Source organism: Daucus carota, chromosome 3 (assembly GCF_001625215.2).
Source record: "Daucus carota subsp. sativus chromosome 3, DH1 v3.0, whole genome shotgun sequence".
In the NCBI taxonomy this organism is placed as follows: domain Eukaryota; kingdom Viridiplantae; phylum Streptophyta; class Magnoliopsida; order Apiales; family Apiaceae; genus Daucus; species Daucus carota.
The window spans coordinates 57,606,918-57,716,333 of record NC_030383.2 but is presented as its reverse complement, the minus strand read 5'-3'; the positions used below and the strand labels follow the sequence as shown (position 1 = coordinate 57,716,333).

The 109,416-nt window shown below is 34.2% G+C and overlaps 16 protein-coding genes across 20 annotated transcripts; 6 read left to right on the top strand and 10 right to left on the bottom strand.

Annotated features, from left to right (window-relative positions):
• Nucleotides 1-5,182: 5,182 nt before the first annotated feature.
• On the bottom strand, nt 5,183-7,948 carry LOC108211876 (protein CUP-SHAPED COTYLEDON 3). The gene is made up of 3 exons (XM_017383585.2): nt 7,679-7,948; nt 6,368-6,633; nt 5,183-5,828 (listed from the first exon to the last, which is right to left on the bottom strand). Exons 1-3 carry the CDS (start codon nt 7,845-7,847, stop codon nt 5,391-5,393), a joined length of 873 nt encoding a protein of 290 aa, XP_017239074.1. The 5' UTR covers nt 7,848-7,948; the 3' UTR covers nt 5,183-5,390.
• A 6,642-nt stretch (nt 7,949-14,590) lies between these two features.
• Nucleotides 14,591-21,253, bottom strand: LOC108212906 (uncharacterized). Its single transcript, XM_064090139.1, has 2 exons — nt 21,132-21,253; nt 14,591-14,921 (listed from the first exon to the last, which is right to left on the bottom strand). Exons 1-2 carry the CDS (start codon nt 21,251-21,253, stop codon nt 14,591-14,593), a joined length of 453 nt encoding a protein of 150 aa, XP_063946209.1.
• Nucleotides 21,254-24,490: 3,237 nt separating this feature from the next.
• On the bottom strand, nt 24,491-30,617 carry LOC108211520 (uncharacterized). 2 transcript variants are annotated; one of them, XM_017383144.2, is made up of 9 exons: nt 30,442-30,615; nt 30,252-30,325; nt 28,460-28,540; nt 27,350-27,442; nt 27,000-27,119; nt 26,702-26,773; nt 26,514-26,591; nt 25,191-25,389; nt 24,491-24,934 (listed from the first exon to the last, which is right to left on the bottom strand). In XM_017383144.2, the coding sequence occupies exons 1-8, from the start codon at nt 30,533-30,535 to the stop codon at nt 25,198-25,200; spliced, it is 804 nt and encodes a 267-aa protein (XP_017238633.1). In that variant the 5' UTR covers nt 30,536-30,615; the 3' UTR covers nt 24,491-24,934; nt 25,191-25,197. The 2 variants fall into 2 exon arrangements, with proteins under 2 accessions (XP_017238633.1, XP_017238634.1); XM_017383145.2 differs by lacking the exon at nt 27,350-27,442 and having other exon boundaries at nt 24,796-24,934; nt 30,442-30,617.
• A 902-nt stretch (nt 30,618-31,519) lies between these two features.
• Nucleotides 31,520-34,382, bottom strand: LOC108212907 (uncharacterized). 3 transcript variants are annotated; one of them, XM_064089651.1, is made up of 4 exons: nt 33,709-33,726; nt 33,525-33,631; nt 33,269-33,429; nt 31,520-33,158 (listed from the first exon to the last, which is right to left on the bottom strand). In XM_064089651.1, exons 3-4 carry the CDS (start codon nt 33,391-33,393, stop codon nt 31,763-31,765), a joined length of 1,521 nt encoding a protein of 506 aa, XP_063945721.1. In that variant the 5' UTR covers nt 33,394-33,429; nt 33,525-33,631; nt 33,709-33,726; the 3' UTR covers nt 31,520-31,762. The 3 variants fall into 3 exon arrangements, with proteins under 3 accessions (XP_063945721.1, XP_063945720.1, XP_063945719.1); XM_064089650.1 differs by having other exon boundaries at nt 33,269-33,631; nt 33,709-33,871; XM_064089649.1 differs by having other exon boundaries at nt 31,521-33,158; nt 33,269-34,382.
• Nucleotides 34,383-36,966: 2,584 nt separating this feature from the next.
• LOC108212908 (uncharacterized) lies at nt 36,967-43,690 on the bottom strand. Its single transcript, XM_064090138.1, has 4 exons — nt 42,805-43,690; nt 41,907-42,390; nt 38,711-39,642; nt 36,967-38,220 (listed from the first exon to the last, which is right to left on the bottom strand). Exons 1-4 carry the CDS (start codon nt 43,590-43,592, stop codon nt 37,062-37,064), a joined length of 3,363 nt encoding a protein of 1,120 aa, XP_063946208.1. The 5' UTR covers nt 43,593-43,690; the 3' UTR covers nt 36,967-37,061.
• A 2,144-nt stretch (nt 43,691-45,834) lies between these two features.
• On the bottom strand, nt 45,835-48,207 carry LOC108212910 (uncharacterized). Its single transcript, XM_017384622.2, has 2 exons — nt 47,228-48,207; nt 45,835-47,141 (listed from the first exon to the last, which is right to left on the bottom strand). Exons 1-2 carry the CDS (start codon nt 48,028-48,030, stop codon nt 46,025-46,027), a joined length of 1,920 nt encoding a protein of 639 aa, XP_017240111.1. The 5' UTR covers nt 48,031-48,207; the 3' UTR covers nt 45,835-46,024.
• Nucleotides 48,208-49,756: 1,549 nt separating this feature from the next.
• LOC135151342 (uncharacterized) lies at nt 49,757-52,543 on the top strand. Its single transcript, XM_064089648.1, has 2 exons — nt 49,757-50,582; nt 51,115-52,543. Exons 1-2 carry the CDS (start codon nt 49,795-49,797, stop codon nt 52,325-52,327), a joined length of 2,001 nt encoding a protein of 666 aa, XP_063945718.1. The 5' UTR covers nt 49,757-49,794; the 3' UTR covers nt 52,328-52,543.
• Nucleotides 52,544-53,759: 1,216 nt separating this feature from the next.
• On the bottom strand, nt 53,760-56,543 carry LOC108212911 (uncharacterized). Its single transcript, XM_064089646.1, has 2 exons — nt 55,596-56,543; nt 53,760-55,272 (listed from the first exon to the last, which is right to left on the bottom strand). Exons 1-2 carry the CDS (start codon nt 56,402-56,404, stop codon nt 54,117-54,119), a joined length of 1,965 nt encoding a protein of 654 aa, XP_063945716.1. The 5' UTR covers nt 56,405-56,543; the 3' UTR covers nt 53,760-54,116.
• Nucleotides 56,544-59,075: 2,532 nt separating this feature from the next.
• Nucleotides 59,076-63,616, top strand: LOC108213448 (uncharacterized). The gene is made up of 13 exons (XM_017385241.2): nt 59,076-59,408; nt 59,840-60,014; nt 60,109-60,192; nt 60,279-60,520; nt 60,613-60,829; nt 61,118-61,197; nt 61,397-61,481; nt 61,920-62,051; nt 62,143-62,256; nt 62,353-62,400; nt 62,558-62,642; nt 62,739-62,795; nt 63,115-63,616. Exons 1-13 carry the CDS (start codon nt 59,179-59,181, stop codon nt 63,234-63,236), a joined length of 1,671 nt encoding a protein of 556 aa, XP_017240730.2. The 5' UTR covers nt 59,076-59,178; the 3' UTR covers nt 63,237-63,616.
• An 845-nt stretch (nt 63,617-64,461) lies between these two features.
• Nucleotides 64,462-65,580, bottom strand: LOC108212912 (F-box/kelch-repeat protein At3g23880). The gene has a single exon (XM_017384624.1). The coding sequence runs from the start codon at nt 65,578-65,580 to the stop codon at nt 64,462-64,464; it is 1,119 nt and encodes a 372-aa protein (XP_017240113.1).
• Nucleotides 65,581-71,785: 6,205 nt separating this feature from the next.
• Nucleotides 71,786-75,525, top strand: LOC108210605 (glycolipid transfer protein 1). 2 transcript variants are annotated; one of them, XM_017381963.2, is made up of 7 exons: nt 71,786-71,924; nt 72,770-72,904; nt 73,294-73,349; nt 73,919-74,049; nt 74,164-74,299; nt 74,966-75,097; nt 75,298-75,525. In XM_017381963.2, the coding sequence occupies exons 2-7, from the start codon at nt 72,787-72,789 to the stop codon at nt 75,331-75,333; spliced, it is 609 nt and encodes a 202-aa protein (XP_017237452.1). In that variant the 5' UTR covers nt 71,786-71,924; nt 72,770-72,786; the 3' UTR covers nt 75,334-75,525. The 2 variants fall into 2 exon arrangements, with proteins under 2 accessions (XP_017237452.1, XP_017237453.1); XM_017381964.2 differs by having other exon boundaries at nt 71,789-71,924; nt 72,775-72,904.
• A 312-nt stretch (nt 75,526-75,837) lies between these two features.
• LOC108210604 (CRIB domain-containing protein RIC6) lies at nt 75,838-77,419 on the top strand. The gene is made up of 4 exons (XM_017381962.2): nt 75,838-76,152; nt 76,316-76,416; nt 76,528-76,621; nt 76,715-77,419. Exons 1-4 carry the CDS (start codon nt 76,095-76,097, stop codon nt 77,197-77,199), a joined length of 738 nt encoding a protein of 245 aa, XP_017237451.1. The 5' UTR covers nt 75,838-76,094; the 3' UTR covers nt 77,200-77,419.
• A 143-nt stretch (nt 77,420-77,562) lies between these two features.
• LOC108212914 (piriformospora indica-insensitive protein 2) lies at nt 77,563-79,140 on the bottom strand. The gene has a single exon (XM_017384625.2). The coding sequence runs from the start codon at nt 79,063-79,065 to the stop codon at nt 77,704-77,706; it is 1,362 nt and encodes a 453-aa protein (XP_017240114.1). The 5' UTR covers nt 79,066-79,140; the 3' UTR covers nt 77,563-77,703.
• Nucleotides 79,141-88,628: 9,488 nt separating this feature from the next.
• Nucleotides 88,629-94,921, top strand: LOC108210641 (glutathione gamma-glutamylcysteinyltransferase 1). Its single transcript, XM_017382015.2, has 9 exons — nt 88,629-88,925; nt 90,905-91,061; nt 91,174-91,412; nt 91,972-92,135; nt 92,441-92,492; nt 92,887-93,114; nt 93,247-93,756; nt 94,275-94,328; nt 94,497-94,921. Exons 1-9 carry the CDS (start codon nt 88,851-88,853, stop codon nt 94,779-94,781), a joined length of 1,764 nt encoding a protein of 587 aa, XP_017237504.1. The 5' UTR covers nt 88,629-88,850; the 3' UTR covers nt 94,782-94,921.
• A 2,715-nt stretch (nt 94,922-97,636) lies between these two features.
• On the top strand, nt 97,637-101,804 carry LOC108214991 (long-chain-alcohol oxidase FAO2). The gene is made up of 3 exons (XM_017387282.2): nt 97,637-98,084; nt 98,637-98,912; nt 99,973-101,804. The coding sequence occupies exons 1-3, from the start codon at nt 97,881-97,883 to the stop codon at nt 101,692-101,694; spliced, it is 2,202 nt and encodes a 733-aa protein (XP_017242771.1). The 5' UTR covers nt 97,637-97,880; the 3' UTR covers nt 101,695-101,804.
• A 745-nt stretch (nt 101,805-102,549) lies between these two features.
• LOC108214661 (probable leucine-rich repeat receptor-like protein kinase At1g35710) lies at nt 102,550-106,941 on the bottom strand. The gene is made up of 3 exons (XM_017386788.2): nt 106,542-106,941; nt 105,501-106,361; nt 102,550-103,929 (listed from the first exon to the last, which is right to left on the bottom strand). The coding sequence occupies exons 1-3, from the start codon at nt 106,939-106,941 to the stop codon at nt 102,635-102,637; spliced, it is 2,556 nt and encodes an 851-aa protein (XP_017242277.1). The 3' UTR covers nt 102,550-102,634.
• Between the last annotated feature and the right edge of the window lie 2,475 nt (nt 106,942-109,416).

Genomic DNA, 109,416 nt, shown 5'->3' with positions numbered 1-109,416 from the left:
AACTTGATTTTACTCGAAAACACATGTTTTAGACGCTTGTATTTGTCAATACTATCAGTTCGTTATGCTGATCATAAGTACTTACAAAAACCATATGGTTTTAATAATTTAGTAAAGCAATTTCTTGTATATTTTTCCCATGTTATTTACAGGGTGTTCTTTATCTTTGGCTTTCGGAAATTAATACTTAGTACCTGTCTTTTTATATTAGAGTATCTTGAATCATGTAGAATCTTATTTAAAAATCATTAATATATATTATGATATAATTCCATTTATAACAATCTAAAATATTAGTAACTTACTATTTTTAAAATATAGTAAACACTAGCACGATATCTTATAGCTTCAGAAAATCTATATAATTTTCTATAAGTACAATTTAGCCAACTAATTTTAGTCAAGGAGATGCTTTTATATGGAACATTTTCAATGAAGCTGACTATAATGATTGACTAAATCGGACATGTAAGACCTTATATAAAATTTGCTATAGTTGTAAGACATTTTGCTTTGATGGTATTGAATATATTTTTAAAAATAGTATATTATTATTATTTCAAGTTGTTATAAATATAATGTATTATTTTAATATAGTCATCCAAAAGAGCTTGGCTATAATTATAGATAAGAGGACAGTATTGTTGGAGGGTAGTATTTTCAATAAATTATTTATATTTTTTATTTTTGGTATGAAAACTCATTTTTTAGATAAGAATTTTTTATGGTTGGAGTTGCTCTTATATTTTTAGTTGTAGATATTAATTAACATTTATGATATTGGAAGGAGATTGATTTGTATTATTTTAGCTCGAACCACTCATAGATTTGTAGATATTTTTAAGCTTAAAATAATTATAAATCTATTGTAAATCTGTGTTAAAACCAAACAACAAAACTATCATATTTGTTTGTGCAATGCAAAACAGTGAGCAAGACAAATCAAAAGACGAGTATACAAAGGACAAATATAACAAAACCCGATTCTCGTGCGTGACTGTATTCTTAAGGCGTATTCGCCCCTCATCGTATGTGTAGAACGATCGTTTCACAGGATAAAATGAATTACGATATCATTGCAGAAGAACAGCAACACCAGCAAGCTAGATTTCGTGCAAGAGACTTATCAACAAAAGATAGAAGATAGAGAAAAGGAATGATGGCTATGTATTTTTGAGATGATTAACCCTAACAACTTATAGGAGTATATAGATGCGAGATGATTAACCCTAACAATTTATAGGAGTATATAGGTGCGAAAGACTAGTGCGCTACTCTTTTTCATAATTAGTTATGGAATCTATTTAAAACTTGCAATTAAGCTACTCTATTTTATATATAATCTGATGAAACAGAATCAGATTAAAATTTGCAAACTATTATATTTCATAAATAATATGAAACAGAATATAGATTAACGTAAGTCATAATTTTTTAGTCCAATTCCGGTGAAAATATATTAACGGAGTTCTTTGAATCATCATCTCTTACCCATCCCTTAATCATAAATGTTCAAAATATGAGTTGTCAATATGGTACTAAGAATCATATTTTCCAACAAATCTATATATATGTCAATCATAAACGTGTAAAGCGGGTTTTAAGCTTTAATTAAGATCCTCTAGTTGATCCATTTTTGAAAATGTTGCACTTAGATTAAGCTAGACAAATGCAAGTGCCTGTCAAACTAGCTCGCCTGATTAAACTTTTACTCGACATTAATCCAGTTACATGTCGACAGACAATATTTTCTACTTTGACCAAGAGATTTGAGCTGTTACTTTTTGCTTCTTTTTTTCCAGGTAAACAGAGGAATATACAGAGGTAAGGACGTAAGGTAGTGTAACCATGGAAGACAACAGACATTGCAGCATTTAGTATTATTAGGACAGAGGAAGAAGAAGCCAAACAAGTATAGGACTCATGCAGGGGGTCAATTCAAGCGTGAGATTCTCCACTGCTCAGAATATGCATACACTGACTAACCCTTTACCGAGACTGAATTTACGAAGGATGATCGGGCTGTTTAGGTGAGTTTAAAAGAATGGACTTCTTGGTTAAAATAAAGAAATAGAAGTTAGAATTAAATTAAGACTTATAAGTTATTAAGTTGTTTGGAAAATAAGTAAAAGCCGTGAAACAAAAGCTAGCATTCTCAACTTCTTATAATTACTTCTAGGTTTTTTACCCAAAAAATAAGTTGTTCCTTACTTATAGTGGATAAGCCGGCTTTTAAACCCAGCCAAACGCCCAATATCTACGCTATATATACACTCTTTCAAGTTGAAACATTAAAAATTTGATAACCCTGTCGACTTAAACTCATGTCTTTTTATTTCAAGATTTTATATTAATGGACTTGGTTAATAATGTTTCGCAAGCGAATCAGTTTGGTTAGGTAAACGAGGCTAAGAGTTATGATATGTACCTAGCTATGAACTAGAAATTCACTAGGATTTGGTTCCGTACAATAAAACAAATATGTATGTGGTCCTTACAAGAGAAATACAAGGGTAGTCGCAATTAAGAACAACACTTGACGATAACACAAGGTGAGTGAAAATACAACTCAAGCTTACGTGTATGTGTTAGGTTTCACCATTCATTCATTATTGATGAGTAACAAGGACACTAAGGATCGATCTCCAGAAACCCAACCATTTGTGAGTCTTTGCACCCAGAAAGCTATGGCTAACCTAACCTATGTTCATAGAATCATAGCCCCCTCAATCTCTCTATTTCTTCGTGTGGCATATGTGATATGTCTACAAATAATTATGTACAGTATATACAGATTACAACATTTTTGCATGCCAAGACAAAAAATACAAATGATTTCGTAAACGTGTTCTCATACTAAAACTGTTTTTCAGTTCGATCATTGAACCTAGATAGCTAGATATATAGCACGCTAAAAACACATGCGCAAATTTGATTGTTTCATACATATATGTACGTGTTCTTACACTAAAACTGTCTCTCAATTCACAGAACCTGGTTATATCATGCCTAATAGACGACACACGATATAGACCGGGTCTGTGAATTAGAGGAATAACTAATGTGATACTGTAGAATACAAAAAAATTAAACACAGTCCGTGACATGACAGTCTAGCTCGAATGCAGCCGTAATTTGTGATCCAAAAGAAACGCAATTATTGCAGAAACAATCAGATAGCCATGATTAATTATATTTAGTGAACACAAATGCGGCCACGCATCTCATATAAACAGGTATGTATATAGCGTGTATATGGAAGCTGAATTGCCCTTATCAGCTTCTTTCGTCAACTAATATATGTGTCTCTGTATCAGTAGTACTAATGTATAGTATATGAGAAGACAATAATGCGAAAGGGTCATGGTGCCCAATATATTCCTTCGGCTTGTCGCTTTTCTAACTATATATTCTCTCAATATACTAATGTAGAATACGACCCTAGCACTGTTGGTCCCGAGATCACTCCAACCATAACCAACCGTTCAAAATATAGAGGTGTAATGCGTAAGAAATATTGTTTGAAACTAAATCGAAAATGCAGGCAAAATTAAGATATGAACAGTGCTAATTACTCCTAAAATATTCATCCAGTGAGCACATGAATATAATAATAATGAAATTTCTGTATGCACATAAGTCACTCAATTAAAATCAGTCATGCGATTGGGAGTACGTAGCATTACTCTGTCAACATATCCCTCGCTTCGGTTGAAGTTAATTAACTAATAATTTAGTTAAGTAACATATATAAGCCCCCACAGACGCACACTTTGTATATGTATATATATCATCTGTGCCAAATTGTTGTCAGGAGGCTAGCTAGTCAGTGGAATAATAACTAGTCTGCATCAAATCTAATTAGCATATCAAACTACTTTACATTTTATAATTAAAGTGCCAATTTTGGTTTCTTGTAAGACAACATGATCTACTAAACAAAGCATTTAGAGATTTAGAGATCTTTATCGCATAAACACGTAAGCGAGGCCGGACAGAAAAATCCTCTTTCGACGTGAATGGAACTCACAGTTGCATATTTCTTTCTTTCGAATCAACTGCATGCAGATTAGTTATAATTGATGATTTAATTAAACAAAAAGTTGCTTATAAACTGTGCAAGACGCTTCGATTCAAGTTCAGCTTCTCAAGTTATTCTTAATTAAGATCAAAAAAGAAAGGCCAGGAAATTAAGAGTGATGCATAATTTTCAGGGCCTTCGCAGCTTTGAATATTAGAACGTCACTACAAGAAAAACGCAATCAGACAACGGTACTTTTTAGACAACAGTTTGGTGAGTGATGGAAAATTAATATAGTACTACTCATTTAGCTGTACAACAGAGGCCGCGACATTCACCCCCTAATCAGGCAATATTAAATCAAAAAGGAGCAAAGGTATACAGTCTCACAAGCTCCCATGGAGGCTGCTATAGATGGGTTATGGGTATACGTATACACTTAGACTCCAAGAAGAAAAGGGAAACTAATCAGTGGCCGACATCAAGGATATCAAGTTTCACTGATACGAGATGAGAAGACTATATATGGGGATGTTTGGGTGGGATTCTTAGTTCAGCTTCTAGAGTTATAAGTCAGAAACAGTTTATTGGTACTGTTAGTGTAACTAATTTATAAGTCAATTTCTGATTAATAAGTCAGAATCAAAAAGTTGAAAACTCTTTTTAATGACTTATTTTAATTTTAAATTTTGATTTTACAAATATGTAAAAGACCACTTTAAAAGTTAATCTATAATAATTTATTATTATATATCAAAAAAATTATCCAAACACTCACTTATAATTAACTACTCATTTATAAAGAATAAGCATTTCTTTTAAGTTACGCCAAATGGCGCTATATAATTTTAATACTAGTGCTATATACGTCTCTGATCCGTAGTAAGAGAAAGACTTGTTTTTGATTCTAATCAGCTGCTAGCAGAGCAGATCACATGATCAGGGTGTACGTTTGGCTCCAAATGAGCTGCTAGCAGAAATTTTAATTGAATTTCAATTAGTAATATTTCTTGTCGAGATGGTTCTTAAGAAAAAACCACACAATTCTTCATATCTGCGCATCATTAGATAATTATCAAAAACATTCCAGGGATAACAAAAACAAAAGGTTCTTACATTTACTGTTTGTAATTGCTGATTAACTGGAATAGAAGATGGAAGTATTGAAATGTAAATTATCCAAATAATTATATATACAATCTTACAAGCCTTTAAGATATCTCTAGTACCAGCTATGGTGAACTATATAGCTATAGATATACAATTAATTTGAATAGTACTACTACATATATATTTGTATATGGTGTGTGTACATCTTCTGCTTATTAAACATCTCGGCCTTGTCTCGCGATAACATAACCAGAATGTTTTATTGGAGGAAAATGCTGCTGTGATTATCTTCAAATTTCATCTCCATATTTGAAGTTCCATCTCCCGGATGCATATCTTCAAAGCTTGTATCCATTAAAAATCCGTAATTATCTATAATTTCACACTTGGAGTTGATCATGATCATTTCATTAAGATGATCAGTGTGAAATTGATGATGAGATAGAAGAAGGAGATTAGGGTTTAATGGTGAAATGGTGTGGTGATTGCTAGGGTTTTGGTGATCATGAGGTGCAGGGCTTTCGGAACTGAAAGTTTGGTTATGATAAATATTACAAGATGGAAGCATAATTTGTGCAGCATTAGGAGATGTGTCACCACCAGCTCTTGCCTCAGCATCATATACATTTTGTTGGCTGAGTTCAATGTTGCTTTCTGTCTTTGATTTGTAAAAAACTCTACATAACACCCAGTCCTCCTGCAAAAATACACATCGAAATCATCAGTATTTTATTCAAAACTAGTTACTCCCTCTGTTTTGAAACACAAATAGTTTGACTTTTTGGCACACACTTCTAAGTCTTCTAACGCATGGTTAAAATTATTAATTTTAGAATTTTCTTTTTTTTGAATAAAAATATATGCTTAATATTGTAGTTCAAAAAAAGAAAATTTTAAAAATAATGATTTTAGCTATGCGGTCAAAAAACTTACAAGTGTGTGCCAAAAATCAAACGACCTATATTTCAAAACGGAGGGAGTAGTATTTATCTTATGCATGAGCTAGCTGTGTCGGTGGGGATGCAGTTGGGCTTCTATGATCTGTTATCAGAAGCATTTAGGAAAAAACATGCATGTCGAAAAAGGATATCTGATGTGAGCTCTACTATACAACAGGAATTAAAGAAAGAGAAGAACTGGATTTTGTGTTTTTTTGAGGGTTTTACAGAAATTTTCGGATATATGTTGGCAGAAGGGGCTTTTGTCAGTGCCTAATAGAAGGCAGATGAGGTTTACCTTAGGAGGGATGAGCGGATTTTCAAGGCGGAATTCATGCATGATCCAGCCGGTTTTAATCCCATTAGGAGCTCTATTTTTGTAGAACACCAGAGTCTTTCTCATTCCAACAACACAATTAGTCCCTGGATCCACCACTGCACGATCTTTTCCGGTGGCCTTCCAGTATCCTGATGTGGTGGCTCTATTTGTTCGATATCCGGTAGCATACTTCCGATCCCTGAAGCTGAAGAAGTACCACTCTGTTGAATTCAGCTTCGCCACCTCTTCAAAATCATCACAAAAAATTACATGTTAGAAGAGGAATGCTGTTTAGGATGTTTGGCGAGACGACGAACTGTAAAAATCTGAGTTTAGTAAACTCTAGAAATATGTATAGTGATAATGAAACAGCAAACATGTGTACACTTGTGGGGGTATATATATTAGACTGATAGCGATTCTAATTACTCGTTATGTTACTTTTTTTTTCTTGCTAGAGGTCAGGTTTGATTTGAGAGAAAGCTCAGATGGAAGATTTGATTGATGAAATCTACTTTTTAATGTACTGGAATAATTGTTATGTATAGTTAAGTCGATGGATCATATCATCTTTTTTTACATAAAAGAATTGTGGACCATATATATAACTGCAACAGTTTCAAATTATTGTTTCACGATGGAACACTCTCTCTCTCTCTCCCTCCCTCCCTCTCTCTCTCCCCCTCCCTCCCTCTCTCTCTCTCTCCCCCTCTTTCCCTCCCTCTCCCCCTCTCTCTCTCTCCCCCTCCCCTCTCTCTCACTCTCTCCCTCTCTCTCCCTCTCTCGCTCCCTCACACAATTATAGATCGTATGTATACATGTTCAAGAACACTAATCAGATAATTAATACAGACATTAGAACCAGTATAAAACTACATATCAAAAAAACAGTAAACAATTTTATTTGTACTCGCTCAAATCAAATTAATCTACTCTTAATCACATATAGACAATAGATCACCAACAAATAACCAGTACCAACACAACAACATGGCCTTATCAGATAGAGGACCATGTTACCCTGATTCCGATTCGAAACGACAAGAAATGACACATAAATTCAAAGACTAGCTAGCTACCTAGCTACTTATCTTCTGATCAAATTTCTGTTTACAAGTACTACACAAGCATATGCAAAATGATCCCCACACCTCTCAAACCAAACGTACACACAATAATATGAGAGAGAATTCCACTCAACATACACCAACAAGGAAAAAAATCACAAAGGAATTAAAATTAAAAATGCTATGGAACTGAAAAGAAAGCTAAACCAAAAGTAGAGCTTACCAGGAAGCTGCCATGGCTCACATGTGTGAAGGTCAATATCCACTAGAGTACCTTTGGAAACATCCTCATGTGCAATCTTTTTGTGAAGATAATGGCACACTAATTCTTCATCACTCGGATAAAACCTAAATCCCGGAGGAAGTGCAGCTCCAATGTCCCTTAAACCCATGTTATTATAACATGTACATGTGTGTGTATATATGTATAGGAAGACAAAGAATGGGTGAGGGTATATATACACAGGAGAGAGCCAGCTAGGAATGGGAGAAAATGAGGTTGATGAATAATTTTTAGAGTTAATTACAGTTTGTAACCCCTAGGATTGCTCCAAACGCACTTAAGATCCTGAACTATCAAACGTTACATAATGCACCCTGAACTTTACATTCTTGTGCAAGTTGTAACCCATAGTCACTATTCCGTCCAAATATGCCGTTAATTTTAACTGTTTGAGAGGTAACAGTGTGTATATTAGTTTCTAACAGCTACTTTACCTCTTGTGACCCCTCAAAAATTATGTATTATATTTTGAAATTATTTCTGAACACACACAACGATGTAAAAAAATTTAAAATAAGTTTAAAATATGTATCTAGATTTAGAATCTGAAAATTTATTATTATTTTTACATAAACGATGTAACTTATTTTAAAATTTTAAAATAAATACATATTTAAAAATTATTTTAATAGTTTTTACATCGTTGTGTGTGTTTAGAAATAATTTTAAAATATAATACATAAACTTTGAGGAGTCACAGGGGGTAAAGTAGCTGTTAGAAACTAATATACACACTGTTACCTCTCAAACAGTTAAAGTTAACGGCATATTTGGACGGAATAGTGACTATGGGTTACAACTTGCATGGGAATGTAAAGTTCAGGGTGCATTATGTCACGTTTGATAGTTCAGGATCTTAAGTGCGTTTGGAGCAATCCTAGAGGTTACAAACTGTAATTAACTCAAATTTTTAACAATTACTTCTTCTGTACGTAGATTATGCATATTTTGGGGGGTTCTAGTAAAATTGAACCGACAAAATTTATATAGGCTAATTGAGGAAAAAGGGTTGATCAATATATCTTTCTGCTTTTTAAATAATCCACCATTTATTTTTATACTAGACTAATATATTGTATAATGTCAGAATGTTCAATTTTGGAAAATAATAAAAGTAATTTTGTACAGAAAGAATCAGTAGAAGGAAGTGTAAAATTATTATTTTACCCCTGCATTCGTTAACTTTAACAATGAACTTGATGAAATATGGTCAATGGCGTACATATTGAAACGTTTTTTAAACATTAGAGTGCATATTGACAAGAAATTTTGTTTGAGACCAAATTAGAAAAAACGCTTAAACTTATAGGGTGCAAAGTGTAAATTACTCTATATAATAAATTTTGATTCCGCTTATTATTTGACTAATCGCTTCCGAGCTTAGTGCGTGAAGCAGGGATGAATCCAAAAGCCGTAAAGTCAAAAGTATGATAAGAAAATAAAATTAAATTTGATTTAACACATTAATTCTTGAGTAATACAATAAAGTCTAAGCGAATTTTTGTTTAATTATCTGAATTTTTAACTATTTGAGATTGTTATTCCATCACTCGCTAGCTATATGATTATTATTACATACAATATTTAGATGTTTATGTCATTGCACAATCAAATAAACCACTTAATATATATGCATGAACAATTTAATTAGTGAGATTTATGTTAATTATAATTCACTTAATCTCATTAGCGTCTCGATCTTAACTGAATTGTCAAAGTCTTATGTTATTTGTAACTCAATTTTCGAGAAGTGTCTAGATCCTAAACTGAACATTTAAGAAATATATATAGAGAAAGAGTATTGTAATAAAAAAAAATTGAACTAAATTTCTTATTTAACTAGAATGATGCTTAGGGTTAAGTAACAACAGTTTATGATCTATTTTAATACTAAATTTGAGAGCTATTAACTCACATGACTAGTTATGATGAAGTTTATGTTTCTCGGTTATTAGTTAACTGGCAAGCTTAGTGGTCAGTTGAGCATATATGTACCGTTGGTATATGTATTCACTATGTGATAATATGGTGTTGTGAGACTAATACGTCTAAACTTCTTGTATATTCTGAAAGCTATTGTTGACTTAATTTGTAATAAAATATTATGATTAAATCTTTACATTTTCATTTATTTACTTGATTGTGTGATACTTGATAGTTAGATATATTTATTTGTCTATAATCTATATTATAATTACATGTATGGGTACATTCTTATAATCGTCTATTAGGACTATCCAAAACTTAATGATCATGTTACGTACATATGTCAAATGCAACTGTAGTTATCTACGAAAACGGTATATATATATATATATATATATATATATATATATATATATATATGTGTGTGTGTGTGTGTGTGTGCGCGCGCGCGCGTGCGCGCGCGCCCGCGCGTGGGTGGGTGTCTATATATATAGATAGTTGAATTCTTTGAAGACCACTTTTTAACGGTAGATCACATATATCTAGGTACAAACAGAATATTATAAAATATATTAGTATACAAAACATATCTGCTTGGGATACATATATGGTCTTCGAGGTCACAATAAAATAGTGGTCTCCATATATTTTTTTCCTATAGATATTAAGTGTTAGATTATTTATTTTATTTGTAAATTAGGATTACTTTTAATTTCTGTAATTAACTTGATATTTTAATTAGAGTATAATGTTTTATTGTAAATAGCATAAAAATGTTAGATTCGGAAGAAATTGAGCATTAATTTGGGACGTAATTTGGACTTAACTTATGAGAAAATTCAAATTTATTATGTAACTTATATATACATAAATGATTGGATCATAACTTGAGTTCGGGATATCAAATTTAGATTATTTAAGATTTCACGATAAGACGAAGAAATCATCCACAATTCAGAAATGGTCCAAGAATATAATTTTTGAATGGAGAACCCCATACATAGAACTAAGAGTAAACCGAAGATTTTAACAATTTGAACTCCAACTTATTTTTGGAATAATTTTTATTTTCCTATAAAACAATAAAATTCTTATATATTAGGATTATGATCAAAAGTAATTAAACCCAATATTATTTTGTCGGTGATAATATATGAATAGTCGTATTTGAGAGAATTAGAAAGATGGGAAAAGGAAATCTTTGATATAAGTGTTATACTTTTTTTTGACAAAATATTAGTGATATACTTCGCAAAATACAGCACGGTATAGATTGAAATAATTAATCATACAGGTCCCATCTATTCAATCTTCATCACATATATAAGAATAATTCGGTATTCGAATTTTCAACTGTAGGGTCGAAATTGAACACTATTATGCCCTACCAATGCTTGTAAACTTCGTATATGTAAATATAAATATTGTATTCTAACATAGAGTCCTTATAAATATTAATTAAACAGTAATAATATAAAACAGTGCAAATTTTATCTAATTAGGATAAAAGCGAGCGTGTGTAATCTACACAGGTCGATTAAGGTCTCAACGAATCATGCAATAATTATGATTCTTGAGTTTTAGTAATTTATAAGTTAAACCATTATTATTATTTGTTGGCTGCAAGACAACAATAATTAAAATAAGACAAATCCATGTCTGTCACAACGTGCAATCATCTAAAAAAATAATTAGAATTGTGTGTAGTAGATTTTGACGTAGTGGGGCCCACTTATACATACTTAGCAAGAAAGATTGTTGAAATGGGACCTCAATTGTTCACAGCTTGTTGGTGTAAATCAGAGATTAGTGAGGTAATTAGCTTAAGATCTCGGGCCACGTGTAGGGTTACGTGCTGATTTGGCAATTTGTTGAAGAAATGGTCTGCCTTATCCTAGCTAATGAAGAGCATTAATCATGTATTACATTAATTATTTTCATGAAATTCTCTCATGTGACTCTATGAATGGCCAATGAAAAGTATGGTGAAGTGTTTGGAATCTGTAAGATTAAGCCAAATGGGGAACTCGTGATAGTGATTTCGATCGGCAATATTAATATTGTTTTGTATACATGACATTTATAAATATTGATAGGTATTTGAGAGGATGATTAATTGGGTAATGCTGATTGAAAGATGTACAACGTTGTGGATAAACTAGGGAGGGGGCTACACGTAGATTGTGCTAATTGCTATCGGTGGTTTGCCAATGAATTTGTTTCTAGAGTAATAATTTCATATTTACATTAATTGTTTAGAATTTCTGTTATTTCTGTAGTAAATTATATATTTTGTGCACTTTATTATATATCGTGTTTTTACCTCCATGACCAACATAAGTAGTCATAATATTTCGGGTTGGTTTGTGTACTTTTATCTTCAGAAAAATAATATTTTTCATATCATATATCAAATATAAATACATGAATTAGCGATTCAAAATTTTTTGAATTCTTGCTATAGAAGTATTTGAATTATTCGACACATTGAAGTCTAGAAACTAATTTTGACTAAAATTCCGTAAATATGGTGACCGGCTCAAATACACTAATTTCTAATAAAATCCTGATTAAATTAAAGAAAAGGTGAAAGTTTCATTTTCGGTCATAATTATATCTTAGCCAGTATTCTGTTTTCTTTCCATTAAAAAAAATGTTATTTTCCACTGTCAAAAACCGGTTGAAAAAGTCCTTTTTCGATCATATTTTCTACCATTCCACGACTGTCGAAATCAAGCAAGTCGAAAATAAATAAATGGTCGAACCTTAATTAATTTCGCTGATATTGGACGAGGCAATTTGAGCTGGGAATTAACTTTGACCGGCTATATAAATTTTTGACGATCAATGTAATGGGCAGAAAAATCTTTTTCATTGTATATTTATGACTGTATTTAATATTTGAAGTCCGGAATGAAAGAGGAATAAAATATAAAATCTTGCATAATAAGAGTACACTCATATAATATTATATAATAATCATAATATATAGGAGTATATATATAATTATAATAATCATAATAAATTATAATGTAGCTGTATATTATACACTGATGGAGCGGCCTGTCAGGGGAGTGTCAACAACACTGAATCAAGGAAGCAAAACAGCGGCATGTATAAACCAATTAAGAATAATCACGTTTTGTTAATCACGAGAAATCCTAATTAATTATAAAACTATAACTACTTATAATATTTTTAGCTAGACAACAATTAACAAAGAATTAAGGGAATGGTGCATGAACACAACATTGTCACTTCTAATATTCTATCTATAAATATTTAAACATCCTAACAATTTAATGATCATCAATGCATTAATTAGGTAATTACTCAGTGATAGTGCTTCCATTTAATACCAATGAATCTCAACGACAATCATAAACTATACATTTCATGAATAATTACTATTTTTATGTAAACCTACTGTACGTGTATGCGCGCAACTGTTTAAGTATCTTAATTATAATATAATCTTAAAAGATTCTGATTTTTATTTTCCCCAATTTTTTATATTTATTTAATATATATCTATATTAATTTATTTAATAATAAGTATAATATTTTAATAACTACTGATTTGTTCTAGCAAAGGACACTACATGGTCAAAACCGACCACCTAAAACCGACCGTCATGGATAAAACCGACCGTCTCCGGAGAAGAATCTGTGAAAATAAAATAAGTTACACACAAAAGTAAGTGCCATGGCAGTGAATTCGCAGGAGATGTGTCGATAACAATTATTCTTTTTTGAAAAAGATTGATACTATCTTCCCTAAATTCCTAGACACGAAAGGTAGATTCAATGATTGTTGTAATTATAGGGTTAGGGTTTACTTCTAGCCAGGGAAATGTAGAATTGCCTAGGTGCGTTTAATTATATCTATCATGTTAAGTATGGTTTGAAGTTGGAGATGGAGTGACGGCTTGGTGCTAATTATATTTGTAGGCTTGTAGCTGGTAATTTTAAAAGCAAAGAAAATGAATAGAAGTAGTCTTTGCTATGTCTTCTTATTAATCGCAATTCCTGATGTAATTTTATTAATTTTTGACGTGTATTTTTTTTGTTGGTTAATTTAATCTAGAATTATATATATAATAATTATTGGTTTCAAAAAAAAAATAATTATTATAAATAGCATCAAATATAATATTAACTTAATATTAATATTTTAATTGTTAAAATCGGGCGCCTATCCAGAAGGAGTGAATTTGATTATATATTTTAACATCTTAGCAGTTATTAAAATAGTCTGTGTCAGATACTGTGTGTTCATGTGAGATCCCTATTTTTGAAATCTATTTTGTCTAGTACTCTCTCTGTCTCATTTTAACTGCTTTTTTAGAGAGATGCACACAAACCAATTTTTACATTTATTGTGATGTTTATTTGAATACTTTTACCTAGCTACCCCTAATAAAAGTCAAACTAAAATACCATTTGTATTGCATTGAAAATATAAGCTCCATTTAATGAGGGGCAAAATTGAAATTCACCTACCAAATAGTGTATGAAAACAAGAGAAAGTCACATATTTTGGGACAACAATCAAATTCTAAAAAAGCAGTTAAAATGGGACGGAGGGAGTACAATTTTTTCTTTTAAACTAGTAGATCCTAGAAATTTTATTTTCTTATTTCTTAGCCGAATATCTAACAAGTCAACAGTTAATTAATTCTTGCATTGTGAATAACACAAACGCATGAAAAGATTTAAAACTAAAAATTTATAAATATGTGTATAATAATATCAAATGAGCTTCAAAAGAATAAAAAAATTGATAAAAATCTGAGTTGTACGTGTGTGTTGTGTTTTCTTTTATTGACACTGCACAAAACACACACACACACATATATATATATAGAGTCATACTCCACTAGAAACCTCCTTATCCTAAAAACTAAAAACCCAACTGGATTATCACTAAACTCTATGGAGAATATCACTAAATTCTCCTGCAACCCCACTTTCTCCTCCAACCCAACCTGCCTCCACCTTCACTTCCTGTAACTTCATGCCGCCACCCCATCCATGTCCACTGCCCCTCCATGTCCGCCGCCTCTCCATGTCCGCCTCCACCGTATCTATAACCAACAAATTCAACCCACCTCCACCTTCTCCTTCTTCATCTTCTCTTCCTCCACCACCTCCAGTTCCGTCACCTCCACCTCCGTCGTCCTCACCTTCATATCCACCGCCACCTCCACCATCTCCACCACTGCCACCACCACCAGAATCAAATACAAAAACATATCTGCAGATTTCCCCAATTTTTGGGAGTTTTCACTAAGTTTTACAACACACATCACTAAATTCTAAAGAGAATATCACTAATTTCTGAAGCGTATATCACTAAATTGTACGCATAAATCATCAGTTTTTGTAAATATATCAACGAGTATATCAACACTTTAACACTAAAATATATGATAGAATCTAGTCGTTCACGAGATTAAGGGAGAGAGATCATCGAAAAAATGATCAGGGAGAGAGAAGGGGAAGGACGAAGGTGGTGATGGCGGAGAGAAGACAGAGTTGGTGATGGTGGAGAGAGAGAGAGAGAGAGAGGGGGGATAGTGATGACGGGGAGAGGGAGAGACAAAGCTGGTACTGCAGATGATGGCGGTGAGGTGAGTCAATGTTTTTTGCGTGGATAAGATTTGATCGGGGCAGATTTGGGTGGCCTGGGAGGGGTGTGTTTTATTGGTTTTAGATTTGTTTTGGTTGAGTGTATTTAGTAATTACAAGAGTGTAAATAGTGGTTTTTAGTTTTTATTTTAAGAGTGGTTTCTATTTGATCATGAGCCTATATATATATATATATATATATATATATATATATATATATATATATATATATATATATGCAAACATTCAAGAGAGGGACTCCTTATATGGAGTTACATAGCGCGCCACTATAAATCATCAATTTTATTATAAATTCTGTTATAGAATACATATAAAACGTGATTCTAATATAAAATACTATAAAATAAATCTATTTTAAATAATTTAACACTTGAAATTTGATTAAAAAAAGTATATTTTCGAAACTGATTCTACAACAGAATAATTCTGGATGATTATTATTCTGTTATAGAACCATGTTGAGATATTGCATAATTTTAGATGATCTTTGGAATAAAAAAATTGTATAACTTCATTTTCGGTTTAATAATCAAAATTTGCAATTATATTTCATAAAAAATATAATAAAATATATATTATGTATATATTTATAATGGTGTGCTACGTAACTCCATATAAGAGGGTATGCTATGGAGTGTTACCCTATATATATATATATATATATATATATATATATATATATATATATATATATATATATATATCAATTTTGAATTCAAATGATCTTGATATTATTATACAAACTAACAAAATATATTTAATTTAAATCAACTACTAAAATCAAGGAAGAAAGATTTGAATATACTTGTAATACTCGGAGTTAAATTAAATCTTTTATGCATGGATCATATCCTTAAGGATCTTACCCTAACTAATAAAAGAAAAATCGCACTTTTTAGAAGTTACAAATGCTTCTCTGTCAAAGCTTTTCTTTTGCAAACACTTTAATCACTTATAAGTCTTAACTCACTTCTGACTTCTATTTTATTTTTTTACTTTAATCAAGAAAAACTTATTTTAAACTCACCCAAACGGCCCCTAAGAACATCTCCAATGATCTTTAATGAAATTGGTTATAATGATCGACTATGCAAGACGTTACATAAAGTTTTCTCAACTTCTGACACATATTACTTCAATGGTATTGATTATATTGATTACATATATACTTTAAATATAACATGTTATTATCATTTGAAATTATTATAATAAAATATATTTTTAATATGATAATTGATGATGTGATAATTATTATAGATATGTAATTGATGAAATGTTTCAATTATCTAATATAAATATTCTTTCAAATATATCATGTACTGCAAAAGTTTAAATGTCAAATAGTATACTAATCCCTCCGTCCCAACCATTTCTTTACACTTTCCTTTTTGGGATGTCACATCCAATTCTTTACATTTAAAAACTTACCAAAAATAGTCAATGAGTCCCACCACTTCCTCACTTTTTCTTCCTTTTCACACTACTTTTTACTCTACTATCTTCTTTTTATACATTAAAAATCAATAGGTCCCGCCACTTCACCCACTTTTCTTTCTATTTTTCACTACTTTATATATATTTCTTAACCTCCGTGCCCAACCCATTTGATAAGAAATGGGAGGGACGGAGGGAGTATATAATAAAGCATCCCATAAGGAGATGTGTCCGACTCGGTGAGGCCTATTGTTGTAAAGTATGGAGTACTACTCCCTCCGTCCCTCCCATTTCTTTACACTTTCCTTTTCTGGATGTCCCATCCATTTCTTTACATTTCAAAACTTACCCAAAATAGTCAATGGGTCCCACCACTTATTCACTTTTCTTTCCTGTTCACACTACTTTTACTCCACTATCTCCTTTTTATACATTAAAAATCAATGGGTTATTACTTTGTGCTTCAATAATTGTGACGTGACATTTTATATTTACAAAAGTGTATAGCAGTTAGTTCTGTTAAAGGACCAAGTTTGAACTTAAAGCTAAAATATTTTCATATTAAATCTCTTTTAACTAATTCAAAACGAAACTTTAATAATAACATAAATTTCAACCTTTTGAAAATTATTACTCCTAGTAATGATTACAGCATTTTACTAAATTATAAACATAAGAATCCCAATTTATAAATTAACGTGTGTGTATATGCAATAGTTAAACCCCAAATATTATCGAACATAGTATACTTTTTAATATATTTTGTTGCAATATTTAATTAACAGGATATATCATGAGATATATAATTAAATTAATTTTATGGCTAGGATATCCTATTGATCAATTCAACTTATATAAAATATTATTCCCTCCGTATAACATCTAATCAAATATTTATATTTGAGTTGGGTACAGAATTTTTAAAAATGTATAAATTGTGTAAAAGCAAGAGAAATGTGGATAGTGATATCAGATTGATATTTATTGTATTAAAATCGGAGAAAAATAGTGTGACAATTAATTTTTATATTATAAAATTTCACTATATTTAGTAACTTTTGAAAAACAAAAAATTGGATGAAAGATCTAAAAAAATTAAATATAAACAAATGATTGTAACATCAGTTAACAATAAAAGTAATTATGCAACACCTTCAATATTTACAGGGACTATACCCTTATAGTTTGGCTAAAACCATTTTTACCAATATATAAGAAAAAGCCCAAACCGTGTAAGGAAGCTTTTATAAAATTGTATATGTATATTAATAGATAGATTGACAGATAAATACATAAAGAGCAGGTGAGCAAGACCAGTACCAAAAGCTGCCCACAGAAATGATTATTTATTTATAGCAAAACTACAAAAATGAGAAATAGAAAGTTGAAATTTTGCATGTAATTTGGTAGGCATAGTTAAATACGTATATATTCCACACTCATTTAAAATATAATTTTATAATATATTTTTTTAATTTTTTTCTCTGAATAAAAGTTTGATATTTAAATTTTTATTTAAAAAAAATAAAAAACAAATTATATAACTAAACTTTATAATAATCTCAAAATGCGTGTTGAACGTAAAGAATCACTAGGACGGAGAGAGTAATTAATTTAGCCAATATATGTATACACATTTTCGTGAGTTATCAACTATGCAAGTTCTCTCTCTCAAAACCCTAACCTCCCTAGCCTCCGTCAAAGATTTTTGAAGGGGCTTCCATCAGTTTTCACTGGTGGAAAGCCCCGATTCCCTTTTTTTTCCTGTTTTCTTGTTTTGAAATCTTATTTCTCATTCAATAAGTTCCCAATTTATTTGGGTTTTGTTAGTCTCTCCTTCTTGTGAGAGTTGGTTTGTTTTGTGTTTGGTGTGTTTTGATGTTTTTCATGACCGAGGTTATAGATCGGCATGATTTTCATGGGTTTGATTCAGATTTGAAGGTTATCATGGGATCACATCTATGGTCGATTGTTCAGAACACTCAGGTGAAAACCAATCAGATGGAAACAAATGTGTATATTCAAATCATCTTCAAATCGCTCAGTTGCCTCTCCAAGAAGGAAGGATTCAACAGCGATATTTTTCAGCGTCTGTCCAATTTCGATTGTGTTTGTAGATGCCGTATGGCTTTTAATTAATGAATTGATTCCTTTTTATCAAAAAAAAAAAAAACTATGCAAGTTAGAAACAAAGAAAAAAAGTTGTCAAGTATGCTTAATTTGATACGGAGATAACCATCTGCGTCAGAAAAGGGCTATAGCTTTATATTGATCTATATATAGTTAATAATTTAACTTTTTGGAAGAGTTTGAATATGATATTACTAATATTCATTTACGTAGAAATTTTGTCAGCTTAACCGTTTCTCTCCTTAAAGCTAAAAAGATAATACGATAAATTAAAAGGAAAGAGTGACTGATCCGGAAAAATTGCAGCACATTAGACTAAAAATCTTATTGGTAGCGTATCCCAAATTATGTTTCAATATATATTTTTCCAAATGACGACGTAATAGAAATATGTCTGATTTTAATTGAATATTTAATGTGCATACAAAATTTTCATTATTATTAAAGTGAGTAGAATTAATTATAAATTACTAACTAAGAATTTGAAAAAAAAAATAGAATAATATTTTGGATACTTAACATTTTACTTGTATTAAGCTTGACGTCAAAAATATAGATATTCAATCTTCCGAGATTATTTGCGTTGCTCCCAAATTTTTGTAGAAAAGATCGGATTGAATCCAACAAAATAATTAGGAAAATACATTTTTTTAGGAGAGATGAGAATATAATAAAACAAAAAATGTTTGAAGGGAGCGGAAACAGAATTTCATCATTTGGAGAGAAGGGAATAATAGAGCAAAGTTGAAATATCTAATATTTCTCACCGTATATTTAGGAGAAAAGAGAAAAGTTCCGGACACAAAATTTAGGAACTGTTATCTTAAGTATTTATTATTTTGTAAGTCATAATTAATTTATAATTGAAATATAAATTTTAACTTATGCTTTTGTAAATATTTTTTATGCTTGCAACTTATCGGGTATGAATTATTAATATAATGAATTATTAATATAATAATAAATTATTATAAAAAAATTTCAAAGTGATCATTTAAACTTCTATAAAATCAAATTTAAAAAAATAATTAACTAAAAAATTTATGATTTCGACTTTTCATTCCGAATCGGACTTATATAAACCCAAAAACTGGATTTTCAAGCTCACACCAAAAACCCCCTTACGAAGTCCCCTTCCGCTTCTACCAAAAGAATATCATGATTAAAAAAAACCACGACATTATTTAAAAAAAAAAAAAAAACCACGACAAATAATACATACATTTTGTAAGACAGCCTTTATACTAATCATCTTACCGATATTTTTCTTGATCTATTTATACAGCAAAGCCATATTGACATAGAATCCAATGAGCAATGCAATGCACTAGAACAAAAGTTCATAATTATGATAGGGAGAGTACGAGGGAGCTAGTGGGTAGGATGCATGCATGGGGTCAATTTATAATACCCGGAGCTGAGATTCCATACTCGATTCAAGCATATACTCAAGACCTCTTTTGTTTTCCTTGACCAAGGCCAAGGATACAAGAAAACAAACGCAGATTTAACCTCGACTCTAAAGAGGAGGGGCGGATTCATTGAAGATTGTGGCCGATGAGATGGTTGGAATTGTAACTCTAGGTGGCCACTTAATGGCCAATGAGAGCAGGTTCAACGGGAAGGACACTTTGAAAATATATGGAATTTGAACCCGTGAGGTGAAAAAATTAATGTTTCGTGATCAATTTCGTTTCGTTTGAATCAAAAGAGCCCAACAGAGAACATCCATGAAGTAGAAATTCTTCGGGTGTTAGAGCTCAAATGTCATTATTTAGCAGCAAAAGATCTTTATTGTCATTTTCTAGAAAATAAAAATGACCCCAACTGTCACTTTAAAATACAATTTTGTGTTGTGTTAACAAAAACGCAACTTTAAGTCGTGTTTTTAGCCGAAAACGCAAATTCAAGTCGATTTTTCTTTTGAAGTGATACTTGATAACATTTTTATAAAAAATGACATTGAGGCCCATTTGACTTAAAATAGTGACTTTTTAGACCTTTTTTCAGATTCTTAAGGTTGGCAAGGACAAAACAAAACGAATATGGTCCCTTGCAAGGAAAACGATCGAGCAAGTCACCAGAAGACAATCTGCAATGACACTATTACGGTGAAAATACAGCTCGAAACCTTACGTGTGTTAGATTTCACCCTTAATCATTCGACGCAAAAGTTTTAACAAAACCCAACTACATGTAATGCTGATAACTAACTAGGCCATGTACTTGCACCCAGAAAGCAATGGTTAACCTAACCTCTATACATTGCCCCTCAATCATAAGCTCTTCATTGCCGCGGAAGTTCTTGATGAGTGATGACTCGAGTCCATCACATTCCAGAGCTTTGTCTCTCTTATCTTCTTTTACATGCATGACTAACACAAACTTTTCTACGCGTTAAACATCACAAATAGAAGCTCATTTATAAGTAAGCACAGTTTCACAAGATTACAGTACTATGTTAACAGGTTCTTAATCACAGTATACAACAGACAGAATATGTGATTCTTGTGTGTATTAGAGAAGCACTAAATAATGTGATAAAAAAACAAATTAAACAAACCCCGTGACACAATCTTGAAAGCAGCCCTGGCTAATTTGTGACCTGAAAGTATTAAGATCAATTATTGCAGAAAGTATACAGAAACACGGACGCAACATTCACAAACAGAACAGTAAGAGGAACATGATTAGTATATAATTAGTGAACATAGATGTGGCCACGCATAACAGCTTGCGTGTAAATTGAACTACATTGCCCCCAATCATATTCTTTGCGAGACTCTTCAAGTGTATATCGTCAATTAATCTATAAACGAGCAATTGAAGTGGGAGGGGGCCTTGCTTCGATTTGTCCCTTTCCTGGTAATTCTCTTGATGTGTCTATATCGATGTATATGTGTGTCTTACATTATGGTATCAATCTGTACTCTTTAACTGTAATATGTCCTAAGGGCGGGCTATCCAGACCAACCATCCCCCCCAGACACACACACATTTTACCAATACCCTCTATGTCCATCTGTCTATATAGATAAAAATTTACGTCTGCAACAATAATACAGCATATGGCCCTTAAGTCATCGTACAATTCTCAAGTTTATAGCAGAAGGACCACAATGACGAGGCAGATGGACCACTAGGAAAACTGACGATAATATTACTTTGCAAATTTGCATATGCTACTCTTTCATCTTTCAAATTTCACTAGATTCATAAGAATTTCCTAAAGCTTAAAGCAGAAAGTGGTACAAAAGCAGTACTGTAGAACTGTTTTGGTGAAGGTGGGGACTGGCCCATAAACTTCCAACAGTATATATATTAATTGAAGTTAATAATATCAGTGTAGCGACTAGCAAGCATGCTTAAAACTGAACTGAACTGAGCTGGACACTTGAATATTAACATTGCTTCAGCATTTAAGAGGACCGATTAACTAGGTAATTGGTAGAGAAGGGGAATGGCAACCACAGCGAAATCAGAAGCAAGCAACGTGAAAATTCCATTTAAAACACTATATTATACTACCCGTTGATCTGTGATCCCCTGCTATCTTGATTTTGAATTTGAATTAGGTTAAGATATGAAAACTCTTTGTTAAATTCTAGACCACTAAACCAGAAATGATAGAAGCGATGCTCAATAAATCAATATAAATCTCTGAACTATTGATTAATATATATCCACAAAGTTAACGTATATCAATCTTTTCCATGACAAGTTGACAACACTGAAGCGAGGGATATCATTTGTACACAATCATTGTCATGAAGCTAATCATAATAGTAAAAATAATATCAGGACATGTCAACCATAGAATGTCGATTACAATAAGCATATAAAAGTACCATAAAACTAATTGATTAAAGTAACATTATTACCTTCCTTGTACGAGGGCATCAGCTACAAACTACTCATTCTTAGATTTGAAGATTTAATAAAGACATGTTAGCAAGGACACGGTTTCCTCTGTGAACGAATTAACATAAACAATTAATTATTAATATAGCTAGAGGAAAATGAATAGACTCAACGGTTGCGAATTTCTACTGCAGATGATTCTATACAATCAACTGCAGCATATCGTGTAGTTGAGCTGTAGAGACTCATCTGCTACAAATTAATGATTCACATAAAATTTATAGCTTAGATCTAAGTAGTACAAGTGTGTGAGCTGGTGATTTTATGAATGAACTAATTTGTTCATAAATGAACAAACCAGACATAATTAACCAATAAATCCCACTAAATAAGGTAATTCATACATATTATGCAAATCATTTTTCAAATTTGCTTTACCCTCGTACAACTTGCATTTTGTACAGTAAAATATATACTTGTTTAACGATCCTTTATCTGCTCTTCTAAATGAATCTAAGAGTTGCCAGAAATATGTCTGCAACTCCTATACATATAAATATAGATCTCCTCTATCTATAATCCACTGAACTATTATTAGCTGTCAATGACATGTTCAGCTGAAAACCCCAACCACAAATTCAAATCCAAAACATACACCCCAGGACAGTAGTTCTTTTTCTTTCTCATTTAATCATTCCCTTAAAAATTCTTATTCGATTAACTCTGCCTCCCATGTAGACCATACAAAGCATACATGAGCAATAACAGACGCACAGTTGCACACAATATCAGACAGGCTGCAACTAGGCATATGTTGTCCTTACAGTCTGTTCTCTAAAAATCATTCATATGGACAGAATGTATTTAAACTTTGGTTCCCAATATTTTCATGTTAGAATTGAACTCCAAGAATACAGGTGGATACCAGATTGTCCCAAAAAAAAAAAAATAGAACACATTTTGAATAAGAAATGTCCTTAAATAGTGCAGGTCAGGCACATTAGGCCCACTGCGTCAAAGGGGCCTAAACAATTCTTTCGTCTCCATACATGCAAATATAAATTTGTATGCAGGATTAAAAAACAATTGTATTACTTCATAAGATTTGTATATCCCTAGGAGCCACGGGCTGATTAACTGGGCATTAATGAAGTTGGGAAGACTTATCTGAACAATAAAAATGAGTACCTCATATATACATTGACCTATTATCTGATTTTTATTTTGAAAATTTGTTCTTTTACCCGTTCTATAAATACTTAAGTATCTTATGTTCATACTATCTCACAACACCAGAACATCACTGTGACAGAAACACAAGACATTGAATGGAAATTATATTTGTTTTAGCATTTTACTAATATTTTGGCTCTTATGTTCCAGATTGTGTTACTTGATAAGAGTATAAAAATTCAACTGCTCTCAAGTCTCGACTACATAACTAGTCTCTTTGGACTTCACGATATCAAATATATAGCAATACATAAAACCAAACAAACAGAAATTTTTATCCTCAGTGCTTTTGAAACATTCATCTGTAGGTATTCTTGATATCAAAACATCAAATCAAAATTAAGAAATCTATCCTCTTTAATTTGCACCTCCTACTTCGAAATACACATGAAAACTGACTGATATAAAACACTTAATACTAATGATATAAGCTATATCCCAACAAATGTATAGTAAAAAGTTGCAGAAAATCTATTCAGGAAGCCAACTGCTTAGGTGAACATAAAATCTGTAATATGATTAAAAGAATTAAACTCCGTTAAGTGAAAAAGCATTTCCATCAAAGAGATTACAGGAGATATTAAAAAATTGTTAAATACCTTATTCTGACAGGTTTATGGAGAAAACATTATAAAAAGAATGTGAAAAAATGCTGCACCTGTAGAAAGAATAGTCTAAATAGGGAGTCTTGTGTCACACTCAGAACTTCTATATCCTCCTATAGATATTAGGAGTGCCACATATCAATTGGGAGTACCTGCTTATTCGTCTAAATGCAACTGATTCGATGAAAGTACAATCATCATAGCTTGGGAATTTTGATTTTCCGCCAACTCTATAGGGCCCAAGACTATGTGAAAGATTCAAAGCACACATCCCCGCCTCTCTCTTCCGAAAAGAGTTTAGTGATCATATATTAAGGCTGTTCCCACTGGTGGCTCAAGGTGCCTTGGTGAAGACCTGGAAAGTGTAATAACTCGTGAAATGCAAGAAAATTCGAGAGATTTCTTTTTTAATTTGTAAGTGTAAAGATGCTTGTTCCGCCTTTCAGCTTAGTGTACCCAAAATCAAGATAAAAAAAATTCAGAGCTTCATCCGTGTTAACAAAATTTTCTAACAGTTATATATATTCCAGCAATGAAATTTTATACTAAAAATAATATTCACTTGAACAACCATAAGGCATCATAAACATAAACCAGATCCTGTATGCTACCTCAGTTTCAATCCTTTGCTATCTGAACAACTAAACCACTGGGTGTCTGAGAAGTTTTGAGGGAGCCAGAACCAATAAGATCACGAAGATGAAACCTTATATCCAACGGAGAAAATCGTAGGCTCTTTTTCTCTAAAGTAGCCATCATCATCTCCTTGTATCTCCTACGCTTAAGGAAGGACAGAAGCTCTTGTCTTCCCTGTATAATGATATATATTAACTACTAATACAAAAAAGACTCGAGGATATATAAAGCATATACACAACCAATATCTTTCTACAAAAAAGTAGTACTGGACATGTTCCAATTAGCGGAGTAAAGAAAAGTCTTCAGCAGAGTTGGCTGTGCGGTTGCTAGCCAGAGTAGCAAAGTCTGAAAAAATTACCGACTAAGGGTTTAATTCCCTCACAACTTATCACTAGGTAAATAGTTTTCACATGTTTTGCCTAGAGAGAACAATAAGAAAAAAGTAACAGTAAAATCATCACTTCATTTGTTTAACTAATACTTCTGCAGCATCAATACAACCGTAAAATCATTCATATATGCATCCAATTGTGTTCTATGCAAATTATGCCTTGTGTTCTCTTACTCAGCCTAAGCGAAGAAGAAACAGTGGAGTGTACAGTGGCTTGTGGTCTCAGTGGCCCACAGTCCTCCATTTTTTTTGTGGCTTCTGCAACCTCGTTTAGGTCTACAGCATAAAACCGTCCAAAAGGGTTTTAAGAGAAGAAATATCTCTTCTTTGGAGAAGAGAATTAGCAACGAAAAACAGAGTTGCATAAGATAACATTTCAGGATATCTATCGACTAATTTCATTATGCGATCGATTACAATATCATTTATTTCAGTTAAGGTCTGTGATAAAGAAAGAGAAGAAGAAGATCCGGACATTTTGTGGGAGGAAGAAGAAAAAGAAGAAGAAGTGCTTTGGTGAAAGTGAGTAATGAATTTGTGGTTTGAATAAGAATATCCCCCAACATCATCAACATTAATAAACCCACAAATAGAGAGACGGACAGAGAGAGAGGAGGGGAGAGAGAGAGACCCAGCAACGTCGCTGAAGAGAGAGTACCGAGATTGTGATTTGCAAAATCTTTAGCAGTGCTTTCAAAGAATATATATTATCCGTACTGATCACACAATGCTATGGTCCCAGGTCATGTCAATGCTAAACAAGACTTATAATCTCCATTATGATATATAATTTAGTATGACACATCAACTTTACTTCTATGACATAAAAGTAGATATATAAAGCAAAATGTTACAAGAATGCTCAAGTAATGTAGGTTTAGAGCTGGTTTAAAATTATCAATACCTGAGAGAGACTCTTGAGTAGTGAACCAATATTTGGTATGGTAAACCAGTACATGTTTGGATCGACAAGTTGGCGAGCCTAAAAGAAAAAACACCATTACTAGAATGAGACAAAAGAAATTGAGTTGAACTGCAATCTATGTGTCCTGGAATTAGCAAGTATACTAACAAGATTTCGAGTGCACTTACAAGAAGACCAGCATTAATTAAAACGGTCAGATGTTCATCTTTCACCTTTCCCCCTAGGGATAGTAATGAACACTACAAAGCAGCCATAAGTAGCACAAAATGAGGATACATTCAACATATTAAAAAAAAGGAAGGAATTGCATAGAAATAAGATGAGGATGCCATCCAGAATGAGTTGAGACAAAATGTCAAAGACTATTTTTAAAACGGTTCCCTGCTCTGTGTTGATTCTTAATATGATATTAGTTTATTTCTAATATTTATAAAATAAAAAACTTAAATAATTCTAATTACTTACGAGCTCTTCATGTTCAATACTAGGATCCAGCTTGGAATGGACAACATGCAACTTAAACCACTCAAAAATTGCCAGGTCATCTTGCTTCTTTGCTTTCATCCTTTCCGCGACACACTTGATCTATGATCACGTATTGGACACGAGAAACTAGGTTAGTATTTCCAGATAACCAAGAGGCAATATGTCAATCCTGACTAAAGCATTATCATAACATGGTAAATTCTACAAAAATCATAAAGGAGAACAATATATATATAAACTATAGTGGTATGAGGTTAGTGAGTTTTAACTCTAAGTCTCTAAACAATACTTAAAAGTAAAGAATCTTTAAGAAAACAGGAGAAACTAACCTCATCCAAATAGTCATCCAGAAACATTATGGCATGATCATCTTGTCCAGTATTTAGTTTAAAAATTCGTATAACTTTTTCCCTCCTCAATGACTACAAAAAAAATCAGGGGTTGCTCCTATGAATCAAGACATGATAGAAGAAAGGTTCATATAAAGTTGCTTGGATTTTTGTTATTTATTTATTTTTTTTTTTTTATTTTTTTTTTGGGGGGGGGGGGATCCAGTATCTAAGCACGTATTTTAAGTTAAAATTTTCATTCCAGTAAGAGCGCATGTAAACATCAATACCTTCCTTGTTGCCAACTGAAATTGATACTTCTCTTTTGTAAAATAGTTACTTGCCACCAATTGCAAGTACGACTTTTTAAAAGAAAAGTGTGTGAATATCCTATACAAGGATATGTTGGGTACCCCAAGTACTCAGCTTCTTAGGGTATGGCTAATGGAATTCACTCTTAATAGACTCAAAAGTGAACTAAAACACAGATAAATTTGTGTTTATGGGGTAAGATTATTCTTCAAACAGAGAACAATTTAAACTGCATATGTTTGGCATACCAGTAATTTGCTTTTGTAGGGTCATAATTACCTTATAGTCATGAAAAATTACAGATATTTCCTTGGTGCGTGAATAATAGATGAATCATATATGTGCCAAACCACAAAAGAGGCACTGCTGAAAGAATTATATATCAAACAAAGTACAATTTGTTTTATATTCCATTAAGAAAGACACACGCGCGACCGAAGACAGGGATGACACCAGACAAACACAAATAATAAATGGGATTAATATTAATGTCATCACTCGTTTGGTTCAAATATATCAAATTAGTCACTCATTCCAAAATTGACTCAATTTAAGAGTCAATTTTAAAATGAGTGACTAATTTGATATATTTGAGCCAAATGAGTGATGACTTTGATATTTATCCCTATATTAAATTTCAAACAGAGTATATTATACTATACTGATGGCTCAATAGTAAGATAATGATTCAAATTTCAAAGTATTGTTGGCATAACACAGCTTCAAAGTTAGCAGTTCACTTAAATAATAAAACATAAAATCAAAATAAAGAGAGAGAAGTCAAAAGTCAAAACAAACCTCTAATTCCCTATCTACTTGAGTCCTATCCTTTACACTGCTGTATAACTGTGATTGCAACACAAAAGGCTTCACCAAAATCTACATAAAAAAACCAACAGAATATTCATCACACCGATCTCAACATAAAACCTACGTAACAGCTAATGACTAATAATCAGAATCTTTAGCATCCAGAAAAAATGTCTTATCTTTCAGAAACAGTATCATGATTAATAAATCATTTACAATATAATAAAACCTAATAGGCCGAAATCGACATCGAAAACTAAATCCCTGATCTTTCAGAAACAGTAACCCCAGTAACTAAAACATAAAAAGACCACCGAAACAGAACAGAGCCAATCTTTCGAAAAATTAAGTCCATGTAACAACAATGGAGTTAAATTCGACAACTTTAGCATTTTACAAGTAAAGAACTTATCTTTGGAAAACAGTAACACAAAAACAATTGAGCTAATTCATATACACTACACATATATTTTTGTAATTTTACTCCAAAATATCGAAACTTTAGCATTGTACAACTTAAGGACCAATATTTCAAAAACAGTAACACAAACAATTAAGCTAATTTTTCTACACTACACATATTTTCCATTATTCCTGTCAAAAAATAAAAAAAAAATTGCAAGTTACAACTAAAGGACCAATCTTTCCAAACACAACACTAACAATTGAGCTAGTCCCTATACACTATGTTACTCCGACTCTTCTATTTAGGCTGCCGTACCCGTGTCGGACACTTGGACACACGGACACGACACTTATTTCGGGTCGGATCCTTTAGCTAAAATGTGGACACTTTGACCAATTTAAAAATCAAATATGAGTAGAACTTACAATTCAAAAGAAATATGTGAGAACAAAGAAAGAAGCAAGAACAAGATTTAAGTACAAAAGACGCCTAATTTGCAAAATCCCTTACAAAATCATGTCTAATATGAGTTTTATTGTTACTTTTTGTTAAGATGTCTAGCTTACCATACTTGTTTATTAGTATACTACGATGTGTCCCCGTACCGTGTCCAAAAATAGGACAGTGTCCCCGTGTCCCCAATTTTCATAGTTCCCAAATCCGACACTCGGATATGTGTCGTGTGACTCGTGTCCGACACTCCGTACCCGAGTCCGAGTAACATAGCCTATACACTCCACATATTTTCCATTATTCATGTACAGAAAATAAAAACTTTAGCAAATTACAACTAAAACACCCATCTTGCAAAAACAGTAACATAAATAATTGAGCTAATCCCAATACACTACACATATCTTTTCCTAATTTCTGCACTACAAATCAAAACTTAAGCAAATTACAACGGAAGGACCTATCTTTCGAAACATAACACAAACAATCAAAGCTAATTCCTACACACTACACATATCTTCCGTAATTCCTCTACGAAAAATTGAAACTTTAGCAAAAGGACCAATCTTTCGGAAACGGCAACACGAACAAGTAAGCTAATTCCCATACACGACTACACAAATATTTTCCTAATTTCTGCACTAAAAATCGAAACTTCGGCAAACTACAAGTATAAAACACATCTTTCTCTTAGCACAAAAAAAAAAACATATTTCAAAAACAGTAACACATATCTTCTCGTAATTTCTGTACTAAAAATCGAAACTTTAGCAAATTACAAGTAAAAAACCCATATTTCATTTAGTAAAAAAAACCATCTTTTGGAAACAGTAACACAAACAATTGAGCTAATTCCAACACACTAAACACATCTTTCTCTAATCTTTACCCTTAAAATCGAAACTTTTCGAGAAAAACAACCTTGGGATTGCTGGGAAACTGAGAGCGCATCATCTGCAGAGCAACCAATGTATCACTGAAGCTAAAATTGAGCTCTGAAGCAACACAAATTAAACAATTTCATCACTTTCCAAATTAAAAGAATAAAAAAATTGATAATAATAATTAAAATGAGATAAATGTGTGATTTTTTACATGTGTGATTTGTTACCTAGTGAATCTGATTGAGCTGAGGGGTCGCTTTGTTCACCGATGCGACGTCGTTTTCGTGGTGAAGAAGGGGAGGTGGAGGAGGGTTTCTCCATTTTCGGATGTGAATTTGAATTGGATTTTGTGAATCATTTTATACCCACGTCGATGGGGACTCGTTTGGTTCGAGGGTACGGGATTGGGACAAGAAATCGGTTTCGTTGGTATGAGTTCGAGACATATATCATATTTTTGGTTGAGTATCGAAATTAACTTATAAAATTTTTATAAAAAAAGTAAGTAATTAATTTATATTAATTAAAAATATTAATAAAATTATTATTATATAATTTTGTATTAAACATTAATATTTTATTACTTAAATACGAATAAAAATATAAAAAAAGTGAACCAAACAATTGGTATTGTTTTAGAAATCGGTAATGATTTCTTTTGTAAATTACAAAAATAAACTCTTGCTTTTATTTTTTTTAATAATTTTATTATTTAAACATGTATTTTAAATATTTTATAAAATATAATTTTATAATTCATTTATAGAACTTTTTATTATAATTTTAATTCTAATTTTATAATTTATTTATAGATTTTTTTAAATTTCCAAAGCGATCACTCACAAATGGGATTCTCATTCCATTTCCTTGACATATCCTCCTATCTACTACAAGGGCTTGAAATACTGTGAGAAATGTGAGCTGGAAGTCAATCAAGAAGCTTGGTTGTATCATTGCCGCAAATGTGATAAATGTTTTCACCCCTTGTGCATCCGGCCTCATAACGTGAAGCTTGGTACGAGGACAGATCCATCAACCTATAATCTACACCGGCACAAATTAACCTTAAATGTGATAGACTACATATGGGGACTGTTGATGGTAGTTCTGGCATCAAAGTATTGTATTTAGAATGTGCAGGTTGTAATTATCAACTATGTGAAAGTTGTGCACATAGGCTTCTCCCTAGTGTTGTCCCAGAAAGGCTGTATATGAACTAATAATCAATAAAGAATTTCTTTCTTTATTTTTGTTGAACTAATCAAATACTAGCAAATCACCGGCCTGGAAAAGGGATTGATGCTAACACAACAAATGACGAGGCTGAGTTAACGATGGTACAAAAGGACTCAACTTGATAATGATGTTTAATTGATCACTTCACCCTAATGCATATTACAAGGCATAAGCATAAACACATGTTAAAATCCTTGTCATGAGACCTTAACTTAAAAAAATTGATACATCTAAACAAGCTTATATTTTGCAAGCATATGGAAATTTACCTTGCAAATGCTAGATATACCAAGGTCTCCGCTGAACCCTGGTTTAAGATCCCGAACTTGATCCAGTGATGAAGTCTGACAATTCTTCGAGCATGCTTGTTGAAGCCCTTGGAGGAGAAGAGTCTCTCTGTTTTGGGTGTGGGAGTGTAAAATAAGATTCTAGATAGCATATGTAAGGCATGAAAGTTTCAACCTTAATATGTTCATAGGCACAATTTATACATATATAATAATTACAGAGTGCACAATGAAGATGTAACTTCATGTTTAAGTCTGAATGTCCTTGGCTGCAGGAGAATGATTTATGAATCCTCTGAGGGTATCTGATTTTGTCTATCATTACTAATGTTAACTTGTGGTGGTGCAGATTTGGAAGAGCTATAATTCTGCCGAGCTTCATGTTATAAAGTGGTAGGATGCATGTAGGATGAAAAGATTGATCACATTCACCACAGCGGTACATCCAGGCTTCTTGGTTTACCTCCAGCTCACATGTCTCGCAATATCTCAGACCCTTGTAATAAATTGGAGGATATATCAAGGAGATTTTGTGAGAGTCCCATCTGTGACATATGGTTTTTGGGGTGGAGAGAGCACACCTTTGGCAGATCTGGATTTCGCTGCAAGTCTGACATCTGTATACGAAGCCAAAAAGTACATTTTTTAAGCACGCGTTGCAGGTATCTCCTGTGCTGTGTGAGAAGTCTTTCCTTGAAATGAAATTCTGGACCAGGGGGTGATTGTGGTAACTATGTTTGATCTTCTCGGGTGCCAAACAGCAAAACAGATCAAAAAATTCAAGACAGATGGAGCACCAATATACGAATCCATTGCTTACTAGTTGGCATTTCATGCATCTGCTTGTTCCTGTAAGATATAAGATTCGAAGGTAGTGTTGTGGGTGTCTTGCACATTTTCCTGGTGCCAATTTCAGTGGTAAGTGATTGGCACAAAACGGATGGAGGAAAAAGTTGCAACCGATGCAGCCATAGTACTTATTCTGATTTGAGATCGGCATAGTGCATCCATTACATACTAACATGTCATGGATTCGATCACTCTCATCATTATGAATATCCTTCAACTCTTCCAAGAGGATCAGTGGATGGTCCAGATGACTCCAGTGATTTATTACTAACGAATCCTCCTGGACCTCCTCTTCCTCCTCCTCCTCGACCTCCCCTTCCTCCTCCTCCTCGACCTCCTCTTCCTCCTCCTCCTCCTCCTCCTCGACCTCTTTCTCCTCTTCATCATCATCACCATCAAAGTCACTGTCATCATCACTATCTTCTAGTTCTTTTATTCGGTTGCTAGATTGGTACTCTTCTACCAGAATGGCAGTTAAAGAGTCGGTGCTAGGCAATGGAAAATGCAGCAATTCAAGGTATGATTCCCCATGATTCTTGTCTTCACAGTTCATCTCAAACTTTTCTCCAGAACTGAAATACATTGTGCTCGTCAAATTACAAAACAGAACAGTAAAAACATGAAATTTTAAATGTAAACAGTTGTTGAAGCATAAAAAAAACAGTAAGGGGAAGGGTCATACGCTGATAATGTAGTGGCACAATTGATGTGCACAAAATACCCAGAATCTTCGCAAAAATAAGCCCAATTATCTGCCATAACTTCATCTCTGCAGACACGGCAATGTCTTGAAAAGGCGCGGTACATGTGAGGAATAGAGTAGATGAGATGCAGAGTGTCGTCCTGGTCAAATTGGAGCTTAATGGTGGGGGGAGAAAGAGCACAAGTTCTATGGATCCAAAATTGACATGGGAGGCATGTATAGCACATATCTTTACCTACGTGACCACAAGCATCACAACTTGAATACATTAACCTTGCCACTAAGGTTAATACGTGCTGCTCGTGTATTTCATGATGAAGCACTGGCTCTACTATTGCACATCTTATACACAAGGTATACCGAAAGTAAGTAACAGATTTATTGGCTAACATAATCAATTGTCCTTGATAAGTACATACCTCGCAATAATAGACAGACATTGCTTCATTAATCTCACGCTCACAAAGGTCACAGATGGTGGCACCTGGAAGTACTGAGAATACTTCTTGATTCAAGTGACGGCCAAGGGTAAGCGGGTGATGAGGGTGGTTAAGGTGTGTGATTTGTGCTGGTAATTCTGTACACTTTCGGTGAAGGAAGAAGAAAGGGGAGGAGCAATCCTTTTGAAGGCAAGTGTAGATGGGATCAGAGCCGCCAACAAGTAGCATTTCACACACACCACACCTTGATTTTCCTGCCATACTAACATCCACCTCTACCAACTTCAGTTCATGCTCATGGCTGTAATGTTTCAACATGTTCATCCTTTTAAGAGGACTGCAATGACTAACTAAATATTGGTTTGTAACAAGTTTGAGCTGCATATCCTCCCCATTCTTTCGGTATATATAAGAGTAAAATACAAAGTGGTGGCCAAACTTTATCCGTTTTTTTACTTTTGTGGCCGAAATTTCAAATTTACAAATAGGTGGCCAGACTTTGTTTTTATGTTTCAAAGAAATGGCTAAGGGCCATTTTTCTGAGAAAAAATTAATCTTCTTTTCCTCAAAAAAGTTGCCTTCAGCCACCTTTTTGATGAATTAAGACAATATATGACCATTGACCACCGTATTGCAAATTTGAATTTACGGCCACCAAAATGAAAAAATTGATAAAGTTCGGCCACTAACATATACTTTACTCTTATATAATTCTAACCGCGATACCTTGCGTGGGAGGTGGGAAGTAGAGACAATGTAATAGGCTCTCCTGCAAGTCAAGAACATATTTTGAGTATGTTTGTCCATCAAATAAAGCATAAAGGCTTCAACTTAATGTTTACTTCTCTTTCTTAATTTGTCTTAGAAGTTTGTCTGCTTCTTCTTTCTGATTTTTTGTTGGAAGAATAAAGATATGATATAAGATGCTCTCAGGGCCTTCGTGTTGAATAATGACACAAACTCAGGAGCATTCAGGAGCTGGTCTTCATTTACCAAAGATCAACATGAAAACTGAGACATGTACATGTTCAGTCTGCAGACCAGAGACCAGCTAGGAGGATACAGTGTGAGAGTTCAATCCCTGTCCCTAATTTTTTTTAGGGCTGTTTAACGAACCGAGCTGTTCGCGAACAAGCTCGAGCTCGGCTCGTTAAGAGCTCGTTCGGCTCGGCTCGTTAAGTTAACGAGCTCGAACACAAAAAATTGTTCGTTAAGTAAACGAGCTCGAGCCGAGCTTTTAGTATGTTCGGCTCGAGCTCGTTCGGCTCGAGTTCGGCTCGTTAAAGCTCGAAAAAATGTAATATTTTCGGGATTTTTTTATAATTTATATATGTTATTGGACTCAGAATTCAACATAATATATATATATATATATTTTAGTGATGTAAACAAAATTTTAGGAAATAATAATTTTATTTGGTTTTTAACAGGCAAGTAGAAGTTTGACTAGTACCGCTAACTAGTGTTTAATCCTAATTTAGTGTTTCAATATTTTAAAAAATATTTTTTACCGATCCAACTGTATGGATGTTAACATATATACATTTTAGTGATATAAACAAAGTTTCAAAAAAATTGAAATTATTAGGTTAGCTATTTTAAGAGTCAACTAGCGGTTTGTCCTTATTTTTTTTCTGGCTCGGCTCGACTCGACTCGACTCGGCTCGGCTCGTATTTGTTCGCGAACAAGCTCGTGTTCGGCTCGTTAGTTAACGAGCCGAGCTTGAACACAATTTTTGTTCGATTAAAAAGCTCGGCTCGGCTCGTCAGAAAAAAAATTAAAGCTCGGCTCGGTTCGGTCAAAACTCGGCTCGGCTCGGTTCGTGAACAGCTCTACCTAATCACATGTCCTTTCCAATATTTTCAAGAAGTCAAGACTAATTTTTGACTAAATACTAAAAAACATTTATTTATTATTTTAAGAAATCAAAAGTTACAATAAACCAAATAAGCAATTCTCTCTACCTTAACCCTAATTCTCTCTAGTCTCTCTCTTGTCGTAGCCGCCTGGGGCTTCCATCGGTTTTCACCGGTGGAAAGCCCCGAATCACTTGATTGCTTTGTTTTTCTTTTTAGTTTTTTGAATAATACATCTTCTCGGGAAACTTAGATCTAAAACCATCGGAGATTTCACCGTCTCTCTTCCAAGCGGGTGAGTTTCAGTCTGATTTCTCTTTTTTTGTGGTTTTGCTCCGGATCTATTCTCGGGAGAATTCTTAGATCTAAAAACCATCGGAGATTTCGGTGTCTTTCTTCTCTGTTTTCAAGCGGGTGGATTTTCAGTCTGATTTCTCTTGTTTTTGTGGTTGTGCTTCAGATCTAAGGTTGTTTTCTCTCCCCGGTGAGAGTTTTGTTTTTCGCTTCTTAATTGTAAGCGGGGTTTTTGATTTGGTGATGAAAGTTTGTATGGAATCATCGTTTTGGTCGATAGCTCAAACGATAGCTCTGTCAGGGCATGATGAAGAGGGTACCAGTAAATCAACGAGGATGCATGAAGCGGGTACTTGTATTTGTATATACATTTTCTTCAAAATATCGTTTAACTGTCTCCTTATGAGAACAGGCGATTGCAAATTACTGTTTGTTCGACTCGATCATTGGTGTAGATGCCGTATGGCTTTTTGTTATTAGATTAACACCTTTGCTTCAAAAAAAAGAAATCAAAAGTTATATTTTAAAATAGACTAGATGTACTTTCCAATGATATAATTTTAATTTTTTTCATTATATAATATACATAAATTTCAATCAAATTATGGTCAATTTGACTAATCAAAAGTCAAAATGTGACTAATCAAAAGTCAAAAACGATATTTTTTTTGGGATGGTGGGAGTAGTTTGGTAAACAATTCAGAAAAACACTTAGAGATATTGTTAGTGAGTAAGAGCCCGTTTGACTCAGGTTTATTACGTGACATGATGACTGAGAGTTTAAAATGTCTGTTCGGGTAATTTTGACTTATTAATGATTTATGAGTAACTTTGGGTTTATGCATAACTTTTATAATTAAAAAAACTCAAAAAAAAACTCAAACTAACTTATGATTTTAAGTCAGTTTCTCGCTTATTTTTGACTTGAAGTCGGTTTCTTTTTTTTGTGTCAGGACTTAAAGTCGGTTTCTAACTTAATACAGACATTTTCAGGTTTAAAGTCGGAAACCGCTTTAAAGTCCGGTGAATCTGTTTCTGCACTCTGTAAATTCTAATAATATTAGCAGCCTCTGGGATGTAGGCAAGTTGTCGAAATAACAGAATTTTATTGATACATAGTTTGTTGCAAAATGCTGCTAACAGAATTTTATTGATTCTCGATTGTTTGTAACAATCAAGAATCAGTTACAAAATCTACAAAACAATAAATTACAACCAGCACACTGCAAGTACATGTCCACAGTGTCGTTATCATGTCCTTGACTACAACAGAGATTCTTGTGAATACGCTGTGGATATATTTCTTTGTCTATCATCACTAATGTTAAGTCATGGTGGTGAAGTGATCGAAGAGAAACCGTGTCGCCTAGCTTCATATTATGCCATGTCCGAATGCAGAGAGGATGGAAACATTGATCACATTTGCAGCACCGATACAACCAGGCTTCTGGATTGACTTGCAGCTCACAGATCTCGCAGTATTTAATGCCCTTGTAAAAAATGGGAGGATATGACAGAGAGATTGAGTGAGAGTCGAAGCGGTGCCTAATGCTTTTTGGATAAAACATGGCGCATTGGTGGTGGATGTGCACATCACTGCAGGTCTCACATTTATAGTTGAGGCCACAAAATATGGGTTCCCAGCACGCATTGCATAAATCGCTTGCTGCATGATCGTATGAAGGAGAAGTGTAACATTGAACGAGAGTGTGCTTGTGACACTCATGTTTGATCTTGTCGGGTAATAAACAACAGATTAGATCGATGTTTTTAGAACAGCTGTGACAGTGATAGTGAAATCCATTGGTTCTTCGCTGGCAAAGGTGGCACAGGATGGTTACGAGTCCTGATTTAGTTCCTGATTTTTTTAATTTGAGAGAGTGTTTCGGGTTTTGAAAACATTGGAACTTCAGTGGCAAGTGATTGGCACAAGAACTATGGAGGAAATGATTGCAGCGGATGCAGCCATAGTATTTGTGTTCGTTTGAGATGGGAATAGTGCATCCGTTGCATATCAACATCTCATCTATGTTGTTATAATCCGTCTCATCTTCACTGTCAGCGTAATCCTCAAAATCAAAATTTTCCAATAGAATTAATGGATGACCATGGCTCCAATGTTTGATTACTGGCTTATCTTTCATTGGATCAGTATTGGTTAATGGCTTGCCTGATTTTTTATTTTTTTTTGCCAAGAATGGCTTGCCTGATTGGTAATTTGCAAGCAGATTCGCAACTAAAGAGTCGGTGCAAGGCAATGGAAACTGCAGCAGATCAGGAAAGAGTCCGTGCCCCTCAGGTTCCGCCTCTGCCTCGTATTTAATCTCATTTTCTCCAGACCTGTAATAAATTAAGACAAATTTCAGGGCGGTTGCCAAAGTTTCAAAATTTTTATTGGCCGAAGTTCTAAAATAACAAGATTGTGGCTCGGCTTTTTCTCTGTTTTTTGAAAAAATGGCTGCGACCAACTCCTGTTAATGATACACCATCAAAGATTAAAAATTAAAGAATAAATTTCAAGATGATGGCTAAAATTTTCAAATTTTCACAAAATATTGCTGATTATCAACAAACTTTAGCCACCATCTTGAAAACACTCTTTAATTTTTAATCCTTAACGGCGTATCATTAACAAGAAGTGATGATAACCATTTTTTTAAAAGCAGAGGAAAAGTCCGGCCACAGTTTTGTTATTTTGCAAAATAAGCCAACATTTTGTAAAAAATTGAAAGTTTTAGCCACCATCTTGAAAATTACTCATCAGTATATCAGATAAAATTAATTAGCACTCAAAAATATGTCGAATTAACATAGAGACGGGAGAGCATACGCTAGCAATGTTGTGGCACATCTTATGTGAACGAAATATCCAGAGTCTTCACAGAAATAAGCCCAGTGATCTTTCTCAACTTTTCCCTTGCAGATGCTGCAATGTTTCTTGAACTCCTGGTACATGTGAGGAATAGAATAGATGAGGCGTAGAGTGTCGTCCTGGTGAAACCGGAGCTTAATGGTGGCCGGTGCAGCAGCACAAGTGCTATGGATCCAGAATTGACACGGGAGGCACGTATAACAGATGTCACTGTCACCAATTCCACAAGCATCACAGACTATTGAGATTGGTCTTCGCAACAAGGTTAAAGCGTGATGCTGGTGTCCTTGATGACGAAGAAACGGCTCCCTAATAGCACATCTTATGCACAAAGCAAACTTATAGAAGTGCAAGTACCGATCAGTTGTAAACTGGACCGCAGAATGACAAGTCACACACATGTAATTCCACATTTGCTCATTTATATCCTGCAGGCAAAGATTACAAGCCGTCGAGCGGGGATATGATCCTTTTGTCACTCTTCTAAATTGTTGATTGTATCCGCGGCTGAGAACAAGCAAGTGTTGTGGGTGGTGAGGGTGTGTGATTTGATTTGGTAATTCTGCACAGGTTTTGTGTAGAAAGTAGACTATGGACAATGAGTTATTAGGACAATCTTTTTCGAGGCATTTGTATATCGAAGAGGCTTCAGCAATAGGCATTTCGCAAATGCCACACTTGCCTTTGCCTACCATATGATCATCCACCTCTGTTAGATCAAGTTTGTGGTCATGGCTATCATGTTTCAGGGTCACCATTGATCCTTCGGAAAAATGGGCTGAAAGTTGAAACAAGTTTGAATGGAAAAAAGGGTTAAAACAAGTTTGATTAGTATATCTCCCCAAATCTTTCACTAAATACATGCAGTGATACCTTGCTTCTGGGGCAAAAAAAAGGTAAATTTAATTTTCTCCGTCACAAGTCAAGAATAACTTCCGACACAAGTTAGGAATAGAGTAAATTTCAGGAGGTAGCTGGAGTTTTCCGAATGTTGTAAAAAATGGGTCAAAATTTAAAAATAGCAAATCTACGACCGGAGTTTACCTCAAGGTATTTTAGGAAAATCACCCTAATGTTTATATTATGGTCTATATTCTTCAAGTAAAGTACGGGTCTTAAGCTATGCACATCAACTGTTTGATAAAAAGCCTGTGATAGATGTCGTGACTTAGAATACAATAATATCTGGGTATAGCAAATGTGGGTTTCTGGGTATAGCAAATGTGATAGTGTCAGTGTGAGAGTGAGGGTTTTGTTTGATTTCAGTGGTGGGCACTCGCGTTTTTTGCCGCAAGATCCGGGTGTGAGAAGGTTAATGTTAGTGCACTGCTCATGACAGTTATTTTTTGGTTAAAATTCTAATTTATCCCCGGCTATGATAGAGCTGTCTATTTGACGGGCGTCATTATTTTAAAAAGCGGAGGTAAGCCACGAATTTGCTAATTTTAAATTTTGGTTGATTATTTGTAACATTTGAAAAATTGCGGCCACTCGCTGAAATTTACTCTTAAGAATAAGTGACCAAGAGTTGCAGAATGAAAATTACTATTTTAGTTAGCATCGAAATGAGGCCTTATCAATGCTTTTAAATAGAGCTGTAATTTGAGTCGGGCTGCTAGCGAGCTCGCCCGGCTCGAACTCGTTTAACCGGGCTCAGCTCGACTCGACTTGACTCTTTTAACGAGCCAAATTCGGGCAAAGGTTCCGGCTCGTTTAGTTACACGAGTTGGCTCGACTCGACTCGTGAAAATAAACGAGCCGAGTTTGGGTAAAGTTTTAGACTGGATTAAGTGTGTAAAATTATATGAGTTGGCTCGCTCGACTCGTTAAAACCGGCTCGTTTAGAATTATACGAGTTGGCTCGCTCGACTCGTTAAAACCGGCTTGTTTAGCTAAACAAGCCGGCTCGACTCGACTCATGCAATTAAACGAGTCGAGTTCGGGCAGAGATTTAGGCTCGATTAGTTAAACGAGCCAGCTCGGCTCGACTCGATTAAACTTGACTCGAATTGAACTCGGCCCGGCTCGAATTATAACCCTATTCTTAAACAATTTGTTCCGGACAATTGTACAAGGAAATGAATGTCAGGGAATACTATCAACGTAAAAAAAGCGTCGTACAGTTTAGCTCTAAATTTTATATGTGCATACAGGAGGTGGAGCAGTATCATCCGGTGGAAAATTATCTCATTCTAAGATTTTCTCATCTAGCATTTTTTTCTGCCGGATGTATGTTACTAACATACATATGTGTTCTGGACGTAAAGTTCATATATATATTCAGGTGAACAAACAACAATTTATCTGTAACGAGCAATCATCTGACTATCAAATTTTAATACATAAATACATATGCATATTAAAGCCTTCACCACAAGGTACGATGCCAAGGCACAAATTAGGTGTTCATGCTCCACTCTTCAAGCCGAACGACCTTCTGTACTCGGGAGCTCATAAATATAATCTAGAAGCCATCTATAAGGCTTGTTAATATCTTCTTTGCTATATCCATCGACACAATTCCAACATAAAATATAATTACACCCCAAACATTGATAGTTAAATTTTTGATTACTGACATGTCCTCGACTGCACGACTGGAGAAGATTATTGATTCGTGCCGGGTATCTATGAGTGTCTATCATCAGTAAAGTTAACTTGTGGAGATGAGAATCATGATCTAGGGTAATGCCAGTCTTCATGTTATGAGGTGGTACAATGCAGGTAGGATGAAAACAGTGATCGCATTTGTTACACCGATACAACCAGCCTTCTCTGTTTACTTCCATCTCGCAGATCTCACAGTACTTTATGCCCTTGTAATATATTGGAGGATATATCAAGGACATGATGTGAGGGTCCCATCGATGAGACATGGTTTTGGGAAATGATAGGGCGCAATGTTGGTGAATCTGGATGCCACTGCAAGTCTCACATTTGTATCTGAAACCACAAATTATGAATTGTGAACATGCATTGCATGATTCATATAAGCTACTGCGAAGAATACTTGGATTTATCGCGTAATATTGCTGAACCAGGGGGTGGCTGTGACAATCATGTTTGATCTTCTTGGGTGATAAGCAACAAAAGATATCATAAGTGGTGGAACAGATGTTGCAGGCATATATGAATCCATTGGTTAATCCTAGGCAAGTGTAGCATTCAGATGTTTTAGATAGAAATAGAGCTGCAGAGAGTGTTGTGGGTCATTTACACATCTTCCGGGTGGCAATTGCAGTGGCAAGTGTTTAGCACAAGAAATGTGGAGAAAAAAGTTGCAGCCGAGGCATCCGTAGTAATTTATTTGATTTGAGATGGGCAGAGTACATCCGTTGCAGACTAACATGTCGTGGATATGATCACTATCATTATGAGCATCCTTAATTTCTTCCAAGAGAATCAGTGGATGCTGCAGATGACTCCAGTGATCTATCAGTAAAGTCTCCTCCTCATCGTCCTCACTGCCATCGACACCAGTATGGTCATCATCACCTTCTTCTTTAATTAGGTTCTGGTACTTTGTCATCAGAATCGCGGTTAAAGAATCCTTTGTAGGCAATGGAAAATGAAGCAGATCAGGGTATGTTTCTCCATCATTCTCTTCGTCTCGTTTAATTTCAGAAAAATTACCTGATCTGAAACATTGAACAAGTCAGAAAAGGAAACAAAACCATAAAGATGCATGTATGCATGTAATGACATGTTTTTACACTAAAAAACTATACTCCCTCCGTCCGGACTAAATGCTTACATTTCTTTTAGGCACGGAGGTTAAGAAAATAAGTAAAGTAAGAGTAAAAAAGTAAGAAAAGGAGGATAGTGGTGTGACTGTCTGATAATATTTAATGTATAAAGTAAGTATAGTGGATAAAATTAGTGGGAGTAGTTGATTTATATTATAGAAGCTACTATATTTAGTAGGTTTGAGATGTGAAGAATTGGACGAGACATCTCAGAAAGGAAAGTGTAAAAAAATGGTTGGGACGGAGGGAGTATCAGCTAAAATTTGTTAATTGTATTCAAAACAGTGAAGGAGGGAGCATCCTTACGCTAACAATCTAGTTGCACAACGAATGTGGACGAAATACCCTGAATCTTCGCAAAAATAAGCCCAATATTCTTCCAAAACAGGGTTCTTGCAGATGCTGCAACGCTTGAGGAAGCTGCGGTACATGGGAGGAACAGAATAGACGAGATGCAGAGTATCATCCTCGTGAAATCGGAGCTTGATGGTAGGTGGAGAAACAGCACAACTCACATGGATCCAGAATTGACATTCGAGACATGTGTAACACATGTCATATTGTTGCAGACCACAAGCATCACACCTCGAATATATCAACCTGGGCACCAAGGTTAAAATGTGTGCCTCGTGTCCTGGATGATCAAGAACAGACTCTACTGTCGCGCAGCTTATGCACAAGAGGTACGCGAATAAAGACAAAGATTTAGTAGATGACACACTGACCACTTCACTGCAGACCTCGCAGTAGTAGACAGACATGGCCTCATCAATTCCGCGGAGACAAATGTCGCATAAGGGGGCATCTGGCGACACGTAGCTCAGCAGTTCTTGAGTGATCAGGTGGTGGCCGAGGGTGAGGGGGTGTTGAGGGTGGTTAAGGTGGGTGATTCGGGTGGGTAATTCTACACATTTTTTGTGCAGGAAGAAAAAATTGATATGGCAATTTTTTTCGAGGCAAGTGTATATTTGATCGGAGGCTCCAATAAGAGGCATTTCGCACACCCCACATGCACCTTTTCCAGCCATGTTGACATCGACGCCTTTTATCAAGTTTAGCTCATGCTCATGCCTGTCATGCTTGATTGTTGCCATTCCGATGATCTTCTGGTCAGATGGTATCTCCCCCGCTCTACGAAGGAGGTCGAAAATTGGAATGGATGTGCGAGTGTGTTTAATTTTTAAAAAGAATAAGAATATGATAGTGCCTATGTGTTTCATCAATTATATATATGTGTACTAGGATACTATGCTTGCGGAGTAGTAGGAATAAAGGTGACATTACAAGAAGAAAACAAAGTAACAAGAATATTAGGAGTAAATTAATTAAGAAAATAAAAATTTTACGGTGTGTTATCTTTACAAGTTGAGAATACGCATAGTCACAAGTAAAGAATACTGGGTAGCTTGTCTGGTTCAAGGTTGGTACGACTTGGACTATTTTATTGATACTAACATGTTTTGAAGAACTCTTGTTACCGCTTTTTATTGATACTAAGAATTTTTGATGAATCCAATTCTTACACTTACGCTATGGTGGCCAGAGATCATACAGGAACTCTGATAGAAGCTCAGTCAAGTTGTAAACAAGGCATATAGAATCCTGACTTTGCAGAATAACTTCTCATACTTGGGGATTTAAGATTAAGTGATGTAACCTTAAAATTTGTGAGGCGATCAGCAAACAAAGTAGCTCACTCCATAGCTGGACACTCTAGTTCATTAGCTGATGGTACCATAAGGAGAATGTTCACCCAGAACTTATTCATGTATTAGCAAATGATGTAAATTATCAATAATATCAAAAATTCAAAAATTGATAGGATGTATTTTTTGAATATTTTTTTATATATAAATTTTGAAGTAAAAATTGATTCCATCACTCAAATAACTAACCTATCATATTTAGTTTTATTATTATACTTTTAATAAATCATGAATATTTTATAATATAAATTATATAAGTAGATAAGTCATTATTTTAAAATTAGTCAAGCGACACTGAGTCATTTGTTAAATTTGAATAGTTTTTCTAAACGATTAAAATTCTGAATGAATGAATAATATGAATGATAAACAAAAATTGTTATTTGTTAATTTTTTTAGTCTGAATGAAAAAATTTTAGAATTTAATTTTCTTTTATTAGACAAATTCAATTTATTAATTATCGTACACAAATATTATTCAATAAAAATTATTTTATCTTGAATAAATTGTTGGTCACATATCACAATTGTTTTTAGCACATAATCTATTATACAATATAATATAACAATTCTTTTCATTTATTATATCAGTTTAATAATAGCTTATAGTTATATTTTTTGCTAATCATCAAACTTAAAATTTTATCTATAATTTTGTATAAAGTTATAAAAGAAGTATTATTATTGCATATGCGTAAAATATGATAATAATATATACAAATATAATATATCTTATTGTTGGAGTTACATAACAAATGTAAATATATTTATTTATTCTTGTTATTTTACAGCTGTAACTTTACAGCTCAGCATAGCATAGCATAACTTTGTAACAAACTTCCGGCGTAGCTCTAGTCTTAGTCTATATATAGCTTTGTACAGAACTCTATTCAATCAACGAATACAGTTAGTTTTTCCACATTTCTTGATTTCTCTGTGCAAGCATAACATGGTATCAGAGCGAATATTTACATTTGTTATGTAACTCCAACACTTATAACTAACAATATAACATGCTAAAATGGTATATTCAATTGAGATTTTAAATAATTTTTTTATTCATGAAACCTGATGATATTCAACTCAGATTCAAAAAAAAGGTGATATTCGATCAGGATTTTAAATTATGACATTTGATTGGGATTGTTTAAATTATGACATTTGATTGGGATTGTTTAAAATCCAAGGTATTCAAATACTGATGATGGACTTCATAAAATGATGATGATGGAGTTTGTGCGATTGTTGATTGTATTTTAAATTTTTTGAATTCTCAAAATAAATTTTGAAGCATTAACCTTAAATCTTAAAGAAACTATACTAACTCTGTAACATTATCATGTAACATTATCAAGAATCCGCATAAAAAATCAGATATAGTCATTAAAATTCAATTACTAAAAATATACCCTTCACTGATTATATTCAACTTGTATATATGACGAAACACAAGAATTTCGGTCGGGAGAAATAGAATTACTGTTAAACAGATACTGATTTATAAGCTTATTGTTTAAAAAGAATGAAGGTTCATTGTGAGAGATAAATTATCACCATGTGTAAAGATAGAATGATGTACTGAACCTGTGTAATTGACTAAGATTTACTACAACTTCTTTCGGTGTAAGAAACAACCAGGGGGCATTTAGATGGTAGATTAAAACTGGAATCGGGAAATATCCCAAGGGGTATACCAAGATATGGGGTCGAGGTTCCGATTCTCACTAACTGGGTTCCGATTTTCGCTAATTGGATTCCGAGTTGAGGTAACCGGGCTCGTTAACCTTGAACCAGACGTACCTTGGGTTTTATTACAAGATCTACAAAATAAAAAAACAACCAGCACACTCCAAGTAGACGTCCAGACTGCTGCCATTATCATGTCCTTGATTACACGCGAGAGATTTATGAATACGCTGAGGGTATCGATCTTTGTCTATTGCCACTAATGTTAACTTATGGCGGTGAATTCCGCCATTAAATATTTTGTCGCCAAGCTTCATATTATGCCATGCCCGAATGCAATTAGGATGGAAACATTGGTCGCAGTGGCGACACCAATACAACCAAGCTTCTGGATTGACTTGAAGCTCACAGATCTCGCAGTATTTAATGCCCTTGTAATATATTGGAGGATATAGCAGAGAGATTGTGTGCGAGTCAAAGCGGTGAGTAATGGATTTTGGATATAGCATCGCGCAATGCTGATGGATCTGGACGTCGATGCATGTTTCACATCTGTAGTCGAATCCATCCAGCACGGGTGCTAAGCATGCGGTGCAAATGTTTTGGTACATTTTGAATGAAGGATGATTAAAATGCTGGACCAAGGCGTGCTTGTGGCTATCGTGTTTGATCTTGTCTGGTAACAAGCAACAGATGATGTCAGTAAGTTTGGAACAGCTATTGCAACGATAGCCGAATCCATTGGTTGGTAGATGGCAGGAGTGGCAGAAGGCAATAGATAAATTACGTCCCAATTTAATTTCTAATTTGTCGAGGTTGAGAGAGTGGTCAGGGTCTGCTAGACATTTTCCCGCGGGGAACTTGATTGGCAAGTGATTGGCGCAGGAAATATGGAGGAAGTAGTTGCAGCGGATGCACTGATAGTATTTGTGTTGATTTAAGATGGGAGTAGTGCATCCGTTGCAAATTAAGATGTCGTCGTTCTCATCATCATCACTGTCAGCATCACCCTTGAAAGTAGATTTTTCCGAGAGAACCAATGGATGATGTTCATGACTCCAATGCTGAATTACTGGCTCCTCTGCTATTGGATTGGTTATGGTTGATGGATTTTTTAATTGGTGGTATGCCAGCAGATTCGCGACTAAAGAGTCGGTGCTAGGCAATGGAAATTGCAGCAGATCAGGATGTGGTTGTGCATAATCCTCCTCTTCCTCCTCTGCCTCGTGTTTAATCTCATTTTCGCCATATCTGAAAAAAATTACACATGCAGTCAGAAATGAGAAACCGACTTAGAATTCATAGACTTAGTTGAAACAAGGAGTTAGAGAGCGTACGCTAACAATGTTCTGGCACACGTTATGTGGACGAAATATCCAGAGTCTTCGCAGAAATAAGCCCACTTATCTTTCAAAACTTCATTCTTACAGATTTGGCAGTGTCTCGTGAAGCTTCTGTACATGTGAGGAACAGAATAGATCAGGTGGAGCGTGTCGTCCTGGTGAAACCGGAGCTTAATGGTGGCTGGTGAAGCAGCACAACTGCTGTGGATCCAGAATTGACACGGGAGGCATGAATAACAAAAGTCATTTTCTTTTGTTATTCCACAAGCATCACAGATTAACGAGAGCTGCCTCCTTAGTAACGTTAATCTGTGATGCTTGTGTCCTTCATGATGAATAGCCGGCTCCATTATAGCGCATCTTATGCACAAAGAAAACGTAAAAATATGTAGGTATGCATTGGTTGGAAGCAGAAACTCATAAGAACAAGCCTTACAAAAATAGTTCCACATTTGTTCATCTATCTGACGCGAGCAAAGCTTGCATGCTGTGAGGTGTGGAAGTGATCCTCTCGTCAATTTCACAATTTCTTGATTATACTCACGGCCAAGGACAAGCGAGTGCTGTGGGTGGTGAGGGTGCGTGATTTGTTTTGGTAATTCCGCGCAGCTTTTGTGGAGAAAGAAGAATAATGATAGCGAATTGTTAGGACAATCTTCTCTAAGGCATTTGTATATCGAAGAGGCTTCATTAATCTGCATTTCGCAAACACCACACTTGCCTTTCCCTACCATATAAGCATCAACTTCTGTAAGATTGAGTTCATGCTCATGGCTATCATGTTTCAGTGTCACCATTTTTTGAGTAAGGTGACTACTGAAGAAAAAACAAGTTTAGATGGGAAAAAAAAGGTTTAAAACAGATTAGAAAGGCGAAACAGGTTAAAACAAGCACGATTCATATGTCCTCCCAGATCTTTTACCGTGCTATATATAGCAATACCAAGCTTCCAGGGAGTAAAGACATTAAAGTTAATCAAGCTAATTTTGATTTGTTAAGTCTAGGAATAACCTTCATCACAAGTCTAGGATAGAGGAATCTGAGTTGCGGGCCTGGCCAAAAAGATAGATTAGTGTATTGATTAGCATCTAAACCAGATCTTACCAATGCTTATGAACAAGTGTTGAGAAAAGGCCCCAGATGCCACAAAATCCATAAGTAATGTCCAAAATAATAGAGTTATGAGAAATGACCCAAAATATCATTTATTAACGACAGAATAATCCAGTGTTTTGATTTTTGATAGAAAACGCTAGATCGTGTTGTGTTTAGGTCTGAAAAACACTACAAAACATAACACGGTGTGGCGTTACATGAAATAGCGTTTAGGTTTCAAAACGCTAGATCGTGTAGAGTTAGAAGGAAAAGAGGATCAACACCTCAACAAGTTGATGGTTAGCTTGTTTGCTAAAGATGTCTAAACACCTACTTTAAGATTGTAAGCAAAGTATCATGTATAATTAATAAGTAAAATCCTGCAACACATAAAAAATATTCGTCATATAAATTAGATTGAGCTTGATTCTGCTTTAGCAGATTATTTTATAATAAAGCAGAGCCAGAGGCCTCAGTGTAGACAAACGTATTCAGCAATCTCCTGCTTCAGCATTTCTTTAAGAATGTATCTCAATTCTTCCGTTATACTCCCACCGTCCCCTGAATTGTATACATTTAAGACGTTGTGTTTATAATTGTATCATAACTATAAACTGAATGGTGAAAATGCATTACAGCATAAAAGTCGAAGACAAAACAACATAAAATGCACTACAGCAGCGCAGTTAGTTCATCAGCCTGATAGTCTCGTCAAGTTCAAACCTTTTCCTTTGATCTGATCAGATTTGCTACACGCTCTAGCTAATCTGAGTATTAACTGAATCGTATATCTTTATCACGAAGTTACAACACGGTCACATACCTCAGCTAAAGCTCACACATCTAGTCCTGCTATTAAGCCACACTGCTAACACTTAGGATTTTAGATACGCTAATTAATTTACATAGTATTAGAGCTCAGGTTGAGGTTGCCCAAAGATCGACGTGAGTATCCACTCTTCGATCCAAAGTGGGGCTTCAAGTGAAGAGGAGCTTCAGTATCCTAGCAACTTGAGGTTTTAGGTATGCTCGATACCTAGTACTTTAATAATCAATTAAAGCCTTTAATTCTTTAATTGATTTGCAAACATACTCGCATTATCCTTGACTTGTTGCGATGATTATTCTGAGCTCCCTAGCCATAGCCAGCAATTAAATTTATGGCATGTTTGGAAACCTGGATTTCATTTAAAATTTTGGATTTGATCAAATAATCCTGACATTCAAATATCAATATAAACCCGAGAATTTAAAATGACAACTCAATTTTTGTCATTTGAAATCTATCAGTCATTTGAAATCCATCATTTCAAATGAAATGCACATTTCCAAACGCCCTCTTATAGTCTTTACTCCCCCAAGCAAGGTATCTTAGTAATATATATAAAATGAAAAATAAAGAGGATATGTAGAACAAACTTGTTGCAATCCATTTCTTTGTTAGTCAGTGCAATCCTCTCAAAAGGATGAACACGATGAAACACGAAAGCCATGAGCATGAATTGAAGTTGATAGAGGAGGTGGATATTAGTATGGCAGGGAAAGGTAAGTGTGGAATGTGTGATTTGCCTCTTGCTGGAGGCTTTGATCCCATCTACACTTGCCTTGAAGAGGATGGCCCTCTCCATTTCTTCCTTCACAAAAAGTGTGCAGAATTACCGACGCAAATCACACACCTTAACCACCCACAACATCCGCTCACCCTTGGCCGTCACTTCAATAACACTCTCCCAAACTATCCTGTTCCAGATGCCAACATTTGTGACCTCTGTTGGTGTGAAATTACTGAAACAATGTCGGTCTACTATTGTGAGGTTTGTCGTGATACATATCCAGTCGACATATTTTCTGCTAAATCTGTTACTTTATTCAGGTATGGCTTGTGCATAAAATGTGCTACAACAGAGCCGATGCTTGATCATCAAGCACATGAGCAGCACACATTAACCTTAGTGGCGACGACAATCAATTCAGGGTGTGATGCTTGTGGTTACATTTTTAGAGACATGTGTTATACTTGCCTTCCATGTCAATTTTGGATCCACAGTACTTGTGCTGCTTCACCATCCACCATTAAGCTCCGATTTCATCAGGAGGACACTCTAAACCTCATCTATTCCATTCCTCACATGTACCGCGTCTTCATACAACATTGCCACATCTGCAAAAGCAGAGTTGTGGAAGATAATTGGTCCTATTTTTGTGAAGATTCTGGGTACTTCGTCCACATATTATGTGCTGCTGCATTATTAGCGTATGAATCCTTCCTTCTTTTGTCAATTTCTTTCCGCTTTTCATAAATATATATTTCTCAAATTCTGTTTAAAAAAATAAAAACTGCTCCCCTATTTTTTAGTTCATATGTGTTTCATACTTCCTATTTCACATTGGCATAAATGCATTAAATACGACTAATACCTTAAGGTTTTAGATGAACTGGCTACATAATGTGTTTGGTTTGTTATTTGTCTTGTTCAGTCGCATGGACCGAGGGGAGTGTTGAATAATACTAGTTACTTGACACCTCTGTTCTAAAAGTCGGTGATTAATCACGATTAATCTCTGTTCCATAACTCACCGAACTGATTAAATATCTGATAAATCACCGATCAATCCGATTAATCCCCGAACAATTCAATTAATCTCCGATTAATCCTTATTCCGCGACTTCACCGATTAAGTCAGATTTTCGCTTTTTACAACACTGCTTGACACTTGGTATACATACATTATACTACCGCGTCTTTCCTATTCACTTTACTTTCTGACTGGATCAAGTATTTCAGATCAGAAGAAAATTTGGAAGCAAAATGTGAGGAGGAGAGTGTTGCAGAAACATACCTCCAACTTCCTCATTTTCCATTACATATGACCGACTCCTTGATCGCGATTCTGATGGGACAGCAACAGCACCAGTCAAGCAACCGGATAAAAGAAGATGATAAGGAGGAGGAGGAGGAGGATGATCTCGTGATAAATCACTGGAGTCATACGAAACATCCACTGATCCTTTTGGAAGAATTTAAGGGCAAGGGCAAAGATAAGAGTGATCATATTCATGACATGATAGTATGTAACGGATGCACTCTTCCCATCTCAAATCAAAATAAGTACTACGCCTGCCTCGGTTGCAACTTCTTTCTCCACATTTTCTGCGCCAATCACTTACCACGGACATTGCCAGCAGGAAAATGTTTAGTAAATCCGCAACACTCTCTTTCACTCACGTACTATATTTCTAAACTTTCGCGTTGCTGCCTCTGTGGAAATATCACCAATGGATTCATCTACTCCTGCTTTATCTGCGACACAAATTGTGATATTTTCTGTTGTTTGGCTCCCAAAAAGATCAAACATGATTATCACAGTCACCCCTTAATTCAGCATTATAATTCAATCAGTGATTACTCCGAGGCCTCAGCAAAAACATGCAACTTGTGCTTAGAATTCATAGTCTGCGGCTTTGATTACAGATGTGAGACTTGCAGTGGCATCCAAATCCACCAATGCTGTGCTTTCGTGATTCCACGAAGCATGACTCACCGATGGGACTCTCACACCATATCCTTGTTGTATCCTCCAATATATTTCAAGGGCACAAAATATTGCGAGATATGTGAGATACAAGTGAATCAAGAAACTTGGTTGTTTCGCTGTACTGGATGTGATCATTGTTTTCATCCCGAATGCATTATGCCTCCGTATAACATCAAGACGGGCATTATGGAAGATCGTCCAGATTTTCATCACCACAAATTAACTTTAGTGTACCAAAAGAACGATAGATACCCCGAGCGTTTTCATAAATTTTTCTCCTGCAGTCAAGGACATGGCCATGGCAACATTGCTAGCGGATTATACTTTCGGTGTTCACGTTGTAATTATTTCTTATGTGTATTTTGTGTCCCCGTGCCTGTTACCGGTGATCTTCTGATGCCTCTGGAAACATTCAGAGATTTGATCATTCTGGCCCTGCAACAAGCAAATCTTTTAGATTGATCTGTGGTACCCTTCATTCCATACCCCTCATTCAAATTTCCGATTCTCATTCTCATCTACTGTCCAACCGCCTCCTAAGAAGAGTCCTGTTGTGATACCATATTTAATTATCATCTTTTGTACAATGTTAAGGACTAATGAGAAGGGTTTGACATATCTAAGTAACTCATGTGCTAATCTTTGATAGTTGAAGGCTTGAAGCAAGCTTGTTACATTTATACAACTCAATATTTAGAACACGTTTTAAACATGTAAACAATTGAAGACATGGCCACTATAACCATTCTACATGGAGTTTTAGATATATCAAAGCTTGAATCTTACAAAATTTTCTTGAGACCAAAAAATCACAAGACAATCATATGTTTCCGCAAATTAAAATGGGGAAAGAGACAAAGCAGAGAGTAACTAATAGGTACTGGCCCAAATGTCACTGTTTAGTCTCAAAAGGTTTTCATTTGAAAAATGGCACAAAATGTTACTCTCTTTGTCTCTCTCATTTCTTTACACTTTTTTTTTGCATTGCTCGGCAGGCATATTAAAGCGCATATAAAACATAGTTTTGTTACTTATTTTTTTTAAAAAATTCTTTTTGGTACAATGAACCTTTTTTTTTTTTTTTGAAAAATAAACATTAAACCTTCGTTCAAAAGAAGAAAAGTTCAACATAATTTATCAAACTATATTTTATAAGAGCATTAAAATGTGTGTCGAGACTCGTCTCTTAATGTAAACAATTGAGAGGGACAATGGGAGTACTATTTAACAACAAAAAGCCTCTATTGTTGCTTCCTTAAAAAATGTCCAAAATTCAGTGTTGTAGAAAGCGGGAATCGGACTTAATCGGCGAAGTCACGGAACAAGGATTAATCGGAGATTAATTGAATTAATCGGATTGATCGGTGATTAATCGGAGATTTAATCAGTTCGGCGAGCTACGGAACATGGATTAATCGGTGATTAATCGTGATTAATCACCGACTTTTAGAACAGAACCAAAATATCACTTCAAACCACAATTTCGTGTTGTGTTTCGTCCTAAGCTATTATAATAAGGAATATGACAGAAAACACAACTCCAGCAAAGCAGTTCCTTAAACTCCAGCAGAGCAGTTTCTTCATTTTTAAGAATTGTGGAACCATTCTTCATACTTTTTCGAACAATAAAATATTCACTTTTCTCCTTTTTTTTCTCACCCTTTCCCTCATTTCTCTCTCCTACTTACAAGTTGGGAATGCTCTAGAAATGCTCCAAGACCCTGATCTGCCGCACAGCCCTGCTTTGTTTTAACCCTAAATAGGTAAATCAAATCCCAGATCTTAAAATCTGTTCATTCTCTCCCTCATTCTCTCTCCCTTTTACAATGCCAGAACCCACACTTTACTAATTGAGACTGACATGTTTTTGCTCAGCTTCACCGTCCCAAATCTTCCTTCATTAGTATAGTTCTCTTATTTGCGTTAACATCTGTTCAGGAGTCATTCAGTTTCCGCAGGTTGGTGTTGATTTATGTTTCGGGTTCTGCGTTTCAAAGTTGATGGCCTGAGATTCAGTTTGAGTAGTTTGGCTTAAGTTTGGCTTTTGGTTTCCAGTGGAAATGGCTAAAGATCTAAAAAAATTATGGATCTTGATTTGGGACGACAGTTAATTTGGGACGGTGGAAGTATAATTTAGTTCACAACCGGTATAAACTAAATATATCGATCTTTATTGTAATCACACCACAATAATTTCAAGACAATACAAAAATGTATGATCAGCAAGAACTTGAATGCCCTTTTCATATGCTTAATCTTCATTTTCTAGCTCTTTGAGAATAGCCTTCCAAAGAGCTATTAAACAAATTCTACACAACAGATAATTACAACGAGCACATTGTAAGAACATGCCCACAGGTTCACTCTCATGTCCTTGACTACAGGTGAGAGCTTTATGAATACGCTGAGGGTACACATCTTTGTCTATTGCCACTAATGTCAATTCATGTGCATGAACTCCACCAACAAGTACTTTACCTCGTAGCTTCACAATCTGCGATGGCCGAGTACACTTGGGATGAAAACATTGGTCGCACTGGCGACACAAATACAAAAAAGCTTCAGGGTTCACCTGCATCTCACAAATCTCGCAGTATTTAAGGCCCTTGTAGTAGATGGGAGGATAGATCAGTGTGATCGAGTGGGAGTCGAATCGGTGCCTAATGGTTTTTGAATATAACATTGCGCAGTGCTGGTGGATCTGCACATTGCTGCATGTCTGGCATCTGTAGTAGTAGCCGAATAATATGGCGTCTGAACATAAACTGCATGCAATGTTGAAGGCATATACATCAGAATTCAGATGCTTGACAAGGGCGTGTTTGTGAAAATCGTGTTTGATTTTTTCGGGTGACAAGCAGCAGAGGAGATCAGTAATTTCAGAACAAGTGTTGCAGGTATAGCGGAATCCGTTGGTTGCATAACGGCAAGATTGGCAGTAGGTGACAGATATAGGGCCTAAGAAACTCGAGTAAGAGAGGTTGAGTGAGTGATTAGGGTCTTGCTCACATTTTCCTGCAGGAAACTCGTGAGGCAAATATTTGGCGCAGAATGTGTGGAGGAAATAGTTGCAGAGGATGCAAGCATAGTATTTGTGTTCGTTAGAGATTGATGTAGTGCATGCATTGCATTGCAAAATCTCGTTATAAAAGTACCTCTCATCATAATCATCATCATCATCACTATCATCATCCTTGAATTTAACTTCGTTGTTGAGAATTAGTGGGTGGTCATGACTCCAATGCTTAATTAGAGGTTCTGTTGTTAGGTTGGTTTGGTTGAATGGCTTGCCTATGAGATTCGTGATTAAACAATCGGTGCTGGACAATGGAAATTGCAGAAGATTAGGATGTGTCTGTGCATGGTCCTCCTCCACCTCCTCAAATTTAATCGTTTCTTCTCCAGACCTGTAAGAAATTCATACAACCGGTAACCGCTGAGAAAATAAATTAGCACTTGTAATAGTAAAAATGATTTATGCGCAGAACTGGGTACATAATCTTTTACAAAATGACATGTGTTAAGTTTTGATTGGAATGAGCACACTGTAGTCACATAGATAACAGAGAGATCCTTAAAATATTAGACAAAACAGAGAGGGAGGGAGGGAGGGAGGGAGGGAGGGAGGGGGAGAGAGAGAGAGAGAGAGAGAGAGAGGGAGAGAGGGAGGGGGAGAGATAGAGATAGAGATAGAGAGAGAGAGAGAGAGAGAGAGAGAGAGAGAGAGTACGCTAAAAATGTTGTGGCACATTTCATGTGGACGAAATACCCAGAGTCTTCACAAAAATAAGCCCACTTATCTGTCCTAACTTCGTCTTTACAGATTTGGCAATGCTTGCTGAAGCCTCGGTACTTGTCAGGAATGGAATAAATGAGGTGCAGAGTGTCGTCTTGGTGAACTCGGAGCCTAATTGTGGGCGGTGAAGCAGCACAACTGCTATGAATCCAAAATTGACACGGGAGGCATGTATAACATACCTCACTAGTCTCCCAAATTCCACATGCACTGCAGATTACTGAGATTGGCCTCCGCAGTAAGGTCAAAGTGTGATTTGGATGTCCTTGATGATAAAGAACTGGTTCCATTTTAGCACAGCTTATGCACAAACCAAACTCATACCAAACTCTGCTTGTATAAGGTTTAAATGGTGAGGTATACGTTTGACAACAAACCTCACACATGTAAACCCACATTTGCTCATTTATATTGCGGAAACAAAGCCTACAAGCCCTGAGTTGTGGATAAGCCCCTTTTAAAAGCTGCCAAACTTCATGATTAAATCCACGGGCAAGAATAAGGGAGTGTTGTGGGTGGTGGGCGTGTTTGATTTGTTTCGGTAATTCTGCACAGGTTTTGTGGAGAAAGAAAAATATTGATAATGAATCATTGGGACAATCTTGTTTAAGGCATTTGTATATTGAAGAGGCTTCAGCAATAGGCATTCGGCAAACACCACACTTGCCTTTGCCTACCATATATGCATCCACCTCGGTCAGATCAAGTTCGTGGTCATGGCTATCGTGTTTCAGTGTCACCATTTTTAATAGTGAAGTGACTACTGAAGAAATGGGCTGAAACAAGTTCAAATGGGGCAAAAAAAAAAAAAAGAAGAGGATTAAAGCAGATTAGAATGGTGAAACAGAGTAAAACAAGCTTGATTAGTATGTAATCCCAGATCTTTCACCGTACTATATATAGCGATACCAAGCTTCCGGGGAGTAAAGACTTAAAAGTTAATGAAGCTAATTAATTTTGATTTGTTAAGTCCAGGAATAACCTTCATCACAAGTCTAGAATAGAGGAATCTGAGTTGCAGGCCCGGCCAAAAAGATCGATTAGTGTATTGATTAGCATCTAAACCAGATCTTACCAATGCTTATGCTCAAGTTGATGGTTAGCTTGTTTGTTAAGGATGTCTAAACACCTAGTTTATGATTGTAAGCAAAGTATCATGTATAATTAATAAGTAAACCCTGGCTATATAAATTAGATTGAGCTTGATTCTGCTTTAGCCAATTATTTTATGATAAAGCAGAGCCAGAGGCCTCAGTGTAGACAATTGTATTCAGCAATCTCCTGCTTCAGATTTCCTTATGAATGTTTCTCAATTATTCCATTATAACATCTTGAGACGTCATGTTTGTAATTGTTGTTGGCCGCGCAACATCCGTTAACTCCGCATTAGTATGATATTGGGTCTCATACTAATGGAGTTCTTTGGCTGCTTATATTCGAGATAAATCTTCTTTATCTTTCCGACGTGGGACTTGGGTTGAACCCACTCAACAATCTCCCCTCAATCCAAGAACCACCAATCTGGTGACTCTTATGCCGCCGCTACTCATCAGTTCCTCATCTTGCGGGACACGCCGTCCGACCACCTTTGTCAGAAAGATTTTCGACACAAGCCGTCCAAGACCTCCAATCGTAAAGAACCACCAATCTGGTGACTCTTATACTGCCGCTACTCATCAGTTCCTCATCTTGCGGGACACGCCGTCCGACGATCAACTTCTTAACCTGGCTCGGATACCACTTGTTGGGCCGCGCAACACCCGTTAACTCCGCATTAGTATGATATTGTCCGCTCTGGGCCGTGGCCAAGCCCGCACGGATTTGTTTTCAGGCTCCTCCCAAAAGGCCTCATACTAATGGAGTTCTTTGGCTGCTTATATTCAAGATAAATCTTCTTTATCTTTCCGATGTGGGATTTGGGTTGAACCCACTCAACAATTGTATCATAACTATAGACTGAATGGCGAAAATGCACTAACTTTATCCAGATTCTGGTACATATTTCATGTACCAGCAGACACGTCATATTGTCAGGGCTGATGCAAAAGGCCCCGGCGAGCTCTGATGCCTCATCAGAAGTGCTGGTGCATTTCAAATTTGATCGACAAAATTTTTAAGATTGCGTTTGGGAACATATATTTTATTTCGAATTTTGGATTTTGAATGAAAGGATTTGATCTGTCATTTAAGATTCTCAGCTTTATAATAGTATCCGAGTGCCTCTGGGTTTCGAATGAAATTCAAATCCAATTCAAGATATATTGTATGAATTTTGTATATATGAAATATATCACTAGCTCTGTCTTTAGATATAATTCATTCAAAGTTTGACTTTTCAACACTTGATCATATATATAATTATTATTTAAAAATTATTAAAAAATATATATAATTACTAATAATTCAAATTTTTTTATTATAAATAATAATTTTAATTATGCTACTGAAAAAATTTAGAAATGTTTCTCACGCAGCCAAGAGGAAGGACCAGTGTATATAGCCATCGTTATAAATGATTGACGTTTAAAGAGATTCGCGGATCGAATTTCGCGGTAATCCGATCTTTACGTCCCTTTTTTACATGCTCATCTTTTTCATTTGCTTTAATCGATTTAAAATATAAACTTAAATTGCTATTATTATTTTCTGAATTTCTTGGCGGGGATCGATGAGACAGTAAATATATGTGCGGTTTTCATTCAACAGTTTGAAGAAAATTCTGTAAGATTCAAGCTTTGATATGCTTAGAATGATTCATTATTTGTATATATTGGCTCTTTGTTTAATTGTTGCATGTTTAAATTTGTGTTCTTGATCGATGTTAAATTGTCCAAGAAGCTAAAGAACTTGTTTTGGATGTATAAGATCCTTGATTTCTTGAAGAATTGGACAAATCATAATTCTTACGAGTCGGGGTCTGGTCTGCGCACATCATACACTCCTGCAAACTCCTACCGTAAGCGGTGGATATGTTTGGTTGCTTGGTTGGTTATAAATATTGTTCTGATCATAGCTAGGGTTTGTTCATATTTATTGAATATAATTATATAATATATATTTCTGAATGCATAAGAATTTTAAGTATACGGGAGAGGGATGAGGAGGGTGAGAATTTGAAGCTGTGATGAGCTGGGGCTGGAAACTTGTTACTATATATGATTTTCAAATATATGTTAGGTGGTTTGAAAAATTTGTGCTTAGTGGTTCGATCTCCGTGAGCGGCATACATTTCTTGGGGCCACCTATGAGTGCTTATGCACTCGATTTACCTGGTGTTAGGTCCAGTAGGGTGGTCGATCCGCACCAGGGGTTTATTTCTTAAGGTGCCCGTCAAAAAAAAATAAAAAATTGTGTGTGCATAATGAACTGTTGACATTATATGGGAAGTGAATATGTAGTAATTGAATATTGCAGAATCATATGCTAGACCATCCTGGATCAGAAGGAACAACTTAAAGGCTCTCTGTTTGGAAATGATTGTTAGTTGTTGAAGCAGATTTCTAGTGGGGAAAAAGAAATGGATTCGGCTAGGGGTTGGCTTCACAAGTTTCAGCCAAGGGAGCGGATTAGGTCTTCTGCCAAGAATAAGAGATCTGGAGTGCCTGAGGATGATGAGAACAAAGAAGAAACGCCGCTAACAGAAGAAGAAGCCTCGGAGATAACAAAAAAGAGGGTTGCGGCTGCAAAGCAGTATATTGAGAATCATTACAAGGAGCAAATGAAGAATTTGCAGGATAGGAAGGAGCGGTAAGTCATTTGTGTAAGCAGTCTTATCAGACTGGATTATATACATTACCATTTTCATTTGTACAAGTCTAGTCATTTGCACAAGAACACTTACTGATCTGATATACCAGAGTCTAGGTACAATCTCCAAAGGCCCTATTTTTATCGAATTTTAGCATTTTTTTGTTGATTTACACCTCATTAACGGTACCAAATGTGATGCTTCTCTGAAGTTTTAAAATATTTTACCTCTCTTATAAGTTATTATTCCTGAGTAGTGTTACCAACCATGGTTCGGGAAATGTGTGTTTAGAGAGTTTGGGCTAGTCTTTGTGATGCCAATCTTTTCTTTACAGTTTTTTTTTTGGTGTAGAATATAAAGGCTATAGTGAATGCTTAGGCTATATACGAATCATGTGATTACTCACCCCCTAACTGTTCTTGTTAAGCAGAAGAAATTTACTAGAGCAAAAGTTGGCTGATGCTGATGTTTCAGAGGAAGACCAAAACAATCTACTGAAGTTTTTAGAGAAGAAGGAAACCGAATACATGCGGCTTCAGAGACACAAAATAGGAGCTGATGATTTTGAGTTTCTGACAATGATTGGGAAAGGAGCTTTTGGAGAGGTAAAAGTATTCTAAAACATGTGAACCTAGATTGTTACATTAATTTTTAAAAGGAAACCTGTTGTTTAGATCATATTAATTCTCTGTTTTTTAGGTTCGAATATGTAGGGAAAAGGAAACAGGTCATGTATATGCGATGAAAAAGCTTAAGAAATCAGAAATGCTTCGTAGAGGCCAGGTGCGTGTTCAATTATATAATCATCAGATGCTACTATGTACTCTTGCTTCTAGTTATAAATGTTGATAAATTCTACACTTGTAAAGGTTGAGCATGTTAAAGCTGAAAGGAATCTGCTTGCAGAGGTGGATAGCAATTGTATTGTGAAACTTTATTGTTCATTCCAAGATAGTGATTATCTATATCTCATTATGGAATATTTACCTGGAGGAGATATGATGACACTACTAATGAGAAAGGATATATTGACTGAAGAAGAGGCCAGGTTTTATGTTGGTGAAACAGTTTTGGCTATTGAATCTATCCACAAACATAACTATATCCATAGGTGTGTGATTTTTTAAACCTTTAATTGCATGTTTTGTGGAGTGAAACTATCAGACTTTCATAGATTCTGATATATGATGCTTACTTTTCCAGAGACATTAAGCCCGACAACTTGCTACTTGATAAAAATGGTCATCTGAGATTATCAGATTTCGGACTTTGTAAACCTTTAGATTGCAGTACCATAGAAGAGAAGGATTTATCATCAGGAGATAGCAATGACAAATCAAAAAGTGAAGTAAGGTCTCCACCTCCAACACGAACACAGAAGGAGCAACTACAACATTGGCAGAAAAATAGGCGGACTCTTGTAAGTTTTTTAATGATTTGTGACTCTACAGTCCTCTCTTTTTTTTCCCTGTCTTTCAGTAATTCTGCCAATTTATTGACAAGATTATCCTAGCAATGTCTTCCCCCATAGCAATATTCAGGAAAAAAACACATGTGGATTTGTATAGACCCTGTAGACTTAGAAAATGTCAATCCTGCTTCCAGAAAAAGTTCAGTTGCTTCCCTATTGTTTATAATTTTAAAAAGGATCTCAAATGACAAGGTTATTTTTACTTCTTTTGTGTAATTAATTTTGTGGATATCGCAGGCGTATTCAACTGTTGGTACACCAGATTATATTGCTCCCGAAGTTCTTCTAAAGAAAGGTTACTCGTTGGAATGCGATTGGTTAGTGAATATTTGATAACTATAAGAACTTGAATTTCTTTTGCATTAATATATATTTATTCATAAATTTCATCCCACTTTAAAGCTGATAGAGAAGTTCTTCCGATGGAATTTTGATGAATGTAGTAAAAGTTTTTAGGCTTAGGTTTTTCAAGTCTATCCCTCTTTAAACATGCATCTGCTACATATTGATCTGCAGGTGGTCACTCGGTGCTATTATGTTTGAAATGCTCATTGGTTATCCACCTTTCTATTCTGATGATCCAATGACAACATGTAGGAAGGTAGGCTATTTACTTTGGTCCTATATTTAAAGAAACACTAAAAAGTTCATCACTTATCAGATTAAATAAAATGTGATTTTGTTTTAATGCTCTTAGAAACATCGCCCTTGATCTTGCCTGAATTGTGGGGACAATTGTTTTATGATCAGATGTTCAAGAATTGGTAATAGTAATGAGTAATGTCATGCCAGATGATTTGTGAAAAATCTCTTTTAAAAAGGGAAATCTGAATATCTCCACTTCATGCTTTTTCTGTTTTTAATAGACATTATCGTTAAATAATGGTGACTAGTATGTTTACACTCATCACAGAAAATATTATTCGCAAGTAAGGAATTATGAAAATAACTGTGAAAATATATATAGGGTTTGAGTCTCGGTGGAGCCAAATGTGATTTTATAAAATATTCTGTGTTATGTTTCCTCAATCTTCCACAGATAGTGAACTGGAAAACACACCTGAAGTTTCCTGAAGAAGCACAATTGACTTTAGAAGCAAAAGACCTTATCAGCAAACTACTTTGTAATGTAAATCAAAGGCTGGGATCTAAAGGTGCAGATGAAATAAAGGTGTTGTATGGTGTGTCCTGTTCTACGTTCTTGCAATATTCTGGACGTGTTTCAGAAATAGAGTAGTTACCGCTTTCTAATATCATTACAGGCTCATCCTTGGTTTCAAGGTGTTGAATGGGAAAATTTATACGAAATGGAAGCTGCTTTCATTCCTGAGGTTAAAGATGAATTGGACACCCAAAACTTTGAAAAGTTTGACGAGGTTGTTATGTTTCTTCATTATCATTTAAAAAGCATAAACTGATATTTCTTTGCTATCAACTTGCTTATATTTTTCTTCCCTATATATTTCATGCAGGCTGAACATGAAGCTCATGCTAGCGGAAGATCTGGTCCATGGAGAAAGGTAAGCTTGATTTCTGTTTAAATAGGTTATAACTGTAAGCAATATATTACAGCTTTCTGCACTTACAATAGTACATTTGCCTCTGTCACATGGAGCAAACATTTTGCTCCAAATTAATTACATAACACCGGATTAATTTTTTCTTTTCTTTTTACAGATGCTTTCATCCAATGATGTCAACTTTGTTGGTTACACCTATAAAAATTTTGAGATCGTCAATGACTATCAAGTCCCTGGAATGGGTATTTTTCTCACTCTCTATACGTGTGTTTAAATATCTGAACTTTACCTTCCTGAATCTTTTGACAGATTGGTTTTTGTTTCATGCTTTTCTGCAGCTGAATTGAAGAAGAAAAACAACAAACCAAAAAGACCAAGTATCAAAACACTCTTTGGTAATGAGTGCATTTTATCCATCTAAAATATTAATTTTGTAGAATTTCTATCTGATGGCATTATCTGATATGAGTAGTGCTCGGGTCCTGAATTACTGATGTGATTGATGTGAATACATGGACCAGCCTAACTTGTTATTTATTTAACCGATTTGATAAAGATATGTGGCATTTGTGAAATTTTTGGGGAACCAATTTCGGACCCCTATCATTTTTCATATGATATATAGCTTATATATATATCTCTATACCTTAAAATCATAATTATGAGATGTGATTATAATATCACATTTTCATCAAGTTAATTTTTTTCCTACAGATGAAGAGTCTGAAACATCAGATACATCTGAAGAACCCAAGCCTCAAGGAGGAAGCTTTCTAAATCTTTTGCCTCCGGAATTAGAAGTTACTGAAAAGCAAAGTAGCAAAGATTCTGCATAACACTGCTGACTTATCCATAAGGTCTGACGAGTAGGGTATCAAATGCCTTCTATATTGAAGTGAAACTTAACTTTTCGAGTGCACTCTGCACACTACACCTTGCATGATGTGGGCTGCTGCTTTGTCGAGGAGGTTTGGAAGTAGTGTTTATTTCACATATATTCTCAAGATTGGTACTGCATAATTATGAAGCTGCTTATCAACTACAACCTCACCCTTCCTTTTCCTTTGTAAATTTTCTAAAAAATTTCCCCATCAATTTGTATAAATGTTTTCAGAACCCTAAAGCTTAGTTGAATGCCATTTTAGAGCTAACCCGACCAACTTAATTGCGAGCTATGTAACTTTTTCTTGAAGATAAAAATTTGTCCTTTAGGATCATTTTTTCTCATCAGAACTAGTTTAAGAGTTTGAATCCCCCATCGTTATTGGAGCAAAATACAAATTTGTGATGTTTAAAGAGTAATTGGCAGTTTACCCCTTGTATTTGGACCTTTTTTTTGATTTGGTCTCAAATTATGTTTTTGTCATATTACACCTTCATATTTTAAACTCATTTTCTTTAACACCCTTTTACCCAAATTATGTCCAAACTAACTATTATCGTTAGCTCAGTTAAGGTAAAACATTCAAGATTTATATTATCATGATCTAAACTTAAATAAATCTTTCATATTGTACCTTTTTCCATACTAAAAATAACAGTCAATTTGAACGAAATTTAGTCAAAAAAGTACAAAATGAAGCAAGTTCAAAAGATAAAGGTGCAACATGTAAAGAAATATAGTTTAAGACCAAATCAAAAATACGCCCAAAGTTGAGGATATAAGTGCTAATTACTCATGTTTAAACTACAAGCACATAAATGAGTATTATCACCATGTCTAAGGTTTTCTCTAGTTACCCTGCTGTCAGATCAGTCCTTTGCTTGTTTATCATGAGTCGCATTTGTTTGCCTATATCCGATGGTTAATCTTGTGTCGATGGTTGTAACTAATTAGTTGCAGCATATATAGAACTAGAAACAGAGAGATCACTCGATCTAGCATAAATGCAAAGGAAAAAAAAACGCACAAACATACTAATTATATATTATTGAGAACCAGTCCATCCAAATGGATCTTATGCTATATTTCAACACTCTTTTCAATTGAAATCCCATTTACCCGAATATCATAAGGTGTCAGAGGAAGAACCCAATAGATCTTATGCTATATTTCAACAATCACCTAGCTAACTGGAGGACGCGGGGTAATGAAAAGCTTGAAAAACCTGATAAACAAGAACCTTCTGGTGATATCACTTTCATTATCTTCTTCTTCAGGTCTTTCATGTTACAAAAATACATAGAATGCCGACTATCATATGTCATCCCACTATTTTCCCTAAAGCTATTTAGCAAGACATCGTCAGGGCCGCGTTTATACTTCAAAACCCAAGAATCATTAACCTCGTAATCACTCATGACATATATTTCAAGATCATCATTGTAGCAATTCCGACATAACAAGGCCAGTGATTCGTCTATGATCCCAATAGTACACGGATCAATCCAATCATTATCAATATCAATACACCAGATCCGCCTCAATACCCCATCTCTTACATTAAAAGAAACAATCTCACTGGACTCTGCAATCGATGAGAACATCCAGTGGAAACATCCGTTCAAGAACACAGAAGTCCCTCGTTCCCGGTCCCTGTAATCATTGAGAACTTCATAACAATTAAATCTGTGGCCAAGTTGAATCTGATCAGCAATTTCCCAAGCCTTCCTTCTCATCCTGTACACCGCAACATTTATCTGGTCCGGCTTATAATATTTAAAAAATCCAATACTTAATACTACATAATCATTTGTTTCGGGCACAAAATAAAATTCCATAGTCTGCTCATGCAAGTAGTCGTCGAAATCAGGCATGGGGATGAATCTACTTTGCTCAGTAAAAGGATTCCATAATAACAAAACATCGTCCTCATGCTGATTCTCTATCCGGACAACAAAACAAACCAAGCCATTGCAAGAACCAACGAGAGACAATGTACCAACATATGGAATTCGCGGGATTAAGGATACATAGGAGATCACATCTTTCGTGGTGCAATCAATTGATACTAGACCCCAAGTTTCATGATTAATCTGTAATAATAATGAATCTGAAGTACTTGCATGGATGTGTTCGAAATTAGGGTTTTCGATGAGGGTGCGAAAGGCTTTGCAAACACGTTTGCATGTCCACAAAGATGTTAAGGGCAGTCTCAGAAATATCTCAGATTGTAGTTCGACAGGGAGGCTCATGAAAGATGGAGTGTTTCTGCTTGTGCTCTTGTACCCGTTAGTCATTGGTTTGATAGCAGGTGCAGAGCTAGGGTTTGAAAAATCGATATCAATATATCTTATTCCAACAAAGGATGTATTTATAGGGGATGAAGAATTGGGTTTGTATTTGAACTTGGAATGAATCAACTATAATCCAAACCGGAATAAATATTGAATTGGGCTCAAGAGAGAAAGACTTGTGCTAACAATTGCCGGATTGCCAAAAGAGCCCTAGTTTGTGATTTTAAAAAAAAAAATTAGTTGATTATTAAAAAATAATTATTTCTATGTTATTTTATACTTATATATAATAAGTGTAAAGGAGATAATTTGGTCGCATGTTTGTTTGGTTCAAAAACTTATCATCCGTTGGATCGTATATTGGACAAATAAGCACAGTTAGATTTGAAAAAAATTAACTTATATCATATATGGCAACTGATATCTACTTCCATGTTTGTAATTTCTACTCTGAATCCAAAACAAATTATGTCTTTCACGTGTTTATAATTTTTCACGAGCTCGTTGCATAATCCTATGATAAGCCTATGTTCCATAATCGTTGTGATATTAATTCACGAGCTCGTAATCATCTTTGGCAATGGGGATATCTACTTAGCTCTTTAAAAGGATTCAATAATTACAAGAATTTATCAAGACATGCCTCCCCTGTTTTGAGAGTCGACTCCTGTATATAGTCACCACTTCTCCATCTTCTAAATTATCATCCCTTCATCGATTAATCATTTTCGCTCTCCCATCCTCTTCTGTATTTCAATTTTTCAATAAATCAAGATCTGTGAGATCTTGTTGAGTACCTTGTTATCAAGGCCGTGCCCATATTTTTTGTGTGTGTTTTCGTATCGTTGTCGGAGTTTTCTCTAAAAAGGATTCATATGGTATCTTGGTCGATCTGTAAGACTTGCATCGATTCAGGAATGACAGTGGATATCGCAAAAGCTCACCTTTCACAATAAAAATTTGTTCATATTTTGGAAGTCCTTGTTGCTCCAATATCACTTGATACAACTGATAGTTCTGAACATTGGACTACAGATGATGCTTATGTGAAGGTCAATTGTGATGCTACCAGTTTCATAGGTGATGTAGGTTGGATTGCTCGATATTTCATTGTATTACTTTTTATATCAAAGAATTTAAATATTCTATGTGTTAAGCGATATGAAAACAAAACGCTATTTGGGTAACTCGTTCTTTGTTTCACAATCAGATTGTAGTTGACAGTTCGGGGGTTTGTACCGACTGGGTTCCGATGAGTGATTTCTATTAATAAAATCATTTGTTTGTCAAAAAAAAAATTCGATCCTTTTTATAAGAAGACGGTCATATTAAGTTGATCAGTAATCGAAGAATCAAAATATTACTTCATATAAAAGGTTTTTCTATTGTCAAAATATTTGATTAATTTAAACCGAGATCATGTTAAGTTAGTCGTTTATTCACACTCGTGTATCACAAATATGTCATTGTTATGGATCCGATATTTCAAGTCAGCCCCAACATGTGACAAATAACGCGACACCAAAACTTAACTCTTGTCAAAGACAAAACATATTAATCAAAATCGAATAGGATTAACCCGACCCCTATTTTTAGTGAAGTTAGAGTGAAATCGAACATATTAAACATATAATTGAGATTTTTGATGATCATTTCATACTTTGTTTCTTGTGATAATATTACAATCTCTTCTGTACAATATAATGTCTATAGAAGCTCACTGTCATGTAAGACTCCCGGCTCCACTCAAAATCTTGAAAACGGGGTGAGAGTTGATTTGATTTGAGTTGCAGAAGCTTACATGTGGTTTACGATTAGTTTCTCGAAAAAGTGACCGGAACCAATATAAATCCGACCAATATGATTCTGAATAAACCCGATTGTATTTATAAAAAGATCGATCATATTAAGTTGTACAGAGACTGAAAAAATAATGAATCGTTTTATATTAAAGATTATCATTTTTCTGGTAAAAAAAATGTTTATCATATTTGTCCAAACATTCGGATAAGTTAAAATTCATTATCTAATTAATTTTAAAAAAAATCAACTGTTCAATTAATAATAAATTTTAACTCTATTCCTTGACAATGATGATTTAAAATTTCCTTTGTGTAAATGATTATTCGAGAAATTATTGCTTACTTTATTTCGTGATCATTTCTTATAGCGACAATAACACGACAATTTAACACGTCAGGCGACAATTTAACACGTCAGAATTTATTTCGTTACTGCTTCAGATGTGATTTTTTAGAAACTTAAACGGTTATTACGTATGTGATCATTATTCAAACACGACAACTACGCGACAATGTTTTATTTTATTAGATATATATACAACTATATCGTTTTGTGATTACTATTTGAACCGACAACTACAAGACAATTTAATATTTTATTAACTCATATCAAATAATTATTAGATATAGTATTAATTACAAAACTAAATTATATTATAGTAAAATATCTAATAAACAATGATACAAATTTAAATACTCATATCAGTTTCGTAGTCTTAAATATATATATTCACACAAAATCTCCGATTTTAATTTTCAGTTTTATAAAATAAGAAGATATCATATATTATTCATTCGACTCTCAGTACACAATCCGCTCAAAATCTCGAAATCGGGGTGATATGGTAGCCATGCATGAACCACCAAAATAAATGTGACACCCACTTTTCGAAGATACAGATAAATTTCCAACTGTAAATTCTCTAAAAAACAAATTTTTTTGTCCAAACATAATTCACTTAGAGATGTAAAGTTTGACTTGGCGTGATAAAAAAATTTAATTTTTTTTTATAATTTATACCGTATGGATTTCACTCTCATTTTTTGGCTTATATAAGGACATATGCACCAGCCTTTGTTGCACCATCCCAAACCATTTCTTTCTCATTTCTTTCAGATCTCTCATGGAGCAGCCCCCAAGGAGAACCACCCCCAGATCAGCCCCGAGAGGGAAATCAGCCGCTGCTTCGACATCGAAAGCGCCTCGATCCCTCAGTGGCTCCCCTCTCAGGCCTGGCTACACTTACAGAGCAGTCAGTGGTTCAACTTCCAGAACCCCTAGATTGACTGGTGCTTACACCTCCAGGGCCTATGCTGGAGCCTCCTCATCGCGATCCGCGGGAGGTCCCTCCTCGGGTTTGATCAGACAAGCTGTGCCTGTGCCCCATGAGGAGCATGAGGTTGAAGTTGTGTACACTGGCTTGCCTTGTACATGCAAAAACTGTGGAATCACCTTTGGAAGCTACCATGACTATTATTGTCATTTGGTGTATGCAGCCATCCATCAGGCTCCGCCTCTGGATCTCACTCTCAAGCTGGCTACAACCTGTCAATTGCCCAAAGTGGATCTCGAGCTCCGCCTCCGCCCTGCAGATCAGTCGCAGTGAAACCAGAATTGAAGATTTTTCATAAGGCAGTAGTTGAATAAAAATTGTGTCTGTTGGTCTGTTTGTGTCAGTGTGTCTTGTTTCGTGTTCGTGTCTGTGTCTTGTTTCGTCTGTGTTTTTCAATTTCCGTCAATTCAGTGTTCTGTCTGCAGTGTAACCCGATGCCTTATGATTGTCTCAGTTGTAATCTTCAATTCTATCTAGTCAATTTCGTTTGTGTCAGTGTTCATCTGTGTTCTTATAATTAAACAAGTACAAGAATCTCGAAATCATAAGAACAACTATGAGAATCAGATCAGAATTAATTCATCTGAAACAAAGAGAATGTTGGATGAAACATCGAATTCATTAAAGATCGATATGTTCTGTTGAGATTTCATGACTATTTCAGTCTTTGTACATCACTTGATTGGTGATAAGCATCAGATATCTCAGTTTCTTGAAGAACCTTTGATGATCTCAACTACTTTTTTACACATACTCATTTTTGACTCAACTGGGTGCAAAGAAATTTCAGAAAATAGTTCAGATCTGCATAATGATTTTATGAAAACATGATTCTGAATTAGGTAATTAATCTGCAGGTGATGATGATTTTCTAAAGGAAAAACGAAAAAGATACGAGTTAATTCGCGCCCAATTTCTTTCATAACATGAGCACGTGTCTAACGACTTTTTAAAATACGAGCGAATTCGCGCCCAATACTTGTGTTTAAATGACTTTTTAAAAGTTCATAAGTTCCCGCGATATTGAGTACACGTTACCGACTTTTTAAAATTCACCCGCGTTAAATACATATAACGACTTTTTAAAACTAATAACGTATCAGTCATCTCACTCTCATTCCGTCTGTATTCGTAGACGCATCTAATACTGTTTGAGAAATGAAAACATTATTGTCCTGATCTGTTCGATAATTCATAAAATTTGATTTCGGAATAATCAGAGCTATAATTTAAATTTTTTAAATTAAAATTGCATCCTTCCATATCTACAGTACCAGTACCACCACATTGAACTCATTTGATCACAAGTTATAATGAAAAAATTGTTTTTCTCATCCGTTTTTTGAAGGATTAATCCCAACAAAATTATAAAATTAAACAATTGTATAATAGTGCTTATCGGTTACGAGATTAGCCTCTGATGAACCACCTTCGTCCTCAACTATTACCACACTTTTTGTCTATATTCATGCGAGACAAAATATAGTGATTAATACGAAACGAGAACCCACCTTCACTCCTTGTATTTATGTTGGATTTTGTGTTTCATTTCCGTTAGATCTCGTATCTCCTTTTTTTTGCATTTATCACATAAATGTTAGATTTTTCAAAATTTAATTTTAAATTCTTTTCACAAGTCTTTGGTTGGCAATGTATTATTGGTTTCACTTACACTAATAATAACGATAATAAGACCTCCTTTGTAATCTATACTATGTATATAAATCATCCAATTAAAATCAATCGCATCTCTGTCACGTCATTTGAGAAAAAATTGAGATAGAAATTGGTTTACATAATATTACGCTTATCATACATATAGATAAACGTGTATTACGATATTTTTAGTGTATGCTCATAATTACATCGTACTATATAGAGTATTTTTATTGGTGAAAATTTTTATGCACGTAAAAGATATTATTATTAATAAGATTGAAACTGATAGAAATCAATCATCCACCTAAGAAACGGTTATTGGACACGCACTAAAAAATTCATATAATAAATTCATAAAAACGTTAATCTCGTAACGGTGACATTTTAAAAAAATCGAACGTATGTTTTATTGCGATCTCTCAGTTTTAATTTAGTTAATATTTGTACATCGAAAAATAAATCTAATCGAAATCATGTATTAATTGTGAGGCATATTTCGGTTGCGAAATGGGATATCCCCGATATATTTAGGAAACGGACTCGTAACATCATCGCCCTATGTCATACGAAACTTGAATGCAGAGATAAGCAAGGGAGAATTGCATGTATAACGAAAAAGCAAGAAAAAAGTCAATAGAATTCAATGCTAAGAGACCTCATGAGGTGAAGATTTTGTGTATTTATCGCTAATATTTTTCGAGATCGCACATTTATGCTGCGGCTCACCAACTTTTCTATTTCTAATCGGTGGATGACAACAAAAATGGGGCCTACAGTGACTCAGCGACCAAAATCCGTTATCAACTTCGAACGTAAAAGTTACTATCCATTTTTCGCGTTAAATATCGTAACTGAAGTGGAGGTTATATATCGTTTCGCTCACTAATCGTAACGGAGTATCATATAGACCACTTTGATATTTAACCTTCCAATTTTCTATATTTTCTGAATTTTGAATTTTTATAAAAAAATTGATTTTTTGAATAAATAAAATTTAGGTATGTTGTTAATAAATAAAAGAAAGGTCGACGAAAATTTGTATAAGTACGGTTATACAAACCAAAATAACTTCAACGTAGTCTCAATTCACTTAACAGTTATTCCTTCGGTCCTAGTAGAAAATATATATCGGGTGCGTAGACTCAGGCACTCGACATACATTTTAATCCTCACTAAATAGAAATTTTATAAATTATTTTGTTAGTAAATTTTCAAATTTTAAATTTTAATATAAAAATAAACTATAAAATTATCCTAAAAAATAATTGTTAAATACCGAAAAAAATTGTATACTGAGACACCTTATAGCCCATCTATTTCGGGCTTTACACTCAATCTAGATCCTCACTTGAGGATACCCAATTGGGCCATATTCAAGCCCATGTATCTGCTTACTACTTCTTTTTGTCAGCCCATCTGCAAACTTCAAATTTTCTACTTCCACAAATTTTGACTACAGTCAAATTGTATGTTACATATATCCACCAGTCAATCTCTGTTTTCATTTTCCAGCGTTTTTCTAAAGCAGCAACACTTCAAGAACAACAAAAAGGTCCAATCTTTATCACTGTGAATCAATTTTATTATCTTAAATTTGTATACTCATGAGATCTGTGAATACCCTTTTAGTTTTTAAAGAATTTTTTCAGTTCTTGATTAATTATGCTTGCTGATCTAGACATGTATGTTTGATTATGATAACGTGTTGATGGGTCTTAAAGATTTGATCTTTTTGATGGGTTTGGTTTTAAATTATGGTGTGTGAAGTGTTTGCATTTTTGTTGGTGGGAACATTGATTTTGTTGATTTATGTGATCAAGATGTTGTGTGCTTGATTTCTTTTGTGTGGGTCTGATCTTAGTTTTGTGTTGGTGAGATTGAAATTTTGCTGTGTTAATCTGTTGTCGATTGAGAGATCGGGTGTGGTGCATTTAAAGATGTAATCTTTAAGTCGAAAATTAAGGGGAAATGATGAATAGTGTCAATTTGTTTCTGGTGTTCTTTAAGACCCGGTGATCATTTTAATCACTTCTAATTTTCCTGTGCATTGTTCTGTTACTTCTGTGATGGTTTGAGTTGTTTCAGGGTCTGGTACTGATTCTTTTTACTGCAAACGAGTACAGACTTCTTATATAGGAAAAATCGGTTCTTTATTCATGTAGTTGTGCTCTATCGTTGTTGAAAGTAAAAATGTGTCGTATGTCCAATGCAATAGTAATCAAGAAAGGAAGAAATTATGTTTTGATTACATTTATTTTAATCTTGTAATTATATAATGTGTTACACAATGTTTTTATAGTGCTTGATTCCCGTGGATTTTGCAAGTGTAGAGTTTCTCTTATAATTGTAAGAAGATAATTGTCAATGTGATAGAATAGTAATTTTTTCTTTTTACAGTGCAGTGAAGGCATAAAATGGAAGGCACCGTGTTTGTCCCTGCACTAGAGGGAATGAAACATGTGAAGTCTGAGAGTGGAGAAATGCTCACAAAGGAGTTTCTGGAAGTATGCAAGCAGATACTGCCTGTTATAGGTATGCTTTCTTATTTGTTTTAACTCTTTAAGAGTTTTTCCGAAAAATCTTTTGAAGTTGTTCACTTCATATGGTCTTTCCCTCCAGATATTGTGTTGACTTATTAGAATCACTTTAACATGAATAGAATTACTATATACTCCTGTTACTGATTTGTCAAAACTCAAGATGAGAGCTAAATATTTTTTTTCTGGTTTAAGGATTATTGGATTTCGACTTCTTTCCAAGTTGTGATTTATTGTTCAACTTTCTGAACTGTATTTTAGTCTAATGGTAAAGTCTTTTTTCGTAGTATTGGTTACATTAATTGGTTGAATTTAAATTGCTGGACCTGTTTTCTTAAAAGTTTTAGAAAATGTACACTGTCAAATAACTTTTTTTAATGCCAGATGAATTTGGAGCTGCTATGGCACTTGTCAAAGCGGACATCGGTGGTAATATAACAGTAAGAATTCTTCTTTCGTGTGTGATCATGTTGCGTATTATAATTGACAAAGGAGATACACCAACAAATTTAAAATCCCTAAAAAAGTGGTGATCCTTCGGCCTGTGAACAAAAGATGTTTCCTGTCATGTCATATTGTCACTAATCGAGAAAATCTGTTTGGCCTTCACCTTCCTGCTCTTTTATCCGGTCTATTGAAGTGTTAAAATGAAATTCGACCAAATTATATACATGCTTACTAATTATATATTATATAATTATAAAAAAGGGATCAGATTTAGGAGTCGGTGTCTTTACTCATCTTCCAAGTCATTAGGTCGGGGTAAATTTTCCATTATAGAAACACTTAAATATATAGGTTCCAAAGTCACAAATTGTATCCGTCTAAGTTCTAAATTCTAGATCACAAATTTGTTTACTAATCAATTCAAAATCATTTTCCAGAAGTTTCCTGATTCATTACTATTATTTGGACACCTAAGTGGTCCAGACAGACTCACTTTCTTATGCAAACTTCTAGGAGATATTATATTTATTAACTTTAACTCCATATATTTTATCTACATCAGAGGTTGGAGAACAAGTATCTAACTAGCCCATCAGAATTTAACCTCCTCTACAGCATGGTAAAAGTGGAAGTTGAAGCTAAGACTGCAAAAGGATCATCAAGTTGTACTAATGGTCTTCTTTGGTTAACAAGGTAAGTTTTAGTTGCCGCATTTACTTCTGCAGATGACCTTTTACTATATGAGATCTGTCTTGCTTGATTTTATATCTGCTTAAATATTTTTACGGTTAACATTATTATTCTCAGGGCGATGGATTTCTTGCTAGAATTGTTCCGAAATCTTCTTGAGCATGAAGATTGGACCCTGTCGCAGGCCTGCTCAGGTTCGTACCAGAAGACTCTAAAGAAATGGCATGGCTGGCTAGCCAGTTCAACTTTCACGGTAATTTGTTTCTTTATATTAGTTTGAGTTGTTAGTGTTGTGTAATCTCCATATTATCTACTTCTAAGGAGTTAACACCCATATAGCCCTCACCCCAAACAGAAGAAATCATAAGGTCTCACTTTTATAAGCTTTAATTCATATGACCTAGTTGGAACATACACACTGTTTTATGTAGCTCAAATTATCTGTGTGCTGCTTGTGAATATTTTTTTTTTGTCAGACACTAAGCTTGAAGTTTTGCTTGTGGATAGTTTATGTTTAGTCATACACGAAAAGTTTAAGTATTAATATGTTTTGTCAAGAGTCAGGAGTCCAGACTGATGTTTCAAATATGAAATATGTGAGCATAGACTTTCTGTGATAATTACCATGTGCAGCATGATTGTATATATTCATGCGTGTGATATATAAGATGTAAGAATTGTAATCGCAATATACCTTTAGATACATGATGTTTAGAGGTTGTATTTCTTTTTGTTCTTGCCACGCAATACATGGACAAGTGCCTCTACCAGTAAAAAGAATACGGAAATAATTAATAACTAAAGAGAGTTGATAAAATTATCTTTTTCATGATGAAAAATTACTATCTGCATTTCAAACAAGCCATATCTTTTTTACCATTTCTAAGCCACCTGATGCTAAACTAAATTGGTACAACAGCTAGCACTGAAGCTTGCTCCGGACAGGAAGAAGTTCATGGAAGTTATAGGCAGAACAGGTGACATTAATGCTGACATTGAGAAGTTCTGCACAAACTTCACACCACTTCTTGAAGAGAACCACAAATTCTTGGTAAGTAATAAAGTTAACAACTTCAATTTAGCAAAAAATAAATATAAAATAAAAGTAAACTTAACGACTTTATGTTTGATACTGTTTAAGAAATGCTTATTTGTGCTGCAGAGTCATCTTTTATTGAGACTCTGATCTTTTACCTATCTTTTTTTGGCCATATTCTTACAAATAATAATATATTCAATGTAATATTTCAGGCCAGCGTTGGATTAGATGATCTGAAGGCATCTTAGATATTCGCCCTAGTAGATCCCGTACTAAAATATACCCTTCGCCGCACTTAAAGCTGCATAATCAAAAGGATTTAAGCGCCATACATATTTATTTTTTTTCATTGTATCTGCTTGATCTGCACTTTATATTGTAAACTTCGACATTATGAAAATAAGTAATTCTATGTACTAAACCCGCGCATTTAAACTCAAGTATCCGCATTTTTTTCGTTCTGTCAACTTTGTACTGGTTTGCAAGGCAAAATCACGGGAAACTTGGAATGCAAAAAGTCTAATTTGTATGAAATTAGCACAAATATAATCCCTTTTTGTTTTTAGTAGTCTTTTGACAGGACTTGCTCATCTATAATTAGCATTCTTCAAGTGAAGAAATATGTAAATTAGGAGTCCTAGATTCTCAACACGTCTGGTTTTAATCAACCCACACAGGAAATTATCAATCCTTTAATTACCATTAAATTAACGAAACAATTGCTTTAAACACCATGATATATATAGGTAACTAATCTTTACCTCAAGTGTGGAGGGGTTAAACTGCAATTTATCGTTACAGTTACCCTTCTTCCTCATTTTTTACCACCCTGCAAAACAATATTTGCAGTAAAAAATTGTTGAAGGCAATTTTTACCCCATCTCCTCTGGAATATTTTCACCTTTTGATCATATATGGTCATGATCTGAGGTGAAGTTGAAAGGTTCCTCCTTGTTCAGAAGGCAGGGGTGGACTTTCAGCCAAGAGGAGTGCATTGTTGTAGAGGATAATGGGGACCAAAATGAAGGGCCTTCTGAAAGGCCTCAAGCAAATTTCTAACAAATTTGGTGAGCCATTTCCTTCCTGGTATACCTTGTGTCATGCATGGCAATATCATGCATCGACGTCGGGATCGACAGTGGATTTGTGGTTTTACCCTCGGGTTTTTATAGAAAACCATTATTCCGCTCGTAATAGAAGTGTACTAATGATTTGTAAATTATGATGCAGACAACAAAGGAGAAGAAATTCAGATTGGCTTACCAACAGATGTAAAACATGTGGCTCATATAGGGTGGGATGGACCATCTTCACTTGAATCTCCAAGCTGGGTATTAATCTTCTTATTTAGAATAAATTAATTTGCACTTTTTAAAGGATTATGTTAAAGCCTAAAACAAAAGATGATTATCATATTATACATATATTTTTTCTTCATGCAGATGAAGGAGTTCAAGGGAGGGGCTGCTCAATCAGAACCCTTAGATTTCTCAGCACCACCTGCAGAGGATTCCGAAAAGAAATGGGTTTCTCAAGGTATAAAATGCTGGGAATGTTTTTGCATTTTGGAAATGTTGTTGGTAAAATATAAAAATTATTTAGGATCTTGAATTGTCCTGGTGTGTTCAGATTCATCAAGAAAGAAGAGCATAAAATCTAGAAACCTGCCAGAATTGCCAAAATCATCGCGGCGCCAGTTCTCAGAAAGCCCTGCAACAAGTCCGACTCCATCAAGAGATCCATCCAAGTCCAGGAACCCGAGGAGACACCCACGGAAGGAGTCTGATGAAAGTAGCAGAGGCAATCGACGAAGCAAAGAGCTGAGCCCTGATGCACCAGACCAGGGGGATGTTCCAAAGAAAACAAGGCGCAAGAAACCTAAAGACTCATCTGCTCACAGGTCACCAAAACCTAAAGACCAAGACAATGAGCCGGCTGTTGATGGCTCATCGCAAGAGAGTCTCCCTTCAAACACAGTCTCCGACCCATTCTCTGAACCTGGATCGGTTGACATTGATTCAAAACCAATGGCAGCTGGCGCTGAGCTTCTACCAGCTTCCAAGCTCCAATCTTTCGTACCAGAGGTGCAGAAGCCCAACGTCGAGGTGGCTTGACAGGTTCTTGTTCATTTTTGCCTGCGAAATCTTGTAGCTAGTGTTACAATTACTCAGCCAATGAGTAGAACAATCATCTTTTTTTCCTTTCCATGCAAATTGTAATACCATTGGCTAGAAGAACAAGCCACATTATCTGAGTTGCATATAATGTAAAGGTGTTAACATTCCTCTGTTTTTTTTTTATTATATAGCAAATTCTAGTAGGAGATTAGCAGAGTAAATTCTTTACTGATAAATCAATATTTCAAACCCTCGACCTCTTGTAAACGGAGCGAGCGACAAACATACCATTTGACCAAGAGATCGTCTTTAAAGCGTAAACTCTAACATTGGAAAGTTAACAAAATACAAAATCATGATTATATGTATCTGCATTTGGAATTGTTAAGCTTTAGTTACATATCTGTAATTGCAGCTAATTTTCCTAATCACTAATCACTACCAGCTACTAGCAATCTTTTTCCTATCATTAGTCAGTGTTTCTGAACTATCTGCCTTCTCCTAACTTATCAAGAACAAGCTGAAACCCCAAGAAATCGCGATCGCCACCCGAGAAACAAGCACAACCAAAGAACCACTGTCATGAAGAAGCACAAGTCTGGGAACTTCAGGTTTCTTGCACAACTTCAAATGCTTTAAATGATCATCAACTCTCAGCTCTTGATCAACACAAAGTTGTGAATTCCCTTTCAGCTTCAACTTCCCACCGATTTTCGAAACAAACTTAGCATCAAATGGGATTTCACCACTCAAACTATTGTTCTCAAGATTCAACTCACTCACCATCTCCAAAGTCCCAAACTCACTAGGCACTTCCCCTTGTAGCTTGTTATTATCAAGCCCTAAATAGCACAAATTCTTCAAAAACACCCCCATTGAGCCTGGAATATGGCCAATAAGTCCATTTCTTGACAACCCAAGTCCCAAAATACCCCCAAGATTCTCCCAAATCTCAGGAATCTCCCCTCCAAGATCATTCCCACTCAAATAAACCTCCGTCAAGCAAGTCATTTCTCCAAGAACCAAAGGGACCCCACAGTTAAAAAACCTGTTATAACTCAAATCAAGAAACTCAAGCTTCCTTAAACCCTTGAAACTCATTGGCACCTCACCATGAAACCCATTATAACTCAAATCAAGCTTCAACAAGCTCTCTAACCCTCCAAAAGACTCTGGCAAATTACCAAAAAACCCATTATAACTCAAATCAAGAACCTTCAAATTTCTCAACTTTGACACATTTACCCCTGAGATATCCCCACTTAACCTGTTTCTTGAAAATGTAAGCTGCTCCAAACTACTCAACTCTCCTAGGCCAGGTGGGACCCACCCATAAACTCCACTTCCAATCAAAACAAACCTTTTCAAACTACTCAAGCTCCTTATATCACCCTTAAAGGGCCCCACCAGAGATGGGTTTTCGATGAACACCAGCTCCTCTAAAACCCCACTAAACCCCTCGAATTCCGGCACCGGAACTTCATCTCCAGTGAAGCACTTGTAGAAAAGCAGCTTCTTAAGCTCCTTAAAAGCTGAAAGAGCAGGTACATTGATCTTGGAGTGACGATTACAAGGTGGGTTCGGTGAGTAATCCGAGACGAACCCAAAGCTCAGCTCAGTCACATGAACGGACTCGTCGCCGGCGCCGGCGCCGGATATTGTGAAATACTCACAAACCACACCGTGTGGGGAGGAGTAGCAAAGATCATCTGGGAAGAGAGTGCGCCACGAGATGTCGGAGTTGATTGACTCGAGAACTTGGTAGAGAGATTCTTGCTCGAGAGAGGAGAGAGATGGCTGGGAGGTGGAGAGAGTGGAGAGGAGAGAGAGAGTGAGGAGGAACAGGGGGTGGGAGAGATGCATTTTCAGAGAGAGAGAGGGAGAGAGATTTGTGAGAGCTGCGAGATTGGAGAGTAACTGTGTTGGTGGAGCTGTGTGTTTATATATACATGTGTTATGTACTGTTTGTACAGTGCTAGCTGGTTTTAATTTCCTGTGCAGTACAAGTGTACATTGATTTTGTGTGAGAGAGATCATGGGATTACAAAAATATATTCCCTCCGATCTTCATGGTTTGTTTGACTTTTTTGACCCTTTTATAAGTATATAATTAATATTTTTAAAAATTTTGTAACAAAAAAATTATTCTTAAAATTTTATCTACTTATAATTAATATTTGTGATATAAAACAAAATGAAATTTTATATTTTATCATATATAAGTAATATATATGGTCAATAATATAAAATTGTGACGGGAAATTTAAATAACATATATAAAATAAATGGAAGTAACAATTTAAATAAGAAAAAAATTAGATTTATGAAAGAATTGATGATCAATAATAAAAGATTGTAAAATGGCAAAAGTAGAATTCTGAAATATCTTCATTTTAGAAAAGATAATTTTTTATATATTTTATGATTTATACTATACTGTAAAAATATCTTATGATCACTATCATGTGACTAGGGTTAATAAGACAAAGCTTAAAAATAATTTTAATATATTTTATTATTTTATTTTGATGGTAAAAATAGAATTCTAAAAATATTAATGAATAGAATGCATGTTTATAGAAAATACTTTAAAATATTCGATAAATGAATCAAAAAAATCAATTTTATTTTATGATATCAATCAAAATTCTTATTTCATTTTAATAAAAAGACCAACAAACAGCACAAGGTAGTGTTTATTATATGCATGAATATTGGTTTGCACATTACACAAAAATTTAAAAAATCTCGACTCGATCAAACTAGGGAATGAAAGTATATAGACCCGAAACAAGAGAGAGGATGTTTGTCCAAAAACACGAAAGTAAAGAATCAAGAATTGACAGAGATTTGATCTCCCTGCTTTGCTTTTCCTCTGCACCTACAAAATGACAACTTTGACCTTCTTTTCTGCCTTGCTCTTTACTCTTCTGCAATACATACAAATCTCGTTGTGTAAAAATGGAATCACGTTGCATGCATAGAGATAGACCCAACTGATTCTTGGGGCGTTTTAATGATTATTTGCTGCTTGTGTTTAGGACTGAGTTTGATAGTTATGGTACGTATCTTTTGTCTTGGGGGTTGAGATTGGGGTGCTTTTCTTGCTTTTGGGGAGTGAAAAGAGGGGTGGGTTAAATTATGATTTGACATTTTGTCATAATAATATGGTTATTATTATTACTAGCATTCATGTCGTAGAGCGGTGCCATGTAGCCTGCTCGTAAAAACTTTATTTGAAATCCGACCCGGATATAATAAATTTTGATACAAATATTTCAATTTGTGAAATGTTATTTTAGAGCGAATTTTTACATCCAGAGCTGAAAAAGCATGAAAAGATGAAATTACTCTTTAAAATTGTTTTTTTCATTTGTTATTATTATGTATGCACGAGATCATATTAATATCTTCATGCTTGTTTGTTCTGAAAATTAAAAATTTGCTTTGGATATAACATTTTCATTCAACTATTTACTTTCGTATGCTCTCTCCAAATTATTCATATTACATTACCGTATAATTTTTTATCATATTTTCTTGTTTAGAACTTGTAAATTTTATAAAACTTGAAGAAAACAAAAATACTTCAAAACAACACAAAACCAAAACACAAACCCAATTCGACTGTAATTGTTCACGAGTAACTCAAACAACTATTCAAGTTATTACTTAGTTAATATAAATTTAAATATTAGAAAATATCATTCTTTTAAAATTTTTGATTCGATTGAGTCTCTGATTGAATTTTTCAGGATAGAAAATCTGATTAATTAAGATAAATTTCTCTTAAATGATATATTATAAATAACATATTAAATATTATAATGATATTATAATATATCTGATTTTTAGTCCAATTACCAGATTAATTTTTAATCAATATTTCTCACGATATGTGCTATCATATTAATATTTATTAATACAAAAGCAAATCTGAATTGATCGATAAAATCTAAATTCAAATAAAATAAACAAAAGTTCCATTAAACTTGACTTAACTCGGATCCTCTCAAAATATTAAGTTCGACAAAAGAGAAATCCCTCAAAATATTAATTTAAATTAAAAACACAAAACCTCCATTAAACTTGACTTAACTCCAATAAATCCCTCAAAATATTAAATACAACTTAAAGAAATCGCAAGAATCAATTTTGATACAAACGATGTTTGCAATCTAGCTAGGAAGCCTAGAAAAGGCATCTAAAAAGCCGACGAAAAGGAGATAACGGAGCAAATAGCCGCCGGCAAAACCACTCAGAGCGAAGAGTAAAGCGGAGAAAGGTGGCAGCGCCGGAGCCGACCAGCAGCCGCCGTTTTGTCTCATTGACAGCGACGTGTAACAGTCTCGTTTTAATTGATACTTTTGGCCACGTGTAACGTTTTGAGTGGCGGAGGTTTGGGCTTCTGTTACGGTGTACGAACTTGATGGACTGTCTATTCTGTGTGTGACAGAACATGCGGTCTTGCACTTGTTACTTCTCTCCTGTTTTTACCTGTGGGGGCCTCCGGTAAAAAAGAATGAAATGGTGGTATAAATTTTACTCCCTCTGTCCCAATGAATTGTATACAGTTTCCTTTTTGGGACGTCCCACCAATTGTACATATTCCAAAAGTAGTAAACTTTTATAATATAATGATGTATAAAACATTATTACAACAACTACTTTCTTCCACTATCTCCATTCTATAATAATATAAACACTAGTATTACACCAACTACTTTCCTCCACTATCTCAAATCTATTACTTAAATATAAATTGGTCTCACCACTATACTCATTTTTCACCCAACTTTAATCATTTCTTACACAATCTCTTGGTCTCCGTGTCCCAACCATTTGTATACAAATGGCTGGGACGGAGGGAGTATGCCACTTTTACCTGTTGCTTCGTGGGTGGGTGGACATGGGACTCGACACATATTTTATTTTGAGTAAATGACAAATGGGTAGTTGGAATTTTTCAAAATTTACAAAAAATTGATTGGATTTTAAAAATAATAAAATAGTGAATGAAGTTTAATTCCAACTTTCAATAAGGTGGCTCTCGTCAACCGCCGTTAATATAACTCTTTAACTCCTAAAAATTAAGAATATATGACAAGAGGGTGGTTGGAGTTTTCAAAAGTTGCAAAATAGTGACTGGATTTCAAAAATTGCATAATAGTGGCAGCCAATTATTTGTAATTTTTAAAAACTCCAGCCACCCTCTTTCCATTTATTCTTAAATTTTTGAAGTTAACGAAGTTACGTTGACTGTGCTTGACGGGAGCCACTTTATTAAAAGACGAAAGTAAACTTCAGCCACTATTATACTATTTCTGAAGTTCAACCAATTTTTTACAAATTTTGAAAAACTACGACCACCCTGTTGTCATTTACTCTTTTATTTTTAGTGGCTCAATAAATTTATTTGTTTTCAAATAAAAATTGACTGTGTAAATTTTATCCTAAAACTTTTTTAAGATACATGAAAATAGATTTAATACTTATCTTAAAATACGTGTCGATGGAAAAATTGTATACAATTGAAGAAGACACGCGAAATATATTTTGACATCATGTTTGGATGATAATGAAAATGAGACAATCGAAATGAGTGGTACAAAAAAAAGTGTACGTAATTGAGTATATTGCGAATAGTGAAGGAATGAATTATGTGAAAATAAATTAAGAGCGGACTTGTTAATCCAAACATCGTCAAATTTCTTAACGGGATTTCTCAAAAGTCGCTAGTTAAGTTTTAAATTGAAATTTCTAAACTCTTGTCGGGTTTAAATATCATATTTAACTATTATTACAGATCTTCCTTTTATCCAAAAAAATAAAATCGATGAATGGGATATTATCAAGAATTTTCCTTATTTTTTGCAGAATTGTTGGCACGTTGATCGATCAATTTAAAGTACTCCCTCCGTCCCTTCCATTTCTTATCATTTCGGTTGAGCACGGAGATTAAGAAATATGTATAAAGTAGTGGAAAAGAGAAATAAAAGTGGGTGAAGTGGTAGGATCCATTGATTTTTAATGTATAAAAAGAAGATAGTGGAGTAAAAGTAGTGTGAAAAGGAAAGAAAAGTGAAGAAGTGGTGGGACCCGTTGACTATTTTGGGTAAGTTTTGAAATGTAAAGAAATGGATGGGACATCCCAAAAAAGAAAGTGTAAAGAAATGGGAGGGACGGAGGGAGTAGTATAGTTTGATTTTTTTTCCCCTTAATTTTATTTAATGCCGAGTATTATTTTATACTCCGTCTGTCCTTCTCATTTGTTTATAATTTTTTCACACTGCTCGACACGCATTTTAAGCCGCATATAAAACATAGTTCTATAACTTTTTTTAAATTTTTTTTTTTATAAAAATCTAAACATACAAATTTTTATTCAGAAAAAAAAGTTTAAAATAATTTATTAAACTACATTTTACGAGAAAATTAAAATTCGTGCCGAGTTTTCATCACAACTCCAACGTAAACAGATGAGGTGGAGAGTATAAGTTATTCGAACCCAGTAACCTCACAGTTGGGCCGAAAGCACAAATTTGAGACCTCGAAGGCCGCGAGGCATTCAACTCAGCCTTTACTTCAAAAAAAATAGGGAAAATAGATTTTTTTGCCACTCAACTTATAGTGTTTTTAGAAACTTACCACCCAACTAATTTTTTTATTCTTTTAGTCACTAATGTTAGGTTTGGTTTTGTTTTTAGCCACCAGCTTAGGTTTGGATTTGATTACTAGCATTATGATAATTTTTTGTATCATCATTTATACATAGTGATAGTATCTAATATTTTGATGATGTGTCGTATGTTTATATCCTTATATATAGCAATAGTAATATAAAATGAGCTGATGAAAAATTAAAATCAGGAATAATAGTAATTAGATTCTAAAAATTCAATAAATCATGAATATGAAATCAATGACTTCAAACAATTCACCACCTCTCATACTATAAAGTGTAATTGAGTGATATGACGCATCATCTTTCGCTATTAAACTTTCAATGGACTAGCTCAATCTAAGATCTTTCTTAAATTTATCTTCAAAAATTTTAATAACTTTTTATCTTATTACAATTTTCGAGATAAATAAATAGAGAGGAAAACTTAATTTTCGATGATTGTCCTCTATATATAATGCATCATTTTATATTATTATTACTCCCTCCGTCCCTCTCATTAGTTTACAAATTTTCTCTAGTGCTCAGCATGTATTTAAGATTCTTATAAAACATAGTTTCATAACTTATTTTTGTTGAGTGGCAAAAAAATCTATTTTCCCAAAAAAATAAATACTCAACAGTGAATGGGCTCACGAGCGTCCGGTCGTTTTTATTCTCTTCCTCACATTGCCACAAACCTTATTCTCGATATATTGTCTCTGTACAGATCATTTTTTACACTTTTTTCCTTCTCTCGATAAATATTCCAATTCTTAAAATCTTAAATTAAAGAAATAATAAAATTTTAATATATAAATTAATTTATTATGCAAAATATTTAAAATACTTCCTTATAACATACTTGAGATCTTGCTATAATTACTCTATTAATTATCATTTCTTTTTATTAGCAAACCTTTTTTTTTAATAGCAATTTTCATTAGCAAACTTACTCACGAGCAAAGCCTAATCAGACTGAAAACCAATTTTTCTAGAGGATCTTATCCAAAAAGCATAATCACATATTTTCTTCTTTTTGGATTTGAAACTGTGACCATAAGAGCATCTCCAACCATCTAAAGCCCTTGGCTAAAAGGTGAGTTGGCTTACTTAAAATAAAAAAATTTAGCCAACAGCTCCAAAAACTCAACTCCAACCATGCTCACCTGTTGTCTATAAATTTAGCCAACCTCCTATGGATGACTAAATTTGTCGAACCTCTACAGGTCTGTAAGAAAATCTGTAGGAAGATTGTACATCATTTATTACTATATTGAACTGATATATTCTATTTTAACAATTTAAAATATTAATAACATACTATTTTTAAATTATAGCCAACCAATATAGTCAGTACCATTGAAGCAAAATGTCTTGCAGGTTCAGCAAATTTTACATAATGTCTTACAGGTCCAATTTAGCCAACGATTATAGCCAACGCCGTTGGAGATGCTCTAAGTCCCCTATTTAACCAATGAGCTAATTTCAGTCATATTATATATGTACATTCTAAATATATTTGATAAATCAAAAATGAAATAGAATGGACGAAAATATCACGTCTCATTTGTTTCTATATATATTGTTTATAACATTCTTTGAAATAACATTATCTCAAAATCATACTGAGATTAATTTATCAACAACTTATGAGTGACATATTATGTGTATTAATTCGACTATTATTAATAAAGGACATTGCAATGTCTGCATGCATGGAATCAAACTTAACTAAATAGGAAACATATTTATTCGTGATTATCACTATATGTTTCAAACAAAAATATTGATTTCTTAAAAAAAACAAAATATTGATATAAACCATCTAAAGTATAGTTATATACTATTAACTTTCTAAAATAACTTTGTCAAAAAAAAAAAAAAACTTTCTAAAATAAAGATACGAATCTTACACCACATAAAAATAGTTTTATTCAAAAAAAATAGTTTTATTCAATAAAAAATTATTAACTACTCACTTTGTATATCAAGGGGCCGTTTGGTTAGGGGTAACTAGCAAAGGGAAAGGGAAACAACCAGTTTCATTTCCTTTGTTGTTGTTTGTTTCATGAAATTTATCATTCCCTTTACCTTCTTTTGGTTTTAGGTTTACCCCAAATGCCTCATAATCCATTCCCCACCCCCATCATCAGGTATTTCATTTCCCTTTCCTGAATTTTTTTTATTTTCATTTATAATTTGTTTTAGAAATCATTAATATTAAAAAATAATATGTAAAATATTTTTGAAGATCAAAAATAAATTTTAATATAGTTTTATATATTAAAAATAATTTTAATATAATTTATAAGTCGTATTATTTATAAAATTAATGAAATTTTTAAGTAATAAAATATGTCAAATTATATACATAAATATATTTTACTCTTGAGAAATCAATCAATATACCTATATAAAGGAGAAGCGAGGGGCGCGTAGGTGGCGCCTCTCACATCATTCCGTTCTATTTTTATAATTTTCTGGAATTTTTGAATGAAAAATATCAAAAATTAAAACTAGGGGTGTCAAACGGATAAAACGGATACGGATTTGCCCATATCCGTATCCGGATTCGCCTACTGAAAACCGTATCCGAATCCGGATCCGTATCCGCAAATTTTTGAAAAATAATATCCGTATCCGCCGGATATTATCCGGATACGGATAATATCCGGATCCGTTTTTTCAAACACAAAAAATGAAATATACATAACGCATGTTTTGAACCAAAGAATCAAACAAAACTCGATTGTTAAATCGAATCTGCAACCAAAGAATCAAACAAAGCACAAATCATTGCTTGTTAGATTAAAAAACAAGAATCAAAGCAGATCCGGAAAATATATAAATCACGGTGATTTATAAGAACTAGTCGAAGACAGATGCGGAAGACTGATTCGGAAATCAGATCGGAAATCAGATGCGGTGGAGATTCGGACTTTGCTTTTAGGGTTAGAAGAGGGCGCGACGACATTAGGTTTTGTGATTGTTGGTTTTTGGTCGATTGACTACTGCTACTCTGCTGGTTCTATTACTTCTTCACATGCGTCACTGACTTGCAAATGGATAATTGTATTAAGCCCAATTCATCTTTGTTTTTTTTACTTTTAAATTTAATGTTTTTATTCTAAAATATTAATAATTCTTGTTCAAAATTTACATTATAAAATAAAAAAAATATAAATGCATAATAAATTTATATAGGTAATATTATATTTATTTATTTTTGAATTCAGGTAATATTATATATATATATAAAAGATATATATATATATATATATATATATATATATATATATATATTTAAATATTTTCGGATACGGATATTTTCGGATACGGATACGCTTATATCCATATCCGTATCCGCAATCCCCGGATTCGAATACGGATAATATCCGCTTTTTTTTGGATACGGATTATATCCGCATTTTCCCGAATACGGTAACGGATTTTTCGGACGGATATCGGATTTTTCGGATTTTTTTGACAGCCCTAATTAAAACTGTCGTTCTTAGTTTCGGGTATATTAGAAGCAAATTTCAGAATCTGATTTTGTTTCAAATTATATATGGAACATAGCAGCTTGAAAGTTTTAATCTGATTTTGTTTCAGATTATTTAATTATAGGAAAGACAAATTATTTATGGAATATAGTAGCTTGAAAGTTTTAATCTGATTTGGTTTCAGATTATTTAGTTATGGGAAAGAATAGCACACAAGTATTTTTGCACCTATAAATACCCCTGTAGATTGTAGGTTTTTGGATTATCTAAACACAACCTCCTCTCTCTCTCAATGCCACAAACCTACCTCTCTCTGGTGATAGTTCTCTTGCTCGATTTCTAACTCGGAGGTGCCGTTTTTCTGCAACGATAAGTGAAGGCTGTTTATACAATATTAAAAAAAATAAAAGTTGTTGCAAGCAAAGGTAGTTATAGACCGTTATATTGGAGTCGACAAATCCAAATACGGGGAAAGGATATAGTCTTGACATGATAGATGGTTGATATTAATAAATTAACTATTAATGATGTATGTTTGTTAGTTTTTTTATTATGATATTTGTTTTGTTCATCAGACATGTTTGTTGTTGTAAATTTTTATATGATTTACTTTGCACAGAGGAAAAAATTGTTATTCATGCAATATCTGTTTGCTCCGTTAGAGGGTAGTTATAGACCGCGATTTCACAGATTTAAGTTAGATGTTTTTTGCACAATCAATCCAAAAAAACTGGAGGAAGGTGACAATGTAAGAACATGATTACTTTTAAAAAAAAACAAATAAAATTAAGATTCGTCATACTTTAAATTGTTAATCACGTGTATAAATTTATTTTATTTTTTCACCATGAATTATAGTCCAATTTTGTAATTTTATATATTAGTATCGGTATTACATCAAGATTTTTATAATATAAATTTATTTTATCCTACAAATATTAATTTTGAAACATTAATATACTTTTTATAGATAGCCACAAAATTATTTTATTCTGCAAATATTAATATTGAATCATTAATATAATTTTTATAGGCCGCTGCAACGCGCGATTTCTCAACTAGTTATTTAATATTTAAAAATCAAATATAGGGATAATCATATAATTTTTCATTCCGTTTCCAGATCAAAACCAAACAGATAATACAATTCAGCATCATTCCTTTCCTTTCTCTTCGTTTCCTTTTCTGAATTTCATTCCATTTTCTTTGATTGAACCAAACGGCCCCCAAGTTTCTAAAATAATGATACGAGTCCTTTACACCAAACAACCCATAAAAAATCAAATCAAACTCCCAAGAATCAACAAAAAATCCCAATCACCGCAGCGAAGAATCTTCCATAAAGTCAAACAAAGTCAACGCCTTTTAAAATGAACATATTCCCGGACTTTACTTCGACTACAATCCAGTAAACACAGAAATTCGACCTATACATACAATTCCTCAACCTATACATACAAAACCTCGATTCACGTGCTTTAATGGCGATGGCGGGTTTGTATCGGCGCGTGCTCCCGTCTCCTCCTGCGATTGATTTTTCATCCACAGAAGGCAAAGTGTGTATCTATCTTGTATCTATAGGTGTTAATTAGGGCTTTTTGTAGCTTGATTTTGATTTCAATTGTTTTTGTTGTGGTTTGATTGTTTGTTGAATGTTGAATTGAATTGGTATTGATTTTGTGATGACGTGGATGTTTTTGTGTGATGAGGATTGGTTATGTTTAGGGAGTTTTTTGAGAGGTCTGATGACGTGGAGGTTTTCTGTTTGGAGGATTGGTTATGTTTAGGGAGTTTTTTTTTAGAATTTTGATGATGTGGATTTTTTTTGTGGGGAGGATTGGTTATGTTTGGGGAATTTTTGGAGAGGTTCGATGACGTGGAGGTTTTTTGTTTGCAGGATTGGTTATGTTTAGGGAGTTTTACGAGAATTTGATGACGTAGAAGTTTTTTGTTAGGAGGATTGGTTATGTTTAGGGCTTTCTTCGAGAGTTTTGATGATGTGGATTTTTTTTTGTGGGGAGGATTAATTATGTTTGGGGAGGTTTTGGAGAGGTTCGATGACGTGGAGGTTCTCTTTTAGGAGGATTAGTTATGTTTAGGGAGTTTTTCGAGAGATTTGATGATGTGGATTTTTTGTTAGGAGGATAGGTTGGGTTCAGGGAGTTGTAGTGGTTTTAGGAGGATGATTGTGGAATGTGGTTTCGAGTTAGTGTTTTAGCTGTCGTTTTGTTTGTCAGTTCAAAGATTTGTGTGGTGGTGTACACTGTTATCAAGTCGGCGACTAGTCGACCAGACAGTGACTAGTCGACCAGTCGTTTTATAGAAAAAGTCGAGCAACGACTTTTTTAGTCTGGCAACTATGGGTTTTACCCGACCCGACACTTGGTCCAGCCAAAAACTTCAGAAGTAAGGTTTTTTGGACAACATTTTATGCGCTTTTGTTCTGAAAAGAAGGATAAGGCTTTGGGCGGTTACATTAGGTCCCACTAATAGACTTGTCGTCGGCGTGTAGGCCTTGGTTACCTGTTCCGGCTATGTAATCTTTGTATCATTTTCAACATATCAATATATCCCTTATCTTTATATCATTTCAACTTCACATTATTATTTCCATCATGTCACTAATTTCTGGCTTCACTTTACATGTGAACTAACAATCTGCTACGTTCTGTACATCTCGTTGATACTTATTATCTTTTACTTTTGATAAACTATAAACTGATGTGTGTTCAACTATATTATATTTATTAAATCTAGTAAAAATATGTATATAAATGACTTGTCGACTTTTTACGACTAGTCTGGTGACTTGTCGACTGATTAATTCCTAGGTACCCGGGTGTCGATGCTCGACTTGGCTCCGTAATAACCCTAGTGGTGTATACTAATAGTGTAATGTGGTCTCAAATTTAGGTCTTTGTGTGCTAGTGTTTTTTCTTCTTTGAAGTTGTGGAGTTATATATTTGTTTGCCCGTTCTAAGATTTATATGGCGGCGTTTAGTAATAGCTAGTGGCATTTGGAAGGAATTGAATGAAAATTTGTTAGGCGAATTAAAGGGGTATGAAAGGTTGTACATGTGTAGAATGGAAAATGAGTGTGTTCGAAGTTTATGTGACAAGAATTGGGAAGAAAAGGAGTCTGAAGTAGGAATGAGCTTTTGTGCCCAAATTTGGTGATTTTAGCTGTATTTTTAATTTTTAGAGGGAAAAAAACTTAATTTGTGGAGTGTCCACCAATTTAAATACATTCCATCTAGCCTAACCATCTAGCCAAACAGGCGCAAAGGTTATATGAGGCATGTGCATCTAACAGTCCTCACTTCAATGTTTCTCCCACTATATTCTGTTTTTGTTGTCCCATGTATCCGATTATTGGCATACTGCTAAGCGTGAGAATAATTTTGCATCCTTCTTTTGACTAGAATATTTACTTGTTGATGTTATGTATTGTTTAGGATATAGCTAGGTCTAGTAAATTCGCTTTTATAGTTGAGTTTAGGTACTAATTATGGGATAATTATTCCTTCGATTGAAGAAACTCTTTGTAGAGGCCATTCAAGGTGGGACGATGGTAGGCTTTTTCAAGTTGATCTCATATTTTCAGACACAATCAGAGCCTGCTTATTGTGGTTTGGCCAGCCTTGCCATGGTCTTGAATGCTCTAGCTATTGATCCTGGTAGGAAATGGAAAGGTAAGTTTAATATTTTCCGTGGTGGTTAATGAATGTTTGTTCGATTTTTTTATTAGTCTCGCAACTTATTGAGTACCTGTTTGTGAACATTATGCTGTATGGCTATTCACAGGACCGTGGAGATGGTTTGACGAATCCATGTTGGACTGTTGCGAACCACTGGAAAAGGTTAAAAGTACAGGCATATCCTTTGGTAAGGTTGTGTGTTTAGCTCACTGTGCTGGTGCAAAAGTTAAAGCCTTTCGCTCCAATCATAGTACCATTGATGATTTCCGTAAGTATGTCATGGAATGTTCTGCTTCCGAAGACTGCCATGTTATCTCCTCTTATCATCGAGGAACATTTGAACAGGTAATTTATGTGCTTCGCTTTTTAGCATATTTCGTTGCAAAGAATGGCCTACCCAGAAATATAATTTTCCAGTACAATATTTCAGCAGAAAAAAGTATCTTTCTTGATTGGTTGGTCAGGATTTTTTTTTTTTTTTTCATGTTTAAAGCTATCAATTGTCAATAAGATAATCATTTTACCAAACAGTGTTAAAACAAAATAGGAAGAAAAAAATGATAGGAAGAAGCCTGGTGAGGTCTATTGTGTGAAAGCATTGCTTTGCAGTTACTAAGCTGGTAAACCCGAGATGAAATTCTTGTTTTACTTTAGAAGGTTTCACATATTCTGTTCCGTAGCATGATTGAGATGCATAACAGAAAGCATTATATCACAGATTCTCAATTTGCGGGGATGGCAGGAGTTTTGAAGAGAATCCATAAACTAAACTTGGGAAACACCCTATGTAAATGCTAAACATAATGAAAGATGGGACAAAGAGATTCAAATATGAATAAATAACTGTTATATTCATTGTATTAGACATGTTTAAATTGTTTATTTATATATGATTTTATTGCAGACAGGAGAAGGCCACTTTTCACCTATTGGTGGTTATCATGCTGGAAAAGATATGGCACTAATACTAGATGTTGCACGGTTCAAGTATCCTCCTCACTGGGTACCACTTACTCTACTGTGGGAGGCCATGAATACCTTGGATAAATCAAGTGGACATCATAGAGGGTATTGAATTTTCTATTCATTTCATATTTCACTTGTTATCTGATTTTTTGCTGAGAAGCTAAATCGAAGATTATGTTACACCAGTATATTCTTTTGGGGGTTATTTTATATAATGAGTCCGTGCGATCCTTTACAATTAAGTTTACTATGGACCAGTAAATTGTCAAGTCTCACTTGCCCTTAATTCCTGTATAGATCTATATGTAATCCTATATAGATGGACGGATAGCAAGACAAAATAAACATATAAATAGATAGATTGGCTATGTTCTCAATTTTAAAGCTTTATTTTTTGTTCTTTCCAGGTTCATGTTAATATCTAGGCTTCACAGAGCCCCAGCACTACTTTATACACTGGTATGGTTCAGTTTTTTTTAATGTTATGTTCAACTTGTACTCGGAAATATTTGAGACGCATCATCTGGATAACTGAAACTATTGATTTTGTTTGTTATTTTGCATAAGAAAAGAGCCAGAGATGAATGTAGCCATAGTTTGGGAGAGTTAGGCATGACAATGTTGACTTGGAAATCCAGATAGCAAAGATGAATATAATTTATTTCAGTTGTTTCTACTGCAACTTTTGACAGTACTGCTAGAATGAATTGAAACTTGACTGAATAAGTTAAATTATATATGGCTAGTGTTTCCTCTTTAGTTCTTTTTCCATATCTCTGTGGTTAATATTAGTTCATAGAGTCAAAGCTGGCATGACTTGATTTCTCAGCTCCTAGTTTTGGTCAATTTTCAGAGCTGTAAACATGAGAGTTGGGCCAGTACAGCAAAGTATCTTGTGGAAGATGTTCCTGTACTACTGGGTTTGGGAGATGTAGCAGATGTAAAGAATGTTCTCTCTGTTGTTTTCAAGTCCCTTCCATCAAATTTTGCAGAATTTATCAAGTGGATTGCAGAAGTTCGAAGACAAGAGGATGGTGGTCAAAGCCTAAGCGAAGAAGAGAAAGGAAGGCTTGCTGTGAAGGTCTTTTTTCTTCTCAAATAACCAGAAAAGCACTGCCATCCTTGTTTTTAGTTATTTAGAGTACATTTTGACTTTTGTTACATGTCTTATACAATTTACACTTTACAGTTGTTCAGTTTTTATTTTTGGCAGGAAGAGGTTTTGAAGCAAGTACAAGAGCTTGGTCTTTACAAGCACGTGACAGAATTTCTAAGCTCAAAAAGTTCATGTTGCCAGGGCATGAAATCTTTTAGTAATGAAGAAAGTTTGCCTTCAATTGCAGCAAATATATGTTGCCAAGGAGCAGGTCTGATGGAAGGAAACTGTAGGTCTTCTGTTGCATATTCTTGTGCAGAAACAGGTTTAAAATGCATAAGAGCCAATGGGGACAATTCTGTTACAGTGATTTCTGGCAAGGTCGTTAATGGCAATGATGAGCAGCAGGTGGATGTACTTGTTCCTTCTTCTCAAACAGAGGTCAGCTGCTCTGGTTCTTGTCCGAGCAGTTACAAAGTTCTGTACCCAGCAAGCAATGATGTTTTGACAGCACTTTTACTGGCTTTGCCTCCAGAGACATGGTCCGGTATAAAGAATGAGAAGCTTCTGCAGGAAATACGTCGACTTGTTTCAACAGATAATCTTCCTACTCTGCTTCAAGAAGAGGTAATTTATATCTGTTAATTTGCTATTTCTAGGCTTCTTTTGTTGACAATTAAATAGATATTGCTGGGTATTTATAGCATTTGGTCTCATCTTCATGTTCCCTTCAGACTCGTAAATATTTTTACTAAAATAATGCAACACTTAAAATGAGAATAATATCCGCCCGCATACGAAACAGTGATGCAACTTAAAAACGGAGTCGTCAAGTACTAAACTACTATTTTACTAGAATCTTGAATGGTTTCGCCTTGGAGGATCTTTAGATTTTGCTTAAGTTGTTGCGTTTAATTCAGCTTCCAATAATCTCTCTATTGTTATAATAAAACATAATATTTGTAAGATCACATATTTAATAGTTACTTACTAATTTCTTTAGTTAAATGACATATTTCGGGCTTGCCAAGATATAGTCTTATAGTCAGGTTTAATGAATTCAGATGATGCAAATGCATAATCCTTTCCCTTGTTTAGCTATAGAAATATTTTTAACTTATAATTGTATCATTATGTAATGGCAGGTTTTGCACTTGCGTGGGCAGCTGCTTGTTCTCAAGAGATGCAAAGATAACAAGGTAGAGGAAGAGCTAGGTGCACCCATCTTTTGACATTCATATCTTCTGAATTTTGGATAAGCATTTTTGTTTAAGCAAATATTGCCAACAAACCTAGTTTTCGGATTCTTCATATTCGTAATGTGTCTACAAGCACACTGCAGAAAACCTTTTCGTTACCCTGTTTAGGTCAAATCTCAAGAAAGAGGTGCCACTTGTAGATTGAATTATGCTAGCAAGAAAGCAGTACTTGTCCCTCAAAGATCAACGTGCAGTTTCAAGTTGGATAATGATGTGCTGATCATTCCTGGTAACATGACCTTACCGACGATACGACCTTTACACATTCCTTGGATTGTTAAAAGATTTGTAAAGCCTTCTAAAATTTGTGTTGGCATTAGACATTTGATTGCTCCAGTATCTCCGCTTAATCATCATATAATGTTTAAAAATAGGTTCAACTATATTAGGTAGCATCGAGAAACACAGATGTGTAACTAGGGTTAATCCTTGTTAATCTACCTATTGACTCTTTCATAGTAGAAGTTGTGTTTATAAAGTCATCACGCATTTTGCATTTTGCTGAAAATGCAAAATGTGCTTTTATTTGTTCATAGCGGAAGTTGTGTTTATAGGGATGGCGCTTGCATTTTGCAGAAAGTGTGCTTCTAAAGTAACCATGCATTTTATTTGCTTCGTAATTTATCTCCCTAGTGCTTCGTAATTTATCTCCCTAGTGAGGATACTTGGCTGATTTAGTGGTTATTTTTCTACAAGGGAATGGATCAGATATACAGAATAAGCTTAGTTTTATTTTTTAATGATCCATGCATTTAGAACGTTTGTTTGTTTATTTCTTTAGGTTGACTGAATCATTTGAAAGTCTTGCATATTCGATTTCTGTCATTCTGATTTAAGTAATGACTAGTATAATAGTGTTATCCTTGCCCTGTGATATGGGGAGCCAGCCGCCAGGGGTATTCAAGTAATTACAGGTTTCTGGTGGCCATTATTATCTGCTATCCTGTAGTGTACTTTCTTTGTCCTATCAAATTTTTTACATTAATTTTTGACACGTATTTTGAAAATTTTATAATTTTACTTTTATAATAATTTTTTAAAAACTTTTTTCTCTGAATAAAAGTTTGATTTTTAAAATTTTATTAAAAAAGAAAATTTTTAAAAACGTTATGAAACTATATTTTGTAGAAGTCTTAAAGTATGTGCAAATCATGAACATAAAAACTTGCCGGGAGTAACTCTAAATATTACTCCCTCCGTCCCAATTTATGTGAACTGATTTGATTTTCACGGAGATTAAGAAAAAGGTAGTAAATGTAGTTGAAAAGTAGATAAAGTGGTGGGACCCATCAATATTTTATAATAGATTTAAGATATTGGAGGAAAGTAGTGGGTGTAATAGTGTTTATTTAATAAAAAGAGAGTATAAAATATAGAGATGGTGGGTGTAATAGTGAAAAGTAGTGTTCAAAAATAGTAAATATTGTAAGTTCATTCTTTTTGGGACGTCCCAAAAAGGAAATGAGGTCACATAAAATGGGACGGAGGGGAGTAAGAGATTTGGTTTGACCCGTAAAGGGGTAATCTGCACCTGACATAATATGCCCTCCCTCTGTCCTTTTAGTTTTTCAATAAAATCTTAAAAATATTATTATATAAAATAAAATAATTTATGAAACTAAGTTCATAGAAAATTGAAAATATGTGTTGAGATTTCTGTTTTCTGTTTCGTAAAGAATAGAGAAGTGGGAGTAAATTGTTTGGTATTGGAACTCAAGATGGAAAAAGAGTGTACCAAAATAACTACTCCACGTTTAGTTTACTTCACATCAGTATAATATGCACATACCAAACTTACTTCACATCAATATAATATGCACATACCAAACTATTTAATGTATATATAAATCAATAAATCATCATCTGCTTTCGTGATTCCTAACTTTATTCTAAATGAGATATACGAATATGTTTGGTTTGGTTTATGCCAGTGATTCTTAACTTTATTCTAAATGAGATATACGAATATGTTTGATTTGGTTTATACCCCTAACAATTTTGTTAGATAAATGAAATGAATGGGTGGCTTGCCACCTCCGTGAAAATGAACAGAAATCTTTCCGTTCAATGTATTAACGTTCAGATGGTGCAAAAAAATCATTAGTACTCTGAATGAAAAGCCTAGTTGAGGGATAACAAGTGTTAAAAAAATTGTAGCAAGTGTAGTCAAAAGTCCATAAGAAAGGAAGTGAAAAAGTGACCATCACTTTCAGGACTCGGCAACTTATATTGACGGAATAAAAATAAACTCGACTGGGGTCGGTATTAAATGCAAGGTCAAGGATTGTATTATTAGCTAGATTTTACTTTTGTATAAGTTAGTTTGTGTTCCAATAAATAGTATCATTTTGAAATAAAATTTAAATATAATAAATGAACGATGGATTGGTCATTTTCATATAAAAAAAAGAGATTTATTCCCTTAATCAACACAGATATATTTAAGTATTTTGGTTAGTTATAAAAATATTTTTCTATATTTTCTTATAAATTAAAATTGTAACTATATATTTCACTGTAAAATTTTTAAATTGATAATTTTGGTAAATAAATAAAGTATATATGTTAAAATTTAAAATAATTCATTTTTATATAATATATAAAATTTTAAAAAATTTCATTTGTAAGAGCCATATGATTGAAGTAATATAACGTTGATTTTTTTTATTTTAATTTGTATAATATTCCGCACGCCATTAGAGATATGTAGAACAAGTTGATAAATCCATTTTGACAAATATTAGAAAAGTCCACAAGCAATAATTGGACACAGTTTTGAGTAACTTTGTACATCATGACTCACAAGTCACAACTCACAGTGTCACGAACTCATGACAAACTGGAGCCACCAGTTTTTCATCATAATCTTTTTTAATTGAAATTCTTAGGAAAATATTATTATTGAAATTCAGATATATTTAGTTCATTTGGAAAAATATTTTAGTATTTAGCTATTTAATTAGAATTTAAAATTATCCAACAAAATCTGATAATATTCAATTGAAATTTTAAAATATGTTTGTTGTGAACATTTAATGAATATCATTTTAAATTTTTTTCCCTTTTCAATTAATATTCAATTAATGTCTACCTTATTAGAATTTTTTTCCCTTTTCCTTATCAAAGACCATCAAGAAGTTCAGATAAGATTACAACCACCACAATAAAAACGGATTTATCTTTTCTAAACAAGTCCACTTTTCCACACTACATAAACAAATCCACCTTTTCGATATTTATTCGGCCTCAAATTCTTTCACACAACAACTTCTCACACTCCGATCACTATCACCACCAAATTTCCTACAGGCTGGCCAAGATTTTTTCAATACGATTCTAGCATGTGTTAACGAGTCAACAAAGATGCACTTCGAGAAACAATAAAATACGCAGTCCCGGCGTGCGCAATATAATATAAAGAGCCCCGTCTCGTTGCGTATTGATAGTGAGCTTTAGCTTTTAGACTTGGAGTTTAAAGCAGAAGAAAAAAGCATGGAAGAAAGAAGAGATGGTGGTGTTAATATGTCACATGTTTTGTTAAGAGGAGGAACGAGAAAGATTTATAGCCATGGATTGTCTTTGTCGCAAATCCGAACATTGGCTTCGATCACTGAAGCTTTTGTTCCGAATGATTTGTGTCCTCATTCTGTCTCCACTTCTAAAGTTCCGGCTCCTCAATCCCCCGTCTCGCATGAGGTACTTTTGTCATTCTGCGGAGTATTTGGTTCTCGCGGTTTTTAGATTCTGACGTATCATTTTGTATTTTTGTAATTTATGTTGGTTCTCGTGGTTTTTAGATTCTGATGTATAGTTTTTCTCCTATATTGTAGTTCAACCGAGTATTTGGTTCTCGTAGTTTTCAGATTCTGAAGTACGTTTTGTATGTTTATCTATGTTTTAGTTCCGTCAAATATTTGGTTATCACAATTTTCATGCTCTGACGTAAATATTACCCCCAACAAAGTGAAATAGTAAGAAAAATGAGCATAGTGATGATGTATAAGTATAGTGGAAAAAAGTAGAGGGAGTAGTTGATTTTAAAATTACGACACTGATAATTTTATTCACAAAATGAAGTTTTGAGATTTAAAAAATTTGATAAGACATCTCAGGAAGGAAAGTATAAAGAAATGGTTGGGAGGAAGAGAACGCCTTTTATGAATTTTCGGTGTTTATATAGCTGTTGTTTTTCTTCTTTTTTCTTGCATGCTAGGATGAGTTGTTAATTATGTATATGTTTGTGTATAGATTGCTGAGACAATGAAGACGAGGCTGTTACCAGAAGCAATGATGCTGGTGAAGCTAAGCTTGATGTTGCTTTCGACAAGATTAGGATCGTTGTTACTATGCGGATTCGTGTGTTTGGATTGGAATTGGCCATTCATACACAAGTTCTCAGAATTATCATTGAAGAAAAGAGAGGAGGTTCTCTTCAAATGGTCATCTGGAACTAATAAAGTGATGCCATTGAGATTGGTGTTTGCCTTGTTTAAGGCCTATTGCTGCTACACGGCCTTCTCTTGGGTAATTATTTCTTAACCTCCCTCTTCTTGATTTTATGATACGAATATCGATATTTTATGCAGTTTGAGTTTATGATGAAAATATGGAAATTTATGAATACAGGTTCAGATGACAAAACAAAATACAAATTAATCCAAGATAATATAAAAAAGTCGAATACAAAAAATAGATTAATTACTCTTATTATCAGGGAGGAACCAGAGCTTCCAGCTCAAGCTAAACTTTAAAAGTGGAGAATTTTTTTGAGCCATAAATTTTAGTAAAAAATCAGTATAATTTTCCCTAACTATCCAAAACTTGACAGTTATTCTTTTAGTATCAGCTATTTGTGAATCTTGGTTCCGCGGCTTATCATTAACCTTGGCTGGCAACTGCAAGTGATTTTAGACGTATAGGCTACTATATGAAAAAACCAACTTGCAAAAAGCTTATAGCCACATGAGATATACTAGTTGAAAAGCAAGCTTTGTTGTGACCGTCCCACGTTGTGAATATAAGGAAGTATTCGTCTTCTTTGGCTGACTCCGTATAATATAGCTTGTGGGGTTCATTAAGGGAGAAGGGAAGGAAATTCGTTAGGTTGTCTTATACTTGTTCTCCGTGAATCACATTGCTAAAGAGTCTGACCAAACACATTTAGGACAATACTACAGATTTTTACCACTTTGTCTAAAAAACCTGTAGGCAACGTAACTAACTGTGTACGAACTTTTCTCCTCAGGGACTAGTTTAACTAACATGATGGCAGTACTCTGCTACATGCTTATTTTAGGGGTGTCATTTTCGGGTTTTGGATTTTAAGTCATCTTCAGATCCGTAAACATGTCAATATTAAAATCACTTCTAATTGAAGGGTAAAGAAATTATAGGTCATTTTTGAATTGACGGGTCTCTTTTTGGGTTTTTGTCTCAGTGAAATAAGTTGTAAACGAGATTCATGTTTCGGGTCGTGTCTAATTTTGCGGCTTCACGTCTAACTATTTCTTGAGTCACAGGGTTTTTATATTAAATTTGAATAATGTTGAACTTTTTTTAAACTAGAGACCTTAATTTGTTGCAGACTGATGAAAATTCTAGAAATCAAGCATGTGAAACAATTGGGTATCATGTAGACAATGAGGAAATACCAACCAAATCCCAGAAGGAGAGGCCTCTTGAAAATGGTATCATAGAAACTAAGGATTGTAATGACATAAGTTTCAAGAAGTCTCTTATCCAAAAAGGCCTAGAAGTGACAGAAGACGAGACAGCGTTTCAGATCAAATGTGATGTTGTCATTGTTGGTTCTGGTTGTGGAGGCGCAGTTGCAGCGGCTCATCTTGCAAGTTCTGGCCAAAAAGTAGTTGTTCTTGAGAAAGGCAACTATTTTGTGGCTCAAGACTATTCTCAAATTGAAGGGCCATCAAATAACGAGTTATTTGAAGGGGGAGGCATGTTAGGATCAGATAATGGGAGAGTTATGATCAAAGCAGGATCAACTGTTGGAGGGGGGACAGCTGTGAATTGGAGTGCAACACTTAGAACACCAGATGATGTGCTTAAGGAGTGGTCCGAGGAGAAGAAGCTTCCGTTTTTTGGCAGCTCTCAGTATCAAGAAGCAATGGATGCGGTGAGTAAGAGACTTGGTGTGACATATGGTTGTCCAAATGAGGGGTTCTCCAATTCAGTGATACGGAAAGGGTGTGAAAAACTTGGGTTGAAAGTTGAGCGGATTCCTAGGAATTCACCGGAAGATCATTATTGTGGTTTGTGTTCTTTTGGTTGTAAGAAAGGTGACAAGAGAGGGGCTGATACTACGTGGCTTGTTGATGCTGTTCAAAAGGAGGCAGTTATTTTAACAGGGGTAAAAGCCGAGAAATTTATATTGGGGGATAAGCAGACTAAAAAGAGATGCTTTGGAGTTGTGGCCAATGCTGTGAGCAACAATATAACCAAGAAGCTGCAAATTGAGGCTCGTGTTACTGTTTCTTCTTGTGGTGCTCTTTCGACACCACCACTGATGATTTCGAGTGGACTAAAGAACAAAAACATTGGTAGAAATCTTCATCTGCATCCTGTTATATTTGCATGGGGTCATTTTCCAGAGCAAAGTTCTAGTATTCAAGGCAAGAGTTACACAGGAGGGATTCTTACTACACTTCACAAGGTGGAGTCCGAGAACTCCAACGGTGGATCTGTGGTTGAAGCCGCTACAATGGGACCTGCCACATATGCGGCATTGTTTCCTTGGACTTCAGGGAACGACATGAAGAATAACATGGAAAAATACACAAGAACAGCCGTATTATTCAGTTTAGTTAGAGATCAAAGTTCAGGGGAAGTGAAATCAGAAGGCAGAGTTTCGTATGATATTAATAAGCACGACGAAGAAAATCTTAAACACGGCCTAAGACGAGTCTTGAGTATCATGATTGAAGCAGGAGCTGTTGAAGTAGGCACTTTTCGCAATGATGGACAAAGAATGAAATGTGGAGGGATCAAGAGAGAAGATGTGGAGGAGTTCTTGGATGGCGTGGCAGCAGTTGGAGGGCCAAAGTCGAATGAGGATCATTGGACTGTGTATGCATCTGCACATCAGATGGGGAGTTGCAAAATGGGTTCTAGCGAGGAAGCTGGCGCAGTTGATGAGAATGGGGAGAGTTGGGAAGCAAAGGGCTTATTCGTTATTGATGGAAGTATATTGCCAAGTGCAGTTGGAGTCAATCCTATGCTTACTATCTATTCAACTGCTTATTGCATCTCGAAGAAGCTAGCAGAGTCGTTAAAGAAAGGAAACTTTTAGATAGATGATTTGTATTAGGCGATGTTTTCATAAAATAAACAGTAGCAAGGTGATATAGATCATGGATGGATTTTATCATTAATGCAATGAGACCTGCAATTTGTCTTTTATATCTTCAATGTTGAAAAGGGTATTTATTATTCTTGTATAGAATGGTACATATTTAGCAGAAGAAATAAAGGTCATGCTCCGTTTAGTCGAAACGACTAGAATGATACCATTGCAGTTAATGTCCAGGTAAGAAGTTGTTGAAGTGAGCAATTGTTCCAGAGAGTCCTAGACCGGAAATGTGGAGCTCTGAAACAATATAACAAGAAGTGAATTGAATTGAAAATTTGAAACCGTGAGGCCTGCAGTAAATATAACAAGGAGTTTGTTTCAGTTATATAAACTAATGACGTGAAAGATACAACACAATAAAAGAAACAAGAATGAGTTGGACATTTTTTCTGTCATTGGACTGTGTATGCATCTGCACATCAAATGAGGAGTTGCAAAATGGGCTCTATTGAGGAAGCTGGTGCACTTGATGAGGATGGGGAAAGTTCAGAAACAAAAGGCTTATCGATTATTGATATGAGTGTGCTGTCGAGTGAGTGCAGTGGGAGTTGATCCTGTGCTTACTATCTCGAAGAAGTGAATGAAATTTGAAATTTGATATCAATGCTCTTCATGTATTTTTTGATTAACTTTTGCGCACCTATTCCGATTAATATCACAAATTGTATAGGGTTCAAAGTTGTGAACAATATCATGTTACATTTTTAAGACTACTAACTGAGAGACTCGATATTTTTTTTTAAGTGGGAGTAACTATCAGCTCCATTACAATAATGAGCAATGCATTCTTCTTAATTAAAATTTTAGGATTAAAAATAGAAAGATTGAGATACAACCTTTTTTTAAATACTCCATTACAACAATAAAAAATGCATTCTTCTTAATTATATCTATCGACCAACTTTTGTTGAACTCTCTCAATGAATATCACAAACCGTAAAGGCTTAAAAGTTGTGAAAACAAGATATCCCGTGGACAATCCGCATACCAATCCACTTCCATAACCTATTAGGATCATTTGCCAATCAAACCAACCAACACCAACAGTATCAACTTCCTCTGCTGGCAACTCATCATCTTTGCATTGTTTTGTCAAAGGGCCTCCACACAAATCCAAGTTACCCAGAAATGAATCATTACTGAATGTGTCAAATTGGCCTCCATGTGGAATAGCTCCAGAAAGATGGTTTTCTGAAAGGTTCAAGGTTGAAAGAAATGTCAGGCCAGTCAGTTGCCATGAAATGTTGCCGGCCAATTGGTTTGAAGACAAATCTAAAGATTCAAGTGTGCTCATATTTTTCAGAGATGGTATATGGCCTGTAAAGCTGTTGTGTGAAAGGTTGAGCAGCCTGAGTGATTTAAGTTCTCCGATGATTTGTGGAACTCTACCATCAAACTTGTTGCTGGATAGATCTATACTTGTATAGATATTGAGAATTCTTTTCACTTCAAACTCCATTCCTTTGATGATCAACGAAACAGAAGCTTCATAATATGATCTTTGTCTTCTATCCGTTGTATTCAAACCAATGTTTTGATCTGAATTTCCCATGAGTTTGAAATTATCAAAAAAATTGATTGGTAGATTGCCATTGAATTGATTGTGGGAGAGATCCATAATGCGCAGTTTGGAGAATGGATGTTCCATCTTCTTAAATTTCAAGTTACCCTGAAATCTATTTGATCGCAAGACAAGAATTTGCAGCTCTGGAAGAGCCACCATCCATGATGGAAATGAGTCCTTCATTTTGTTGTTTCCAAAATCTAGAATTTGTAACTGCTTACAATTGGCCAAGGCTGAGGGTATTGATCCTTGAAAGTGATTGTTGTTGATGTTGAAAGTAGTCAATTTACATGAGTTTGCGGTGATTTGTGGTATTGTCCCTTGAAGTTGATTATCATGAAGATCAAGTATATTAAGATTAATGCTCGTATTTGTGAACAAACAGTGTGGAAGTGAACCGCCTAACATGTTACTTGACAAATCAAGAATCACAATGTTCGTTGTACAAAATGTCGGCAGCGTCCCTTTGAATTGATTCTTGCTGAGTTTGACTATTTGTAAATTCGAGCTAAGATTTCCTAGACAGCTGGGAATTGAACCATTTAATTCATTACTTGATAAATCAAGAATCCAAAGAGATGTCGCTTTGCAAAGTGTTGGGGGAATTTCTCCTGTCAATATCATTAAAAAAAGATCGGATAAACTTATTATTCTATGATTCCATCTTATATTCCTTTTTTCACAATAATATTTTTGTTACTTATTTTAAAAATATTTTTTTGACAACTTTTAAATTATAAAATAAATAATTACGTGTTACAAATTAAAATTGATCAACATAGCACCTTGTATTTTTATATTTAAAATAATAAAAATATCAATGTTTCCTTGTATTACAAGTTGTTTGATAAAATATAACTAACATTATATTTTTGTTTTTTCTTTTCATATATATATATATATGTGTGTGTGTGTGTGTGTGTGTTCTATGAGAATTAAATTTGAAAGAAATATAGACCTTGTTTGATTGCTCGTAACTGATTATGTAATTATAATTTGCATATAACATTACATGAGTTATGTTATTTGATTATAGAACTTTGAGAGAATAATTATAGTTGCGAGATGTGCAAAATTACACATGAGTTAATTATTTTTAATTTATTTTTTATATATTTCCAATTAATTGTTTTATCTTCATTAGTCATGATTTATTTCTTTTTCATGATTAACTAAAAAGTTTTTGTTTTGGTGTAATACCTAATTCTTGAAATTCAATCGCGTCTTTTATTTTAATTAGTTAGTTTAACTAAAATTTGAAAAGTTAGTTTATTGAAATAAATATTTAAATTTTGAATAAAAAATTTATATGAATTTTTTTTATTTTTATAACATTATATATACATAAATTTATTTGTCATTAAAATATTTGATAATGACAATATAGTTTCAAACGATAATGATATATATTTATATTTTTTTAGTTTATATATATAAATTTGAAAATAATCTTTTTTAGTTTAGTAGAGTATTCGAAAAATTATTCATTAATCTCAATTAATCAGTGATTAATATCTAGTAATGAACTAATTATATCATGTTGTTGACACCAATCGATTAAGTCTCGTTCAAATTTCTTATGACATTGATAGTAGCTTATAATATATAATAAATAGAACATTTAAATATATCAATTTTAAATTTACTATTTGTCATATTATAATGATTTACAATTTTTTTATTTTATTATTACCTATATACAAATATTATTTTCAATATAAATGAATTTTTTAAAAACTGTTGGATTTTTAGAAAAAATTTAAAAATGTGCTTTTAATAATGGTGAAAATCTGGTTGAAAAACCCATAAACAAGCAGGGGGGGTATTAAGATTTATTCCCGCTCGTCCATTAAATATATAGGACGTTCGACTTTTTACGCGTATCTTTAGGAGGTTTGACCATATGGCAAATATTAATATTTTTGTATTTTTTTTCGATTAAAAATATAACATAAATATTTTTATTCAGAATTTTTCTTTTTAAAATTATCAAATTTAAATATGTGGTTAAACCTTCTAAACATATGCATAAAAAATCAAACGAAGTCAGGAAAAGTCAGGACCAGAGAGAGTAAATTATGAGAAAAACATACAATAATAGTAAATAATTTATGTAAATATAAATGTATATGAAAATAATAATAAAAGAATGCAAATGGATTTAAAAGGTCGTAAAACTTACCGGAAAAGTTATTCCGAGCTAAAGCCATGTAAAACAAGTTTGGGCGCCCAAAGTCAGGAGGAATGCTGCCAGAAAACCTATTGGAAGAAAGGCCAAGTTTCAATATAGTTAAGTGATAAACCGAATCATGCAGCTCTCCGGTCAATTGGTTATTGTCGAGAAGAAGACTGAGGAGCAGTGTTAAGTTCCCAATCTCAGGTGGAATGATTCCATTCAATTGGTTGTTGCTGAGATCAAGATATGTGAGATTTATCAAGCGTCCAATCTCAGGTGGAATAGTTCCATTCAATTGGTTGTTGTAGAGATGAAGAGAATAAAGCAGTGTTAAGTTCCCAATCTCAGGTGGAATAGTTCCACTTAGATTATTGAACTCCAGATATAAGATTTCCAATTTGGCCAGGTCCCCGATTGTTGCTGGAATTGAACCTTCTAGATGGTTTCCTAACAAGAATAATCCCTGAAGCTTATTCAACTTCCCTATCTCTCTTGGAATTGTTCCTTTAAGATGGTTTTTACTCAGATCGAGGAATGTAAGATTTGTCAACATACCAATTTCAGAAGGAATATTACCACTCAAGGTATTGTACGAGATATCTAGTGAAGTTAACTCAGTCCATTTATTCAAGAGATGAGGGGAGAGCTCACCAGAAAGATTATTGCCACCTAGGTATAGTCTAGAAATCCTGGTTAAATTCGAAAAGGAGTAAGGCAGAGGCCCAGTAAGAAAATTATTATATAGAGACAAGACACTGAGCTTGGTACACAACCCAAGCTCAGGAGGAATACTAGAGTTCAAATAGTTAAAACTGAGATCAAGTTGTTGAAGCTCCGTGAGTTGACCTATGGAGGAAGGAATATTCCCTGCAAAGGAATCATTAAACAAATTAACAACTTTAAGTAGTATATGGTGAGAGAATATATATACGACTTTATTTTAATTACGACTCTGTGGATGACCTGTACTAAAGGAAATGCAACTCTGATTTCTTGTAATATATTGTAACTTCTGGACATGACTAATTTAGTAAGGAATATTGTTACCATGAAGATTGTTGTTGTTGAGATCCAAGTACTGAAGTTGTGTTGCATTTCCAATATCTACTGGTATACTGCCTGATAAGTAGTTGTCGCTCATGTTTAAATAAGTGAGACTTGGAAATGAGGAGAAGTTGACGTGAGCCAGTGTTCCACTCAGTCTCTGACCGGAAATGTCGAGCTCCGAAACCATTCCTGCAGGATTGCAGGTAATGCCAGTCCAATTACAAAGGTTACTGAGATTGTTTAAAGACCAAGAATGGAGTGAAGAAGAGTTGAATAAAGTGTCCTTCCATTTGACAAGGGCTTCTCCTTCGGTGGTTGGTGATGAAGTTATATAGAGTGGAAGTATAGAAATGAAAACAAGGAATAGTACAAGAACAAGAGGCTTGTTGAATATTGCCATGCTTGTTTACTCTGTTTCTATATTTTGTTGAGAATCTAGTATCACATATAATGGGATATATATAGCATTAGTATATCTGTAATTTCTTGGGGTCTGGAGATGGAGTAAATGTATAATGTAATTTTAGTCCTCGCATGCATGTGATATTCACTTGATTACAATCACTTCTAATTTCCTGGAAAATCCGATGTACAAAAGCGAGATTTATCATTCAGACTTTCCTTTATGTCCGCTTTTAGTGTCAAGTCGACGTAATTAACGCGTATAGAAGCAGACACATAATTGTATGCATGAACGATGGCTAGCTCGGTTTTGTCATGCAAAAATAATTGCTAAAGGGCCCGCTACACTAGCCTGACATCACATAATTAAAACAGCAAGAGGTAGTCATTGGTTCATGCAAATAATTTGAATATTTTTTCCATCCCATCTATTTCTATAAAATTTTCATTTTGGGATGTCTTACTTACTGCATGTTTCCACTACTTCATGCTTCTTTTTCTAAAAAGTCCGCTTCTATTTTTCTTGACTCGTTTGTATAAAAAGGCAGAAGTACTTATAAAAAGTTAAAAATGTTATTTTCTTCTCCAAACAGTTTAATCAGTATTAATTTTTTTTTTTGAAAGAATCAGTATTAATTTTATTTATCATTTCTAATCCACTTCTTTATTTTAAAGCAGAACCACTTTTTTAAAATTATCCAAACTGCCCATTAATTATATACATTCCAAAAATAGTAGTAAAAGTTTATAATATAAAATTTTAACTATATCCACTACTTTCTTGCATTACATCCACTTTATATATTAAATATTAGTTGTTCCGACCATTTTACTCGCACTACACCCACTTTATACATTAAATATTAATTGGTCCCATTACTTTACAGCTCCCCGGAACGGAGGGAGTAATACTTTATATGTTTTGGAATCGTAAAAATCGATAATTTTGATATGTTAACAATCAATAGATATTTTCGATTAATGATTTGGAGAATCGGATATATTATAAATCGTAGTAACATTTAATCTATTATTTTAATTCCTGTGTTAATTATTAGTCCATTATTATTTTTACTTTTTAGAATTATAATTACAAATACAAAAAGCTTATGAAGATACAATCAAAAAAATAGATATAATACAATAGATATAATAATTCTAATATAAAACACATTCATAAATATAATATAATAGTAATTCACGTGACATACGTACAACCATGCCATACGAATACATATCAACAAAAAACATTAGGAAAAAGATGTGAAGATACCGTAATAAGAGTTAATATTATATATAAAACCATCTCGTGCATACAAATAATATACAAATAAACCAAAAATAATATACCCTAGAAGTTTCAACATCCACTGCCAGATCAAAATCTTCGAAAAATAAACCGATCAACATCTTAAACATAAATCACCCCACATCAGGCTCGCCAGCTTTCCTTCTCATCTCTATACAAATCATTATATAAAATTTTATTAATATCAAAATATGAATATGTCAGAGATAAAAAACAGGGACACAATAGTTCATGAAGAATATGTCAACGATATATAAGATGATAAAAGATAAGGCATGACCAAAGAACTAGACAAGAGTTTAATACTGCACAAGTAGTTCGGACTTAAAAATAATATTATTTGAGGAATTAAAGACGAGCACACGATTTCATGAAAAATATTTCAAAATATACATAAAAGAATAACAAAGAGCTGATGATAATAAATGATGTTGCTAACAGTATAACAATGCTACTAAATAAACACGAAGACAAAAGTCAAAATTAAGAGGTGGCCTAAAGGAACATACAAGAGGTTAGTACTGCACAAATAGTTCTGCGTTAGAACATAATATAATTTTATATTGTATTTTTATTTAATTTAAAATTATGATTTATTATTAGCAAATAATTTTTCTCATCATTTTAAATATATATAAAATAAAATTGGGGTTTTTTCATAAATACCTAAGTCCAAAATTGTTTTTGCGAAAATACTATATCTTTTTTAAATATTTTGCAAAAATATCAAATTTTGAAGATATTTGCAAAAATATTGTATGCAACCCGTTGCAACCACATGCAACCTTACTTGAAACCAGACGCAACCATATTTGCAACCCCTGCAAGGCCAATTAACTGAAGTTGCATCTGGTTTGCATCCAGGTGCAAAGACGGAACCAGAAAATTTTTTGGGGGGAGGGCGAAATTTTACTAAAAATTTTCTAAGGACAAAATACTACAAAATTATGAATTTTGGGGGCTAAATACTACAAATTATGAATTTTCGATCATATAATTGACTATATATAAGGGTTTGGGGAAGGTTTTGGGGGGCCCAAGGCCACCCCATACCCCCCCCCCCCCCCCCCAATTACTTCCGTCTCTGTCTAGGTGGTGACCGTATCTTTCCAAATATTTTCTAAAAAGTTAGTATTTTTGCAATATTCTTAGTAAAATCGCAAA

What these genes read in the sequence shown, in the direction of transcription:
- LOC108213448 (XM_017385241.2), top strand. Translation starts at nt 59,179, where the DNA reads ATGGATTCGGCTAGGGGTTGGCTTCACAAGTTTCAGCCAAGGGAGCGG. An exon ending in AAACATAACTATATCCATAG is followed by an intron (nt 60,521 to 60,612) that starts GTGTGTGATTTT and finishes TTACTTTTCCAG; the next exon opens with AGACATTAAGCCCGACAACT. An exon ending in GATCTGGTCCATGGAGAAAG is followed by an intron (nt 62,401 to 62,557) that starts GTAAGCTTGATT and finishes TTCTTTTTACAG; the next exon opens with ATGCTTTCATCCAATGATGT.
- LOC108211520 (XM_017383144.2), bottom strand. Translation starts at nt 30,535, where the DNA reads ATGGAGAAACCCTCCTCCACCTCCCCTTCTTCACCACGAAAACGACGT. An exon ending in AGTTTCCCAGCAATCCCAAG is followed by an intron (nt 28,541 to 30,251) that starts GTTGTTTTTCTC and finishes TTTTTTATGTAG; the next exon opens with ATTTTGGTGAAGCCTTTTGT. An exon ending in TACTCAAGAGTCTCTCTCAG is followed by an intron (nt 25,390 to 26,513) that starts GTATTGATAATT and finishes ATCATTATACAG; the next exon opens with GGAAGACAAGAGCTTCTGTC.
- LOC108212912 (XM_017384624.1), bottom strand. Translation starts at nt 65,580, where the DNA reads ATGACTAACGGGTACAAGAGCACAAGCAGAAACACTCCATCTTTCATG.
- LOC108210641 (XM_017382015.2), top strand. Translation starts at nt 88,851, where the DNA reads ATGGCGATGGCGGGTTTGTATCGGCGCGTGCTCCCGTCTCCTCCTGCG. An exon ending in TTTCATCCACAGAAGGCAAA is followed by an intron (nt 88,926 to 90,904) that starts GTGTGTATCTAT and finishes CTTCGATTGAAG; the next exon opens with AAACTCTTTGTAGAGGCCAT. An exon ending in AAGGAAGGCTTGCTGTGAAG is followed by an intron (nt 93,115 to 93,246) that starts GTCTTTTTTCTT and finishes TATTTTTGGCAG; the next exon opens with GAAGAGGTTTTGAAGCAAGT.
- LOC108212914 (XM_017384625.2), bottom strand. Translation starts at nt 79,065, where the DNA reads ATGCATCTCTCCCACCCCCTGTTCCTCCTCACTCTCTCTCTCCTCTCC.
- LOC108212907 (XM_064089649.1), bottom strand. Translation starts at nt 34,113, where the DNA reads ATGCAGCTCAAACTTGTTACAAACCAATATTTAGTTAGTCATTGCAGT. An exon ending in TGTGCCACTACATTATCAGC is followed by an intron (nt 33,159 to 33,268) that starts GTATGACCCTTC and finishes AATGTATTTCAG; the next exon opens with TTCTGGAGAAAAGTTTGAGA.
- LOC108214991 (XM_017387282.2), top strand. Translation starts at nt 97,881, where the DNA reads ATGGAAGAAAGAAGAGATGGTGGTGTTAATATGTCACATGTTTTGTTA. An exon ending in AATCCCCCGTCTCGCATGAG is followed by an intron (nt 98,085 to 98,636) that starts GTACTTTTGTCA and finishes GTTTGTGTATAG; the next exon opens with ATTGCTGAGACAATGAAGAC. An exon ending in GCTACACGGCCTTCTCTTGG is followed by an intron (nt 98,913 to 99,972) that starts GTAATTATTTCT and finishes AATTTGTTGCAG; the next exon opens with ACTGATGAAAATTCTAGAAA.
- LOC108212908 (XM_064090138.1), bottom strand. Translation starts at nt 43,592, where the DNA reads ATGGCAACAATCAAGCATGACAGGCATGAGCATGAGCTAAACTTGATA. An exon ending in TGTGCAACTAGATTGTTAGC is followed by an intron (nt 42,391 to 42,804) that starts GTAAGGATGCTC and finishes TCAATGTTTCAG; the next exon opens with ATCAGGTAATTTTTCTGAAA. An exon ending in TGTGCCACAACATTGCTAGC is followed by an intron (nt 38,221 to 38,710) that starts GTATGCTCTCCC and finishes AATTTATTACAG; the next exon opens with GTCTGGAGAAAATGAGATTA.
- LOC135151342 (XM_064089648.1), top strand. Translation starts at nt 49,795, where the DNA reads ATGAACACGATGAAACACGAAAGCCATGAGCATGAATTGAAGTTGATA. An exon ending in TGTGCTGCTGCATTATTAGC is followed by an intron (nt 50,583 to 51,114) that starts GTATGAATCCTT and finishes CAAGTATTTCAG; the next exon opens with ATCAGAAGAAAATTTGGAAG.
- LOC108214661 (XM_017386788.2), bottom strand. Translation starts at nt 106,941, where the DNA reads ATGGCAATATTCAACAAGCCTCTTGTTCTTGTACTATTCCTTGTTTTC. An exon ending in CAACAACAACAATCTTCATG is followed by an intron (nt 106,362 to 106,541) that starts GTAACAATATTC and finishes ATTCCTTTGCAG; the next exon opens with GGAATATTCCTTCCTCCATA. An exon ending in AGCTCGGAATAACTTTTCCG is followed by an intron (nt 103,930 to 105,500) that starts GTAAGTTTTACG and finishes TGATATTGACAG; the next exon opens with GAGAAATTCCCCCAACACTT.
- LOC108212906 (XM_064090139.1), bottom strand. Translation starts at nt 21,253, where the DNA reads ATGCATGTAAAAGAAGATAAGAGAGACAAAGCTCTGGAATGTGATGGA. An exon ending in GGGCAATGTATAGAGGTTAG is followed by an intron (nt 14,922 to 21,131) that starts GTTAACCATTGC and finishes GGAAATCTGCAG; the next exon opens with ATATGTTTTTGTATTTGATT.
- LOC108211876 (XM_017383585.2), bottom strand. Translation starts at nt 7,847, where the DNA reads ATGGGTTTAAGGGACATTGGAGCTGCACTTCCTCCGGGATTTAGGTTT. An exon ending in TGAGCCATGGCAGCTTCCTG is followed by an intron (nt 6,634 to 7,678) that starts GTAAGCTCTACT and finishes ATGATTTTGAAG; the next exon opens with AGGTGGCGAAGCTGAATTCA. An exon ending in ATCCGCTCATCCCTCCTAAG is followed by an intron (nt 5,829 to 6,367) that starts GTAAACCTCATC and finishes GTATTTTTGCAG; the next exon opens with GAGGACTGGGTGTTATGTAG.
- LOC108212910 (XM_017384622.2), bottom strand. Translation starts at nt 48,030, where the DNA reads ATGGTGACACTGAAACATGATAGCCATGAGCATGAACTCAATCTTACA. An exon ending in TGTGCCAGAACATTGTTAGC is followed by an intron (nt 47,142 to 47,227) that starts GTACGCTCTCTA and finishes AATTTTTTTCAG; the next exon opens with ATATGGCGAAAATGAGATTA.
- LOC108212911 (XM_064089646.1), bottom strand. Translation starts at nt 56,404, where the DNA reads ATGGTGACACTGAAACACGATAGCCATGACCACGAACTTGATCTGACC. An exon ending in TGTGCCACAACATTTTTAGC is followed by an intron (nt 55,273 to 55,595) that starts GTACTCTCTCTC and finishes AATTTCTTACAG; the next exon opens with GTCTGGAGAAGAAACGATTA.
- LOC108210605 (XM_017381963.2), top strand. Translation starts at nt 72,787, where the DNA reads ATGGAAGGCACCGTGTTTGTCCCTGCACTAGAGGGAATGAAACATGTG. An exon ending in GGTCTTCTTTGGTTAACAAG is followed by an intron (nt 74,050 to 74,163) that starts GTAAGTTTTAGT and finishes TATTATTCTCAG; the next exon opens with GGCGATGGATTTCTTGCTAG. An exon ending in AAGAGAACCACAAATTCTTG is followed by an intron (nt 75,098 to 75,297) that starts GTAAGTAATAAA and finishes GTAATATTTCAG; the next exon opens with GCCAGCGTTGGATTAGATGA.
- LOC108210604 (XM_017381962.2), top strand. Translation starts at nt 76,095, where the DNA reads ATGGGGACCAAAATGAAGGGCCTTCTGAAAGGCCTCAAGCAAATTTCT. An exon ending in GCAAATTTCTAACAAATTTG is followed by an intron (nt 76,153 to 76,315) that starts GTGAGCCATTTC and finishes ATTATGATGCAG; the next exon opens with ACAACAAAGGAGAAGAAATT. An exon ending in AAAGAAATGGGTTTCTCAAG is followed by an intron (nt 76,622 to 76,714) that starts GTATAAAATGCT and finishes TGGTGTGTTCAG; the next exon opens with ATTCATCAAGAAAGAAGAGC.